The 144,179-nt window shown below is 39.6% G+C and overlaps 2 long non-coding RNA genes across 3 annotated transcripts; both read left to right on the top strand.

The window, feature by feature from the left end:
• Positions 1–52,932: 52,932 nt before the first annotated feature.
• LOC117827401 lies at positions 52,933–59,447 on the top strand. The gene is made up of 3 exons (XR_004634204.1): positions 52,933–52,970; positions 53,884–53,960; positions 59,187–59,447. It is a non-coding gene; the product is annotated as an uncharacterized LOC117827401 (long non-coding RNA).
• Positions 59,448–61,690: 2,243 nt separating this feature from the next.
• On the top strand, positions 61,691–116,449 carry LOC117827400. Of its 2 annotated transcripts, none has more exons than XR_004634203.1 (4): positions 61,691–61,768; positions 89,914–90,150; positions 96,526–96,635; positions 116,042–116,449. It is a non-coding gene; the product is annotated as an uncharacterized LOC117827400 (long non-coding RNA). The 2 variants fall into 2 exon arrangements; XR_004634202.1 differs by lacking the exon at positions 61,691–61,768 and adding an exon at positions 89,169–89,440.
• The last annotated feature ends 27,730 nt before the right edge of the window (positions 116,450–144,179 follow it).

Raw genomic sequence — 144,179 nt, 5'->3', positions numbered from 1 at the left:
CTACCTGTACATTTATAGAGCTCATCCGAGCGGTAGCATTGAAAGTTGTGGGGCATGGACGGACCCAATGCCCACAACCAATAACCTAAAATTCATGCTACCCTGCTTTCACAATCACTACTCTTTAATTGAGGGATCTTTCCAATCAAATCAAATCAGCACTCTGCCAGGTTTATTTACCTATAATGTTATACCACTGCTTTATGTAGAAAAGCTGTCAAAAGGCCCTGCTAAAAATCCACCATGCTTTGCACCGCACATCAGCCGCTGGCTTAAAGGCCGTAACACAACAACATACCCCTTTTATAATTTGTATGCTTGTATATTGCTTGAACTGGTATACAGGACACAGCTGCTGCACAGTCATGCCTTAACATGTTGCACAGTGACAGGGCATCAGCAATATCTCTATCCAGTTATTAAGTTGGCCATTGAAGCCGTAAGGGTTCATATAGCCTTTATTGTTAGTCACAGTTGGTCATTGTACTTTAATCATGTCTTTTATTTAATAATGTCTCTATGTGAACATTTTAATGCATTTGTATGTAAAAGTGATTTTTAAAAGGAAAAAAATGTGCAGCAATGGTGCACGTCTTCAGACCTAACAAACAAAGAATCAACAGGAAATGTATGTTTCTAACCAAAACTTGTTGATTACTTTTAGATTTTATTTTCAAGTTGAATACATCATATTCTGAATTGAAGTTGTTCTTATTTACTATGATTAAATATTTAATATAACATCTCTTTTCCTCTCAAGTTCGTAAAGTAAGACTGATTTTGCTCAAGCCTTCATGTCTGCAGTGAGATCAGATTAATAGAGGCCATATCTCTAGCCTCCACAGCACAGAGGGGTCACTGAGGCAGAGGGAGATTTAGGAATGTCTGATATTGGTCCAGGCGCCACTAATGAAATATTCAATCACTGAAAAAGGAGAGAGTTTTAGAGGACAGCACCAGACCTCCCCTGTCCTCCCACCTCCACAAATACATTCCCTGTCACACCTGAGTAATCTGTGCAAGAGGGGACTTCTCACGTCCCCGCCTCACGTCTGTGTGACAGAGCTGCTTTTGAAGCCACGTCCTCTGTCCACCTCCGCCGTTTGCTCTCCCTCACTTCCTCTCCTTTCCCTGCTGCTGAGGTAGGAGGATGGGGTGAGAGGAAAGGGGCTGAGGCATCCACATGACCTTGGAATTAGTCGAACTCCTGGGACTCGGCTTGCTGGGTGGGACTGCATTGGCAGCTGCTGGATTTTTCCCTCCCGGGTGTACAAGATTAATGCATGCATTGGGGTTTGGGGGTGCTGAAGCAGTGGGGGGACTCTTGGGCCTGGTGCAGTTGGAACAAGAGGGATCCAGAGTAGACCTGTACACAGTAAGGGGGTCATGCAGGGCATTTTGAAATGAGACAAGAACTTTTCCTAAAGTGTGATGAGTGAGCAAAATCTGCAGAGTTTTGCAATTTGAGTCATAAAACTCCTTCAATAGATGCTATCTTGCTTAAAGAAAGCCAGCAGTGAATATACAATACATTGCATATTTACTGCTGGTTGTATTGTATGACCCTTGCATCACACTGCTACACAGGGCCTGTTTACTGCTTCCTGTAAGGCCACACACACACACCACACACTCTAGGGAAGGAGAAATTTCCCATTTTCTCCTCTCAAGTATTATTTTCCTTGAGGTAGAACAGTGACCCATTCATCTCCCTTTAATGTCCTTTTAAGGATTACAAATGAAGGATCTGCAGAGTATTTAGCAAATTATGTTGAGTTTTTTTATATGCATTTAACTTTTCAGACATGTTTTCCATTAATTTACTTATGAAACCAAGTCACTTTACTCAGTCTTAAAACCCTGTAGTATCATGCAAGGAGCCTTTTAACAGAACTATGATGATGGATGAACTCTCAGTAGGAAGCTTGTAAAATGTGCTTACATAGAAAGAAATCATATCAATAATTAAATAATGACTCAAATTAATATTTAGCAGTTCAGCACCAAGTTTTTAATCAAGTATCATAGGCCGTACTAACAAGTTAGTGAGCCTCCCTGTTAGGAATGATTGGCTTATGGGCTACTGTTTATAAAAAACAGTTTGGGATTTTGACCTTCACCATCTTGGTTTTGTAAGGTCAAAAAGTGACTGTTAATTGTTAATTGTAAGAAAGGTCAGATACACGTTACTGTACTCCATTATAGTTCAAAGTGATCATGAGAGCAACTTGTCAATCACAAGCACCTGAAAGCACTAACTTATTTAAATGTGCCCATAATGAAATAATGAAAGATGATGGAAGACTCAATCAAGCATTTAGGAACATGAAGTCATCATGTAAATGTTTACTGAGTAAATAAACTGAGTGAACCTGAGTGAGAAGGTTCGACTTAGATACAGTTACTTTTCCTGTGCAACTAGTTTAGTTGCCCCCGAGTGTCCATTGGAAATACAACGATAAAGGCGTCGGGACAGTGTTTACTTAGGAGGGGTTACATTTGTAAGAAGTTCCGATTTTCTCATAGACTTCTATACAGTCTGTCTTTTTTTGCAACCTCTGTATTAGCCTCCTGCTGACCATTATACAAAGTACTTTCACATTAGTTTCACTGTTCAAAGCCAAAGGCAAAGACTATGTCACAAAAACACATGGCCCTTTCCAAGATTATTCAATCATATAGGATCCAGAAGGGAACAGTTTTGACTAAACAACTGCAGTTGTTGCTTCTAAGTTTGAAATACAAAAGAAAACTGCACCCACAGAGGAGTTAGAGCGACCATGTTACTTGATGCCCTCACTAACAAATCTTCAGTGGTCTTTTTCCCAGAGCTCACCACCCCAGGAGGCACTTTTACCTTCAGCTCCTCCACAGTAGCATTTTAAATGGAGCTTCCAGACCTCAGCTGAGCTCAGCTGCTCAGGCAATCAGAGCTTTTTTTTCTTTATTTAGGAGTGAGCTTGGCTGTGCACGCACGTGTGTTTGTTTGTACACTCTAAGTATGTGAGTGAATGTGCTGTGGCGTGATGCATGTTACATATTAGTGTGACATAAATCCAATAACCTCAGGTACTAAGTGTCACCAACATATTTAAATAAACTGAGGCCAAAAGGCCAAACTGAGTGTTGACTCGCTGTTTGACTTCTGTATGTGTACTCAGGCCACATATCTATTTATCCAACTGTATTTTGATTAGGTGAACAAATGTAGGAAGATAAATGCAGAAAGAGTCGGGTCCCTCCAATAAGGTGTATATTTTTCCTGGCCCTGTGAAGTAATTTATAACACTAATCTAGTGGAGTTTTCGTGTGTAAACAGCATTTGAGATTATGTAAAAACATTTTAGGATTATGTAAAGGAGCAATTAGTCAGCAAAGCTGCAGGCTCTGCGGTACGCACGGACACAACTTGGAGTGGCTGCTCTCAACAAGCCTTTTCATCTGGTATTAATCGAAACATTTCATTTAAGTTTCTCTCTTCTCGTTTGTAAGTTTGTCTATCTTTCTGACAGGTGTTGAAAACTATAAGCTACTACACTTTCTAACAAAGCCATCATATCTGCTGCTTCCATTCAGCAGTTTGTTTCTTTTATTCTGCGATTTCTCTCTTTATTTGAATTCCCACTGACCTCATGACGTAGCGTGGAATCAGGGTATTAATCGGGACTTAGGCTCAGCCTGTTCCCGGCCTCTCATCTTAGGAGTGCCTACAAAGGTGCCCGAGCAGACCAAATCCTGGCTTCATTTCTCCATATGAACTCATTTCCTCGCCGTGGTTCTCGAGTTCATGGCAATGTAACCTGAGGAGAGCATGGAGCGAGGGCCTCCAGGGGATGAAAGCATCCAAAAGCCTGAGAATTAACCCCTCAGGTCAACTGCATTATCCACCTCTATTTATAGTTAAACTTTAATTTCTTGCGGGTGAAAAAAGGCAAAAAAACAGGATTACAGGGGTCACAGCAAGAGATTTGCAGTTAATTAAATCAATCGTAGAGATTGACAAAATCTGTGGCTTTTTCCTGTCAATATTCTGTCCACTTAGTGACATCTTAATTAGATTACACGTCTATACTTCACAATCACGTTTGGAAGAGTGTCAAAGGTCTTTCTTTTTCACTTCTGAGAGCTGACCACAAAACGCCTGCTTTTCAAAATATTTGAACTTAATCTCCCCTTTTTTATATGGATGCAAAATATGCTGTTCTTTGAAATGTGACTGGACTACTCATGGCCACTTTTGGTTACGCAGTGAAAACACCTATTTTGATTTTCACAATGTCTTTTCTTTATAAACAAAGGCTTACACCTGACTCATGATGCACTTTCGACACATACACAAAGTGTGCAGTTTAAACTGTGGAAACTACAATTAAAACCAGAAGAAATAAAGTTCCATACACCGCCTATCAGCTTCTAATGATGGCTGTCGCATTGGTGGGAAAAGATGACATCATAAGCTTTAAATAACCACCTGTCTGAGGATATCCCCTGAAATATATTCACAGTTATTCTGGAATAATAAACAAATCTTCAGTTTTTAGCTGTTCCTCTAGCTGTTTTTGAACTCCCACTCAGCTCCCAGTGGGAGGAAGTAAAGCAGTTTGGACAGTTATATTTACACAAATCTCACAATAGAATCAGTGACAGAGATAGAGACATCAGTTTTGGTAAATTCAAGTAAAGATGATAGACTTTGAGAAGGAAAGAGAAACTTTTCCTTTTTTTTTCACATCTCCTAGACTTAGTTGACAGAAAGAAGGAGATTACTCTCGAGTGAAACATGCTGAGCGAGAGATACTGAAACACAAAAACACAAGAAGTGGTGAAGGAAGGGTTCCCTTGCTGCGTTACAAGAACTTTGATATCAATGGCAGGATATTGGGCCAATTCTAAAAGTACAAATTGGACTGGATACTTTATAAAAATCAGGATCTTCTGTAATACTGACACGCACACAACTCATTCAGCCCGGTAGCCCATTTTAGGACACACCAATGTTTTCCAAATAGAGCACTAAGAAATCCTGCTCTTTGCTGTCATCCATATGATTCAGGCAGTTGACCTGTGTTATGAACTTTGGGATAAAATCAGGCTTTAGTGTCAGGTTAGTTGAGTGAAAGAAGTAGGTTATTTATTTATTTATTTTATTATTAAGTGGGCTTGTATGAGGTACCTGTCAATAGTAAGTGTGTTACCAACAGGGGATGACAGTCAGCTCTGCTCCTTTGTTGAAAAACTGGGCGAAGGATGGACATGGAAGCTAGACTATCAGCTGCTGCAGACAGGGCCAATTTTACTACATATTTGGCTACCATATTAACTCACATATAGGTTATAAGACGATTGTAAGACAAACCCTGTTTTCAAGACTAACTCTTAAAACTACATCCACACATACACTACCAGTCCTTCTCATTCAATGGTTTTTATTTATTTTAATTATTTTAAACATTGTAGATTAATACTGAAGACATCAAAACTATGAAATAATCTGGTTTTGCCATAATATTGATTACAACAGTAGTCAAATAGGGCTATCCATTGTGTACTAACCCTACCTCTGAACAACACAACTGATGGCCTCAAACACATTAAGAAGGCAAGTCATTCTACAAATGAACTCTTAACAAGGCTCATGTTAATTAGAAACCATTCCTGGAGACCACTTCATGAAGCAGACTGAGAGAATACCAAGAGTGTGCAAAGCTGTCATGAAGGCAAAAGGGGGCTACTTTAAATATCTAAAATATAAAACATATTCTGGTTTGTTTAACACTTTTTGTTAATTAAATAATTTCATATATGTTCTTTCATAGTTGTGATGTCTTCAGTATTAATCTACTGTGTTTCAAATAATTCAAATAAATACAAACCCTTGAATGAGAAGGTGTGTCCAAACTTTTACGTATGCAGATATTTTCATAAACTTGAGGTTTTCTTTTCTCTTCAAAACATAAACCTGTCCCCTCCAGAGGGGTCTATGAATAGTTCTCAGTCCCCATGAAAATGCACAAGGGGTTGGAAATGCCAAAATAAGAATGCCAGACCAGTAGTAATGTGTAATCCATCTGTCAAGTCGAACACCATAGAAGAACATTGTGCATAATTCAAATAACCTGCTGCCTATGGGGTGGATGATGGGTGTGGTAATGGGCATACCTTAAATCCGTTTTTCAGTTGCTTACTCACGAAAAGGCTTGCCACCAACCTTTAGTGACATCAGATTTCTCTTGTGTATTGTTTCTGGTGCATGGATAACAGTTTTCTAAAGAACGGCATCATTAAGCCGCCTCAGGTTTCTGGTTAACATGTCCTACTTTTGTGCAACTTTGTTCAACATGTCACTGCACCTTTCATGTCACTGTCATTGTAGGGGTGATTTTCATCTGGCCTCAGTCATGAGAGGAACTCTTGCTTTACAGGTCAGTGGTGCTGTCTTTGTTAACAAATAATATATTGACATTTGATTACCCTGAGTATGAGACAATTCCACTTTTTTCAGATGTAATTTTGAAACGGTCTTATATTCTGGTCATTATGGTCATTTCATTCAACCTCACCTACATTTTAAAAAAGAAATTGAAAAAAAAGACTATCCATTTCTGCAAAGTTGACTCGTCCACTTGGTATGGTGATGTTGAAAGTAACTTTAATTGTAGTTGTGTTATATTTAGGTACCCCAGAAAGCCAGGCGAAGGAAACAGCATGTTGCAGCACCACTAAATGAAATGTCATTCTCTCTCTAATGCAGGTTACACCTGTGTTAGAGAGAGAAAGATCTGGGTCCTATTTGGGATAACTTGCACTATAATGAAAGGTTACTGAGCAGAAAATAAGACAAGGTGACACCTTATACGAGAAGATGGATGATCATCTGTTTGAACATGATAATGACTGAGTGGTAATTACACCAACAGAATGCTCCCCTCTTTGCTTTGCCCCCACATACCCCACCCATCTCTCTTACTGCAGTTTGCAGCTGCCCCACACCTCCCCAAACCCCTTAGTAATGCAAACCCCTGCCCGGAGCACAAAGGGAGCCTGTGTGAGGTGTTCACCTACCCCCTCCTCCCACCTCTCCTCTCCCACCCCAGCCTGCCTCTCTCTCCCCCAGTGCGGCTGATGTGCTCCATTTGCTGGATGATGGACTGAGCGGGACAAGGCAAAAGTTCACACACCTTTCCTGTTCACATGGCAGAGGAGGGTTGGTTTGACCCCGCCAGGCTGCTCAGAGGGAGGGAAGGGGGGCAGGCACCTCCCATGTGCCACTGCTGGCTGCTGGACCCCTTCCACCTTCAACTCCTTGCACTACAATTTGTCCCCTCATTTAAGGCCAGCCACGCCTCTGCTGTCCTAATGCCATAACTGCTCTCAACTGTGCTCAGGCTGCCATTTCCTTTCCAGGGATGGAGGGGGGTGGGAGAGGGGGTAAAGAGAGAGGAGATTCTTTGTATAGGGTCAATAGTTAGGTCCATATATGAGCTCACAATGAACATACTATAGTTTAGCTAATGCACCACTTTAGCTGAGAAAAAAACAGCGTTTTTAAAAGTCAAATTCACATGCCCTGCTTACTTTTATACCTGTACCACAACATCCTGCCAAAAGTTGTGCGCTGCAGTTTGCAGAGGCCATAAAAATTTGGCCAGAGATGTGATGTGAGAGAAAAATGTGTGTTTGCATCTTTAATCAGTATGTACTCAGCATGTCTGGCTCATGAGGCCACGGCAAGCAAAACAAATGGCAGAGCCACCATACTTCCTCTTTTCCCACAATTCAGCTGTCTCAGGGAAAAAGCTCTGCCAGTGACTGAGCACAATTTGGCATACCCAACCCACTCCTCCCCCTTCACCACCACCGCCACCTTCTTCTTCCCTTACCCACCCTCTGACCCCCACACATGTGCGCCCACCCTCACTCACGCTCCCCATACACACACTCCGCTCCAGCCCAGAGGAATTCATTTTCTAATTTTCCCTGACTGAGAAAACAATACACATGCCTTAACAATGTTGACATCTCTAATGCCTTAAAACGCAGTAGTAATGGAGCTTTGATTGGTAGTAAGTGGATACAGGATTACAAACACACAGGGAGCTTTCTTACTGTATTGCAGCCTCCCTGACCTCCCCTGAACCAAAACATCAGAGGTAAAATACATAAAAAATGTAAGATGAAATAAATGTTCAAAAAACGAGACATTAAAATGACCAAAATAAGCAGAAGTAATGTTAAAAATAGAAATATATGTATTTTGGTGAATGTAATAATTATTGAAGACACCTATGTCTTTTAAGGTCAAATATTCCAACAGTTTCTCTCTGTCATGCCAGAGAATTGGATTTCTGGATTAACACTTCAGCGCATTTTCTGTTTGTGGTTACACACTAACTGTGGAGTAACACATTTAGACTTTATATGTAATTTATTTCCATTGCGAGGTCAGACAGGCTTGATGCACATGACTGACGACAACAGCTCAATGTAAGAACACAAAGAATCCGGGCTAACGAATCTGAGCTGGTTGATTTTATATCATTGTGTTTTACAGGACAAGATTAAGATAACAGAGTGATGTGAAAGCAATACATTGTGTAGTTACTAAGAATAAACTGCCTCCCCTCAGATCATAGGACACATTGAAAGTTTCCTGAGGCAGTGATTTGGTTCTCAGAGGGTAATGTGAAAGACCAGACTAAAACAGAGGTATAGGTCTGTGAATGCTCTTGTTGATAGTGCTTGTATATTCCACTTTGTCATCTCCTAATGGTAAGTGGTCTGTACTGTATTTAAGTAGTCTTCTGAGAACTCAAGTTCTTTGGCATATCATATTCATCCATGCACCCATTCACAACACATACACACAGTGGTGGCAGAGGCTGCTATGTAAATCACCCATCAGTATTAACTAATCCCATTCACACACTGCTGGCAAAGACACTGGAGGCAGTATGAGGTTCAGTGTCTCGCCCAAGGACACTTAAGGATTGAACCTTCCAATTGAGAGAAAATCAACTCCAACATGAATCAGATCCTTGTTTTGACTTTTGTCATCTTTTCTGTGGTCATTACTCTGTCATGTTACATACATATCCTCAGCATGACTATAATCCAAGAAAAAATCAGAAGCCTCATTCGCAGTTAGTGGCTCGCTCTTCGTGGTGCTACCACAGAATGACATACAAGTGAAATAAAAAACATAGATGATGACTTATCGGTGCAACAAGTCACGTTCCAATTGAATCTAACAACTGTACAAAATCTGTTTTAATAACTGTGCAAATTTCAATGAATGTGATTCAAATTAAGGAAATGACACAGTTTCAACCTAATATGTGCAAAAACCTACAATGGATTAACCTTTACACCCATGTGAGCCACAACCAGACTGAACTTATTTCACTGTTAACAGCAGCTAATACTTAGAAGATCATTTTTTTTGTACATAATTTTTAAAATGATGTAACACAAAATTTAGTGGATTGCCAATAATTTTCTGGTTGTTGAATTTGTTTGTACTTAGTTAAAATGTATTTAATTCTTTTTATAAGTGCAAATGCAGAAAATTGTGATATTGCATTATGTTTTATTACCATAATTGCCCATTTGTGCAAATTACAACTTTTACTTTTAAGGACTAACACATAATTAGAAAAGAACCAAAATGCAAAATTTTGAATTCTCATCACAATGGAAATCACCTTTCTAAGGTTACATTGTGCAGGTCTTCCATGACAAGCCCTTGTCAGACAGCACTTATTAACCACTTTGTCTCCCATGAACACCTCTGTCTGTTATTAAGGCTAATTGTTAGCCAAGTTAACGACAGGAGCAACTTCCTTTCACTCGGCCAACTGATTTATAGCCGTTCACATTCTTGCCTGAGACAATTCACACCAGTGCACCTGTCACATTCCACATAATCTAGATATAGAGGTGTTAGTACTTTATGAGTACTTTGACACTTTCATTGCTATGCTAATCCATGCAATACATCAAACATACACCAAACAAATGTACTAGTTTTTGTCTGAAAAATAAGATATTCTTTTAACAGAAGAGACTTAGCTTCATTTGACAGAGGGTTCTTTTATTGATACTAACAGTTTTGTATTTTTGTGATATGTTAGCTTTAGAAAAGACAAAGCCATTAAGATACAACAAAACACATAGCTGATTAGCAATTGCTGGAAACAGCTGTTTGCTTGCTAGCAACCTCCAGCCCTTTAACTTCATGTTCTGTAGCATTTTGGCTAACTAGGTTTTTCAAAAACTAGCAAAAACACTAGCATGTAACCTCATCAATGTCAAAATACAAATGTAAAGATAAACACCACTTGCATGCTGTTTAAGGAAATATGTAGCTACAACTACTACAGTACCTTGCTAGCTAGCTTAATGTGGCACAAAGAGTTACCAGCTAGCCTGGTTTATAGGCTAAATTTCACCTATCAGCACATCTAAAGTTCCCCCTACCTCATTGTTTAATTAATACAAAGGCAAAATATCATGTTGTGTTCATTGTGTAGAGCACATTTCTTGTAGGGGTCCCGATGAGGTTGCTAGCTAACTACTAAGTAAGCTAACTGGTTGCCAAGTGTAGTCTCATATTGGCCACAAAACTACTTGCTTTCTGGCTTTCTTTCAGGAAGAAAGCCAAAAGCTTATTCCCCAAAATGTTGACCTATTCTTTAAGAGCCAGACAAACTTTACGTTTAGAGGATACGCCTGGAAAAACAGGCCAAAAGTCATACAGGCATTTAATTGTTGTAGTAATTTTGATTTATATGCATATATGTCCCAAACCACTCAAACGCATTCTCGCCTAGAGGTACAAGACTTCAGTCTGACCCTTTAGGGATGACATCTCTCCCATGTCCATGATTCCCTGACCTCATCATGTCCCCCACCATTTATGTGTTACCATAAAAATCATCTGTTTCTGGCAAAGCCGGCTGCTGAGTGACTTATGCCTGGCTCAGCAGCCCAGGAGTCGGCAAAGCAAGGCCAGTCAAATGTTGGAGACAGGCTAGTTCTGGATCAGCGGCCCACACACACAAAAAAAGGACCCCTTCAATCATTCCCATGGTTCTTATTCTGGGCAGCAAGCGTGGTGTCTACAGTTTCCCAGGCCCCTCCTAAAAAATGACACATTCTCAGACCAGATGCTTCAGACAGCAAGTACAGAGCTGTGATTATTAGCAGGGCCTTCTTTTTTTGTCTGAGAGAGGGGGCAGGCTATTTTTAACCAACGATGTAAGTTTAAATATCCTTCCACCCCTTGGGCACACCAAAAACTGCTGCCAGATATTGCAAGGTTTCAGCCCAGACATGGGTGTCCATTACTGGCAATGCTACATTTACTTTCTTTCAATGCACAGAACCCTAAGTCTAATGCTAAAGAGGGCCATTGATGAGTGATTGAGAACGCTGTACGGTTGGTCTGCAGCTCTGTGAAGCCTTGTGACTGCTTTCTTGTTCCTTTGTCGGCTGGCAGTGATCGCCAGTGGCATTCCAACAAGCTATATTTCCCATACATTCCAGCATGTTTGCAGTGTGGGCTGTCAAGAGCCAGATGCGGATGACAAGCTGAGATTGAGAGCAGAATGAGGGCTGTCAAAGCTTGACTGTATCAGCTCTGATGCAGGAAGACAAACGCTCACAGACAGGATAGGGAGGAATTATTGTTTTCTGTGCTGATGACCAGGAAGCCAAAACAATAATTTCCTATACTGTCTGTGTGATCCCCGTTCTCCTTACTTTTGCTCTTGGTCATGAAATGAATTATGTGGAAACGTTTTTGGCGAGGGCATATGAGTCTCATGTCTATATCATGCTTACTCAAGCTCATTTTTCTGATCAAACACACTTGCAGCTCAGATTCAAAGTCCTCTGAGTCTTGTGTGCTTTCTGTACAGTAGGGGGAGTGATGGGGATTTGGTTGTGAGGTCAGACAAAGTGCAATAACAGTGAATCAATTGAATCAATGTCAGACCTCCAAATGTGCTGTGTCTAGAGGTCCTGGCTGCAGTACAAGGAGAGCACAGTTCACACAGATAGTGTGTCACACATTAGTCCATCCAAGTTCTAAATGTGTGAAAGAAAGGCTGTTGGTTATTTCACTCCCTACTCTATCCATCTGATTAATAAAGTTGATGAATAATGTGATTATCTGTACCCTGAATGAACAGTATGTCAGAATCTAGACCACAGCAACAGTTGCAATATATTGTCAGATCAGCTGTGTGCACTCAAATATCATCTTTAAACTGTGCCTCATAAACAAACTTGCCCACAGATTATGCAAATTGTTGTTGCATGCACATGTAAGAGATTAGCATGATGCGATAAGTCATTATAACCATGGCTCCCTGCCAAACTACTCACAAGAATTCCTCCTTATCCTCAGACTTCTACAGGCGCCCGCCACCGCTGTACTGGAAATGACTACACCGAGGGGAGGAGAGGAGAGAAAGACTATTTTAGGAGTCTGCCTCAAAATATTTCATAAATAATGACAGGAATGAGTGTACATGGGTCAGTGTGAGTTTATGAGTCACTTAAAAGTGCCCAAGATTACAGAAGGGCTGGAAAATGGATGTGATGCACAGAGAAGTGTGTGTTTTTGTGTGTTTGCGCCTTCATTGTTCTGCAAGGGGGGTAAATGGAAAGAACATGCACACTTTAATAATTCCTTTTCTCTCTTAGGCTCTCTCTGTCTCCTCCTTCCATCCCTCTTTCCCTCATCTCTCCATCTCTCCAGGGGAGGAAAGTCTCTGAGTTTCTCAGGAATGTTGACTTCTCTGTGCCTCTGTCCCCTGGGGGACGTTGGTAGGGGTCTTGACCCTTCTCCTCCTGTATCCCTGGAGCCTATCAGCTAACTAAGTTAGCATGAGATAACTCTTTGCTCCTGGCCTCTTGTTGCAGCCTCTTTTCCTTCCCTCCTTTTTTTGTTTCAGTCAACCTGGACTAACATGAAACATGGGCTTCATTAGCAGCACTACAACATCCATCAAGTTTCTGTCTGATATTGGCCTATGGCTAAATTCATCTCTCAACCCCTGTCCTCTTAACTTACACTGTGAGTCCAGACAATGATGAAATGTCCTTTGCTAATGTGTTACAAACAGCAGTTCTATTCTGACATCCGTGAGGATATGCCACACTGATGGCTCAATCTTTGTCACACTCTTTTCATTTGATGCAATTAAGAATTAAAAACATGTAACTTGTAAGATATTTAACAGTAGCGTAACACTGTGGAAAATGTAGTACAATGCTGTTGGCTGCAGTTTCCAGAGGTCTTACCTCACTGATGCCACCATCGCGTGGAGAAGCTGCTGTTCAGGTCTGCAGCAGTCACATCCATTGCATATGTGGTTTGTAAGTCTGTATGTAGGCACACACCCATGGGAACTATAGGGAAAAGGGAAAAAAGGCCCACACTTGCACTAAAAAAACATCTTAAGGTGCCCAACTGCTCAAGAACTGTAGAACTGGTAAAGAAGTCAGCACGCTATATGTCCTTTCATCACTTTTAATCTGGTCTTACATGTTTCAGCACAAAGCCTCCTCCAGTGTGCGCATTAATTAATCTAGTAAAATGTTTGTCAAATAGTGACGTCACACCCTCATGTAAAGCTGTTTCCCAGGTCCAAGCTGCTACCACGTATCGCATTTCAATATGCCATAGTGCTGTGGTCCTGCCTGTTTTTAACATATCAGAGTCTAAAACGACCTTCATTTGTATTCTTCACTGATATCCACGTGATAAGAAAGACAAAAAGCAAAGGCTGAAGTTGATAATGGTTACATTCTTAAACAACCAATGTAGACCTCTGTATAGTTAGCATAAAGCTATAGAATCTGGTAACTAAACATATGCTTGTTACTGATGTATCACACACTGTCACATCACAGGTAAATTGACAAAGTGCAGGAGAGAACACATTTTTACTATTAAGTAAAAGAGTGTTTGGACCCTAACAGAGATTACCTGTGATGACTTAACAAGCAGATTACCCTTACACTCCAAATGCGTATTCTACACCTTAAAGGTAACCAGTTAAGCAGCAGTGGTAATGCTTTTGTTGGAGCTTTTTTTTTTATGTCACTGCATGTAGATTACAGCTGTAAGATTTATAAGGCTGACCCATGCTGTGACCTCTCCATGTCATGCAGACAACATTCATCAGGACCATGAGTTGGAGATGACTGATCTGCCTCCTGTTTGTTGTGTATTTTCTCAAGCTTTTCTTATTTCCCTGCTAGGTCAGCAACCCTGTGATTTTCTCCCACACTCTGGTTAGCTTAGCCCGGTTCCAGCACTGGTCCACCTCTTGTTCTCCTCACCCCTCACATTGCCCGGGGTGCTGCTTGAACTTAGGGACACACTTCGTCCCTCACTGGGAGAACTTGGAACCAGGAGGAAATGGGATTTTTTTTCCCAAGGTTGGGACAGGGAATGATAGAGACAACATGAGGAATGGCTTAAAAGGAGGAAACATGGAGATTAGAGGGGCTAAAAAAGAAATGGACAAATGCTGTTTAAAAAGTGTGTCAACCCAGAGAAGACGTAAAGGAACTGGTTCAGCAAAAAGTGCATGGAAGTGGTGACTGTGAAATAGCTTCAGGCTTGGGTTGCTCGATTAGAAGGTCAAAGTTTGAAATGTAGAGCTTCACATAAGAGAGGCATCTATGAACTTCTAACCTTAAATCTGGATGTAGTTTTCTGTTACAAGTTCTTTTGTGCCATCATTTATCCAGTTTGTGCCATTCCAAATGTGAAACTACAAACTCCTGGCTATTATTTATTATTTACGATTTCCACTGTGGAACTGAAAAACAAAGGAAATGGACAAGTATATACCCTGTGTAAAATGAACTGCACGATTTTCCTCCCTCTCAGCTCCAAGCCATTTATTGCTCGTCTCCTAAATGAACTAGCTGCCTGCAGACGGATATTACTCATAACTCTAGCCACTGCCAAGTCCTGCTCTGAGGGCCATTAAGGTGTTTAAAGTCTGCCATTCATATTTGTGCTGGATTGCCGTTTGTCTATTTTAGAATATCCCCCTGAAATTGTTCATGAAATAAAGCGATGGTGATTAACTGCATGTGCATTATGCCATCCTGCAATCCAGGGCATCATTCAACACCTTCCTAACTATACAGTCATATAACACCTTTGTGTTTTAATGTATATCCTGCTATATTTTACTTTTGAATGGTTCAATTGGAAATTTATGCAAAGAGAACTTTGGCCAACATGTGGCTTTAAATCAAGAAAATGAAACCAGAAGATCAGTCATTTTCATGTTTCCTGTCTTTGGTTGTTGGCTATTCATGGGTAACTATGCAAGAGCTGTGTTTACTTCCACTTGCTATAACCATAGACTTTATAGAGATGAATGACATGAAAGCTCCCCAAAAGTAAGGCAAAATGGTTAAGAGCAAAAGGCCGCCTTCTCCATTTTAACAGATGGGACAGATATTTAAGGTGAATTTTATGGTATCCGCTTTAACCTGATTTATTTTCAATTGGGGTTTTTTTGTTTAGATTTATTATTTTAATTGGTGCTGATAGAATCCAAAGTTTTACAGATACTGTTCCTAAAACAGACCAGTAATAAACCTGCTGGTTTTAAGATTTGTAAGGCTGAACCATGTTGTGACTGCTCCACTTCACAGCCATGTCCATGACATGTCTTGTTCACTCAGATTTCATTACTGGAACGTTTGTCGTCATTAGCCAAAAGGACAAAGTACAGAGGAGGCTAGCAGGGATGCAAAGATTTATATTAGCTAATTTGCCAGCTCAGCCTCTGACTGATCTTTAACTCAACACACTTTCTGATTCTGTCCCTTGTACAATGCCAATTCCAATGAATTTGGGACGTTGTGTAAAACGTAAATAAAAAGAGAATACAGTGATTTGCAAATCCTTTTCAAACTACATTCAATTGAATACACTACAAAGACAAGATGTTTAATGTTCAAACTGATAAAACTTATTGGATTTTTTGCATACATTCACTGATTTTGAATTTGATGCCTGCAACACGTTCCAAAAAAGCTGGGACACCTTTCCTTTTAACAACATTCAATTAGAATTGGGAACTGAGGACACTAATTTTTGAAGCTGTGTAGGTGGAAATCTTTCCCATTCTTGCTTGATGTACAACTTCAGTTGCTCAACAGTACGGGGTCTCCATTGTCGTATTTTGTGCTTCATAATACGCCACACATTTTCAACAATTTGAAATGTGGACTCGTCAGACCACAGCCCACTTTTCCACTTTGCGTCAGTTCATCTCAGATGAGCTCCGGCCCAGAGCTCGGGTGGCGTTTCTGGGTGTTGTTGATATATGGCTTAAGCTTTGCATGGTAGAGTTGTAACTTGCATTTGTAAATGCAGTGACCAACTGTGTTAACTGACAATGGTTTCCTGAAGAGTTCCTGAGCCCATGTGACAATATCCTTTACACAATGATGCCGGTTTTTAATGCAGTGCCGCCTGAGGAATTGAAGGTCACAGGCATTTAATGTTGGTTTTCCGCCTTGCCACTTACATTCAGAGATTTCTCTGAATCTTTTGATGATATTATAGACGATAGATGATGAAATCCCTAAATTCTGTGCAATTGTACGTTGAGGAACGTTTTTCTTTAACTGTTGGATTATTTGCTCACGCAGTTGTTCACAAAGTGGTGAACCTTGCCCCATCCTTGCTTGTGAACAACTGAGCCTTTTGGGGATGCTCCTTTTATACTCAAGCATGACACTCACCTGTTTCCAATTAACCTGTTCACCTGTGGAATGTTCCAAACAGGTGTTTTTTGAGGATTCCTCAACTTTCCCAGTGTTTTGTTGCCCCTGTCCCAGCTTTTTTGGAACATGTTGCAGGCATCAATTTCAAAATGAGAGAATGTTTGCAAAAAAACAATATTTTTTAATCAGTTTGAACATTAAATATCTTGTCTTTGTAGTGTATTCAATTGAATATAGGTTGAAAAGTAATTGCAAATCACTGTATTCTGTTTTAAATTACGTTTTACACAATGTCCTAACTTCATTGGAATTGGGGTTTTACATTATTTCTTGAGTTTCTCTTTTCATATTGTTTTGGTAAGCTTCTGAAGCAGATTTATAAAACCACAGGATAAATCCAAAGTTGATGATACAGTTAGCTCTTAAATAAGTTTAAGTTCAATGGACAGCCTTCTTGAAAACATGTTTCAAAATGTGCATACCACATTAGTGTTTAATGATACCTTGAATTGTACACATGTTGTCCAGCCACAGCACGTTTGGTTTAAAATGAGGAATCTGTAAAGTAAACACGGCACTCATCTCATGCATGAAGCTGAAGCGTATGTCAGTTTCTTAAGAAACCATGTTCAACCATCCCTCTTCCTACTTTGAAGGCTTGTTAATCAGTGAAATCAGCTGCTGTCAGGCTAAAACCCTGCAGCCACATATTCCTGAAGTTACATTGCTGTCTCGCAAACAGTTGTCTGCACAGTCACATTTACAGCTCATGAAACAGAGACACTGTGTTAAGAAGCACTGCGTTTTCAGAGTCAGAGCTTCTCTTACCTTTAAACTTTGTTTTTGCTGCTTGGCATTATTAAACTGTGGCACACTGCAGTGTAAGTTCAATAAAGAAGTGAAGGAAAGAAACTGTGTGCATATAGAAAGGCCCCTCGGGGGTGCTTTACTCTGGAAGAGTCTTTATATGAGAGGTCAGGGAGTTGTCCATGCGGCTTGAGTTACACCAGGCCCCTGTGACCTTGGAGTCACAGGGCTAAACGCAAAAGTGACAATGTGGATAATTGCTCGCTAAAGATAATGCACCGCTGATTGAGATCAATGACTTTCCCCAAACACAGAAAGTGGAGTGTGCTAGCGCTGAATGATTTCTGGGTTAAAACGTGCAAAAGCGTTGAACAATAGTTGGACTGAAGTAATGGAGATGCTCAGCTGACCTGAAATGTGTAGAGAGACGGCTTTATAAACACCCATGTCAATCACAGCACACACACATTCACACTCTCATGCTTGAGAGCTCACAGACAAGGACACAGGCATGCACACACATGCAACTTCACAAATACTACAGACAAGTAGTACATGTAGGACACAGAAAAACCTAACTGTTTTAGGCCTGTACAATTTAAATACAGCTTTTAGTTCAAATTGAGACAGTGTGTAAGGGAAACCTAATGTCTCTGCCACCTCATAAATCTATGCTGTGAAACATATGAATGAAAGGTTGTCTACACATGACTCAGGGTTCCAAATTGAAAGGTATAATGTCGTGCCTGGAGGGGTCTTGTCTCACCCTGAAGGGATTTTAATTTGCATAACTACCTATTCACTATACAGCATCCCACTTATTACCTGGCTATACGAAAGACACCAACAAGTTGACACAAAATATAGATTTAAAGATCATTTTATTGATTTGAAATTGATTTATTGATACAGATTTAAAAACATCACTCCTATCTCATGGTCAATAGCACTAGCATGGCAATGGTCATCTTACCCTTTTGTCTTCTTGGTCTTCAATCAGCCTTCTTGCAGGACAAATCAACGTTAAACTGAACATTTCAAGTCAAAACATTAGCCTGCTGATTTGTTACAACTTGTGTTAAATTAAAACATTTCCATTGAAGGTAACGTTCCTGTCCTGTAATCCGTTGCCTGGATGTAGGACAGTATCTTGCTCCCCTTTTCCCTATCAGAGATGTTGAGGCCCAGTGTTCTCCTCAGCTGCCCACACATTGGTGCCGAGACCGTTCTGAGATTACGAGAATACCGTTTTTGCAACAAAGTTTACCGACTTAGTCAGCTCAAGGACACCAATGTTTTGCCACAATGTCAACAGGCAGAGATAAAATGTGCCGAAACTCCTTGTTGAGGATTGATTTGATGAGACTAATGTAATCAGGTTGTCTCTAGTGTTGCTTTTGTGGGTCAGAATTATTCATCGCTGTTATGTGGTTTTGAACAATTAGAATCAAGTATTTAACTCAGTCTTGTAAGAAGTAAGAAAGCCCGGTGATAATATTAGAAGAAGAAGAAGAAGAATAGCACACTGAGCTAATTTTTCTACTTTGTGTTATAGACTGTTTAAAACATATCTACATTAGAGGGTATCCGATAAAAAAGCTTATCAGGATATGCCCTGTTATAACAGTTGTAAAGTAACCTGAAGTATATCTACAGCAGTGGCATGTTGAAGCAGTGCTGTATCTGTGAAAGTACTGTAGTCAACACAAAACAAACTGGAAGGTGTTTTTGTATAGAGAGCCCGTATTGCTTGTCTATTCTATTTCTCATTGTACGCCGGTGTCAAGTGATAAATATGGCTGTGGTTCAGAAGGTACACATGATTTCTGTCACTGTGGGATTTTGGCTTCAATTACTAAGCCAGGTTTCCTCCAGAAGGCACAGAGTGTTCTCACATGGTGGTAGTGGTTCTCCTGAGGGAAGTCTCTGCTAAAGTAAAGTCATATGAAAGAGGCCGGTCTTGCTTGTCATGTAAAGTATTGTTGCGATTTTTTTTTTTTTTATACTTTGCTTTCTCTTAAATCTGACAATAGAGACTGGAAAGTTGTTAGTAAAAAGCCAAACTATTCTTTTTGCTTATTGGAAATTTGTTGACACATAATTTGCATTCACACATGTTTGAAATCGCACACAAGATCCCATCAAATAGAAAACTCTTTAAGTGGGGTTTATGCTGTCACAGATTATTTAGGAGCCAAGCCACATCATCTGCGTATGAGGAAACATGCCCAAAAAGTGGCACAGAAAGTTCCATCCATCCTCATCACACACGCAATGCATGGAGACAACACATCGCAAGCTTCAAACAAAAAACGCATTGACCTTGATTAGGACTAATGTATGGCAGGAAGAGAAGCAGTGACAGAGCAAGTCTGGGTGGGATGCTGCTGACAGGGGTTCAAGTGAGGGAGGTGGAGCAGGGCGGGCATAGGGATGCTTTAGCGCTTTGATGTAAACAAGATGAATATCTGGCATGTTTACACTTACATTTGGTGCCCAATTGTGAGAAGATTGGTTACAAATTGAAAAATGAAGATCAGGTGCAGAGTCTGGGAGCAATACTCACCTCACTTAGTGGAAACTGTATTCTCAAATGCATACAACACAGAAACACACACACGCCCACAAGCACAGTAACTTGTGTCCCACCTTCAAAAAAAAGCCTCATCTTAGTACCAAGGATCCTCTGCAGGTCCACAAAGCCCAGGCTAGTGGAAGTTTGCATTACACTACTCCTTTTACTTTCACCAGCAGAACGTGTGCCCATAAACTCTGGCCTAATGTATTCTTGTCACATATTTAAGAAAGTCGTAAGAGTATTTATAGAGCGTCCATGCTAAGGAGGAGAGAGGGAGCCCTAACTCGGGTTGCACTGCTGCTACCCTCGGTCCTGGGAGAATAAAAACATCTTGTTTTCATTACTAGTGGGGGGTTCAGTGGTAAGGGGAGGGAAGGCAGAGGAAAAGGGAGGAGGAGGAGTGGAGGTAGCAGTTTAATGCCTATGTTTCGATGAATGTTTTTGTGTTCTACAGCATTGTATAATGTATGTAATAGTCCCGAGAACTACTAGCCCTGTGGGGAGAAGATTCAGAGTCTGTGCGGACAGGGACAGAATAAAGAGCTGCTGACATCCAGATGACAAACATCCCTCTCAACGCACTGCCATCTGTCGCCAAATAACTGTGGTTGACATGACATGACATTAATAAGCATCCAATTTAGTTTCTACTTGTGACATCTTTTTGGTTAAGACACATGCAGAGCTGCATGTTGTGGTAAAGTGGTCAACAAGTGTGTAATTTATTCTAAACACAACAGAATGCTCGCACACAAAGCACATGGGAAATTTTTTTTTCTGTATGTGCGTAATGCTGTTTTTTTCTAACCTGGCTACCTTCCTGCTGTCATTCATGAACTGCTGACCCTTCTTTTGGCCCTGTTTTTGCAGAGCTGGCTTTCTTAGACTGCATCTATGCACAGACACACACAATGATACAGTTTGTTTAAAGTAGGACCAACTCCAGCAAACTGCAAGTTTTCTGACTAATTTGTAACACTGTTACTCAATAAACTGTCAAGGGACAAGAATCTCGTACCCCAAATTCTTCTTTTTCTGCTTAATTTCAAAGAAATGATTGGGTAATATCTCACTGTCAGGTGAAAGTAAACAGTAAGGTACTGTTAATGCCCCTGCAAAAAAAAGCTTTCATTTAACATCACTGAAACCTGGATTCTCCAGCTAGATTTCCTGCTGATTAAAGCTCCTGTGAGAATTTTTCAACCAGTTGTGAAACATATACAATTTATTATAAAAGTCTGTTTATGACCTACATTATGAAAGCAAACAAGACCATTAAAAATAAGAATAACTATTTCTATATACAGTAGTAGTTATTTTTAATGTCTGAAACAACTGGTGGGGGGTAGATGTCAGACAGGTGATCAACTACAGGCTTCTGATACAGCTTTTTATCAGATGTTACCCAAGATTATAGATGTGTGATACATTTGGCTTTTAACAGAGAGCAGGATGAGATTTTTGTCAAGAAACACCAGTTACTCATGAAATGGAGAAACTCAGCAAGACTGCATTGTCCAAAAAGGGGCACCAAAATCTACACAAGATGAAAGTTCCATGGCATTTCTTGGTAACAAACAAATATTCCTGTATTTTTTTATATAAATTATATTAAAATGTTAACGTATGCCTTAAAAGGTTTGAACCGTAGTACAAATAGAAAATGACATATTTGATCAGGGCATAAGAGTAGGAACACAGCTTAAGTTCCCCAGAGTGCTGAGTAATTGCTGTTATCTGCTATAGACAGGGTTGATTTTATCACATAATTTAGCTAATATTAAACAAATTCATCCTAAACATGCTGGTCTAAGAGTATACTCACATACCTGTTCCTCCGCCTGCAGCGCAGTGATCAGCTGCTCAGCTGCTCAGCTGCTCAGCTATTCAGGTGTTGTTGGCTTTGAAAGAGACAAATAAACAACTGAAGTAAAAAGTAAGTGATTCAGACAGCAATGATGAATTGCTGTGTACGGTGGACAAAAGGGGACCCCTTTTTTCGTAGGAATTTAAAGAGGACAAATAAGAGTCAATGAGAAAGAGGGGAGTTACTGTAGGGCAGGCAAGATCCAAAGTTACCTGGTGGTGCAGACATGTAAACTGTGAGCCAATGTCCATGAACCTAGAGAGCTGCTGCTGTCATGAGTGGGTAATAAAAGTCCTCCATGACATTTCTGAATTGGAGTATACTAGCGACTCGCATACAGCTGCAGTCTGCATCACTCTGAATCAAGAGTCCCCTGCTGCACTGAACGCTGCTGTTTTACACACTTTCTTCAATTTTTAGAAGTTAAATCCGAAAACAAAAAGAGCAAGATACAAAAAAAAATTGGTTGACAGTACGTTTTTGGCTCTCTCTGTTTTTATTGCATAATGACACAACCTACGGTCCGCACAACACAATTACCTTATCAAAATACACTGTGTTAGCTGTGGATGGGGAAAAGGAGCTGAAATAACAAACTCAAAAGCCATTACTATGTCAGCCAGACTTCAAAACAACCGAACCTTCCCTTTTAACTGGAACTTATTAACTTCATAGAGGATAAATTTTACTTTCAAGCAGCGCAAAGTAATAAATGAAAATAATATTTCACTTCTTGGCTCTTTTTGTGAATGCTGAGGTACTGATTGTAATCTACACCAAACCTAGATCTTCATAGGGCTTCAACATCAGTCTGTTGTAACTGTTTTCGCGATTGAAAGATGACATAAATAAAACATTATAAATATTGTCATTAGATCAACTGATGAGAGCAGCAAATGTGCTTATCAGTACAAAAAGACTTGTTAAGTGCCACAGATCCAGTCAAAACACACACACACACACACACACACACACACACACACACACGCACACATGCACACATGCACACATGCACACATGCACACATGCACACAGGGGAGGAGACAGAAACAATGACTTCCTACCTGAAACACCCTGCTGTTACCAAAAACACAGGAGATAGGACTGTTTCCTCTCCTCTCTGTGGGCTCGGCTTTATCACTTGTCGTGTGTTTATAAATGGTTGTATCTGTTCAAACAGCAGGAGCTGTGAGACACACAAATCCTACCTTCTTCCTGAAATTGTTTTTCCTCTGCACTTATCACACGCGGCTCATCCCCTGTCACAACCACAATATTGACTGTACATCTGCATCATCTGTGTCATCATAATATGATACTGTATGCAATGTTCAGATGAAGTTTTGCTAGATCTGTGAGGTGTGTATTACCCTGTGTTTTATCAGATACAACTGATTGTTTTATTGGATAATGAAGCACGCAGTTTGACCTTTTAAAAAACTGATGGTGGCTTTTAAAACACATTTAAAATCATTGGAAAATAAAGCTTAACCAAAGCTTGCTTTAGGTAGAGGGATAATTTAGGCAGCTTTCCAACAGTATCAAGTGTCAGTTTTTCAGTTTGATATGTTTCAGGTTAACTCAATATATGTTTTCAGAAAGACACTTGGTGTTACAGAGAGAGATCATGTCTGTAGAAATTACCACCAACACCAGATGCAAAACTCCCTTGATTAAAAGCTGACATGTCCAGTAGTTCCAAAGGCAGCACGACCGGTGTCTCCATCCTCTGAAGGCTCTTTGAACTCAGCAGCAAACACGTGTAGTGGAGTGTCGAAACAGGTGCTTTGTGGCTCAGGCAGCTCTCCCTGTTTGATATCCTTTATAAGAAACAGACGTAAGGGCCGGGCGTGGTCCATAACACAGCAACGCACAGGCCTGCAGAGGCCACTGCCTGTCAGTTCCTCTGTGCTGTTGGATGGTGAAGAATATGACATTTCACACATTTATTAGGGTTAAGCAGTAACCAGGCAAAATATTGAAAGGTAGTGTAATCCACAGTTGCATAAAATAATTTTAAGTCTTATCATGTGATGTGTCTGTTATATTCACTGTAATAAACATAAAAAGAGACCTTTTTCTCTAAAAGAATCTATGTTGATATGTCATGTTTTGGTAATTGGTATTTTTTTAAACCTTAAACATGATAATACATGAATTACACAATCTATTAACTATCTAAAAAATGTGGGGTGCCAGTTTAGCTCAGTTGGTTGAGCAGGCACCCCATGTAAGGTTCAATTCTTGGCCCTGGCATAATTTGCTTCAGTCATTCCCTATTTCCCTCCCCGTGTCCTGTCTCTCTCTCTCAATATGTCCTATCAAAATAAAAGTAATAATAATAAATCAAATAAATCAAATAAATCAAATAAATAAATAATTATAATAATAATAATAATCTTTTAAAAATAGCACCAGTATCATTGCTCTTTTGCAAACCATAATGTAGAACACTGGGGGTGCCAAACCTAATTGTGTGAGGACAGATCAAGAAAAGTTTTTTAAGTGTTTAACAAATGAACAAAATAATGTTGTGGAGAATGCTGTGAGTATTTTTAGTTTAAATTCATTAACCATGTTTCAGAAAATGTGTTTTATCTACGGTACTCAAACACTCAAAATAAAGAATACTCACTAAGGCCTGTCATAGTTTTGTGGTCTGTGTTGTCAGCAACCTAATTAGGAAAAATGAGTGATATATTTCCACACCTTGTACATGCTTAGAAATGCAAAGCAGTGGTTTTTGGCTTGTCTGTAACTTTGCTCTCATCTCTAACTTGTCCAGATTTCTATATGACTTCAAGTGGAGTTGTAGTGACTGTAGGCAACTTAATCCAATGACTGTACTGTTACACAACCCGACTGACTTACATCCAAGAACACACATAGATGTTTGAAAAGAGTTGCTTCACATTTAATTTAAACATCTCCCACATCAGCAGGATTTATCATCCATAAAAAGACATCCAGGCTAGGTGTCACTCCAAAGCTCCCTGCAGGAGCAGCCGGGGCCGGGGCTCCTGACATGCTCGAACCTCCACCCAAATGATGGTGCACAATAAAATAAATCGCTTGTGATGATGTGTTAATCCGCTCTGACAAAGCGTCTCGCCTCTGAATTAAGATGTCATTTTTATCACCAAAGTGACACCTGTTTATAATAGGAGGCCTGGAATGACTTACGTGCCTGTTATTCTTGCCTGTGAGCAGGGAAAGTGAGGGGGACTGAGCTGTTATGTGCGGCCTTGTGTTTCACCATCATTTAGCACAGTTGGGATTAACTCATGAGGGAGTGTTTGGAAATTTTACTATGAATTAATTCATTTGAAACAGCTCAGTTGGGATCGCATTAAAAGTGCAGGTATCTCAGTTCCCACACTTTCCTTCAACGCTTTTTGTCATATTGAAACCTTAAATCACTCTAAACCTTGAATGTAATACATGTAAAGAAACCCCTAAATGACTGTATATATTCTGCCTCATTTGTCAGGACTTGGCTTGGTTGACGCTAACACAACACAGTGCATGCACTACCTCTGAGAACACAGCAACGTCACAGAATGATCAGGATCAGCTTCCTGTGTAGCTGAATGCTTCGGCTCAGCTGCTGTCAGACTAAACTGAGTCGCAGTCAGAGCATGCAGTCCAGATGTGAGCCGAGGTGTCCGCCCTCTCAGTCTAATCAGATTGATTAGGGGCAGTAATCTGGCGGCCTGGCACTGGACTCTGCCCTCCATGAGGCTGAACAGTGAGAACTCACAAGATGGCTGGGTGTTACACAGTCCAGAGCAGCCTTGGCCAGCCTGCCCCATGTGAACATACAGCAGAGTGGAGTTCTGACTATAGCATTGTGAGTCTGTTTTAAATCAAAACTGGAGACCAAAAAAGGACCAAGTCTCATTAGGCATTCTCAGACCGGTCCTAAGCTCTTTTTTTTATCATGTTTTTTGATGTAATATTGGAATAATTCTTGCCTTTTCAACTTGACTTCCTTCCATCGGATGAAACTGCCCCAAACTTCAAATCAAAGCAGTCAGCATATAAGAGCCGAGAGCAGCAACAGGAGGTCTTATTCAGCTCCGGTCTGAATTTCAGACTTTGAATCCAACCCATTGAAATGATTTTGAAGGGATGTGGGAACCGAGATAGTGGCGCTGACAAGCTCACCCAACGATCAGAAAAGGAAATGTGCTCTCAATGACCTTACTGTTACCCGTAACAACGCCACATAAGTCTCCTCTTTCTGATACCGGTCTGGGTCTTGAACATCCAATTCAGTCCCATCCCAGGAAACTAGCCTTCCTCTCATTTCCTGTCTGCACAACAGCCGTCGCCTGTTTAAATTACGCCCCAGTGCCTCCCGAGTTCCCCTGCACAGAGCTGCTCTCTCTCCTGCTGGCTTTCTCCTCACTCTCTCTATTTCTTTCTCTCTCGCCATTCCTATTGGCTCCAGCTGCCTCCAAAGCCAGGTTCCTCTGGATAGGTCCCAAAACACTAACAGGGTACAAAGCTGATTGATGCCCTGCAAGCTCAGAAAAAACAGAATAGCTGTTAAGAACCAATACATTATTGTGTGCTTGACTTCTGTAAAATGAATATATCATTACAGCTAATGTCTTGAGATAAACATGGACAATGTGTATTCCCCTCTTCTCATACTAAAAAAAAACGCAATGCCAAATGGTCTCTGACACTCTGGACAACAAAAACTAATTGAAACTGAAATTCCTTGAAAAAAAAAGTTTTATATGAATCAGCATGATAAGATCTAAGTATATATTATACAGCCATATTTGTGAAAAATGTCTTTGAGGTATATTTTGATTTTAAAGTTTGACTCATGTCCCATCTGTTGAAATTGAGGAGGCAGCTTTGCCTATAATGCAGCCAGTCAGTAGCAGTGGCTCTAAATCTTTTGGCTGTACATTTTGGGAGCTGCCTAATTTTTAGTTTTTAACAGTGTATGATTACAGCTATTAAAAATGTTCCAATTGTCTAGTAAAACAACAGGAAACAGTTAGCCTAGCTTATCAAAGGTTTTTTTTTTTTTTACCTTTATTAACAAGGTGAGTTAATTGAGATCCACTCTCATTGGCAAAAACGACCTGGGCGAAAAGGCAACACAGGTGGCATGACAATAATAAAAACAAACAAAAAACAGAGAGGAAATACAGAGAGACCTAGAGACAGAACAATACACTGCAAAAATATGACAGCAGTGAACAACTTAAAAGCAATTTAAAAGCAAGTGCAGTGATGTTGAGTTATGGGGTGTAATAAGTTTTTAAAAGTGGCAAGTGGAATGAAAGAGGTCAGCTTTAGGGATAGTTGCAGGTGATTCCAGTCATTTGTAGCGGAAAACTGGAAGGAGGTGCGACCAAAGGAGGTCTGGGCTTTGGGTGTGATAAGATTGATAAAGCTACTTGAGCGCTATGTACAACAAAAGCTAATTTATGAAGACTTTGAAGTTCATTTGTTGGTATTTTTTGTATTTACTGTACAGAATGTGGTTTCAAAATCATATTTATACTTTTATGAGATATAATCAGCTGGTGGATTTCATGGCTCCGAATGGCTCCATGTCTGTACAGCATGCATATGTTTAGCTTAGCTTAGCAAATGGGCTGGAGACAGCTAGCATGGCTTTGTCCAAAGGCAGGTCCACATTCTAGCTCGTGTTAAAGTTCACTAATAAGATGTCATGTCTTGTTTGTTCAGTTACATGGAACGAGCATGGTATAACGGATAACCAGTTTGTTTCCTCTTGTTTGACATATTAAGGCCTAAGCGAGGCTAGCATCTGCTAACTCAGGCTACATTTTACGTGTGCTGATGCCAAAGTGTTTTCAATATTCTGGTCTAGCCCTAAAAATTGGAACTATGTTTATATTAATAGTTTAAATTGATACGGCAAAAAATGGCAGCTGTGTGAATTTGAATTCAAGCTTGTAACATACGAGCTTCAGGCCCCCAAAAAGTGTCCTTTTTCACTATGGCGAAATACAACTGTCGTCAGAGGTAATACACACACCCATAACAGAAATCTTTTCCTCTGTCTGACCTGCTCCAGCCAACGTCCCCTGAGATCCACATTAAAACGTCAACACTGAAAGCTTTTGGGGCACCCATTGTCTTCATCTTTCAGTGAGTGCACCCTCAGCAGAAACAGCACCACATAAACAAGGTGGACCATATAAGAAATAATCAACCAGCCCGGCTATAAAAAGTTAATTTGGGAAGTGTGAAGAGATACTGGTGAAAACCCGACACACTCATTACCTCGTGTTTAACCACAATGTCCCAGAGCACACACGTTATCGCACAGTTTCACTACACACGTGCTGCAGTCTGAGATGGACATTGTTACTGTAATGAGAAATGATGTGGCTTTTAATGAAAGTATGAGAGTACCTTAAGTCCGGACTGTGTGGCTTATTCCCAGAAAGGCAGTTAAAAGTGAATTTATTGTACCCGTTTGCATTTTCAACGCATGTTCCAGAGAAATCAGGGAATTATAACCACTGCTCTATTTTTCCTCCTCTCTGAGTATGCATAAACGTGGAGAAAAATGCAGCCAGTGTTTCTTTTAAAGTCTCCCTCATTGCTCTGACTGCACTCTGTGGACACTGAGGGGGTGTTCTGCATCACTGCTTTTTTCTTAGCCTCTACACTAATCCCACACACATCCAAGTATAGACATGTTCTGCTACATAGGGATAATTTTATTTAAAAAACAACAGTAACTCACCTGTTGCTTTGCAAATTGATATAAAGGTTTCACACGGAGAAATGTAGAGATATTTCTAAAACCATTATCTTTAATGTAGATTTATGTGTCTGAAAAGTATTGTACGTGCTTTACAGCTCAAGTTAAATAAGGGTGGAGGTGGACTTCAAGATGGATGCTGATATGTGGGATGATCCAGAACTCTATAGTCTCAACACATAAGTCAGGCAGCAGATAGGCGTTTTTTCCTTTTTTTTTTTTTTCTGCACAGCATTAGTCAGAGACCCACCCCGGTCAAGCCAAGTTTATTGGTCCCTCTGTGAAACCACCCACTGACTGTGGCTAAACTGGTCAACATAAGCAATAGTCCACAATATCAGCTATGCATACTGTGTGGGCCTGAACTTAAATTTGACACAAAATTGTACATCATGCTGCCAGTAGATGTTGGGACAGATTTTCAGGCTCTCACTTATAGTGTCAACGTATCTCTTGTATGTATTGTACCTATGTAAGCAGGAATTCATCTGCAGATTCTATCTTCTCTTTGTGCTGTTTTCTTATGTTTTCTTTCAATATATATAGCAGCTGACACCAAGAGGTGCTCATGCACAACTGCAAACCTACTATAAAGGGGAGAAAAAGAAGAAGTTAATGAAAGTTTAAAGACCCAAGAGGTAATATCCAACTTTTTCACTCTGCTACACTCACATAGTCCACACACACACACACACACACACACACACACACACACACACACACACACACACACACACACACACACACACACACACACACACACACACACACACCACACACACAAGCCTATGGACATGCACAAATGGAGGGATGTCATGGTGAGGGGGCTGCACACACATAGGTGCCTCCAGCAGGTAGGTATTCAGTGCCTAACCATAGAGCACTGGCACATCTCCCTCTACCTGGACTTCCATACTGGATCTTAGAGCGGCGACCTTCTGGTTCTCAAGCTACCCCAGTCCCAACCTTATATCTTAGTCTAAAAAAAAAAAACACATTCATATTGTAGTGCTAGAAGAATGAATATACTTATTTTTCTGTATGCAAGCTACAGACAAAATACCACAAGTAATACTAGTAAACAAACAAATAAATGTAAGTGTTTGTCAAAAAGGGAGGAAGCCACAGGGTCTGTCTTCAGGCACACTTCCTTGAATCAAGGAATAAGTTAAAAAGCCTTTAATACTTCAGGGCATAACCTTTAAAAAATTTAAGTCTTTATCATTCTGTCAAAAAGCTGATTCATTGTACTTCAAAGCATTTAAAGGTATAATACGGGACGCCGCACACTGGAGGTCTAATTTCTTCATTTAGCCAAATAGCATTGATTTGTGTACCCTCCTATTTTTGAACAAAAACTTCTATTTTCAACACACAAATATCACCCCTAACTTCTTTGGCAAAAGAAGGAGAAAACAAGTTTCTGTATAAATGATGTTCTCTGGCGATGTTTTTTCTTGACAAGGCAGTGTAATATATCTAAATTGTAGAGACACCACAGGGAGTTGTAGGGGATGAATGGTTGGCTGCATGAAGCTGTTGGCTGCTTACATGGCTAATTTTAGGAAGAAAGGAACACTATGGTTAAATATTGAAGTAATGCTAGCCATCCCATGATTTAACTACATTTTAGGCATGTGTACACTTTAAACGTTTATGTTGCCTGAGAACTCAATTGAAGCTGCAGTTATTTTTCCCATTACAAAGTAAGTAGGGAAGCAGATTAGGGGAGTTTTGGAAATACGTTTTTTATTATGACGATTAAAAAAAATGAAATCAAGTAGTATATTTATCTAACTTAGATGACCAAAGGCATAATATTCTATATCTCTGTGGTCAGATGACAGCCGTATGGGATTTATTTTGTGTATTGTTGTCTCTATAAATACGACAAGAATTCAATTACCAAACCTAACATATCATTAGACTGCTGTACAGCTGTGTCTCTGCAGTGTGCAAGTACAAAGACTTCCACTGCAGCCAAGCAGGTCGTTTTTACCACAGAGAACACACAGCCTGACATGGTGGCCAATAAAGTCAAAAGTACAACAACCCCTGTTGGGTTTCATGGTCACATTTGACATCAATCACTGATGTCCAGGGTCAGCAGTGCGATTTTGTCCACGGGACTCCTCTGATCACTCCCTCACACTTGTCTGGAAAAAAGCAGGCCTCTACTTCAATACTTCACTGGGAGGGCTCTTACTGGACATGAGGTCGTTCCTGCCAGAAGAAGAAAAAAAAGTCTTAAAGCAGAAATACCGCTGGAGGTCCATTTAACAGCGCTCCTCTTACTACAAGGGCAAAACCTGCAAGTGGGGTTTTTTTTTCTGGGGAAAGGGAGAAAATTGTGTTGACTTTGGAGTCTCCCTTGTTTCTCTTCATCACAGGAGTGAGGGGTCCAGTGACTTTTATAGAGCATACGGCTGACATTTTGATTTCTGAGGTGTTCTTTTGACTTTGATGTCAACCCCTGCAAGTTTCCATGCATACAAAAAAAATGGTTGTGACACGTTAGGCTGGTATGTGCGATATTTACTGGATTCCCCTCCTTGTAGCGTAACTCTTTGTCCTGAGAGACCATTTAAGAGTGAGATATTGGAATGGAAATAATCAATCACTGATGCTCCTGAATACACACTCTAATAGCACACAAACACTGACACACATCATATCGTGCTCCCAGCTCCCAGCTTGTCTTTCACTCCCTTTCTTGACCTTTTAATTCTCTGGTCCATGAACAAATTTCACAATCCTCTCAGCGGTTTAAGACACATAAAGTTGTTTTGCCTCTGCAGTCAAGTCCAATAAAGTACTCTGGGAGTAACTAGCATGCAGTGTGAGAGTACAGTAAAAAAAGTCACATATCTCGATCACAAAAACAAAATCAAGACTGATTTATTCTTCAAGGACCTTAAAGTGGAGGTCAGACTCGGTCATACAGTAAACTGTCTTGTTTGGTATCACACAACCAGCTAGTAACACCGTTTCATGCAAGGTTTATTCAGATTTGACATGTCGTGCTCTGGTGCCAAAATTCTGAAGCAAAAAAATGTGCCCATGTGTTTTCTTGTCTTGTGCATGTGAAAGACCATTTGGAAGCAATTTTTTCTTTGTTAATATGAGTATTATTTTAATTGTTGTAATTATAGGTTAAACTGTTCGACCACTCGCACGGTGCTCACCAGCTTCAGACAAGCTGACAACTTCACTCCCTTCAGTCCGTCTCTCCTCTCCTTAACTTCCCTTTTCCACTGAAAATACACATTCAAATTTAAAATAGGGCAGTTTTCCGTCTTGAGGGCACTTTTCTTTAGAGCTACATTAACTTTTGCACTTCTAATGATCTTAGACTAAGAATGCTGTGCTTAGTGTCTGTCTCTTTGAATGATCAATCGTCGTCACTCCTAAAATAAAACTTAAAATTATACATCCATCCGCCCACAAGTTGGACTTTATTCTCAAACATGGCTCAGTTTGAACACATCTTTCACTGTGACAAATCGGCACATGATGGTCAGCAAAAAAAATCACTGAGGAGAAAGTTTTGGGAGTTCAACCGTATGCTGTACTAACCTCTTTGTGGTTTCCTCTTTCTGTGACCCCTAAATCACAACAGAGATATAGCAGTCCAGCAAAGTCTGGTAAAATTTAACCTTCAGCAGACCTTACTGGTGGGTGGTACGACATATTTCACTTACATGTAGCCTTGTTGAAACTCAATTATGTAAGAGACCAGCCCGCTTTAAGTGAAATATGTGAGGAAGAGGTCTTTTTGCATTAAAAATGGTCCCTACGTCCTTGCTACGAGTGAGCTGAATGAAATATGCAGCAAATTCTGTATCTATAGTACTTGACCCAGCCTTAGAGGATCATAGAGCCCTTAAAAGTTGGATTTTCAAAAGAATAGTTAGTGTAAACTGTATTGGGACTTTTTGTGAGAAGAGTGAAAGTGGTAATTGTCCACATTCCAACAGTTTCAATACATAAACTATGGGTTGTCAGCCGTGAACAACCCAGCTGCTAACAATTTGTGTTGCAGATAATAATCAGGCTACATGCAAAGCAGCGTTTCTCTGTCTGACATTAAGGCTGTGGCCCATGCTGTACCAGATTTGAGACATTTAAAGGAATGGTTGTTTTAGTTAAACAATGTCAGACAAGAGGGAAAACTAGACCTCCACTGCTGCATTAACAATTTCACTCAGAGAGCAATAGAGATCTTTTGTCAAGATGAACCAAAACATGATTACTCTTATAATGTAGTCCACACAAAAAATACATTTAATGTATTGCGTAGTTTAATATATGTAGATATAACCGTAATAAATGAAGTCTATTTGGTCCATTGGTGGGTATAATCTTCAGGTACAATCTGAGACCAAAAGTAGGCTTAATGGGTTTTTGTTTTTTTAAAGATAGCCTGTTTGTCAGCTGTAATGTTATGAACTCCAAAAAGTGTACGTGGGTGCTAGTTAAAGTAAAAAAAAAATCCTGCTCTAGCTATTGTAGTCTTTGTTTGTGATTATATCATCTAAACATTACACAATGTTCATACAACCTGGAATGCATACTGTGGTGAAATGAAATAATTTTGGTAACATTAATCGTTATGTCATGGGGTCATGTCTTTACAGCGATTTTATAAAAAAAATCACTTTGTCTTGACAAGCAAGTTAAGTTTAATCTGACAAACTCACTTGACCATCAACTTAAGCAACTGAATTGAAGGAACTAGCCAGTAAGCTAGTTAGTCTGTGAGCTAAGCTAGCATACTGTCATACTCACTGTAATCTATTGTAAAAGTTCAGTTTCTTATAGGGGTGTAACGATTCTTTTTAACAACGATTCGATATGATTCATGATTCATGGTTGCCGATACAATTAAAAGACGATATTGGTTCATTTAGAACGATCCGATCCGAAACGATTCAGTGACTTGAAATCGCTGTGTGAAATCCCATGGCACCTTAGTAGGTGGTTGGATAGATGTGTCTTGTTGCCATGATACTTTACTTGACCTTTGCATATCCTACAAACAGCGAGCAAATTGTTGAGAACGTCTCCGTCTTTGCAAAAGCCAAAGTGTTTCCACACACTGTACAGAAATCATTACGGCCGAGTGTGTGTCCAGTGTGTGTGGCTTTATAATTTGTTGCTCGCTGGCTTCTCCTCTGCCATCCGCCATGCTATGTTTTGTTGTCTGCTGGTGCGTGGCTATGACGTCACAGACAGGTAGCCTGAATTGAGTAACATTTAAACGTCTTTGTCATTAAAAGTGCAAAAAAACACATCTGTATAAAGTCTGCCAATGCATTATTTCCTAGTATCGATACAATCAATGTTTTACCTTTTAAAATTATCTTAGATCGATATATGTCGTCCGGAAGCCCAACTTGCTGAGCACAGATTGATGTAGTTGGATCGTAGGAATATAATTGATACATCGATGTAGTGGATGAATCGTTACACCCCTAGTTTCTTAACATACCCAAGGCAGATTCCAGATCAAAATATTAAGGGGGTGAGGAATATCGCAGGCACATCAGAAATCACAGAGATACCAATGAGAATGTATAGACTTCAAGTTGAACTATCATCTTACTCATATGTAAGTGGAAATTAGGCGCTTAGGTCAGTCTAATGCAAGTAATGGTAAATGGACTGTGGTTTTTTTTGTTTTGTTTTGTTTTAGCTTTTTCTACTTTATGTAATTGTAGCATTATGCTTAATGAACTGATATAGCAAATATTGTAATGTTAATGTCCCTGGTGAGCCTGGAGCTGATTAGTAGCTTTATATCAGAATGGTACCCTGCAGCAATTATACTATTCATGAACTCTTAGACTTGGTTGTGACTTAGGCTACCTCTAATAAAAATAATGTATACATGTATACATAAATAATATATAACCAGAAAGGAAAAAGACATGTACATGCAAAACCCAAGTGTACAGAACAATAACACCAACACCTCTTGTGACAGTTAAACTATGGCAAAAATCTCAACGTCTTCATCACACGTAACAACTGTAGCGTCATCCTGGGTGATTCATGTCTTGCTCACTGTCTCTCAGGTTTCTTCCTAGCACATGGGCACCACGGGAACAGCTGGGCAAGATATTTGATTGGTTGTCAGGCAGGACTCATAGACTATATAGGAAGTTTTTTCATTGGTGCTCTATTCTTACATGAATGATCTGGTTTCATTTGGGTCAGGTGGCTCCCTCTGCATCGACTTCAAGGCACTCAGGCTGCTCTAAAGTTTCAGTCTTCAAAGTAGATTCCATCAGTATAAAAATTGTAAAAAATAAATAAATAAATCCACACATTTTCAATGACATCTTGATAGAATCCAAATTCTAATATTTTCCAATCATGTTTGATATGACAGAACAAGTTTTAACCTAAATAGCTCTACAAAATGTTTTGTGGAATCCTATGGTTCTGTGTCGGTGTTGATTGACAAGTGGTTTTCAAGCAGCAGCCAGCACCATCTAATACAGAGAGACATGTATCAGGTCATCACAGAGCTGCCACTGATCTGACATATACCCCCCAATCCCCCCTCTCCCTCTCTCCAGTGCTGCCTCGACAGGTGCTGCTGCAGTCGGAGAGATTAGGTGATCAGTGTCCTCAGATTCCTTCCCGCCTGGAATGTCGTACATGCAGAGGAGGTTCGGTCTCTCCTTGCTTCCTGAGGGGACGTTAAGGTAAGGTGGGCAGCTGGATGAAAGGGGACAAGAATCAAATAATACACCAATCAACACCAAATGTAATCCACTTGAAACTGCTCTTAAGGACTTTAATTGATTCAGTCAAGTATAGATACCAACATTCCTGAACTCTTGCATCCCAAGTGTCAGAATTTGCTGCTCTTCTTGATAAATATTTACATTTGACCCCTGCTTTTTATAGAAGTACCTTTTTTTGTCTGATGAGAAAAACATCAACATAAGTCATTCCAGCGAAGACCCCAAAACACAACATGTTCAAAAATGTGAGTGACGTTTTACTGAATCGAAGCAGGAGCAAAAGAGGAACTACAAAGTTCACAAAGGGAGGAGCTCCAAGTGGATAGATGGTCAACAAAAGGTTGGACCATTGTATGTTTCACATTTATTTTTGCTGAACATGACCACAGTTGTTCCCCATACTTATTATTGTAACCATGTCGACAAAGGTCTCCCAACCTTATCAGCATAGTAATTTCAACCCAGACCATGACGTTTCCATAAATACAAGATTATCCACTGACTTAGCTAAATGTTACATAACCAAACTTAGACCATTGTTGATAGACCTTTTTCACAGTCAGGCCTTTCCCAACTTTAACTGCAGCAGAATTGTTGAGCACAGAAAGTGAAAAGTGTAAAATGAAGACTTACATATTGATCATGATATGGGATTTTACAAAATCATCTAGTATAACATAAATCTGGTCTGAAGTGAAGCTGAGGGCCTTTGGTGGATGTAAAGTAGTTGATGAAAAAACACCAGGTACAGTAAAACTCAGAATATGAAATGTTTTTAATATTTTTTTTTCTCATCTAAAAAGTACAAATACAATCAATAGATCAGTTTCTTACTGTTTTATTAAAAAACGTATAAACTAGAGAAAGGTATTTTGTAGCTTACTGAGATACATATAGGGGCACAAACAGAGCTGGTATTTTAGAAGCTCTCATCAGCTTTTCTCCCTCATTAGGTCATAATCATGCATTTAAAGAAAATGGTGGTATACTATGAAGCAAATAAATATTGTTTAATTCTGGTTATGTGGTACTGTAGTGCTCACAACTCCAGGCTGTTTGTGGGCAGTGCCTCACAAATATCAACACCACTGCAGGCTGAGCTCAAGTGCTGCACTGGTGTCAAGCAGTTGAACAAAAACTAAATGATATTAAAAAGAACTTCAGCATGCATAGAAAGTGCATGTTCAGGACTTTCCAGAACACAATGGTGAGCATTAAGCATTAAGCGTCTAATATACCAGACTTATATTCCCCTCTTAACTGCACATCAAAAGCAAATATTCCTCCAAATCTGAGAGCTAAATGTGTCACTTTAAACTGCCTTGAACAACTTAAAGAAGACATTTTGGAGAAGGAATTCTGATCCGACACCCCATATGGGGGCGTCCTGGTTACGTTTCAAGAAAGTTCAAGATTGATATGATCCAGTGCAAAAAAATAAAATATTGATAGATCATGATCAATGATTATTGGCTATTGGTGCAAACTATGACCTGGGAAACAATTTCTCAGTTTTATTGCTGATGTTTGAGTGGCATCATGTAAAAGCATTTAATTTGTAGTAGAAGAAGAAGAAAATCTTGATATATAGAAAGACACTACAATATACAGTAACCTAGAAAAGCATTCTAAAAGTATTATTGCTCATTTTTCAACTTTTCCATTTCTATTATGCATGAAAGCCTTTCTGCATTATTTGAGCGGACCTTGAAGTACACAGGTCTTCTAAAATAATGCTTGTGTTTTGCCATAGATGTAGAAACAAACTGAGATGGATGGGAATATAAATGAGGAGTACAAGGATATTTTAGCTTTAGTGAAGGGAGCCCTTGGACAGAGTGAGCATGCAGACAGTGACGATACAGTGAGGGTGCTGGAGGGTTGTGTGGAGATGGGGTTGCAGGCCGGCTAAAGCGAGGTCACACATGCTTTGTGTCCCCCAGGGAGTCATGCGGGACGAGACAAGAGTGGTGCCTGCGTTTGAGGTGGGCGCCACACAGATGAGCTCATGAAACGTTATGCTGTCCGCCTAGCCGGGGGTGGGGCGTGGAGGGTGAGAGGAGAGGGCATCCCTACCATCAATCACCCAGGGTGGAGCGGGGCACCCACTGGCTTACAGGCAGGAGGAACACGGGGCCAAGGCCACAGTAAAGGCATTGAGTGTCCCCCCCTCAGCATGAGAGGGCGGGGATGGAGTCAAAGGAGAGGAGGCAGAGGGGATAACAACCAGGAGGTGTGGTGCCAAGTAACTGGAGAGGTGTAGCTGAGCGTGGAGACAAAGTGAGGAGTCCAGACAGGGGCAGGGGAGGGACACTTCTGAGGGAGAGCGGCCCGTGAAACATGAGGCAAAGATGGAAAGAGACAGACATTGTCAGAAGCCCGGCTAACAACTCAAAGCTTAGTCCATGAACTCATCACCTCTGGTCACATGTTGTGCAGCATGAACAAGAATGCCCTTTTTTCCCAAGATGTGTCCCTGCTTGCACGAGTCACTCAGGATCCTGTTCTGTGTTCTGGGCAGGAGTGTGTTTCTTCTTTATGTGTTGGCAGCAGCTACACTGTAAGACTCCCAGTGAAACGGTCTGCCAGCACACACGCTGATGCTCAGGAGAGCTGGTGTTGACAGATAGGCAGCAGATACAGCAGGTACCAGTCAGAGTCCATCAAGAGGCGGCTCTGGAAATTCATTCCAATACAGACAATCCTTATTACATGGAGGGTGTGCTTGCATTAGGTTCCAAGAAAATTTTCTATTTTAGTATGCTCACAAACTTACTCCACTAAAGAAAAAAATAAGTATGAGTATGTTGTGATATTAAGATGTTTTCACAAAATACACAAACCTATATAATTATGAAAGCACTATCCACACACTGTAATATGTTTTTATGTCATAGATAAAAATGTCACCTCAAATAAAAATTCAGGCAAATTGACTCAACATGCCATTGCACTAGCTCTGAGATGGAGAACCTTACTTTAGAAAAATAAATCAACTGGTTTAATATAGTGAGAGATGATTAGCACAATGAAGAATTTATTTTCAAGTGTGTTTTTGTCTTTGGAGTAAAAATTTGAACACTTGGAGCTAACAAACATCAACATATTTCATTACAATAAAGCATCAGAAAAAAATACAACCCTTCCACTGAAATCAAACACAGATGTTTAACACACGAAAAAATATTGCTTAGAGTTCCTAAACAGAACTTTTGGTTTGCATTGATTTTGACCCTGTGTACTAAGCAGTACACCTTACCTTTTTGCTGATCTTGTCCTGTACATGCCGTAGTTCTGTTTTTAACTAAATCTTTTCCTGCTTTTTTAAAAACTTTCAAATAAATTGCTATTTATGAGTCTTTTCAGTAGGAACTGTTTCAAAAAGTGCTGTCCCAGTGAGTGTTTTTCTTTGAAACAACTTATAAAAAGTTCTAGGGAAACCATTGAAAAGACATTCAAAAACACCATTCAGAAAGGGTCTGAAATGAACATTTCCTCCCTTCGTCCAATGCTAAAGTCAACATGTTGAAATTTAAAGACAAAATTGTTATTAAAACATGTTATAGCTGTATTTTGAAAGTTGAAAATGGCAGAAATTAGATCCAAGATGTCCAGACCTAATTTCAACCAAATTTCAACTTTAAAAATTCTGGTAATTTACTTCAACTGGCAGCAGTTTCAGATGACATTAAAAATATAGAAAAGGTCTATCTTTATACTGGTGGTCTTGTTTGTTTTTGAAGGTCATGAAGAGGCATCAATATTCATTTCAGTCTGTTTCATAATAATATGAAAACTCCCTACAAGAGCTTTAAATAAACATTAATTCATACACACAATTTAACTTGGATTTAATAATTAGAAAACAGAACTTTACATGATAAATCTGTATTCTATTCTAAAAAAGTGTTGCTCACTCTTTGCTTTGTACATGTACATATGTTGTGCTACTGCAGATTGTTCGCCACCCCTGCATGCTTTTTCGAGGGAGCACCTGTGATGCATAAATCTGTAACAAACTCCCAGACTAGTATGTTACATTTCTAATAAGCGTCACCAACCAGGGAGGGGGGTAAGTGAAAAAGAATGGCTACTGTATGAGTCTGTAATAAGAGCCAGCTGTGGCCGGCCATGCGGGCTCTGTGCCGGGAGCATGTTGCTAGAAAATTTGTGCCAGAGAGAAGCTGGCAGGCACACCATAAATCCAACTTGTTGGGGATGGTTGCATTTTTTGAAAGGGCGAGAACAAACAAATTGTCTTTTAATTAGTGAGAAATCCCATTAATTCCCCTCTAAATCCGGACCCTTTGCATTGGTGTTTTAGTTCAACAAGTACCTGGATTTGTTCCAAAAAGCAACAAGACAGAATGTGAGCCATATGGTGGCACTTCACTGTTTTAAGGCTGCCCTTGAAAGATTATGTCAGTGTACTCTGAGTAGCTAAAGCAGAGAGGGTCTGAAATAAACCATGCCATCCCACATTTTCTCTTTCCCTCTCGCGACATGCAAACATGTGAAACTGTGTGCAGGTATGAAAAAGAGAAATAAAAAAGAAACATTCCTGTCTGAGCAATCACTGTAAGCACTACATCATGTTTATAACAGTACTAAATCAGAGTTGGTGCTACGGAGCGCAGTTACAGTACTCCACAGGGGCCTCCAGAATGACTCCGCCTTGGTGAGCACAACATTGCACATTTGGAGTGTGTGATAGGACGGGTGGGAGTCTTCAAGACAGAAATATTTCCTGTATTCCTGTCTTTAGACATTTTTTCTTTCTCTGTCTCTGCCTTGGTCAAAGATGCATTGATTTACAGAATTTCTTAAGCAAGAGGGCGGTGAAAGATATAAATAGCTACAGCATTGTCTCAGTGGTTCTGTCTCATCTTTGTCTTCTTTCCCACAGGCTAGAACAGGTTTTAAATGATATCGAAAGTACAATATCAGTCTTAAAGAGTAATGGGTACCGTGCTGCTGGAACATAAACAAACATAGTTAACTAAGGCTAAACTTTCTCAAACATTCTACACACCCAGTATATCTCAGTATAGCCTTTTTCTTCTCTCATCCACAGCTGTAGACCTCCAAGGCCCTACACTCTCTGTGTGGGCTGAAGGCTGCGCCCAGGACCCAGGCAACCAGAGACGAAGTGGTAAATTCACACACGTCCATACAGACCTGCACTTATGACAACTCCATTGGCCCCTGCGCTGGTAATTACCACTGTAAGCAAATGCACTCTCCCTCTCTCGACAAATTGCTGATAAGCTGCTTTTCTAAAACACAGTCTACAACTACTAGTAATTAGCAACATGATCTCATACCGTATGCCCACCCTGGTCCCCGTGGAAACACAACCTTCTCGAAACTAGACTCCTTTTTTGACTTCATGTTTGAAAACACTGTCAGGTTGAGAGTGCAAATGATATAAACCACTGTAAATAAGAAAATGTTATGTAATCCAACGATTTTAAAAGTAGTTTAAAAGTATGGTTTTATCAATAATCAGATCAAGTCAATAATAAGAAGAAGATAACTGAGAAGCAACAGGTGGACTGGAAAGGAGTCTTGGGTGAGTTCAACCAGAAACATATAAAATTGTATCATCTATATAGAGAGAATGATGTTAAATGTTTATGAGGAGGTGCATTGTTAATAATCAATATTGAAAGTAGTAATGGGCCAAGAAATGATCCCTGTAGTACCCCAATATTAATGGTTTCTATTGGCTCAGCACCAAGATTTGGGATGTAGCAAAATGACTGACTTTCTAGTTGTTTAAATGAAAATTTTAATTCTGACTAACCAAGTAGTCTAAAGATAGAGAAAAATCTGAAAACAGTCAAAATGGAGAAAATTGCATTTAATACAGCTAAACACAGGATCACAGTGTCTGTGGGTAAATGTTCAAATAGGTTTGCCGAGTGTGGCTAACATTAGCAGACACTCGGCAGCAACAATCTTCAGTCTTCCTTGCAGGTTAACGTCCGAATGCCTGTGCTGGTTCTACATTGCTCCTGTTGAGTGATTATATACATGTTTTAACCAGTTACATCTACATACATGTGCTATGAGATGACATGTATCATTTGTTCTAGTTTACATCCGGGTAGTAGATCATAACAGCATTATAGCAGTAGATCTTAATCAGAGCTACAGCACTGACTAGTGGCGGGTGGCTACACTACAGCTTAGACACAACATATAACACTAGCATTTCAGGCATACAGCAATACATGTATCAATGATTTGTTCGACACTAGTAATTCTGGTGCCAACAAGCAAGGTTGACAGGTTAAATTTTTAAGGTGATTAATGTGCAACTCCCAACTGCATATGCACAATTACAGCCCACAACATTTTAACGTTTGCTCTTGTATTTGCCAATAAACATAACTCATTGTCTTTGAATGTGACCACAGGTGGACCGATTGAGGTTTGAATTTTGAATAAATGCCTTTCAGCTAACCATGATATTGAGGTGCACCTGCTCTCTCCTTTCTGGATGGAATTACTTTTGGATAGTAATTGTTTTTATATGAGGTTTAGAGACAATGTTCTGTGGTTGCAGTTTGTTTAGTCTCAATAACTTGGTAAGCTTCAAAATTATATTTGAAGGAATAAAAAGTTCTGACGCATTGGAAAACTTTGTGCCACAAAAAAATACCATGATCAGGGAACTGTTTTGAGAAGAGTACCTGAGTGTGAAAATGAGCAGGATTTTAATATAGTTCATTCAGTTCATATAATATCTTACTTAAGCTTTTACCCTGGGCAACTGCTTCCAACAAAGATTTAATTAACAAAATATCCAAAAGCTGTAATTGATACTGCTAAAAGAAATGCTTCAGTGTGATTACACAAATAGTCGAACAAACTATCTCATCTGGGGCACGGCTTGGCTTTTACAAGAGATGAGTGAGGGAGGGTGAAAGGTGCAGGGGACATGGGGTGAGTCAAGGGCCTGCTTGTAAGGCCTCCAGGCCAAGGGATGCTGAGCACTCTTCACCCGGGCAAAGGTTCACTCCGATCATCTAGGCCAATCTGTTCCAGACGTGGTAAATGACACATTATTGGATCCAGACCTGACAAGGGCTTTGTGTATATTACATTACCAGACACCAGGCTCACTTAAGCTTCATTTACCTACATCCCTCCTCCCCACCAAGAAGGAGGAAAAAGACGAGTGAGAGGGGAAGAGAAAGGGCAAGGTATAGATCCTACCTCGAGCCATGCACAGAGGGGGCTTTTTTCCTCCAGGTCAGGCCGATAGTCTGCAGTCAGCTCGCCATCACACAGCTTTCTTTCTCTGTCTCTTTTCCTCCCTCCTCTTTCTTCTCCATGCTTTCTGTGCTGGGAACCTGTTAAATATAACAACACCAGAGTCCCCCTAGAACACCCAAGACGATCCTGCCCGCAGGGATTTTTGAGGAGATATTAGAAACAGAGAAAGAGGTCATCCCACCCTCATGTCTTCCCACACTGATGAAACTAATGGCATGAGTTGATTTGAGAATTCTAAAGTCGACAGAATGTAGAGGATGTTTTAAGTCTGGCTTGCTGGTGATACTGAGTCAATGCATTCCCTATAAAGAGACATCTATAAGAAAGTGCTAATTAGAATAACGCATGCCCATGACTAATAATAATATATAATTGACTCCCCTATTTGAGGTACAGTCCTAACAACTGTGAAACCACCGTAGCAGCAACCTTCAGAATAGCATTTTACATTGTAATTTCAGCATGTTATGGTGGGAGGCTTCCTCGCAGTGGGATATGTGCCATTAGCAGTTGACAGATTTGGATGTTCAACATGGCTAAACACAGGATCTCAAAGTCTGCAAGTAAAACATTTAAAATCGGTTCAACCAGTGAAGCTAACACTAGTAAAGCTAGCAAAACCAGTCTTTTGTTCTCCTTGAAGGTTACCTTCCAAAGTCCTGTGTGAGTTGCATATTGCTCTGGTCAAGTTGTTCAATGCCAGTTTAACTTGACAAAGCCTACATACAGCTCATCCATCTGTCATTGGTGCTGGTTACATCCAGGTAGTAGAGCATTATAGTATTATGGCAGTAGCCATTAACTGGAGTTTTATCCCTAGAGGTGGCTGGCTGTGCTACAGCTTAGACACAGACTACTAGCATTAGAGGTCTATGATAATAGAAATATGAATGATTGTTTCAGCCGACTAATTCTGGGGCTGACTAGCGGGGGGTGACAACATTTGATTGTTAAAACAAAATGCACACATCTCTACACATGATGTCATACCACACATTCTGGGCTTACTTAGGTTTCCACTGGTTGCTTTAAAACTTGGACAGGTGTGTCTTTAAAAGGAGAGCATCTGTAGGAGTGTGTTGAATCTGTCACTGCTCAGGTAGACATTCACAGTGCAGTCTGTCGGCTCAGATTTCTTATTGAACATGTGGGCATCAGGCTGCAATCCTAAACATGTAAACCCAGACTAAATCAGTTGTAAAATGATTTTCATAGCTAAGGCCACACCTACTACCTCAGTTCTTCTACTGTTATCAGATAGATTACCCATGAGGATTTACAGACCATAGTGTACCCCTCTTTAACACACAGACCACCACACCCTCTTGACCTCCACCAACGGTGGCCATTATCACATAACAACTGGATCTATTTCTGAACAACAGGCATTTAAATGACAATCACCTTCCACGCTGTCTCAGTTGCATCACCTGCCAGGGAGCAAGGACAGAGGACACTGCAACAAAGTCAGGCCTAAGATATATGTGACTGCAGGAATGATAACTGTAATGTGCACTCACAAGCGTCAGTGAAGATATATGTGCCACAAGGACTACGGGTACAGTAAGAGGCCCACGCTGTAGCTTCCCCAGTAGCCAGAGAGAGGTCGAGAAACCACATTATGTACGCTTTGCCATATGTAACATGAAATAATAACAGCTGCACCATGTAGGACCTTAAAAGGAGTGATGTTTTTATTATTTTTGGTGCTAACACCACTTGGTTCACTTGTTTTTTTTATGTGATAACTGGGTATTAGGAAGAACATATATAAAGTAAAGAATAGATTTAAAGTGTCCAGTAAAGAGAGCATTTATTTCTTGCCCACACATACATAAGGGGTCATACATGCTTTTTCTTGCATGGCATGCCTTTCAGCACAGAAAAATACTTTGGAGTACATTTATCAACATCAATTTCTCAATCGTCACTTTCTATATGTGACATCACTTATTTCTGTTTTCCTCCTCCGCTCATTCATCGCTCCGCTTTCTGTTTGTTTAAACTTTGTTCATTATAACCGACTGGCTTCAGGAGTCACTTTGATGCCAAGAAACAGTGAATGCAAAGCGGTAAGTTTGAAATTTCTGTTAACATTATTGAAGAAAGAAATTTGGCAGGCTAGTTTTTTCTATTGCTTACCAATGTAATGTTTTATTTCCCCTTTCGAGTCATCCCTTAACATTACGGTGTCATGTGATAATGCTGCTCTTTAAGAAGTATTTACATTATTTCTATATGTCATGTTTTTATCATGTTGATGCGCATCTACATCAAACAGCCTTTTTTTAATTTGGCATTGATTATGTTTTATGCAATGACACACTAGCAGAACATGTACAAATGTGTGCTCTTCTGCTCTGGACACATTGGTCTGTGTCTGACATATATCTGTGCCTGAGAGTGAGTCTGTGTGTGTGTGTGTGTGTCTGTGAGGTTAGATGGTCATGGAAGGCAGCTCGAGCTCCACTGTTCCAGCTCATTAGCCGTGATTAATCGGGCCTGTGAGCTTTCCCATGGTCCCCTTTGCCTGGTGGAGACGGAGCTCACCTTGGAGGGCACGGGGAGTCCAGGCAGCTCCAGCAGCACTGTCAACACTCTGCCACATGTAAGAATGACTTGTATACATTCACTTGACTTGTCTCAGACATTTTTGCATTTGCTTACATTTGCATTGCTTCTGTGAACATGGAGGAATTTCAAAACTGTAGACATTGTACTCTAAATTGATCATTGATTAGATTCATCCATGCCCCCTGAAACATATGGGTATATAGCAGAATTAAATTAACATTAAATGTTACTTTAGGTGAGTCATTTATGTAGCCATATCTCATACGCATTTAACAAGAAACATAGTCAACAGGCATATAAATATTAACAGCCACAAATGTAACGGGAATAATGACTATTAGCATGTGTGTAAATAAAACATTTGTATTGTAATTTATTATTTAAAAAACAGTCAACACAGTTCATAAATAAAAAACAGTATCTAAAAAGTAAAAATGTAAAAAGTTATAATTTTAAAAGTTACAATTTAAAGAATATCATTATTTCGTAAACAGCCACAATGTAAAAAAACAGGAGTTCCACAGTTGACATAGTTAATAAGAAAGAAAAGTGTTGTGCAGGTAACTGTAGCAAACTGACAAACTCGGGACAATTATATCCGCCAAGATGGAGGAGCAGCTATGGTTTTCTTGTTTTGGAATTTCATAATTTAATCAATCATCAATCATTTTTGACAAATCTAAAATCAATAGGAATAAGACATACCAGGTTTTTAGACAATTATTATCACAAGGTTATTTATACTGCCTTCTTCATAATCAATGCAATTAATATATAACGCCTGAAACAAGAAAAAAAAGGGGAATTAATGCAAGATATGAAAATATGAGGCATTTTAAAATGACATATAAACACAGTACAAAAATTGTAGCAAAATTGGATTTTGAAAAAAACGTAAATGAATTGAACTTGTTATAGTTAAATGCAGCATTAATATCTGCCATGACAATATTACATTTTACATCAGACTGATATTTATTGGTTGTATTTCTCTAATTGATGGTTGTAACTGGCCAGTATTAAAAAGAAAAAGGTATCTTCTGGTAATTTATACACACACACACAACACACACACACACACACACACACACACAATTATTATTATTTAATTCATGTCTGTACAACAACACTGTAAGTACCTTACTTTTTAATATCACATCATGTTTTACTGTGTATTATAATGTTTCCCTCACAACTATACAAAGCTCCCAATGAAGTGATGATACAATATAATTTTTAAGGGGAAAAAAGGTTACAGAATACATCAACACGTCCTTTCGCAAGTGAAGGGAACCTACCTGAAGTTTGTTTTTCTAAATATTTGACCACACATGCCCGACTGATAAAACAAAAGAAATCCAGGTTTGTTCGCACACAAATATACATCCATGTAGGTCTCCTCAATTAAGTCATCATAAATTCCAGAGAAGCCTTTGTTTTTTCACTTATTGAGGAAATATGCTTTCTAATCCTCTGATATAAGAACCATCTGTGTAAATGCATGCCCATATCTCTGTCTGCGAGCCCTCTATCTGCTGTGCACAAAGACTGTGATGAACGCACTGTGATTGACTCAGGACTTTCAAAGAGGATCAGTCTCATCTTCTTTCTGCCTCTTACACTTCTCCCTAAAGATAATACGTTTTGTTTCTGTTGGGGTCTCCACCCGCCCACACACGCTCACTGACGTAACGGGCGTGATTATCACGTGTAGGACGGGGAGTCTCATCAGTTATTCTGGTTCTCTAAATATGATGCACTTAGATTATTAATCTATCCCACGCACAGTAGCTGGTCAAACTTTAAGTAAACGACAAGAAACAAAGATAAGAAGGACTATAGTATTATGTATAATATCACGTAATAATTACATTTATACTTAGAATTACAGTATCATAATGTAGTCTTTCTATTATCTGTAAGATCAAAGGCATGCTGTTTTTTTTAAATGTACTTTTACTTGAAATTGAACAAATCTTCAAATATTATGCTATTATGCAAATATAATGTACTTATGTGGTTTCACATTAATTCTGTTGCTATGTCTAAAAAAAAAATCAAAAAACAAATAGTTAATTTACGCATCCAAAATTAATTATGGTTTTAATAGAATTACATCTTTGGGGAGCAGACTATTACTTTATTTAAGAATCACAAAGGAATAAACTTTAAACCCATGGATAGCTCTTCCAAATGAGATCTGCCTTTAATCTGAAACTTGTTAGTGACCACACATGCCCGGAATGAGCACATGCTGAACCTTGTTTTCACTTTTGTTTAAATCCGCTGTTCCAAGATATTCAGACACAAATATGCTTAAAGCTGCAGAGGTTTCTTAATTTCCTGTGTGGGCCACACACACTGCACAGATTTCTTGGCTGCGGACTGCGCTCTGAAACTAAGACCCAGAATCCGCTGTCATTATTTGACCTGTAAAAATAGATTTCAGGCAAGGGCTTTGTCTCCCACTTATGAAAAGTTAACAAAATAATTAACGGATTGATTTAATACTTGTTCCTGTGCACAGCAATTTTCTGATGGATGTAATTTTTCCCACAATCCCAGAGCATAACAATGCCAAAAGATAATTCTATACATGGATATACAAATACACAACACAATAATTAAACTAGAAGAGATATTAGACATATGCATGAAACAACTAAATGAATACTAAATGAATTAAAACTCAGAGAGTCGTAGCTTTGTAATTAATGACAGAAGGCCCTTTCATTGTTTCTTCTCCAATGCATTACTGTGACATTATTCAAAGTAAATGATGACAAATCCTCCTTCACAATTACTGAACAATGTTTTTATTATTCGGATGAGTGAGTGAGAGAGCAGCTCATTTAACTCTTTCTGTGACGGGACACATCATCTGATTCAAGCCAATTAGTCTGTCAATCCATCAGTACAAACAATCCTCCCAGTCGACCTGCTGAAACCCATCTCACACCCCTGTTGCCCAATAAATTAAAGAACTTGCTGAGAAGAGAGAAGCAGAACAAACGCAGAGAGGCCAAGAAGCTGGAATTATTAAGCTGCCCGCCTGATCTGCAGCCGCCAAATCACAGCCAGCCAAACAGAGCACTCATTGTCTGCAGCAGACACCACCGAGATCTGCTCTCTGTCGCCCCCCTCCTGAATCCATGTTCACCGTCCCTCATTACTGCTGGATGCAAGAAAGAGCTAAAGAGCGTCATGTTGTTTAAATGTGAGTGCAAAAGAAAACAAGGCTACTTTTCAGGATTTAAGGATGTCATCATGTCAATGCAAATGAGGTGCATGTGATCATTCCACTGGGGTTTAAAATAAAACGCCAACAAAGTTCAAAGGCTTACCTCAAACTGTGCCAGAACGTTCTTGGGTTTACAAGTACAGACCTTTAATCTGCTTTAATTCCCTCAGACAATAACATCAACACATGCTAGATAAAGACACAATGACACAACTTAGCTGGAGAATCACCATATACACACACACACACATATGCAGGGGTGCGGGAATGAGCAGGCAGCAGCAGTGACTGCTGAATAATTCACAAGTGGAAATGCATGATTGATGTGGGACGTTTCATTTCCACACCTTTAAACGGTCTCTTTTAGCCATGGCACCAAACAAGGCCAAGTGTTCTCTGCAGTTCAAAGCCTGGCATGGATCTGGCCTTCCTGGTCGGGCTCTCGGGGACAAGAGCGGCTTTACTTCTGTGGTGGGGGCACCAGTGGTGGTGGCTGGATTCCACACCTGTGTTGCTCCTTACCCAATAATTGAGCTCTGCATGCTATTTTGGGCCCCGAGCACAAAGTGCCTTACTCATGAGGAACTCGGGTTGAAGAATCCTGGCTCCCCGGTTTGATGTGGCTGGAAACCGCTGAAAATCTGCAGAGCAGCCCAGCAGGGGCAGAGCTGCTCAAAGACATATGAAGTTTAAAAGACAAAAAAATTATAATGAGAGATCAAATGGGACAGAGGAAACATTTGTGTCTGCCATATTATTACTTTGGTCTTCAAGTCGTCAAAATAAAAGTAAAATAAAATACTTTGAGTCTAGTTTTAAAAAGCCTTATAATATGTATTAACTTGTGTAGAAGTGCAGAGTTAGTTATTGTTAAGTTAAACACAAGTTTTTTCAAAATTGTATCTGTGTTTTTAGATTATTACTACTCTTGCACCTATACACATTCAGAATTTTAAAAGGGTCCTCAAAGCTTGGTTATTACATTTTCAAAATGTTGCGGGGTTTGCTAACTAATTTTAAAAATGATTCAAATAAAGCTACAGAACGTGAAATATCTTCTAGTTTCAAAGTGACCAGCCTTGTTTATTATCTGAAGCCAGACATTGTTAGGATTATTTTATTCAGACTTATTTGTTTGAAACAAAACTTTCCAGCTTTTTTGCTAAAGCTGACTTTGTCCCTACATGATCCGAAAATGTCAAAAAGGTGAAAGTTATCATGATGTTCTAATCGGTGGAGATGGAGCCAATTTTGAACACTCTATATGCTATTGGGTAGCTGGCTCTGCAGCAATTAGTCACATTTTATAAGCTAAAAATCATGTTTTGGTGGGGGTGTAACATTTGAAAAACTGTAACACTAAATGTAGGTGGTGTAAAAAGTGCAACTATATTTATTATTTTGGTTGTCTAAGTGCTCTTAAATGCTGCACATGTCCTAAGTTTTATTTTGACACGTTGTTGGAACTGACAAAGCTGCAGAAATACTCATATTCTTTTCCAATGCCATAAACGCAGTGGGCTATGAATATTCACAGACAGTCCTCAAAGAACTGACTAAGTAAGGAAATACAAAATGGAAATGAGCAAAAAGAACAGGGAGTCTGAGCCAGTGCACTGTTAGTGAGCGAAGTCCAGTTAGTGCGGAGGGTCAGTCCAAGTGCAAGAGAGACGCCAAGTCAAAACAAACACTCACTTTGGCTTCTGAGAGGACGGGGGCACTCACTTTTCCCACAATTCTCCGGAACAGCTTAATTCAAAGTCACACAAACGAGATGTTCCAGCAGCATAATTTGATTTTCAACCAAAAAAATGTCCACTGTTCTTGCCACACAAGTGATGTATGTTATATGTTTCACAGAGTGACAATGATAGATTTAGAGCTGTGTTCTGTGTTTTCATGACAGCTCTGCGCTGCCAGCTCATAATGATATTAATAGGGAGGGTCGAACATGTCAAAACATTCCTCAGTTGTCAGGCAACCTTGCCCTAGTTAGAGACGTTGTTACCCACCAACAGAATCCAAATGGGACCAATTTTTATTTAAAACGTTAACTGGCTGTGTAATTTATTACCGAGAGACAGGACTTTTGACAAATCATTCAGCTCAGCAAACTAGACTATGGCAAAGTTCAGCAATTAGGCTCCTATATAAAGAAGGTTGACTCCTCTGCATCGGGGTGTGCTGGATTTATGTCCACTCGCGAGTTCGCGGGAGGGTTCAGAGCACTGTGTAGGGGAGCTGGATGTTGACACATGGGGAGTTACAGAAATATGGAGGAACACACACACTTTGCAGTAACCTGACCGGAGACTAGTGGTCTTTTAGCAGGGAGAGAGGCGGTCAGCAAGGGGGAGAGGTGGAGTGTTGAGTGAAGGCATAGCTAAATAATCAACCCGGATGGGGGTCAATGTTTCAAGTCATCTGTGGTTGCAAAGAGACAGAAGAAGAGAAGAAGAAGTAAGAAGGATGTATGAGTTTCACAGCCCAATTGCAAAATAATAGAATTGCAAAATAGCATCTTAAAACTTGAAAAGTGTTCTAAAAATAAAAACTCCTAATGTAGCTTACACAGGTTAAATTTTGACTTCCAGTCAGCCAAGCCTAAACCCTCTGTCACTATTTAACTTTCCTTTAATGGGCTGGTTTTATGCTACTGTCCAACCAGGATGGCCATGAGTAGCTGCTAACTGTGTCTCATGGTGAGAGCACCTGAGAATAGCTCAGGGTAAACCATTACAGCCTGCAAGTTGATAAAGCAATGGAGATTCAAGATTTATTGGTTGTAAGATTTAAAGATGCACGCACTCAAGATAGAACAATTTTTATGATGAATTGAGTCTCGTTTCTATAATACTTCAAAATATGAGACAAAGAGAGGTCTTTAAAAAGATGGCACTCTGTGTATGACTGTTCTGATTTCTAGGATTTAGATTTTTTAGGATTTACATTAAAAATACTTGTTATTTGTAAGGATGCCAAAGTCGACTGCTCTGAAAGCCAAAACCATTCTCATGGTTGCAAAAATGTTATATTCCCCCATCAATTTAGGGATTCAAAGGTTCACAGTAATGTCAAGGCTCAACTCTTCACTAAAATGTGCATTAACTGTTTTTTCAGTCCTAGTGCTTTAAAACTGATCAAAATATACATTACTTACAGATGATTTATGGAGGTGTGAGATCGATACAGTGAGCCATCGAGCACTTAGTCGTGCTGAAATTTTGGCTTTTAAAACACACTTACTGTCGCAAATAAGGACTCCTTCCACCAGCACCTGCTCAAATTTCAGCTCTGAAGTATCCTGATGAAGAACAAGTTTCCAACATTTATCTTCTCTAAATCCACAAGAAAGCTGCATGGGCCGTCAGCTGGATTTAAGATGTAAAAACCACTCAGCTTTAGGTAAGATATCATGCATATGGTAGAAAAGTCACTAGTTCCATGGGGAAAATGTATTAAACTATCACAGCTCTGGTTGGATGGATGATAGATGTACGGGATAGTAAAAACAGTGAGCAGGTGTTATGCAAACTAGAATCCCCAACATTAAGCATCATTTGTACCCGGCTTTCTTACTGATCTTCTGGTTGTGTAAGAAGCTTGATTCTGATTGGTCAAAACCCCTTGATGACGACCCCTTGACAGTGGTTATTAACTTTCACTAACATAAGATAAGATAACATAAGATAAGATATCCTTTATTCGTCCCACATCAGGGAAATTTAAGTGTTACAGCAGCAAAGTAGACAGTGCAAAACAGTATAAAGCCAGTCCCTCCAGGAAGTTGCGATTTCGAGATCGCAACTATCAATGCAAATTCAACCAATCAGCGCGATTTTTTCACGGCCTTGCAATTTTTTACAATCACCGCAACTTTCCCGCAAATTTGACCAATTACCTTAATCTCAGCCCCTGTACGTCATCGGTTTTGTCATCAATTTGATTTCCTTGGAACATAAACATAAGTCCTCACTTGATCTGCACTTTTCAACAACAAAACACGCACAGAGAACGGGTGAAAAGAGAGAGGACAGCAGGCAGGACAAGTGAACATGACAACGTTGTTATTTATAGATTGAGGGGCTCAGTGTTCGCTTGGTCTCTACCTGCAGCAGGTGTGCTTTATGAACCAGCTCTCCTCACCTCCATGCATCTGTCTCATCTTCATTGAGGATTTTTACCCCCGGTGTGCGTTAGTGACAAAGACACAACCGGGGGAGGTCTGTTTACTATTTGATGTTTGACGTTGTTGACGTGGTTACCGTAAAAAGCTCTGCATCTACAGCTTGATTTATTCCAGTTTGGTGAAACATCAGACACATTCAGTAAGTTTTGATCAACTCCTTGTCATCAAAGATGCAGATTAATTTCAGAGTGCCGTGAACTGACTGTGCATCAGTCGCTGCGAGGTGCATTCAGGCACCGTCGTAAATGTGCAATACGGTCCTTTCATGGCATTTTTCTGTGAATCAAGAGAATCAAAATACAGTCAGTAGCCACATCAAGAATGTTTTATAAAAACAACTGTAATTTAGCATATTTACTTGCCCCTGAGATGTTATTGGGGGAAAAAAGCCAAAAAAAAAAAAATCGCAACTTTCACCGCAATTTTTTCAAAAAGCTGTCGCAAATTCAGGCTATTTGGGCCGCAACAATCACAAAAAAATCCTGCGAAATCCTGGAGGGACTGTAAAGCAAACAAGAGCATATAAAACAGCAATTATTAAAACGCTATTAGCAATTCAAATTAAAGAAGTAAAAATAAGCAAATCTTACAACATATATACACAATGTATAAACACAACTAAATAAGTAAATTTACAAATATTTCCAAAACTAATGACACGGTGAAAAATGTACACAGACTTGTAGCCTAGGTATAAACAATGTAAAGAACAGAACTGGGAAGATGGTTAGAAAGACGTATTGCACATGTAAGAAGAGAAGAATGAACTGAGATTAAGTAATTATTGCACGTTAATAATAGATTGGGGAAATATTGCCCCTGAGTCCGTTTTGGTGATGTTATTGTTGAGCAACATGAGCAACACCTGAGGCAAAGCAGGTGAGAGAAACTTTCTCTCACCTGCTCCGCTGCTGTTGCTAATATTGCTGGACAGCATCCAATATGTAAACATCCGAAACATCTGAAACCTACAGAGAAACTTAAACCATGAGCGGTGGTGATGATAGCAGCAGGGTTCAAAGTTGTGATATTTGCCTCGTTTATTTTTAAAGGTATGTTAACCGCAGAGCTCAGAGAAGAAGGAGAGCTGAATGAGGACAGTTTCATGTTTATCGACCGCAACAGGCAGGTAAGAACAATCACCATGGACCGCCAGCTGACATGGAATCACTGGAACTATTTTTAAACCCGTGGAATCACTGGGACTATTTTTCAAAAATGAACCCCTTCAGGGTGGTCAAGACCACTTCGCTTCACGTCAGAGTTTTGTCTCACCCTGTTGGGATATTCCCATAACAACCTACTAGCCATACATTATCCCTTATGTAAATGTTAAGTTATTAGACTTCAGATTTAGAACAGAAACTCACATTTTTGCAACAGTATCAACAGGTAGAGTTGAAATATGCCAGTCTCCTTTCTGCAAATTGATTTGACATGAAGTGTGTCATCAAGTTGTCCCTGACATTGCTTTTGGTGTTGGGAATTGATCCCCGTTGTTATGAGGTTTTGACCAACAGGAATCAAGTATTTAACACAGCCAGGTAATAGTTTGTTTTAAACATATTAGTGTAAACAAGCACAAAACAATATGACAGCCTTACAAAATGTAAAAGCCCAACAATGAATATACAACCATGTTGGAATAAACCAGGAAAACATACCAAATCAATTTTCAGATTAATGATTAGACTGTCTGCATCCTAGTGGTAACCAGCAGCAGGACAGTCTATGTTTATCTGAAACCTTTGGCTTCAAAGTTTCTGAACAGCCTAGAATGGTGTTGAGTCCTTTAAGCTGTAACATCAAGTGAAGTTAGAGCACCACCAGGCAGATGAAGTGTATGTTCACTCTGGCTCCTTGCTTTTCAAACAAGATTTACAAGTTAAGACCAGATATTCATATACAGTGTGTAGGGACCACAAACACAAAACCCAGACTCATATCCATGAGAAATGTACAGTACACTCTATTTGCATCATCAAACACAGTGCAATTTACATGTTTTTTAATGTTTCATCCCTTTACTTCAGTTCTTTTAGTTGAAGTGCATTACAAAAGTAACAAGCTTAAAAAACAACAATATTTCTTATGAAAGATTGATCTGTAAGATTTTAGGGCTGTGCTGTACTTGAGTACAATTTCCATTCTCTTCATGCAACTTCAACACCCACTTCACCCTCTCTAATAATATGTGATAGATTTCCAGTTGATGAAAAAGCTTCTGGTAACATAATCAGTGAAAAATAAGCATTAGTTTTCATTGCAATCCCTGCAGGGAACACCTAAAGCTGCCTAACCTTGTTAGCATGTTTGTTTCAGTGTGTGGGAAGCTGCTATCATTCCCCACCTTCTTTTACCCTTCTCAGGGAGATGCAGCAGTTAACATCATACATGGTGATCTCTATGATACAGTTTGGCTATCAGCAGTATATCTGTTGTAGAAACAGGGGCTATGTGTCGATTTAGTGCTGATGGGGGCTCTTTGCTTTGAACAGCATTGAACCTTCATCATCAGTTAAAGGGTAATGCTGCAGGGCTGCAAGGTTTTGACACTGATTTGCTAATGGGCCCCTATTGGGAAATCTTTTAAATTTTGACCCATAGCACACGTCAGCACATACTGCAAGATCATCTAACTTCAGATAGGATGGCATCCAGATGTCATGTGGAAAATAACTTTGTGGGAACACTGATGAAAAAAGGGAGATATGCCTGGCCAATCTCCTCATCATTTACATGTTAGAAAATGTGGACTCGGTCACACACAAATCACAGCCTGGTCAGTGCTGTAATCTGTGGCTTCAGAATGATGTCACATGTATTTGTCCTGCTCCTTTATCCCCTGCAGGACATAAGCAGAGGGGTCAGAGCTGCAGAACACACACACACTCATGTCTGCTTCAACTTTGCAGCCAAAGTGCAAATCATGGGAGTCGACGTCAGCCATCATTTAGCTGTCAGGGGTGGAAACAAAATAGATGAGAAATGAAGTGCTGGGACTGGCCTGACCTTGTGGATGATTGCGGCCTAAATAGCTGGAACTGAAATTGGGCATTTTACACCCTGGCAGCTGCCCAAGACGCAATTTGTCCCCGTTTTAGAGGACAACATGGCCAGAGTAGCATTCCACCTCAAATACCAGTTTGCTGGGAACTCTCATGTACCAAACTCTCGTAGAATTTTAAGGAAAAAAGTGAAGAGTTCACAGGAAAATTACATTGGAATCAACAGTACTTAATCTATCTGGCCTATACACTCATCGAACAGTATTAATGTTGAAAGGTGGTGTAGTATGTCCGATTCGAGTTTCCTTCTTTCCATCATACTACAATTATTTTAGCACATAAGTAAAAATAATCAAAAAACAAATCAGACCTGATGTCTGAGAAGGTATTTGACCAAATGTTGTAAAGACATGGTCGCACATAAACTGTAGTTGACTTTAGGTGTTATGGAGAACATTTTGTTTGTAGCATTTTTAGAGCTGGATTAATTTTACATATTCTTTAAAACAAATGTTTCCCCTTATAATGGAACCATGTGCTCTCTCCAGCAGGTTAAATTATGTTATTATGTATGACAAAGCAGCTTTCATCCATGCCTGCAGTTACTAAGTGAAGGTTTTGGTGGCACCATAATAACAGCCTTGTAATAGTAGTCTTAATAACCCTTACAGTAAATGGTTCTGGCAAAGATGGATCAGTACAAAGGACAAAGTTAAGTGGGTGAGGTGCAGCTTTCCTCTCTGTTGCCAATGTAGGTAACGTGTCTTTATCTCAGCTCATTTGTTGTGTCGTAACTCTAACAACACATGAAGACAGTTCTTAAAATCTGGCAGAAAATGCTTATGTGGTAGAGCTGCATTTCAAAAAAGGGTAGAATTTTCAGAAGAATGATGCTTGTTCACTATCTTGTTAAGACGTAGGTAGGTGAGACTGCCTGCTGGTGTTAGCTTCAAAAACGTCTAGCTAGCACAAGTAGTATTTAGCTTAGCAATTAGTGATGAAAGGGGGTATTCGTTAGCTAAAATCCTACAAGCACTTCCAGGTTGCACGATTTTACAGTTTGTTTATTCCATGTAGAAACTCAAGTGAAAGCTGCAATTTTATGAGGTTGTGCGCTTCACTTTGTCTTGGCCAATAACTCTTCATGTTTTTTTCACGTTTAACATCAACCTCACTGTTGTGTATTATGGCCCACCGGGGCTTCCATACATCATTGACACCGCATGGGATTGTGGGGCATGCCTTCTGTTGATGTTAGATACCCTACCAATGTGACATGCTCCTGTGTAGTTCGGCTAATAAACGATGCTAACATAAAGTCGATGTACGAACCTTAATTGTTACATAAGTAACCTAACGGTTAAGGACATAACACTCACAATGAACACAAGACTCCAGGAAGTTACTGTTCCCAGTTAAGACCATAAATTGTTTAGAATATGGACGTAGTCTCAATGATTTTACCCATTGGTTTCTGAAGCCCAACAGTGGCTGTCGCCATATTTGAAATGCTGACTCAATTTCACTTTTGGTCAACTTTGCAAGAGACAAGGGGTAGTTGAAGCTGGTCTTTAGCATCCTGGCTTACAGCTGCGTGCCTACCTGAAACTCTAAGTCTTAATATTTTCAGATTTTTTTACCAGGTAGTAAACATGTTAAATTCTGCTGTAAAATGGGCATTTTAAAATGGGTGTTAAAGAGGTGTCCAGTGCTTTTGGGGTTGGCCTCAAGTGGACACTTAGGGAACTGCATTTTTTTAGCAGTACCACATTTATTTCAAGGTTTCCACTTTGTTAGAAATAAAGGCTTCTTAAGAAAGAAAATCCCTGGTTAAGATTGACTTACTGGTAGTAGATAACTCAAACAAAGATGGGTGGCTAGTTGCTGAGTAGACCAAGAACATTGGAGCTAGTTGCAATTTTATTAACACAAAAATATACTGTATCTAAACTTGAATGTAGTAAGCAGAAAGCCGTACAAAATGTTTACTATCACCAATGCTTGGCGCCGAATTGAATCTGTGATTGTTAAAGAGTGTGTTGTTATTTGTCTCTTTCTCATTCAAGATAAGAAAGTGACTCCAACATGTTTTAAAATGAAACTTGAACTATTCCTCTAGATTAACACTTTTAAGGGACAAAAATCATATTTTCATATTTTTCCCGGCTGTATTTCCCATCTGTAGCCTGCTTCCACAATCTGCACTCTTCCAGAAACTATATCAGCCGCAGGTATTCGGTGCTGCTACTGTAAAGCATACTGTATGTGGCCCTTACCTCAGTTATTTTGTTAGTTTAGGAGCCTAATCCAGAGGTACACCTCAGCAGCATCTGCCTGGGACCGCTGGACTTAAGTCTCTGAGCAGGGATCACTTATAATGGAATCCAATCCCTAGCTGTCTGTTTGAGAGGGCTGGAACTAATCGATTAGAGGGGAGCATCTGTGAAAGAGATGTTCAGAGAGACAGCGCTGGAGCCAGAAGGGCTACTGTCTGATGCCCTGGTTCTGGCATTACAGCACAGCATTACCACTTGATACGCCGGTCAAGCACGACTTTGATGCAAAATGGTGCGATGTGAAATGATGAAGCTGGCACATTTCTCCCCCTTGACTTCTAATTTTGTCATCGTCGCTGTCTTAGGACTCATCGTTTCTTCTGCGGCATCTTTAATCACCCGTCCATGTCCCTCTCCTTTTCGCTCTCTTTGCATATTTTATATCAGTTTCTGCGTTAAGTCCTTCCCCCTCTGAACTCAATCCCCACGTCTGGCCCTCTGCTTGAGCCCCTCAGCTGCTGGTCTGCTCTCACACTAACCCCCTTGTTTATATCGGGGACGCAATTAAGTCCAAGCCAAGAAGAGGAGTCCCAGAGAGAGCTGCAAGAGTGCAAGCCCATGAGTCAAATTTCAGCTTCTACGCTCACACACTCCTCCCTCCCAGATTTCACTCACTCTCTCTCCCTCCATCCTGTCTCACTCACACTCTCTTTGCTTCTTTTTATCACTTGCTAAGATATCTTTTCTTTTTGAAAAAAATAATTAAAATGTTCAATTATCAAGCAGTTGGCTTTTTTTCTCGTATTACTGGAAAGGTTCCATCAGAGAGAAATATGTTGTTCGAGATAGCCTGATCTACAACTATAAATGGCTAATACAAGACATTACCTCATCTGTGTGTGATGTAATTTCAATAATGCACAATTTATTTACTCTTGCAACTTTGTGCACCCAAGTATCGAGTTTTTTATTTCAACTTTCATGCACAGTTTTGTCTGAAACATCCGCTTTAAGGGGCTTGTTTCAGTTAACAAAATTTCTTGTTTTTCCCTTTTTTTTTATGTCTTGAAGGAACTGGTCGGAGTGCTGAGTTCACGTTCTCCACATGTGTGGTCTGCCGGCCCAGGGGACCTATCCCAGAATCCCAGACACACGTGTGCAGGCAGAAGCAGTAGTGCAATGCAGAGTAGATAAACAGTGCTCTTACTGGCCACTGGGCACACTCCACTTCCAAAAAATAATGCCAAGTTAACTACTTTGCAGAAGTATATAGCAAAAAGGCAAATGGCAAAAAGTACTTTTGCTGCTCATCTTGATTCTTAAGAACAAGGATTTCATTAAGGCTTTAAATAAGTAAGAAATTGCAAAGTTTCTTCCTTTGGGCATTCCATGTCTTTTAAAACATCACTCTTTTCTATTGAATCTAGTGTCCAGCCTCTTGATCCCACATTCCAGCCCAGCAGTGCAAGTGTGCCTCACTTTCTCGGGGGAGATGCAGGAGAAAACTCTAGGGATGTGTGCAGCGTTGACGGACAGGGGGATAAACAGAGGGATTGTCCCTGACCTCCCAACACTGGTCTGCAGGAAGACGAATAGCCCCCCAATGGGCACTGAGCAGATAAAATACACCCTACCGTCTTCAACACCAGGTGTGACAGCCATCAGGGGTGGCCTATCAGCAGGAGGCACCGAGGAGGGGGAGGCAAGGGCGAGGGGGCACATTAGGAACATATCAGCAATTACTCTCTGTGTTTATTTTTCTTCCTGCTTTAACGCCTGGATACCGAGTTACATTCATCCTGGGTGTTGATTGTATCTTCTGGTCTAAGTGAGAACACTTTGCAGAGTCATTTGTCGATTATCTGATAATACACTTCAGCATGTTAATGTTTGTGATAGCCCTGGTGTAAAAGCCCTGCAGTTTGTTTATTTGTCCGAGTTTTTCTTCTGCCAATTATACGGCCTTGGTTTTCTCTGGAAGGTTTGGTTCCATCTTTGCTTTTAGTTGCAAATCAACTTCTTTATGTAATGGAATTCACAGGGTCGAGGACATGTTTACCTCTTTTTCCAGGACCATTAAGCACCAAGCGGCTATATCATATCTGACACAAGAGAACGGACTCAATCTGTTTAAGCCATGATCTCTGACTGCATGGGCCCCACATTTTCAGCCCTGCCTCTGCACACAGAGATATGAAGAGCGATGATAGTCATTTATATGTCCTGAACTTATGACATTAAACTTGTTATGGTTGCAGACGTCCCGCAGTCCAGACAAACAAATATGCTCCGCTGTGTGTAGTTTGAGCTGTGGAGCAGGACAAAGGTTTTGCAGACGCTCACATGACCGCAAAAAAAGAAAAAAAAAAAAAAAGACGTGGAAAATAACTCCACAGAGGTGAAATCGTAGTCTATAAAACTTCTCTTTTCCTCATGAAACTGCATATGCTAATTTTTTCAAAATGGTCTTTTGTGCATTGTGAAGTGTCAGACTGTTCCGCCAAAATAAAAGAAAGAGGCTGTGTGCAAGAGGAGCTCGTGTGAAAAAGGGAAGCCCAGACCTCTAATTTCCTGTGTGAGCATTTGCCGTCGAACGGGAAGGCCAGAGCGCTCTGCGGCTATCAGAAATCAGCCCAATAGTCCCCCGAGCCACCCCTGCCCTAGCGATACCCTCTCCCACCCCCCCCACCCCTTTTTTTCCTCCCAGCCCCGGCCTCAGGGCCACTGTGAGTTAACCTCGCTCAGCCGTGACCAGAAAACAGACTGATATCTTACTCATCTAATCCCCTTCTCAGTCATCATGCAATAAGTATGCCTTGCAACCCTGACCTCACAAGTCAGAGAAACCCCTCCAACCCCACATCCTCACTTGCACCACACTACAGCCCCCCACCATGAAACCAATGATGAAGAGAAAAGGCAGATAGGTTGGAAACATAATGAAAAGCCTCAAAAGCATTGTCATTTCCAAGGTAGCATCAGGTCAAAACTCAGGCATGAAAATCTGACTAAAATCTTTTTTATGAAAATATCTGCTGGTTTGATACTAAGTTTAAGAGTTATATTTAACATCATCTCATAACAACACATTTGAATGTTTTTCACACAATGAGCAAATTATGTAAAATAAGAAGATCATTAACTTGATGTCTTCACAAAATGTGCTCGATTCCTCCTCTCAGTAGATAAGGAACATCTTTCCTTTTCCATGTTATCAAAGAACCATGCAGTTGTTCATCTTTTAAAGTGATGATCCTACCAGGAGACCTTCATGCTCAGCATTGGAAGTACTTCAATTGGCAGATCACAAATTAAGTGGAAAATGGACCAGACATCTAACTGCCATGACCTATTTACTCGAAAATAACATTCCCCTCTTCTCCAATTATATCCAATTAACTACTCAGCAGATGGTTCTCTTTCTTCTTTGAATTTCTACATTACTCATGAAATATCTCTGTATTTCCAGCGTCTGTCAGTTAGATGCCTTGGACAGACTTAAACATGCATAAACTTTCAGCTAATACATCTGTTGTGGCTCAAACCTTTATCCCCTCCTCCGCTCACTTTATGTCGCAGTATCACAGAGGGAGAGAGACGTTCTGACAGCGAGGACATGAAGAGTACAGAGGGAATTATCGACTCAGTACAAGGTATGACAATACAAGAAAGACATGGACACATGTGGGGACCTCTGCCGCCCTCTGTGCTAATGTGGCTACACAATGCATGTGTGTGTGTTTGTGCAGAGAGAGGAAGAGATAGAGACTAAAGCCACTCAGAGGAGTTTGGGGCTCCCTCTCTCCAGCACATCTGGGCTTTATATCAGGCCTTTAATTAATCCTGAGTGAAGGCCAGGCAGTGACAGGCTGACTGGGCAGGCTCCAGTCCAGGACAGGACCTGATTTATTACAAGTGAGCTCCAACCAGCATTGATTTATTTCAGACTCAGGAAAGGGGAGAGCAGAGGGGGTGTGTCTAAGGGTATCTGGGAGGGGTTGTGCACAGAGACAGCACTGTTACACCAGGAAGAGACACAAGGTGAGGAGCAGGCTGAGAGACAGCAGAGGTGTTGGCTTTGTGATGTTATATTTTGAAGGCTGGAAGCTCTTTTTAGCAAGGTTGAAAGCAGTCAAACAGTGGGGGAAAGAGAGAGCAATGGATGATGGATGTCATACAGGAAGAGGGAGATGTTATGAAAGTTGAAAACCTCGCTCCATCAGGTGGGTTATGTTCCCTCCCAGGCATGTGCTGTCAGTCAGAGTGACTCCTCTCGCCTTATCTCTCCACACAGGGGGGCTGTAAATCCTCCCCTGCCCATTTTACTTGATCATGACAGTCATCTGACCTCGGCAACACAGGAAAGCACCCCCCTGCCCCCCAAACACACATACACACACACCTCCCCAAGGCCTCTTTGCAGCATGGCAGGAGGAGACTATAAAGAGGATGTCTTTTTTATTATCTACACAATGCATCAAGTAGCCACAAAATGGTTCAGAGTGTTTGTTGAGGGTAAGAGTCATGTGTGTGTGTGAGATCATTTTTGCTGACTCAGTAATCCTCAAATGTGGCAGATTTTATGAGTCTCAGTTGCCATAGTGTGCTAACATCTTCCCTCTGATAAGTAGTTTAGGACAGTCAACTTTTACACCAATACACAGCTGACAATTTCAACGTCTCACTTAAGAAAGTAGAATCAGCATTTAGTGTGCTGTTGCTAATTTTGTTTGAAAATGTATCAATTGAAAATAGTAGTTATTACACTAAAAATCTCATTCAACGTTTTTTTTTTTTATCAAAGCAGATGCAAAATATACACAAACAGCTTCATTTTCAAACAGCAACAGGTAGCTGAAAACTTTTTAGTCACAAATGTGTGTTAAATGTTTATTGAACTGCTGCCGTCTAAAAATCTTTTATAACAAAGAACTATTTCCCAATTCACCAAATCTCCTCATTGCAATCCATGTACCCTAGCAGTCTGCTGTGATTAATGGCTCCTTTAACACTACCGTCTAGACGACAAATCCCAAAATACCTCAAGGCAGGAGAACCCATCATTGTTGTTAAAAGGCTACAAACCCCTACCCTTTCTTATTTCAGCATGTGTGATTACTTTTACTTTAGGCTGATATTCCCCTGTTTGTTATCATTGTCCTTTCAATTTATAATGAGAATTGGTGTCTTGTTTAATCTGTAAACTGACTCAAATTAAGCTCCTGTTTTTAACTCTCATTAACAGACTCAAATGAACAGCAATGTGTCGTAATGCCGACAAAGCAAATGAGACCATCAACAAAAAGACTGACAGGACGAATACATGTACAGGACAGATAAGCAAAGATATAACAAGTATGCAGTGTCCACAGGGGCGCCAACTCAACTCAACAGAAAGTTCCTCACGGAGCTTAACTGTTGCAAAGAGAGCTGGCGTAAATCTGGATTTTGAAATCTGTCAAGAAGTCCTGTAAGGATGTACCTTCACATATAAACTTTATCTAACAGGGGATAGTCCTTTAAAAAGATAACAAAAAAAAACATCTAATGGAAAATGAACTCAGCAAAAGATATTCTTAGATAGGAGTGTATATTAAACTATTTATAATTATCAAAGTTGTTTCACAAACTACACTATTTCAATGACAAAACCAGGGTTGGAATCTGACTTACTCAATAGATGATATGGGTCAGAAGCTAAGTTGTAAGCTAAAATTAAGACTATTGTTTACTTTCTTTTTGACAAAAAATCAAATAAAAGTGTAATACTTTTAAATAAAACTTAATTGTTGCTCTGTTTTAAGAATTTGTCTTCATATGTAATACAGTTTGTGAGATTGTTTTAAAATGGGTTTTATAAGTGTTTAGCACATTTGCTTTCATTGCCACTAAGTCTTTAACAAACTGACTCACTGAGTGTTTTGAATCTTTAGCTTCATAAACACAGGACTAAAAATGATTATATTACTTCCTGATTTAAGAACAGACTCCCCACATCGCACGGGTGAAAATTTTGGTTGTTCAGTGTGAATTGGGAAAGTCTATTAAGAGCTTAAATCCATAGGGCCAGAGGCTGATTGGATAGTGAACAAAGGTTCATGAAACACCGGAAATAACCTCACAGAACAGACCAGAGAAGTTACTGTCAACATCTTTGTTTCTGAAGCAGCGCTACAATAAAGTATGTCTGACTGGCAATGGATAGACTTCAGTGAGCGAAGAAACAAACACCCAGTCGCTACAACCTGAATTTCTACATGATAAATTTGGTCTAGAAGCCTGCGGGGTTCATGTTGTCCCAAATCTTCCCTCCAGCACTTCACAGTTGCCAAAAGGGAAACGGAGGAACAGAGTTCCCCCTCTTGCCAAGAGTGGAATGAGCCCTATTGGGCTGTTTGTGAGGTCGGGTCTGGGGCTTTTCAGTACCGCAGACTCATATCTCCCTCCCTCTCCCCTTCCCTCACATCAGCCAGAGACAGCCACTTTCAGTGCACCCATGGGAAATGGGGAATTGAGCCTGCCACCCCGAAGAAAATATTTTTAAGCAAGACCTCTTTTTGTGGATATATAATAGCTAATATTAAAAGGAATGTGCTTTTATAAATAGAAATTGCCTAAAAAGAGGCAGGGTATTTTCTTTTAGTTCAGTCTTTTGCTCAGATATCTGTGTTTAGATTGTGTGGGTTTGTGATATTATAGACAGGAGCAACACAGCAGGCTAGCGGTAAACTGAAACTCAAAAGTTCCTGTGGGGCAAATTTAGATATCCAATTTAAAGTTAGTGAGTAAAATGTATCATGACGCCCTGACTGTAGGAAGTACTATGAGAGCACTTGAATCTAGAAACTCAAATTAATTTGTCCACTGTTGTGAAATGAAAATGTACTGTCGTCTGAACCGTTTTTCCTTTAATATGATTGTTTATACTCTTACCCACATATTTATATGAAAATATTGGAGGATGGTCTCTTTTTTTACTGTCCTAAAAAACAAAAGCATGGCTGTAACTTAACAGTTTAACTGTAAAGAATATCTTCCCAGCTAACTAGCTGACATCCTAGCCTTTTTTAGCTAAGCGTTACTACCTATGCTTTCATACTACACTATCCTTCAGCACTAAAGGGTAACTTAACCAATATATCTACAAGGAAAGTGGCCCTGTCTTCCTTTGTGTTTGATTTGTGAAAGTTTACGCACTGGCAACCCGCCAGCGTCACCTGAGAGCTTTACATTCGTTGGTTCATCCTCCTCTTGTCCTCCTTACTTGTTCAAGGACGTATGCAACATGAAGCATCCACACCATCCAAGGATTATATTAGAATAACTAAATAGTAACATATTTAATCATCGCATTTGACAACAACACATGGGTTATAAGCTCTACCATGCAACATATAGACCATGCTGCTTTATGCAGTCTGTGTGTCCTCTAAATTGTAAAGCTGGTGATGTTGCCGACTCCAGATTTTTGTCTCAAACATGTAGTAATCCTACAGTCTCGAAGCATTTATGATTGCAGCCATCATGGATATACTTAAAGACTTCCAGGGTCTTGTTTTCTACAACAACAGCAACCTAAAAGATAGCTAGCTAATGCCCAGAGTTATTGTGTTAGCATTAGCCTAGCCCATGCGAACTAGCTTAGCATATTAAACAAAGAGGTTGTCTTTTCTGTAGAAATCTTAGACGAATAATTGAAGTTAGACAGACTTTCAAGAAGCACATCTGACATTTTTGTCAACTTAATAAGAATAGTCAGCTGTTCATTTTTTTTGTTGGCAAAGACGTGTTAGATCTTATTTACACAGACCATTAACTTTATTATGTTTTCACTTTAATCATCAGCCCAATCATCTACAATCTAACAATAATGGCTAATCATCATATAACGTCAACCCTAGCATCATTATAATTATAGGCACTATCATCACCAAGCCATTGGCAGGCTAACTGTAGCATGGGTCCATTTCTAACTGGCTACAGAAATAGTATGTCTGGTTCATTCAAAATTCCTGAGCTCATATTTCTGTTTAGGTCATTTTAACATGGTTGAGGAATCGTGTAAATCACATTTAAAAGACATATACACCTCATTATACCACTGCAAGTCTAATTCAGCAAAGTGCACTGGAGAATATTCAGACCTCATTTTGTGGTGTAAACACGTCTTTACTTACCCAGATTAACTTTGCAGATCACATTACCTTTTCTTCCCCAACATCCCTCAACAGCACCGTTTAGGAAACCCACCCCAGTATCCCAAAGCAACTGGTGCCCCTTCGATATTTTCTCTTAATCAGATGTGTTTTAAGTCATTACAATCTGTTCTCACGTTACAGCAGTTAAGCAATTTCTTGTGTATGTTACGATGAAGTGTGCTGGACCTGAATGCTGGATGTCTGAAGCTCAAGGCCACAAGCAGCGAGACCCGTCCATCAGTGGCAGTTATTAGGGGAGACCACCGCTGTACCAGGGCCATTTGGTGGGCTTAATAACAGCGTGAACGGGAGAGCTGTGGGACAGGAAGCGCAGCCAGACAGGCCAGCACTGAGTAAAGCATTTTTCAGTGAGGGGCCTCATGGAAAAAAATACAATACAGGGCCTATTCCAGCCTTAAACACTCTCATGGCTTACTTCCAGATGACACACACGCTTTCACGTCATGCTTGTGCAAAGACATTAAACAATTTGAACATATGTGGAGAAAAAGCCTGGAAAAATAATCCCATCTAATTTAACAATGAAACCAGCAGCAAGCATGAAAACAAGTGCATTAAAGCAGTCACTTAAGGATTTTTATCTGCTTCTGTAATCCAGGTATCCTAGTAAATCCAAGCCACTTTGACAGTAAGATTTGGGACCCCACGTGTTTTAACTGCCCATCAACATGGGAGGCTTTCACTTTACAGCCTGGGGTTTATTGCACGACAGCTTAAATGTAGCTCAGGTTTCACACAGGACTGTTTCACCGTTCAGCTTCTCTCCTCTCCTGTCTGGAGGACAAATGCTGAAAAGAGGCATCTTGGCTCGGGAACCAGTATGAATTTAGTGTAAAGACAAAAAGTAACCAAGAGTTGACCCTTTAAGCTGTGATCAAAAGATGCCTTCAAAAGTAAAGAATCATATGAGATGTACTAGTTGAGAATCTGCCAAAAAATGCCACCACTCTTCTAACTGTATTGAACTGTTTGAAAACTGTGACTACAACTACACCTATAGGGCCACATTACCAATTGTACAATGTAAGCACCGTTCCATTCACACGATCACTGTTAAATAAAACAAATTAATACACAACGTTTAGAGCACAACCTAAAAAAAATCAGGATCCGAGTTATAGTCCCCAGAAAAAAAACGTCTTTGATTTACAGAGTACATCAGCTTTGTTGGATTTAAATATGGCAACAGATTCATCAAATGCTTTTAACGGTTATTGCACTGACACCTATGAACTGTTTGATTAGAGAATGTTTGCGTTGTCTCACAACACAATCACACATGTAACCTTATTATTCTCAATGAGGTCTGAATACTGGAAAGGAAAGTTGCCAGGGAAAAAGTCATTCCCATATTACATGACAGATGAATGGAGCAGTTTTGCACCTTGCACAAAATTAAGTGTCCAATCCTCCATTAGAAATATTTTCAGCCTATACCAACCTATAAATACATGAGGCTTTACAGGATCATGTAACGCTTTGTTTCCTGTGATATGTCTATGTAAAAACACTGAAAGCCAGCAAAGTCATTAATGGCTCTGAGATCAGACTTGTGTGAGGCATGGAATAACTCCTTATCTGGTTAAATGGACCAAAGGCTGAGACAGATTTACTGCTCAGTATGAAGGCAGCCCTGAAACAGGAGACATTACACCCGTGTTTTTCAATCGCTTTAAGCGCTGTAATTGCACAGAAGGGAATGAGCAGCAAAACGATACTCTACACTATTGAGGGAGTCACACTTTAAGAATTCCCAAGCGAGTCATTTTGGACAAAGGTGCATTCATCTGTTGTATATTTGAGACTGCAGCAAACGGTGCACTTATTGATTGTAAATATCAAAAAGGAGAGTGGTATTCCCATTGCTGAGGATGATCAAAATCTGCTTTGTCAATAATCTGACTGTTTTCATTATTTTGCATGGTCACTAAGAAACAGATCTGGTTTGTTATATCTGGGGAGCTCATTGGGTTGATGTGAAGCCTGCTATGAGAGACTGAGGAAAGATGAAATGAAATGATGCTTGGCCAGACAGAGATCCAAACCAGCAGCCATAACGCTGACCACTACAACCATCCACCATGACAACAGACACAGGTTATTTTATTTACCATGAAACCTATGAGACAGAAATGCTAAAACTAACAAAACAAAAATGAAGTTCCAGCTATTAGTCACTGAAAAAGTGTTTGAGACCATAATGTGTAAGCCCTGAGCACTCTGGTTTACACACTTTTATAAACTGATCTGTTTATCTCTTGTGGTCAGCTATTGATTATTATTAGAAATGATTCACAACTGTTAAGACTGGCAATATTCTTATTTTTTTTGTTATAGAAAACAAATACCGTCAAATGACATCAACTGTCATTATGCAAGTCTTTGTCTCGGTACTCCTGGAATATTTCAGCTTATATGGCCCTCAACCCTAAGACTATTTGAAGAAAATGTAAACTTAAAAAAAATATGAATGGACATACTCTTTTTTTTTTAAAGAGGCATATGATTTTCCAAAAATAGCTGGCCTTTTAGGCTTTAGCAACATTAACATTATTTGTTATTTAAACTCAAAGTGGTTCATTTATTGATTACTTTGCAGCTGCAGATTTTATGTACAGGCAAATAATACAGCAGCAGAATGGGGCATATACAATCACCTTAAAAAAAAAGTACAGTACCCATGTTCATCATAGTAAAAGGCACATGACACCAACTGCAAAGGTAAAGCTAACTGATATTAAATAGTCCTGCAAAGCAATTAAGGTTTAGGGCCTGTGTCCAGTAACACCATTGTTTGTGTGTCTCACTGCGCTTACTGTTGCTAAATTCCAAAAGTTGCTCCCTGGAACTTCTGCATTTCTTAGTAGTTAGTGTTGAGTCTGTTTTGAAATGTGCTATATTCTTCATATTTGCTTTTATTCATTATTTTATTAAGACAACATAAAAACAATTGATATACGGTATATCAGCATTAGCAGCAGCTAGATGTAGAAATTATACTCCAAAAAAGAGGTGTGGTTATAGGTTCTACTCTCCTCAGCCAGTGTTGTTGACTAAGTTGATATCAGAAGTCCTGCCCTTTCTTGAGCGCTGAAAACACTAAACTGCTTTGGTTTGGAATAGAAAATAGGCGCTGCGAGAACAAAAAAAAGGTGTTAATGTACACAGACCCTGTGGCAGAAAGGAATTGGTTTAAGGATTTCAGGTTTTGGGTGCTTGTTAATAGCTTCAGTTCATATTTTATTTATTTTTGTTGAGATAAAAAACAGAATAACACCAGACCCACCCTTTAAGATAAATATGCTAGGAACAAAAGATGTTAAAGGCAAACTCAAGACCTTTTTAGTCTTGCTTTTAGCTAAGTTTTATTTTTATTCTTAACAGTTGTATCTATTTATTTATTTATTTATTTATTTATTTATTTATTTATTTATTTATTTATTTATTTATTATCTATTTCAAATTTAGTCACTTTTATTCTACTTTATTTATTTACTTATTTATTTATTTTAAGTCTCACATCTTATTTTCTTTTAATGGTTTAATATTTTAGTCTTTTATTATCTTAGAAATGTATTTTACTTTGGTGATTTTAATTTCCTGTTTTGAGTTTTAACATCTTATTTTACCTCCAGTGTTTCCTCATTAAGATATCATGAGAGCAGTTCCTCAGTTCGTTCAGCAAATTATTTAGATTTTTTTTATTTATTCATTTTATTTTTATTGTGTTCATTACTATTGTTGCATATTGTGTTGTAAACCTTAGGAGTTTGGGGTCGGGGCTGGGGCTGGGGCTGGGATCTTTTTCTTAATTTATTCTATTTTAAGTGGTTTTTCTTGTACAGCACTTTGTGTTACAATGTCATTGTATGAAAAGCGCTTTATAAATAAAGTCTGATTGATTGATTGATTGATTAGAACAAACACATTCTGTGTATAATCTATGGTGTTAGACAACAAAATAGCCAACCATAATTCAACAAATTTCTGGGAACACTGAAAACAGTGACCTTTGACCTGAAGATAATGCCTTTATTCCTCACCACAATCTGTGACGTAAACCGTTCATTTGTCTGACCATAATTTTTTGTTTCATGTGCTGCATCACTATCTGGAACAAAAGTGGGTGTTTGGGCCCAGCTGGATTCTGGGAATTTTGCAGTTGTTGTCTGAGGGTCTCAGCAGCTCTGAACTCCCTCTTGGCAGAACTTCATAAGAGGACTCATGCAGCTCAAATATTTCGGCTTCAAATGAGCTAGAAAAACACGTTCCCACTGGGTGGTTAGAAGTGGGCGTGTACTGTGTGTGCACTTGTGAAGGATGGGAGTGTGTGTTTGTGTGTATGTGTGTGTTTATGAGCTGCTCTGTGTGAAACTTTATTTGTCTATCACTTTTGATGGCAGGGACTCAGAGCATTCAACTCCAGCTGATTTCTTTCAGTCGACTTATCTGCAGCACTGCGATTATTTTCTTGATTAAAAGAACCCAAACAGTTTCTTTCACAGCAGATGCACGTTAAAAATGTTCAGAAGGAGTAAAATCATACTGTTAGATTAAAATGAGATAAAACGTGAGCAAAGTCTTAAAGCTTCACCATAAAAAGTCAAAGAATTCTCACTTCTGTGATTCTCATCCAACACACTTGTATAAGTTCAGTATCAGCCATTGGGCCCTTGGCCAAAGAAAATCTGATGGACTTGAAGTTTATCAACCAAAAATGTACAAAGTTACACAAATGGCTTTGTGAGGCGGGTGCAGGGTGGTGAGTAAATCACAGCCTATATTGCTTTAGGCCTGTAAGACCACCCTGGCTCTCAAGCTCCAAAAGCCTACCCGCAGGCCAGAAAACAACCACGCCGTCCAACCGCTGAACTCCACTATTTCTGACTCGGACAAAAATCCAAAAAGCAAAGTCCATGGATAGCCCCTAACCAGAAAAACAAGCAGACTGATCTACTCTCTCAGGCGGCTAAAACCAACAGAGGCTCTGTTTTACCAATAAATGTGTAGGAAGGAAAACTGTCCAGTAAGGAGATGACTATGATGTAAATGTGTAAACATGAGCAGATCTAGAGTTTCACAGATTTGATCTTATCTCTATTCTTTTTTTCTTACATCTTATTTTATGCCAATTTTGTTCAGGGAAAAGTAGTAATGAAATGGGTGAGTGAATCATTATTCACCTTGACAAAATAAAGTAGAAAGTACATTTTTATTTCTCATCACAAATCTTACTGCAATAGAACATTTTTGTTTAATGTTCCTGTATCCACACTTTACAACACATCCATAGTTCCTTTGGACACCAGGTGTTGTAATATAAATACAGGTGTAAGTACCCGGGGGGTTCACAAAAATCCTCAGAGGTGTCCTTTAATTGAATCAAATGTCTGGAGCTGTGATTGAATGTGCCAACCCCACAATGACCACCTCCCGCGGGGTAAAGTGGTAAATAGGCCCTGAGCGAAAACTAAGAGGATGAAGTCATTTCCTGCTCAGGTGGAACATGAAGTCTTTAACCGTGTGGCACCATACCCCTCCAGCATTTTTGGAGACAATGATGTCATAGCTGTTAGCTCAGCCCTGTAGGTTAAGTACTATAAAGTACCAGTGAGGCCACAGACAGGTGACTCTCAGCAGCTGGGCTGTAATAATACCCTGACTTTACATAAATATTTCCCCACTAGAGTTGTATTTTTTAGATCGAGACAATTATGTGCCTATAGTTAAAGTTGTGCTGTCTTTTAACAATATGCTATGATATAGCCTGTTCAGGAGTGTGAATCGCAGATTGGTAATAAATGTAGACAATTACAAAGCATACCACCTGATGTGGACAGTAAGGGTCGAATAGGCAGACACAGACTGACAGTGACGCCCTTGTCACGGTCTTGAGGTAAAAGCTAACTAAGATAACTTTGATTGGTTGACCGATCAATAGAACTTGCCAAGTCAGAGACGATCAGACAGTGTGGTGTTTTCAGCTTTTATCCATCTTGTAGTCAGCTGATTAGGTTTGCTATCACCTAGGTGTTAGTGAGGTAGAATGGATTGCAGTATTACAACAGAAAGACACCTAGTGGTCGTAGTTGTTAAGAGACACAAAGGAGGAGCTGTAGTTTAAAAAAGCGAGAAAGGTCATATATTAGAGATAGTTGGGTTAGAAGTTCAGGGTTTTTTTCCCTGGAGACTTATACTTGTGTCCAATTGGGACAAAAGTCTCTGTCAAGTCAGAGTGACTTTGACTGACATGAATTACCACAGGCACCTAACCTGACTTAATTTTCTTTTATAGTTTCCTTTATCTAGCTATCCTAAAAGAAACTTCAGACAAATTATTTGCACATCAGGACCAATACAGAGTTTCCTCTGACCTCACCTAAAAACATAGTTCTGGCAACTGTAGACCTAACCAAACTCTAAGCATACACTGTGCAAATTAGTCAAATGTCAAGTTGAAAACAAAAGTGCTGTAACTTGTTGTTCTTTTTCTGCAGACAAAGTTGCAGAAATATTGCTAAGAGATGATTTCTAATGGCAGTGATAATAAGTTAATAACACAGCCATTTAATGGTTAAAAAAAAGGAAAGTTGGTGAGACAGTGTAGGAAAAAAAGAAGAAGATGAATAATAAACTAATTACCTCCACATATTTATCACAGTTTGCTGTGAAGTTGGTTCAACTATGCCTCTAAGTACTTACTAAAATGTATGTGTGCCGAATTTTTCCGCTTTTTTGTTCTTGTCACAATTGTTCTATTAGTTTATTTGTATAATAAAGCAAAACAATGAATCCCATAAAACTTAACAGATGAAAGTATCTGTAAATTTGAAACAGAGTGGAACTGTCCTTGCAGTAACATCCTTCCTTTACAGCAACCAGTTTTTTTAAATGATCTGGTAATGCCAAAAACGTCATCCACTGGTCACCTGAGAGTTTCATATCATTGACAAACTACATGTCTACGTTTTGAGGTTAGAAATGTTCTCCTTTGCGATTCCTGCACAGGCGTGACTCCTCTCAAAATCCTGCCACAAGTTGAGTTATCAGGCTGAACTGATCCCGGCTGGTCTGCTTTTGCCATTATTTACAGTGGCTCCACTCTGCTTGAAGGGTGCAAAGTGCTTCTAATAAACGGTTTAGGGTTTCCTCATCTGCTCCCCGCTTGCCAGGAGCTTTACAAAAGACCATCAGAATACTGACAGCAAACAGAGGGGGAGTCGGACCCTTTCCCGAGCGAAAACTGCAATCAGTGGAGGCAGAAAAAGCCCTTTGAATTTCTCACATATACATAAAGACAGACAGACACAGAGTATAAATAACAGACAAGCTACGGCATCCATGAGTGAAACAAGAGAGCTATTAGACCTTGCTGAAAGAGCACTTATGTGGAGACAAGCCAGGCGATAATATTTCACAGGTATAGAGATGTCCACATGATGATAACACCCACTATCACAGAGGATGAGTGGGGGATGAGTGAGATGTCCCAGGTCCTCAGTGGACCCTCCTCACTCATGGCTGAGAGGAGATACCACAGGAGCAGGGAGGCTGTTATTCTCATGGCTCCCTGGTTCATCAGCAGATTCTTATCATGCCTTTAGACTGCACCTTTACCTTAGTTCAGTGATGCACACACCCAAAAACTCCTCCTGTCACCCCAGGTTGGCCTTAATTTGTAAGGTTGTCATGGAGGTTATTGAGGTGAGAGAGAGAGTGACATATGATCTGTTCTGGATGAAGAGTGGAAATTTTATCTCCCAAAGGCTCTTCCAAAAAGCAAACGTCTCGTATTGCCGTCGTCATGCATTTCTGTTAGTTGGTTCATTTAGCCAACAAAGAATATGAAACCTGAGCGCCCCTGGGTTTTATCTCCTTAAAGCATCACTTGGCTATGGAATCAAGGGTTTAATATTTGATAGCACTGGTGTCATGTCATTTCATGGGAACTTGGAGCTTTAACCCTTTTATTGTAGTGCACATGTCCAGAAGACTTATTATTATTGTTTCAATTATATGAAAATTAAAATCTCAAAAGTTAGCTCGCTCATCTCATCAAGCTAGCTAGCAACTAGCTTAACATTCATGGTAAATCACCTTTACACTACCTTGTTGAGAACTAGGGGAGTACCCAGACACCACCTTGTTCTTTGTAACAATAATATAAAGCTATACTGCAAGAAGCTAGTTAGCATAGCTTTACATAAAGACAGGCGGTAGGGGGGAAAACTACCTTGGCTCATTTAGTTTGTTAGATAAACAAGAATTAATTAAAGAACACTGTACTCTCTGGCTGGTGGGCAGATTTTTAATCTTTGGACAAACCCAGGGTAGTTTTTTATGGAGTGTTCTCTGTATAAATGTTTACCTAAGCTAACAAGCTGCTAACAATAGATACATAGTTGGCACATACATAGAGAGAGCAGTATTCAGGTTCTTGTCGAAACAGAGCGCAGAAAAAATGAGAGTATGAATTTCCCATGTTGTAACTTGCATGTATGCAGTGCATGTATCCATTACAAAATGAATCTGATCTATGTTGTCAGACAATGCATGTTTTATTTTTAAATGCACATCAGTTTAATCACACTCAACACATTTACTCAGTTAATATATTACGGTCCTGAGGGATGGGAGGTAACGTGTGGGCCGGGGGTCCAGTTTAATTGAGTGAGGATGAGCTGTCCAGCCATCCTCCCTCCTGCCCTTAGAGAAATGGAGAGGAGCAGAGACGCCAATCTGACTCTGAATTAATCAGCCGCATCTCCGCGGTCAGTGAACTGTGGTTCATTAGACTGCTGGGAGAAGATATGAGAGCAGAGGCAGAGAGCAGAGCAGAGAGTACAAAATGATCACAGATACAGTGTGTCGTGATTTAATAAAAATATACTGTATAGTCAAAGAATCATCAAACTCTTTAGTAGATTGATAGATAAATCTAATAAACCACAGGCTTTGTATTTGAAATGCTTGAAACATAATTAAATAAAATAAACCAGTTAATTACAACATCAGGAAGTGCACGCAATTACTGTATATTAAGTGTATTAAGATGGCACAAACATCTTGTTTCTTGTTAAGTTAAAGTAACAAAGTACAGTGATCATTCTGTAAAAGTAAACCTTCCTCACATAGTTCAGCAATCTAAACCACTTTTATACTTACTGTATTTGTAGGTATTTTTTCTTACTCAAGGAAACATGTACAAGCTGGCCTATGAAGTTTACAGACTTGAGCATGATGGCCATGTCAAATTCAAACATTTTTTGACAGTGACGAAAGGGAAAACAGATATTTCTGTAAAGATTATAAAATCATAAAAATGTTGGGTTTTTTTCGCCATCACAGATAAAAGTTTAAAACAATATTTCAGAGTAGTAATGCAGTGTTTCTTAACAGCTGCATCCAAATGGTGTCCAAAGTTAACTCATTGGCTACAACCCTCCCAGTCACTCCGAAATGTACATACAGTAAAAAGTTAACAAAAAGTTAGGATTATTTAGTCCTTACTAACAAGTGAAGGAGTGCTTAGTGGTAATTCAAGACAGAAATTATAGTGTACTGTAGTGAATAGGGCGGTATTTTCAGCCAAAATTTTTCCCTCAAGCAAAAATCATAAAATCCTCTCAGCTTTATTTATGTAGCGCTTCACGTACAGTATACAAGCATGCAGTGCATTGTGCATCACAAAGGGTAAAAAAAGACAGGAAATAAACAGATACAATAATGAGGGACTAAAACAATAAAGAAAACAGTGATAAAATACTTAAACATAAAATCAGCTATGTAAGAATCAGTTAAATAGATTTAAATAAGTTAAAGGTAAATATGACCGGGGAATACAAGAGAAAACTGTAGACAGTGGAAAAAAATGTAGACCTAAAGGCTGAGCAATGACTCCAGGTTAAAAGACAGATTAAAAAGTTAGATCATACGTTGACTTTTATAAACACCCGGAGAGCTTGCCTTTCTGATATCCAGTGAGAGCTCCAAAGTTTTGATTCATTGAAAGAGAAAGCTTCTGGCTTTCTGGCTCTCTGCTTTTGTATGACACATGAGGAACATTTAAAAAAAAGAAGCATTTGAAAGTAAAACCACTGAATGTTTACTTGCCACAAATAAAGTTCACATTGTTCTTCTTTAGTTATTCTTATTTTTTCACAAGAAAGGTAGAAAAGGAAAAGGTAAAAAAAATGTGCTCAAATATGTAATTTCTTGAAAAATGATACCAGAGCAACAGCATACACAAGTTAAATAATTATTTTTAAAAGCAGATGAAGATACATATACGAAGCGAATATATTGAAATATTGTGTTATATTCTAACCATTTTGATGTAAATATATTATTCAAAATGAGCATTCAACAATCTTTAATATGCTATTTTCTTTTTGTGTTATTAGTAGTAAAGCATATACAAATATAATTAATATGTGACAAATGTCTGCAGGGCAAAAGAAAAGGAAGTGAGATACCACAAAAGCTAGTATAATCATTTTTCAATATCCTTACATTAACTACCAGAGTGTTTACAACTTATGCCAAATAATAAAATGAATGTGTTAATCTTTTATATGTTGGCACTCAAATCTCTTATCCACTCCTTCACCCAGATCATTCCTCCATCATCCCTCTGTCCTTCCAGGAATGTGGACATATGTCTGATAAAGGAGGAGAGGAGAGGAGAGCTTAAGCTGCTCCTTGTAATAAGCTGAGCTGTAAAACTGTGTCAGAAAAATGCTGCCCTCTCATTCTTCTTCCCTCCCCTCCCTTTATTCTTTATGGCTCTGTAACCGCATTTGTTACTGGTTTGATGGGCTGGGGGAGCCGTCCGGGGCCCTGGAGTACAAGATATTATTCTTCACTCACCCCCTCACCCCTTCGCCCCCTCGGCCCTCCCAAAATAACAGCCTCCAGCCTACTGTTTAAAGTCTCTCAGCAAAGGGAGTGAGGAGGGGAGGAGGAGCAGGAGGTGGGGGCAGAGAGGCTGAAAGATGTCTCCATAGCTCTCCTCGGAGCAGATCAAAGTGGACCATTCCCTCAACCCCGTGGCACCATAATGGTTTGGTGGAGTCGGAGTGAGAGCCCTCGCTGCTCAAGATGTTGTAACATGGATGATTAGTGACAGTGTAATACTTTGAACACGCTCCGTACAAAGAGAGAACCCAGCTGAGCGAGAGGCTTTAAACTTTCTGGGGGGGAGGAGGGGGTGGAAATATGGGGGTTCCTCGGCCACCAGAGAGTATTCAGGACAGAGATGTAAAAAGATTTCGCATTCATTTTTCCCCTTTTTATACGCTTGGCGGGAATTAAGGACAACAAATAGAGTGTGGGAGGCAGCCCACATGCCTGTCATTCTTTCCCTTATTAGAAAAGGGAAGTCTGGGACATGTTTTTCAGTGATATATATGTGCAGGAAAATTACTCTATCTGCAGACTTATATCCCTTCTAAACATTATATCTAAGAATACTTAGGAATGTCAATTTTGATGTTTAATAAAAAGTGATGTCAATCTTGAAAATGTAAAGCCTCTGCACATTTTGAGCTTTTTATTTCTCAAAGCAGACAGGTAAAACACTGATAGAATGATAAACAGGAACTCAACTGTGAGTGGCATTTGTATTGCTTTATTTCTCTATTTTAGATTCATAACGAATTAAAAATACAGAGATATGACATTAAAGGCAAACCAGAAAATAAGACCAAAAGAGAGTCGGAAATTATTGAATGTAGAAAAATACTTTGAACATCTATTTCATATGACTGGTGCGTAGAATTAAAATAAATAAATGCAACAAACAAATATAATGTGTATTTAATGTACCTTAATACCATGACTTTGGATCAACCTTTTCATTTTGAGTCCTTAAAGAATTAAAATATAACATCAGTATAATATTTAAATGTTAGTAGTTAATGTAGAAATTATTCGTGGAGACAGAAAAGGTAAATAAATGTAATTAATTCATGGGTGTGTGAAGGTGAACACACGCCACTCCTGCATAAGTCAGTGCATTATAACTTTGTAGCAAAACAACACACATTACTTTTAGAAATGTTAGCAACAGTTGCAGTGATGGTGGTTTGCGTAGACATGCTATAGACATCTGCTCAGGTTCGGTTTTAGTTTTTGAGTCTGACTTGTTTAAAATGTCAGAGGATGAATAGTAAGTCAGTGGCTGGAATGTGGAAATCACTTGTCTATAATATCTGTGTAAATTGAGCACCATTTGCTCTTTCAATGTTAATGTGGAAGCCTTTATTCCCCCAGAACATATTTCACTCAACAAACCTCTTTTCCTCACTTTGAAGCATCAGGGGATCACAGCTTACTGACAGGATAAATTCAAATACTCTCAGAGAAGCCAAAGCACAAGAAATTACACAGATTTTTGCATTCCACAGAATAACTTAACTATTCCAATGGCAGTGACAATGATTATTCTGGACTGAAAGTTTTTAGGAGGTCATTCATATGCTCTCCCAAAACAAACATCAAAAGTGTCTCATTTCTCCCCTCTCTCTCTGTCCTGGCTCTGAAAACTCATTCCAGTTGTGCTCTCTTTATTCAAACATGCATTTGTATTTCATTTCAACCTCATGTAATATTTTGGGGGATTTTGTTTATGAACATTACCTGTGTATGTGAATGGGCTCAATGGTAAGACATGTCCATAGTGAGCTGATAGTTATGCTGATTAGAATCACGACTGAAAGGATTCTTTGGCATTACCGCCTGCGTATTACCCAGACACCAAATAAAGACATAAACTGATTTATTGATCTAAATTGATTTATTGATGTAGGTAAAAAAATAGTCCCTCTGAATCCACGGTTCATGGAATTGGATTCTCATCAGCCTCCTTGTGGTAGGAATTAACATTAAACTAAACATTTCAATTATCAGTAAAGTTAAAACAGCCTGCTTATTTACTAAATTATATTAACTGAATATTACTGTTGGAGGTAACACTAGACAAGGTGAACATGACTTCTACAGGAACATTTATGTTGACATTTCTGTCTTCTTGAGGCTCTTCTTCGTCTCAGGGCTTTCCAGTTGACACACCTTTAAAAATGAAAAAGTCAAATGTCACAACTTTTAACATTGTCACTGTTATCCCTACTGCTTAGGGTTCAAGTTATTTTATGGCAATGGGAAGCTTAACCCTCCTGTTATCCTTGGGCTCAATTGGACACCATTCAATGTTTAACATCTCTAAATGAATGATTAACATAATTTTGGCTTCATATTTCATGTCTTTTCCTAATTCAATTGGGTCAACAGGGAAAACATAAAATTAAAATGTTGATATGTTCCAATTTCCATTGGAAAAAAAAATTACGGATCGGTGTTCCTTGGGGTCAGTTTGACCCAAGGATGTCTTAGCTGTACAAAACATAAGAAATTTCAACATTTTACACACATTTGTTTTAGTTGTTTTGGATGATATTGAGGTCACTATAACATACATTTGTATAATCTAAAAGAAACATAAAGTACCTGAAACCTAAACCTGGGTAACAATCAGTTTCTGGAGGTTTAAATTGCTGGGGTTAAATTGACCCCAAGGATAAAATATGTTAGTAAATTTGAGGGTAACAGGAGGGTTAAAGGCTGTACAGAATACAATGATGACTGTTTTGGGTACCTCCAGTTATAAATGTAAGAGCAGAGTGAGTGTGTCCAGGGATCTGAGGTTGGAACCAGCAGCATGTCTGTAGATAATATCACCATAATCTAACACTGAAAGACGGACTGCTTCAATTACACTTTTCCTACTGCTAAGAGGAAAGTTGGATGTGTTTGTGTAAAAAAAAAAGTTAGAGTTTTTGACAGAAGTTTGGTGATGAGGTTTTCAACATGGATTTTAAATGTAAAGGATTCATCAAACCATATACTGATATGTTTTTACTCAGACACTTTCAATATTACTTACATCCAGTATGGATAGTTATAGAATGTCAAAATCAATATCTCTGGACCTTTAGACTTTAGACTTTAGATTTTGACTTTATTGTCCCCTTGAGGAAATTATTTTCCACAGCACCTTCTTGCATTTCCACAGACACAGACAAATATATAACATACACTGTAGGCTCATCAAACTGTCCACCAAGACATCAACGCTCAGACAGAGTTCTGTGATTCAGCAAGGCCTTTTGTTCAGGCTCGCTATAACAGCAGGGATCAGGCTCTTGCCGAGGCGAGCCCTTCTGCACCTCAGAGCTCTGTACCTGCGTCCTGAGGGCAGTGGGATGAGGTGGGTGTTTAGTGGATGTGTGATGTCCTGTTCTATTGAGATTGCGATGCGTGTGATGGCCCTGTGGTTTAAGTCTGTGAACCTGAATTTTGTTTTGCTAGCATTAAGTGCATTCCGAAGAGCATTTAAACCAAATTGTAGATTCACAACAAGAACTCGCACAGGGTCAATAGAACAATACAGTACAGTGTCATCTGCATAAAGATGGATATTACAGTCAGCAATAGAGGAAATCAGTTTTAAATATAAATTGTAAATGAAACAAGGCCCAGGATTGATCCCTGTGGAACAACTTTTGTCAATGGTAGAAACTCTTATTGAATATTTGAATATTATGGAAATGCATAAAATCATAAACGTGTCTAATATCAAGAAACTGCTGTTAGTTCATTATTTTTAAGCACCACAACCTACTTAGGTTAATTTAAAAAGTGTCAAACTTACCAGCACCAAATGTAGATAGCATATTTTAAATTTCTATTTGACTTTATATGACACAACTAGCACCCATCTGTCTGCCCCAAGTGCTTGGACAAATAGACAGGGCACACAAATGACGTAATTTGGGTACTTACAGTATAGAGTCATTTGAAACATTGGGTGACAGGTTAAGCTTAAAGTATTTAAAGGCTGTGAAGTTAAAACATGCTAGTTTCCTGTGACTGGCTGTGTTCACATCTTATTAAACTGTCCCCAAACGATATTCGTTAATTCTTAATATCTCATATCTGATAATGATGACTAAAAATACTACTTCATTCATTCATCTCTACAGCTCTACAATTTTACAAATATATACAGCAAAAGCAGGTCTAATGCATCTACAGCAGACCGATAAGGCCACTGCAAGGCTTAAGATACAGGCTATGTAATCCACTTATCTCAAGTGGGCTTTCCTGCCTCACCTGCTTGGCTCTTAAGAAGAACAGGAAATAGTCAGGCAAGGAAACGCTCACCTGGCCTCAGGCAGCCATGACAGAATGAAGCAGAGCACATGAAGAGCACTCAGCGTTATTATCACAGGCTGGATCGTTACACAGGTGGAGGTGTTTTGGTGCTTGCTTTATGGTTGCAAAGTACAAAGCCGGATGTTGTGATATCGTCCTCTAGTCAGTTGTTATGTGTACTGCTGTGTGTGTGTGTGTGTGTGTGTGTGTGTGTGTGTGTGTGTGTGTGTGTGTGTGTGTGTGTGTGTGTGTGTGTGTGTGTGTGTGTGTGTGTGTGTGTGTGGAAGGGGGTGGTTAACATCTGCACCTACTCAAGTGAATTCCCCGGTTCCAAGCCAGAGAACTTCTCATTTAGTCTAAAAATATTCTAAATATTCAAACAGAAATAAACAAGTTTTTTTAAAAGACAAGAAATAAGCCTTTTATGGCTCAGAATAGATTGTCTCTTTCCGCGTGGCTTTCATGTTAAAGGAAGTGCAAAACAATCATATTGTTACATTGTTACATTTCCTCCTCTCGCTGTGAAAGCCTCACATTGATCTTTATGAGGTCAGAGACAGTCCGCTGGGCTCCCTGCGGATTTTGTTAACACCAAATGTATAAATATGTACGACTTGTGTTATAATGGTCTTTTTATAACATGGTGGGATAAACACTTGTATTTATAGCAACCAAGAAACCCAACTTTTCTGCTTGGTTGAATAAGTTTAAGTACAAAAAGAGAATGATTTCTCTATTTACTAAGTGCAGCAAATTTCTTATATATGACATAAATCAACAAATAATTTCATGTTATGAGAAATGAATGAAACAAACTTCTTATATCTATCCAAATACACTAAAAACAGAGATATATTTATGATGTGTTTTTCATAGAGACTACTCTTAATTCATAGTATACCTAAAAAATAAAAATCCCTAAAATGTATTTAACATCACTTATGATAAGGAAACATGCTTAAATGGCATTTTACCTCACCTAGCCTCTGTGTGATAACTTGAAATTGAATATTCTTAAACGGGTCTATCCTCTATTTTGGGGTAAATCCTGCTCATTATTTCCCCAGTTAGTTTTAACAGTATTTCACATGAAAACAAGTCATTTTCAAAATTTCGGGTATTGAAGTTGTATATGTTGTGACAACCCTGCGTGCTAATGAATAGAGAAGGAGATTATGAATTAAAGAGTTTTTACTTAACTAATGGCAAGTTTTAATTTCAGCATTTTTAATTTTGTTGGAAATTCTGTATTTCATAGTACCGCATAACCATCATGTTATGAGCCATCTAACTTAATACTCATGTAACATTGTACATGTCTGACACCTGCCCCTTACAGTGTTAAAGCCATTAGAAATCACAATGTAGAATCTGTCAATCTTTATATGTCTTTAACTGCATGCACATATACATATACATATACATATACATATACATATACATATACATATACATATACATTCATTACATTCGAAATTTTTGCTTATTGCTTTAATAATGATGTCAAAGGTTTTTTATCAGTGTCAACATTGACATTTTGGTGAAGATCCCCTAAATTTAGACATCATAATTATTTTTGCAAAATGCAATACATTACCACTTTACTCGTTAGCAACTATCGTATACTTTAGTATTAATATAAGGTGGTACTGTCTTATAATCCAGCCTATGTAAAAAAAAAAAATCTATTTTAAAGATTTTAAAGCTTCCAGATTCAATATTTTTACCATTATTGGTTAAAAAAATTAGTATGTCAAAAAATGTACAAATAAACCCACAAACATTTCTGCTGCTCAGATTCATAAGCATTACTGTTAGTGTCCCTGATTTCACCCACAGCAAGCTGCAAAGTAAAGCCCTAAAAACTGTTTAAGGACTCTAATCCACCAAAAGTCATCAAACAGAAGTTAAAAACTAGCTGGTCAATATGCTGCAACATCAGGCACCAAGATATTTCTGCAGGGTGGAGACCAAAACAGAGCTTAAAAGAGAGTAAATATTGGTGTCATTTAACATAACAATGTAACTTGACTCCAAATAAATTCCAGTGTTGTTTATAGATTTGCTAACTTTATGAGGTGATAGTTTGTTGTTGTTGAGGGTACGGTCTGTTGAAATACTCCCAAGTGACAAAAGATTAAAGCAGGGACAGTTTGGGGACACATGTAGTCATGATTTAAAAAAAAACATTGTTTTCACTGTCATTTTTTCCTGTCAATTTCAGTCTTGTCCACCATGTACTATGGTGACTAAATCAGGTCACTGAAGACATGCATGAGAAACTAAAGAGAACCTTTATTGTCTTGTTAAAATCACTGACCTTGGACAGGTCTGAAACAAGAACAGTAGAGAGTAAGGTAGAGCAAAGATGAGAGAGAGACACAGACAGATACATTATTCACTTGGGATGTCAAAATGTTGAGTCATGTTCTGAAACTTGGCAGGGAAAGGTGAGTGATGTGCCTAGCTCAGATGAGGACAGAGTCTGAAAAAAACCTTTACTATCTCTTAACAGTCACTGGCTCACTGTGACTGTCAGGATCAATCATCTGAGGGGAGAAAAACAGCATTCTTCTGCTGCAGCTGGAATTAATGAACTGACAGACTGTGTTAGAGGCAGAGGACAGGGCAATAAAGAGGGGCAAATACAGACACGAGGAATACAAGAGGTCAAGTAGTCATTATTTTTCTGTTAACATCAATTCCTGTTAGCGAACAATCCATTTTTGGACAGAACACTTAAAGTAGTCTCTGCCAATTAAGTGTGAAGCTGTTTGTGAAATATTGCAGAAAGTTACAAATTGTAATCAACCAATATCTATATTTAATCGACCAATAAAGCAGTTTTTGGTTACAAAGCCCCAATTTATAGCATCACGTATTTTATGATACTTTATAAAAAAAGACCACACTATTAGTTATATCATATATAAAGAATAAACATTGATACACCATGAACAAGCACTTCGTAAAACTGGTGACAATAGCAAGAAAAAACTATCTTTTAACAGGCAGAAACGTTGAGCAGAACCAGACTCACTTGCAGCTATCTGTCACGATTTAATGGCCCTAGAAAGTGGGATAGTAAGAGAGAGAGAGGCAGAAAATGATAGATGTGTTGAGACAAACAAGAAGAAACAGACAGAACGAAGACAGGCAGAGAGATGCATATCAGGGACGTGTCCAAAGAGGTGACCCGGGGTGGCACTGTCCCCCTTTGAAATCTGATTGGCCACTTTAGGTGCAACCCCAAAATCCTAAACTATGATTGGCTTTTTCACGAGTCTTACACCTCGTTGTAAGAGAAAGCGAGCGTCTGATAACGCAGCAACAGATTCTAGCTGTCAACACTGCATCCATTTAAGATTAACTGCTGTTATGTCATGAGAAAAAACTACACTGCTATCCGTAGGCAGAGTTTGGACGGATAGATAATGTCAGCAACATTACAGAGAAGTGTCTCTGCTATGGAGAGGACAATGAGAGACATACGTATGTGGTCCTGCTGATCATTTCTTATTTACACCTGGTATAAGTGATGCAGTATGGTTGATATGATCACAGTGGACAGCTCTAACCACAGCGGTCCTTAGATCATAAGTCTTTAAATGCATCATCAGAGCTTCATATGCAAATTAACACCTTCAAAAGCTTTCAAAACATTGCATGATGATAACACGGTATAGGAGCAGTGGGGGTAAAGAAGGTCCACAGCAGAAGGCAGTCCACAACTACGATCCCCCACTCCCAAAGCCACCTCCTCCTAACCTCACTATTGTAGGATCCAGCTGTTGCTGCTGTTGGCCCATTTGGTGATAATCAGGTAAAGCCAGAAGGCCCACATCCTCTCTCTATTTAACACTTCTCTATTTCTAACACAGCTCGCGACTCATCCTCCTCCACCTCTTGAATATTCGTACACAGAGCCCAGATTTACTCACCTTCTGAGCTCTGATTAGCTGTGGTGTTGCCATGGAAAACAGCACTATCTTTACCACTTCATTGGCTTTTTGCCTTTGAAGAGGACAGAAAGGTTACAATTCTCTTCCAACTGATGGATTTCACTGCCATATTTGTTTATTTTAACAAAGCAGCAGTGAGGTGCACACTGTTTTTGTAATCAGCTGAGGTTCTGGAAGGTTCCTGGCCTCAGGTTTCAACCTGTAAGGAAGCTTGGATCATTGGTACGCTCCATTACCAAAGCAGTGAGGACCAACGAAGTCGAGGCACAGATTCATCCATGACCGCCTGTTACAGGACATTTGGCACAGACATTTTTGTCTGGCCAGAAAAGTCTGAAGAGAGAGAGAAAACATCGTTCTAATTAAGTTTTCCCCTCTGAGCTCAGAGTCAGTGTGGCTGAATCTCACAACTGATGGTATTTGGAGCAATGTTTTTGACAAGCAAGTCCCCTTTTTTTGTTGTATCCTGTGATCCAAAAGCACAAAGACATTTTCACAGTCAGGATTCCAGTTTGTGGTTTGTTGATTTATCCCTGATAGACAGTTGGTGGCAGGGGTGTGTCCACATCACATAAGAACGTGCCAGCTAATGTAAACATAGAGCTAAACAGTGCAGGTTGGGACATATCCCAAAAATCTGGTGTGAAAAAGCTTTGAACACATTTCTCACCTCCAGGGTACAAACAGGGATTTTGCTAACAAGTCTGAGTGATATGTTTCTGTAAGAAGAAACATTTGTACCACTGTACTGATGTACTGTCAGTGTTTTTGCCATCCTTTTGAAATACAAAAAAGAGAGATAAAAAAATGAGCAGATTTTACGTTGGCTTTACGTGACAGAGTGTGATGGAAACAGACGTGACAAATAAATTATGACAAACAACACAAAATACTTAAACATCACTTACAAGCTCATCTCCACAGAGAGAAATATTTAAAAAGAGACAGATTACAGTGCCCTAATTGCAAAATACAAAACATTAACTTCTAACTTAAAAGGTAGGCACCTACTGTGACATGATCATTGCTGATTGGACGAATGCACTGTCGAGAAGCTATGGTTGTTGTGTTTTCTTTTGTTGTTGTGCTTTCTTATATGTCGTTGTGTTTTGCACTTAAGGGCCACTGTACTTTACCCCATGACTTAAAATGAGTACCTCAAGCCTTTCACTTTCATCATGTCAAATAACATTTTGTCAAATGAAATACAATTTATTTCACCCCTCTTTTGCTGTTTGTTCAGATTTTGTTTTAGGTTGATATCTGACAAACATCATAGTTTCAAAACAGATGTTGTCAGTACTGAAGCCAGTTTTGTTATTCAATATTTTGCCATTATCTGATAGTAAAAATACACCTTCTGTTTAATACGTAACTAACATAACTTAAAATACCTGTAATGTAATCTATTTTAGCTCTCCTTTACATAAAGTAGTCACACTCTTATACCTTAAACTTTAGACTCCTGGTGTAACATATCTGTTTTAGTGAAAATACTCATTTATTAAATAAATTACTGATTTGTTTATTGAATCTTCAAACATAGATCCAGCCTCGTCATAATGAAAGCATGTTTTTTAAGTGAAGTATGATTCAGTTATTGACAAGGATGTGCTCTCTGTGTATCAGTGTGTGTTTGCGTGATTGTGTTATTAGGATGCAGCCACACTACAGAAACTGTAGAAGGCTTTTGTGGTCAAATAATCGCAGACTGCAGGGGTCCTTCCCTCCTCAGATCAGGCTGTGAAGTTTACAACCTCTCCATCCTCCTTTTATTTATCAGTCAGGTTCTTTTGATAGATCCAACATGCCTGACCACGTTTCCCTCCGGTGACATGCCTTTTTTCATTCAATCCCAAACAAGGTCTTTTGTGGCGTGGCACCCGCTGACAAATCTACTTAGAAGTTTCTTTGAAGCTTTTTCCAGGTCTGTCCTTGCTTTATTAACCCTTGATCCTAGGCTACAACATTTTTAACTTCATAGTAGTCTCACCGTCCTGCATGCTACTGACTATCTCATGTCTCCTACGACAAAAAAAGACAATGGAATTTTTTCTTACATGGTTTCCTGGCACTTGAATGCAACACAAAAAAATGGATCACCCTCTCTGATATCACATCAGAGGTATTTGATCACGAGGGATTGTTTTGTCATTGTGCTATTTCTAGTTTGGCATGGCATGGAAAGGAAGTGACCTGAATTCATGTTGGCTGATTGGCAGATGCATCTGTCATCTCTGAGAGAGTGAAGGCCGAGACTCCTCACTGTATACGTCCCTTAGAGCAGCAGAATTTATATTACAAGCCGGTTTACTCTTCCTGAAAAGGCATTAATCATGTTTGGATAAGGAGATATGTATACATTTGATTATATGTGGGGAAAGGGTTTATTTGGAAAGTTAAGACCTATAATAAAATTGATTTCTTAGGGAAACAGAGGATTTTTGTTTCTCAGTTCTGCAGCTCACCTGGGCAACTGCTGTCTCTTTTTCTTAAAGACAGCACACCCGTTGGACGCCGGGGAGGGTGCTGTAATTGAAAACCGCATCGTAACTTCACATAAGGTGACAGCATGTGGTAGAGGTTAGTTACCAACTCCAAAAGTGTGACCACCTGGCACAAATGAGCTCCCCTGAGAAGATTTACAAACCCCTCGTCTGAAACCTCAGCCCCTAAACTTAACTCTCTCTCCACCTCTTTACCAAACTCCATGCCAATTTTAGCTCTTAAATCTCCTCTTGGCTGACACAAAACACTGACTGTTGCATGGAAATACACACAATTCATGTCTTTGCAAACACACATAAGCACTCTGCCCTGCTTGGAACAAAATGTAGGAGTGAAATAATGACAAAGTGGGTGAGTTGTGCGTTAATGTATGTACTGGTGGAAGAGGATGAAATCTGGCAACACTGTTAGTTTCCTGCTCCTCTTCATCATATTTGTCATTCTTGCAGAAGTGAAGGATATAAAAAAAATCAACATAATTTTTCCATGAGTAGCAAAAGGTCAGCAATGTAGCCTGACTGAAAATGCATTAAAATTTGTGATATGCATTTAAAGAGTGATCAAGTTTATTATCGTGTTTATTATCAGATCAGAAAACTTTTTTCTGCAATTTCATAGCAAAAGACAAAAAACATTCTATTTTAAAATATGCAAATATTTAGTTATTTCAGAGGAAGAAACAGCCCTGTTAACAATTTAGAATATATGATCTGGGTGTTGAATGATAGTTAGTTTCTGAAGTTCCTCATCGAGTTTCCTATGGAGGGATAAATGAGTAATTAGAAATGATCTGAAACAAGAGTCGTTCTTTGTGTGAATTGAGCCACAGAGAGAGAGAGAGAGAGAGAGAGAGAGAGAGAGAAGAGAGAGAGAGAGAGAGAGAAGGAGAGACTTATTTTTTACACTTTCTGCACAATTTCCTCTCTATTTCCTCCCTGAAGACCCCTGTCTGCAAAATGTGCAGAGTATGCTTTCCATGGACAGGAGGCCATGGAACCTGCCAGAGCACAAAAAATATGAAAAAAGAGGAGAGAAAAGCTCCTCCTCCTCCTTTTGCAATGCAATACAGAAAGATGGAGTTATTACCCAGAAAACCTCACGATTTTTTTTAAATTTTTTTTTTTCACTTTTTATCCCGGAGTTCCCGGAAACTAAGCTACTATTACGACCAGAATACTTGGACCGCACACCGGTTACCCTCTCTGACGTTGAGAGGGAAGAAAAAGAAACAAATGCTCCGCATGGCAAAAGTGCATCAGCCTTTATTTCTGTCCTGTATCACGCCTAATTGGTGTTCATGTGAGACAGCCAATTGTAGACTGGGCCGAGGTTCAACTGTGGGGAGAAATATTAGAACAGAGGAATAAAATCCCCAGCCTGTATTCTTTTAACGGACTCAAAGATCGTCCCGGTTTCAGGTTTGGTGAGAAAGCCGTTATTAGAGTTATTAGCAATTTGACGGTACACTGTAAAAATATCCATGTATACTGGAGCCAGACATCATTTTCTTCAAAAGTTATATAGCTTAAAGTGCAAAAATATGTTGTTGTTGGTTTTTTTACTTTTTTGGGGGGTTCCAAATGAATGTCTGCTTTACAGTAATGATGTAAACAATCATCAACCACATTGAAAATATTTTATGTAATGTGTCTGTCATTCTTTATGTTTAAACAAGACCTGCACCTTTAAAGTAGGTACAAAACTGTAAAAATGCCCTTGTTACAATCTGTGAAATAATATTTGCATTCACCAAGATAGCAGCATTCATCAATCCTGGTCAAAAAACATCAACAAACCAGCCAACAAGGACACAAATGACAGATGACACAATGTGATAGCTGTTTTTTAAAGCCATGGTCAAAGACACCTCTCACCCTGATGTTTTCACCCCCACAGTGTTTGGAGACTGAACAGGTGGTGAAATGGCTGCAGTTGGTGCCCCATTTGTTCTGAAGAAATTAGAGCCGAAGTCCAAGGGCCACTTGAAGCACCTTCTAACAAACACTGGGAGAACCTGTGAAGCACAATGGGTGTTACAGAGCAGAGGAAGCTGGAGTCAAAGAAGGAAGGATGCCCTCTTAAAAAGCAGGAAATGAGACTCCAGGATGCCAACTGCTCACCACCAAGGATCAGGTCAGACAGTGAAATACTACCTCACTCTGTTTAACCTTTTGTAGAGGCACGCAGCTCATTTCAACACACTTTTGACATTGTTACAACCCACAAGAGTGAATCATTTATTCATCAAAATAAGGTGCTGAAGCTAAATCATGTTGCCAAAACTGAAATTGGAATGCATTGTCACATTCATGGTGCACTTCGAGTTAAGACAGGTGTTTTTTCATTTGTGTCATATTTTTTTTAGACAACATGATGAGTCCTTTATGAGTCATAAACCACAGCTGATGCCCGCTGTCAATAAAAGATAACTTCATATGCTCTTAAACCACACCTCACTGCAAATTGTAAGATAGTTTAGTAATAACCTGCTCCAGTTTAGTTCAACACACACAAACAGGCTCATGTTATGTCAAAAATCATCTGGATAGTTGCATGGTGGGAAGATGCGGGAGCAAGGCCAAGGTCTGAGAGAGGGAGAGGAAGGAGAGGGGAGATTAGGAGATAGGACAGAGTCATTAAGATAGCATTGGTGTCAGTGTAATTCGTCAGGCTTGATAAGGCCGTGGCTTACTGCCAAAGAGCAAGGTGTGGCCTTTTTCCTCACCAATCAATGTCAATGGAAGAGTCCCTCACAGACAGCTTCATGTTGTTAATCTGGCTATTTACATCTATAATGATCGGACCAGATTAAGTACAGATCAAACTACACAAAGACTATTCATTGTTTGGAATCATTACATAAGTTCTCCTCAAGCTTAATGTCCAATAGGTTAACTCGGTTTTCCAGATAAGTCATAGTCATTATAAGACAGTAACTTTCAACAAACTTCAAAAATACCCCCAAGAGTCGAGGTTAGTTTTCCTGGCTTTAATTATTTTTAATCTTTATTTACACTGTCCATAGCATACACTAAACTGAGTCTGACTTATTGTCAAGTACAGCATAAAATGTTAGAAACAAATAAGCTTCTTAAAGCTCCTGTCAGGAGTTTTTAAGTGGTAATGAAATAGACTGAAATCAATAGAGATGCTGCTTTATGACCCACAAAAGCAAACAAGACCATTTGAAAAAGGTTGACTATTCTACATGTTTACTGCTTATAACTGCTGCCAGGGGTTAGGTGTTGGATGAGATCATTAACAGCTCGGGTACAAAAAAAACGTTTTTAATTTTCCAACAGTGAATATTCTTAGTGAGTGTATTTCACCGTTAAAGAGAACAGGATGAGATTTGTTTAATCTGTAAACACTACATACAGATGAAGAGGACAAAATCAGAAAAGATGTAAGAGGTACCACATCTCTGCTTTTTAAATTAAATGATGTGTTTGTTTGTCAATCATTGAAACTATGATGTATTCACTGAAAAGCCATTGAAAGATTTATGGTCCACAGACACAGGCTAAACTATGTCAAATCTGACACCAAAGCTTTGGCTAATTTTCTAATTTTATCTCTGTATCTATATTTCTTTATATCTTCTATATAGCTTTATATCTTTTGGTTATAAGGTTATTATCTAATGCTCTGTTTATTCACTGAGGAGAACTTACTGCTGAAACTCAAACATCCACTGATAAAACTGTTAAATGATAATAACTGTTGAAAACCACACACAACGCACGGCAATTTTCATCAATATCATCATATACATCATTTTTGCTTTGTACTCCTTCCATTACTTAAGTGAGGAAACATAACTGTGCTGTCACGTGTACAACCTCCACCCATGGGATCCTGGGATATTTTGAACTATTTGAACTACATTTCACCCAAGTAATATTTGATTGCACAATCTGTCTAGTACACAAACATGAAGTCAAACCCATCACAAAATGAAGCACATACTGTACTGAAAGGACAAAACAGAGGAGACCACTATAAGCTTTATAGTCCCCCTTTTTTAATCGCTCAGATAATGACGTGTGATCTGTGGCCGCAGGCACAGTCTTGAAAGGGGGTGATGGATGGATCCATCAGCCGTTCTGTCTCCTGATTAAGTGTCTGTTTCTAAACCTCCAATTTGCCAGTTTGATTCAGCAGCAAACCACAGCTGATTGAGCTGTCTAACATTATCTTCTCCCTCTTTCTCATCACTCATGTATTTCACTTTTTCTCACTCGTCCACTTATTCCACCTCAGCCTATATTCAAACATCCTATGACCAAGGTGCACTTCTCCCTCAGTGACCTGGCTCTCAACAGGCTCTGTACAGTGAGAAACCGCACAAATGGTCATTCACATCAATCACCAAACACCATCAAACAGGCCCTCTGTTTCCCAAAGTATTGAAGCACACACAACAAGTCCTGTTCTGAAATGAAAAGTTGCCTGTGATCAAAATACAAGGTGCTAAACGGAGCAGCAGAGTGTTGAAACTCTAGGGCCGGATTCTCCCTGTGGGTCTTTTTTAACAGCAAATGTTTTCAATTGCAACACCCATTTGATAAAGTTTGCAAAATATTTCCTAGGTTTTGTGATGCATCAATGAAAGAGAGCTTTATGCTGATCTCCAGGGTGCAGAAGGAGGACAGAGGTTGTGAAACATTATGTGGTGGTGGTGCGGGGGGGGGGGCGTTACAGCCTCCTGCAGCATTTAGGAGGTGTGAAGGGCCGTCCAGGTTCCAGTGTTCAGCATCTGTCCCCTGAGCAACAAGAGAGGCTGTGTAGGGACTGGCTTACCTTGCAGCACAAAGGACGTCCTGTTAAACACACACTGAAACACACATACACAGAAACACATGACCCCTGAAGCTTTCCTCTTTGTCAGGAGGCGCACGTTTTTTGAGCCCCAGCTTACAAATACTTGTTTGCTGACAGCCTGCTGGTCCTCGCTGCAGAGGAGTGAAGAGGTTTAACCCTCATGTCTGTCCCTCAGGCTGATAAAGTGCTCTGATAAGCTGTGAGGTGCTGGTGAAAAGTGGCCGGCCCTCAGCCCCCACGGCTACAATATGAAAGAGTGGCTTGTCTGGAGCAAAGAAGAGATGATGAGGCCAGAAAAAAAAGCATGGAAAAGTGCAACAATAAAAGCAGAAGAAGAAAGGATTAATGATGTAGTGGTTGCAGTGTATGTGTGTTAGTTACTTTCGCCACCAGCTGTGGGCAGTGAGAGGGGGGCAGAGCGTGTAAAAGTGGGGAGCCCTGCCATGTGTTTATGTTGACTAATGAGCTAATTACCCAAGCCCTAATCTACCTCAGCTTGTGTCATTTCACAGGAATGCTGCAGCAGTCAAACGCTTGCAGATTATGGGTCATTTCCTGACAGTTAAAGGCAAACTACTGCAGCAGTAATTCCTCCACACACCAGGCGTTAAACCACAAGGGCTGCTGCCTCTCCATTTGCTGCTTTGCAAATGCATTGTCCTAACATGGGACATAGGATTTAAATTTGCTAATAGGGACCAAGTTGACTTTAACCTCCTGCATTTAATTAGTTTAATTATTTGTCTTTTGATGCCTTATAATGAGATTTAAATGTGTTTCATGTATAATCCAGCTTTTACTGAAATTAAATTATTTTCCTCAAAATTACTTTGTCTATGACAATGTATCATACAGTCAGTTGACATATTTATTTAATTGCTTAATACATGTCACTGCATCAGCTTTATCAAGATTGTAATGTGTGTAAATGCATATCAGCACCATCCTGTGAAAAACACATGATTATTAAGTCATTTATCAATTGCTTTTCCTTGAAAAACTAGGATAAAAAACTGTTATAACATAAAATGCATTGTCACAAAGCTGTTGATTAAGCCATTTGAACAGAAGTGCAACAATGCACCAATAGCTTTAAGGATACTTTGCCCATTTCACATATAATAAGACTTGAGGTGTACCAGCTTACTTGACATATGTGTAAAAAATGTAGAAAGCCTTTTTGTGGCTCAAGAAGGACCTTTGTGTAATTTGTCAATTGGTCTCAAGAGATGTGAGTTGATTCATTGTGTAACCGCGCTCAGTTACATTGTACTGCAACAGACTGGCTGTGTGGAGAATGATGTGCAGGAGGTTTGTTTGTCTGATTATGTCGCCATTCAACAGCAAGAGTGGATACTGTTCAGTCATACAGCTGATGTTACTCACGCAGCACATTACAAAGGGGAGCAAGTGATATCAGCACAGCAAATGGCTAGCTTGTTAAAGCGGTGGCATGGGTATATTGGCATGTTAAAGTCACAGTGAGCTGCCACGGACTTATTTCAACAAGAGTTACATAAATTACAGTGCACTAAAACTTCAAAAGGTGTTGATACAGACATTAATACACATAATTTAAACAGTGCTGTGCTCTGCAACTGTCTCTCATGTAGTGGCAAAGTAATATGGCAGCTGACCAAGTGCAATAAAATATACACTTGAATGCAAATAAATACATGAATTTCACACTTTAGCAAGTGGAATAACAGCCATCAAATAATTATGTTACAATTAGTTGGAGCAAAAGACGACAAGTTTATTTTGACATTAAAACATAAGTGGTTTATTTCTGTGTAGAGTGAACTTGTGGCAAAGTAAGCTAAGGACTAGCTTACTGGCCTGCTTCTCATCTGTTTGATGCGAGCAGCTACATTAGCGGCTGCTAGCTTAAAACATCTAGAACAACAAGTTAACATTTGAGGGTTCCCGCTTTGGACAAGGTAGAAGAATGTGCTGAATAGAATATAGGTAATATCTTTGGTTCTGTTGCAGGACTTTTTCGAAACTGTCTATCATAAGTGTAACATAGTGCTAATTGTTGGGTCCTTTTGTAACCAAAACGAGATAGCCAGAAGCTATTATGTATGCATTGGAAGGTTTTTTTGACTCTATGGAAAAACAGAAAATGGATTTTTGGAGGAACTGCAAAACTATAAACTGCAAAACTACTTATAAGCTCTGCGCTACATTTCATCTCAGCGGCATTTAGAAAAAACATTATTGAAAAAGCTACTGCTGTAGACTAGAAAGGTCAGAGGTGGAGTAACTTTTTCTAACATCTTAACAAACCTCTTAAGAGATCTTTTTTTTCATCTAAAACAATGAAGATGAAAGTCAAAGATTTGAGTAAAAACAGGCAAAAAGTTGAAAGTACTTAAAAGGATCGAATCAATCAAATCTCTCCGTCAGACAGCATGGGAGGTCTCTACCTCTTCCACCCACCCACTGCCAGAGGTGTGAGTGGGGATTTAGTGAACTCTCGCCTAAACCCCCCCACCCTCCCTCCCCTGTTCATCATCCCCCTCCCCTGGGGTGTAGCTGCTGCACTCCCCCTCAACAAGCTCCCATCCATCACTCCTAAGATTTCACTTTAATAGGTGGTCCTCTTCCTCTTCTCACACAGCCTTATGGGAAAATTTAAGGAGAACAAGACAGCGGAGGGTGAAAACAAGGAGTGTGGACTGTTGAAAATGTTTTCCTAACATCAAACTTTGCTGTCAATTTAAGAGAATATGAGTTTATACTGATGTGAAACAATGGCCGCTCCATTTTGCTATTAAAGGCATTATTACCATTTTATGTACTTTTTTATTCAATTCACATTTAGTAGTTTTGCATGAATCCAAACATTTAACTTTCCAACAAGGTCTAAGTCTTGCACTTTACTATTGTATATTTGTTTTCTTGTTTTATCCATGTACAGTTGTTTAAACTTTAAAACTGAAGAAATCAAATACTGTGTATCTTGAAAATGTACATAGTTTACTGAAAAATTGTCAATCAGATAACTATTTTATCTTGAGCAATACTTTTCAACTTTCAAAACGTTTTTTCAAACATTTCAAGAACCAAAAGTATTTTCATTACACTTCAAAAGTGTTGCTGTCCAAAGTCATTTTTCCAAAGTAAGAAATTTGCTGCATTGTTGTAGTTTATTTGCAAAATGTTAAATTGAGTCAGTAAATATGGTACCAAAAAAAATGGTGAGAAGGCAAAGATATCTAACCAAGAATTAATACTTTCTTTCGGGTTTTCAAAGTTTTTTATTTTCTGTGCTATAAAATACTTTTGTTTGTCAAGAACTGGCAACATTGTGTTGGATGATATGTTTCTTACATCAGAGGATTAGGGCCACATTAAGGATGATAGAATTCTAAATTAAAAAAATAAGTTATAATTTACAAGAAAAAATTGTAAATTAAGAAGATCAAAGTTATGCATTTACAAGTATTAAGTTGCAAAACACTATTTGTAAAGATGTATGACTTTATTGATGTTTTAGTACACCTTAATTCTCATGAATTTAAGACTGTAGTCTCTAAACTTTTTTTTTCTTTCTTTTATAATGTGGCCTTAAAACTGTGTCCTAGTTTCTGTCAGAAACATGCAAATGTGGCTATTTTGATTCACAGTGCACCTGCAGAAATGACACCCACAATGCTTTGTTTTTCTGTCGTTCCCCAGTTCCATCCACATCCATGGTTCAGATAAGTGATCATGTGACACCAGCATGCTGTGCGAGCACGCCGGAGCTGAGCAGCACCCCCCTCCCTTCCCAGTCAAACAGAAGGCAGGTTGGTTGATATTTAAATGGCCTCTGTTTGTTTTCCTTCATGTCCTGTGTGTGCATGTGAGCCCAGTATGAAGGCCCGTGTCCTTTTGAAGGGGATCGCACCAGGAAAGTGAGGGGGAAGGAAACCTGGCTTTGGTGTTTTATATATCGACAGGAATGACTTCCCTCAAATAAAGACGTGCTCCTTTTCTGATGCTCTGGCTGGAACAAGCAGCTTGTTTCCTGTCCTGAAAACCTGCGGCGTGTTCGAACAATGCGCCCGGCCAAAGTACAGGAGATGTCATGTCTTGAAAATCTGTTGTAGGTTTTTTTTTTCCTGTCTGACCGCAGGTTCAAACTGAATCATATGTTTACAGTATTTGTGACATTTGAATGAACCGACTCAATTGTGCCAATTGGATTCATATGAATGTGAATCTGAAACAATAGATAGCAGCTTTTGAACTGTTGTGCAGAACAAAAGGCTAAGATGAAAGTGTTTCCTTTTGAGGCTGTGAAACCTTTTTAATCTCACTCCTTCAGCCATTAACGGTCACTGCACAATAAATCTGACCTTGTGGATAGAAACTCTTCCAATGAATGAATCCTGGTTCAATTAATTTTTCGCTCAAAGTTCACTTTTCTGCAGACTGCCATGTCCCGTTACGGACAAAGGCTTCTCTTCTTCTACCTCTCACCACTGGGAGCTCACCAGGCAGAGTTTCTCACTCGCCGCTGCCCCCTCATCAAATTACAGCCCTGCTCCCTCCTGTCATGTTGGCAAACAAAGGTCTTAAAGCGCACTCCCAGTGTAATTGCCTCTAATCTCAGACATAATGTGCTCTTTCATGTCGACTGGTCGCAGAGAAAAGGGAGCTGTTGTTCTGTCTACTGCCTTTTTTTCACCCACTTTCACTTTGAGGAGCGCACTTTAACGCTCTGCTTTCTTTTCTATTCTGAGGAGGAAGAAGACCTTTATTGTGACACAGTGTAAACATTTTGACAATTTAAAAGTCATTAGAATTTACTCTGGAACTTAGAGACTTTCCTGGAAGTCCAGTACCTCCAAACGCGTGGTGCTGTGGTTTAAATAAACACTATGAAGTTCAGAGAAACGTGTATGGTGGTGCAGTAGTCCTCCTTCTCCACCTTTGGCCTGGTTTCTCTCCGCGGCGAGCATCAGGCAGTCTGCAGCTGGAAGTGTTTCTGCGGTTTGGCCAGGTGTCTCCCTGCCCTGCCTGGGACAGAGGCCTCAGCGGGGCCTGGGACTGGAGTGTGGGAGCTATAGGCTGGAGGCTGGCTGCCCCTCCGTGATCTAAAATGTCCTGCAGACCCACCTGACTGGTGGTCAGCTGTAACTGATCCAACATGATTGGAGCGCCGGAGGGGTAAGACAGAAAATTAAGACGTGTGTGAGCAAAGCTTGCAGGGAAGAGACATGGAAAGAAAAAGAGAGAGGGGAATAATGGAAATGTTGGACGAATTCTCCATCTAAAGAGGCCTTTTGGTTAGAAATATAGACTTTAATATGGTTTCCAGGGGCTTTGGCAAGCAAAGATGAACATATCGAGTAAAAAACACAGTATCTGATATCTGTGTTGGGTTGAGGGCGAGGAGAGAGAGAGTGCAGGGTAAGAGGAGATGCAGTGTTTCTAAAACATTCAGCTGGGGCTTTTTTAAGGGACCCAGCTGTGCGCCCTGGAGGTCCTGCAGCTCGAACTGTGGCACAAAAATCAGCGCGGTGAGGCCAGGCTGCAGCTCCACAGCCTAGTTAGCCGTGACCTGATGTTCTAGGAGCCTCGGTGAATTGATGGGCCCCGGGGGAGTCGTCATAAGAGCCCTCGAAACAATCAGCCATTCATGCCTGCAGCCTAGACATGAGGGCAAACGCTCTGCAGGATCAGAAATGCTGAAAAGGCTGTTTTGGAATTGTGATTTGACATTTTGAGATCATATTCTGTGAATTTCTGTCCCTCCAATTTTTTTTTGAAATTTGAAATAATTTGAGATTTTGCAACGGGGCATCTACACTTAGGGTCATCAGATGATGGACAGATAAAATACCACTTTTCACTTGTGAAATTCTAAGCAGATCTCGAAATAAGTGTTACTCCCCTGTGAATGTGGGCAGAATATTTTTGGATAATGTGGCTGGACTGGCGAGAACCCATCACGCCTCATCTGCCAGGTCTACACTCTGCTGTTACATAAGACATCTGAGCCCATCCAGACAGCTAGACTAGTCCTTATGTGGACAAAAAATGGGTGTGTTCACTGCGTCCCCCTCGCCCAAATCCATTTACCATGACTAAATCAACCAAACCTTTCTCCAGAGCTGCCTCAAAGATTAGAGGCCCGGAGGTCAGCTGCACATCAGTTACATTTTTCTGCGAGTTACCGTCCAGTTATTTATAGAGCAAGGACAAATATACAATGGAAGGAGGGCAATGGTTTGGTTTGGGGTAAGAGGCAGGTTTTAAGCCCAGGAACATCTGTCCTTTCAAAGACATCCCTGCCGTGGTATGATCAGAATCCACGGCAGGGGTGACGGAGCTGCACTGCAAGTCACAGAGCTGGCATGCTTTAGTCAAAACAGAGAGAAAGAGGAGGAGGGAGTGAGGGACATCAGTGAAGCCCGATCTGACATTTCACCAAGAAGAAAGGGTTAGAAAAGTCACCTGACTCTATGATGATACTCTCAAAGAAAGAAAGAAACTGAAACTGCGCATCATTGAAAAGGCAGAGAAAGGTTTATTTCTTCAAGGCTGGGGAGACTCTAACACATAATATCAAGGTGAAAGCTTAAAGGCAGGATTTTATTTGCATCTTGTTTTAACCCCCAGATCCAAAGGAAAGAGGTTGATGTGTGCTACATATTGAATTTGACTCAGGTGGTAAATGTAGGAATGTGGTGCGCAATCAGCACCCAAAAAGCAAAGACAACAAAGAGAAAATACATATATCATTATTTTTTTCCTATAGACAGTCATGGAGTCTTCTTAAGGTAGGAACAAAAATGGGGAGATGTAAATCAGTGTGCGTGTGTGTGTGTGTGTGTGTGTGTGTGTGTGTGTGTGTGTGTGTGTGTGTGTGTGTGTGTGTGTGTGAGCTAGTGAGCATGTGAGCGTGACACAGTCTCTGTTTAGTCTGTCTGCATCAGAGATGCTTCATTACATGCTCGTAAATTCAGCCGCGCCAACACTCCCAACCCAACCTTTCACTGTCTTGTGTGTCTCAGATTCTCAGCGGCATATACAGAAACAAACACAACAAATAACCCCCTCACCACACACACACACACACACACACACACACACACACTCACACACACACACACACACACACACACACACACACACACACACACACACATTTGGAATAATGTACATAAATAATGTGATACTTTTATTAACCTTTATTTACCTTTTATTTGTCACAATAAAGAAAGAATCAGGGATTTTATAGCAAATCAAAATGTGAAAAAAGGTAACAATTATTTTTCTTAACACAAGCCAGAAGTAAAAATAATACATTTGCTGGAACCCCAAAAGTAGTACAGCATTTTAAGATGATTACAAATAACACTAATTATTGTAAATATTGTGAAATAAATTCTACCAAATCTGCAAATTGTTATTTTTCTATTTTCCTTTTATCCCAAATTTAAAATCTGCTGTTTTGATATTACTCTAAATCACAATTTAATATAGTTGTAGTCACTTTGTGTGTGTGTGATTAATGGTAAATAACTTGCTGTTGGTTCTTTATTTACTATGTGGTTTTGTGTTTTTCACTGACAATAGAAAAACTGTACAAAAGACTTAATTGAATGAAAGGATTTTTTTTTCTCTTCCTGTGGGGCTGCTGTGTTTTACTTTCTCAGCCGTGCGTCACAGAGCTGTAAGGAAACTTTGAGGATGAACAGCAGACTAAATAAACTCACTGCAAGCAGAAATATCACAAGCCTACACTGGCTGAGAGATGTATGGTTTTGTAAATGCCCTCTCTTATTTTGCTCCCCAACCTCATTCTATTGAAAACAAATGTTTATTGTTTATTTGGTATGAAGTCGACCGACAATGTTCCAAAATTGACGACGTGTCATTTGTTGGACTTTTGGGTCCCATCCAGTACAGAGTTTTTCAAACAAAGGATAGCACTTTTACATTTAAATATATTTTATAAATGACAAAAAAATATATATATTTGTCTGACTTGATTTGAAAATATATTTCTTGTTGTTTGATGGAAAATAATAATTTACCCTGTTGGAAATATTTCAGCCAGGGCATCAAACAGCTTCAGACTACAGATTTTCTAACTCTGAGGGAATTTTAAGTTAAAAAGAAAAATAATTTGATAAGACAGTTAAGCTTAAACGACAAGCTTGCTATTTTATTTCTGATAATGAAAAAATCCCCTTCGTTAAATTGTTTTATTAGCCATGACGTCAAACAACGTCACATCAATTCCTGTATTTCATTATCACACATTTATTTGGATTGGCTCATCAAACTTTATTTATTTTTCGTTAGAGTTGTGAAGCTGTTTTCAGTTTGATGTGGATTTACAAGGTTAATAGCTCGATCTTGATCCGCTTCATAAGACATAAGACGACACTTTGTGAAATGCAGGTAAACAACAACATTTTACGCACGATGGTATTTCATGTTTGATATATTATCTCTGACATATATAGTAACACATGACTTTTTATTGAATTGTGACCTGTTTTATAATCGACCGATGTTCCTCAGGTGCAAAGATCCTCAGAGGTAAATAAACTCGAGACACGGTGAATCCGCTGATCAGTCAGACTGCAGGACTCAGACTGCAGAATAGATCCACTCGCACACAAGCAGCTGTCCGGTCTGGATTACCGGAGAGGTAAACAACAGCGTGTGCGATCCATGCAAAAACTTCAAGTTATTGATGTTTACACTGTGAAAACATATAAAAAAAAAAACCCAGAAAAAAACAAGTTAAATATATAAATATAATTAATTATTTAATAAATACACACAACGTGCAGAATTAATTTTAAATAATCACTTGATGGGTTAGGCCTCTTCAGATGCTTTAAAAAAGTCAATTATTCAATCGTACAACAAAATAATTCAATATGATATTTGTGCACGGTGGGAATTGGTTTAATAAATGCAGTCTCATCATTGACGTTTGATATAAAATTGTCTGCAGAGGAGGAAATTCGTTTTTTTTCTTGCACAAATAAACGCCCCAAGCAGTATCAGGGTTGGTATTTCTCTTCATCACTGACTCATGACATATACAGTACATCCTGTTCATGTTCAAAAATGACTAAAGGTTTCTGAGGGTCACAAATGCAATGGATGCTCCTGTTTCTGTGTTTTTTGCAGTTTGTAGCCTTAAACCTTAATTTGCACAATTATATCCTGATAAGTTTCACTGTTCTGCAATTAAATAGTAAGAAATTTATTTTCATATTATTAAGATATGCACGTTTAAAAAATAGTTATTAAACAAATGTTTTTGAAAAAGTGTGAATGACATAGCAACTAATTAAACTAGCTACAGTTGTTAATGTAAAGTGTAGCATGTTTTATCATTATTTTGCATATCATAAAGGAGAAAAGTTCAACATAGATGTCAAATGCCTGAGCAGGAATGAATCCCACTATAATTACATTTTAAGAGCAGAGGAAGCTGTAGGTTTGAACCCCGTCATTTAGTCGGCATTAAATAAACACAGGCCCCATCAGCGTCAGATATGCCCTCACACAGGCGCACTGTAAATAACGACTTTCATGGCCCTGAGCAGAAAAAAAAATCCAGGGTCATGATCAGGGTACGAAAAGAATAGAGGTGCTTTTGAAAATGATAGTAAACCTGGATTAAAAAACATCACTTGAGTATCACATTATTAATAATTCAACCCTTTATAGATCACTCTCAAAGTGTGACGTTATCAATAAAGAAGAAGGAATGACAAAAATGAAGGAATTATCCAGCATAGAGAAATACGTGGAAGTAACTTGTTGTTTCTTGTCCAGTAAAACAACACATGAATGATGGCAGCTGCTTTCCTACAACAAACACGACGCAGTGCAACATTTGGATAAGAAATACTGTAATGGATGGAGAGAGTAATGTGTTGTTCATGGAGAGGTTTGCGGGATTTCCACACAACTGAAATGTGATATCTAACAGCTCATGTCGTGGAATTTCTATTCTTCATCTGCCCCAGCTCGCCTCTGATGCCGAGCCAAAAACCTTCAGCGTATAAACCTCTGTAGAGATATGCTTTACCCAGGGATTACACAGATTCAGTGACAAACAATTATTGTGAGGGACTTTAACATCAAAAGCTTGAATTTGGTGTGCAACGTGTCAGATTGTGATGTCTGTGTGGGCATGAATTTTAAATATTCAGTTTTATGTTGTCTTTACAAAATGGGTCACATGTTTTTGACGTCTTATTCTTTTGAACATCATTGTTCTTAATTTAATATACTTTGATTCAATTAAAATAAATGTTACAATATATTTGTATGAAGAGTGTTGATTTAACCTACATCTTTAACTTAACATATTTTATAATAATCAGCTTGGAACAGGAAAAATGATTTCCATCACTTAATATTTTAACCCTAAATCTTAATGCAGTTCTCAAGCACAGACATTAGACTCCCCCGTTAAGCTCAGTTCCACTCCAGTTGCAGCTGAGTGATTTAGGCTGACCCTGAGGTCAACATCAACATTGTTTTAGGGTGTTCTTGTGACTGGACAATGTGGAGCATTTTTAATTGGAAGTTGTATAAAAAACTAAACGTAAATTAAAAATGATTTGTCTACATCTGCTTGCAACCAAAAGATAGGGAAATAAGAAGTGACTCTATTTGTTGCAAAGACTTTGTCAAATTAAGCTTTGACACCAAGTATATTGTGTCTTGTTTCAAATTTTCCAGAGATCACACACTAATGGTCTCAACTTTGCAACGTACCAAATATTTAGAGTAATAGCTGGTAACTGTGCTATCTCTACCAGTACAAGCTGTCAATCTCTGCCCTGCCGCTAATTAAAAAGGCCCTGGTGCTTTATTTGTTTGCACACACTCTGAGAGCAGACTGGAACAGTCAGGCGTGGGGCATGACAAGCACGCCATGCCCCTTAAATCACTCCCCTGTGCCAAAAATGCTGACACCACAAAAGGATCCTGACAAAACATTTGCTGTGTCCCCAGTGTGGGCGAGAGAAACCGAGAGAGAATACAGCATGATGGGGATGATTTATAGCCCCCTTTCTTTATCATTCTCCTATTTTAGTATGAGGTTTTGGTATGTTTCCATGTTTAATGTCACACAGATTCACCCACATTTGTATTCCATTCCAATATAAAGAACAGGTGGTTTTTGAAAAACATATATAATACAAAATATGAACTAATAACTTACCGTATTGTCCCAGGCCTGCATCCTATCACCTCATTCTCATCCTTTTTAGTCTGCTTTTATTTTGTCTTAGATCTCTTTGCTGTTGTTCCTTAAGTGTCTCAGCTACCATTTGAAATCTGGATGTCCTGAGGAATCACACAAAGATGAAGCTGGATTGAAACAAAAGACATTAATTGCGTTGGACCCTCTGGGCTGGAGCTGCTGCTGGGGCCTCATGGCTCTCTGCTGCCACCTGTCTGTCTGTGAATGATCAGCCTGAAACTCAGACCTGCAGAATGTGCTGAGTAAGGCTGAGAGGGGATCAAGTAAAAGTAACTGCATCTATTAACTGCCCTTTTTTCAATAACATTTTCAAGGTTTTATGAAAGTAAAATACAGACACCAAGCTTTCTCTCATTAAAAGCACCTCTGTGTAACAACTTTAAGATTAAAAAAAGCATTGAATTTGAAATGCTGAGTGATTAGGAATCCCTCATTTGAATGACTCTCCAGAGGGCAGCAGTAAAAATTACCTTGATCTTGACCAAATATCTGTGAAATGACTGTGTGGAAAGCGAAATGCCTGTTTTGCATGACTATACAGCCCAACAGGAAGCCATTGAAACTTTAAACATAAATAGCAATCAGGCCATGAGTAAACCAATCAGCAGCTTTCTTTCCAAATATGCACCAATCAATTAGCGGATGGATTTCCTTCCAAATTAACAGACCAAATCAAAGCTTCTCAGGAAACACGTTACAGACAATCTACAGTGTGTTTAGTTTAAATGTCGACCCTCTGGCAATATGTACTCTCACTTCTACATCACCATTTGCTTTGAATGCAGCAGAGATTGTGCAGATTGTAAACAATATCTGAGTATCTCTTATTCATCAGCACTCTTTCTTTAGCTTTAAAAAGCTGTTCCCTTTCCGAGCAGGATTTTGAAAGAAAGCCTGTTGGCCTCATTTGTACTCCAGCCGCACTCACACAGCTGCCTCCCAGCCTACAACTAGAGCTCCATCACCTGCATCCAGCTGCAAACCACAAACAGATTGTAGAGTTCCCCTGGAGGGGGATTTTGTGCAGTCAGGCCATCATCTGCACGGAAGATGAAGAGGCAGAGTATTACGTAAAACAGTTCTTGCTGCCCATCAATAAAGGACAGCGTGCACAAGCTAACTAAGTGTTAGTGCCGGTGACGGCTGATACAGCAGTAGCTAGGAATGTTGTCTGAGCATGTGACAACATTTCCCAAACCACTAAACATTGAAAACAGACCAACGAGGCAACATATTGTATTGATTTAGTCATTTGACAAATAGCTTTGGAATGAGTATCCCCATCCAGTCATTTGTAAGTGGTTGCTATATAAGTAGTGGATAAAAGGAAACATGAACTCTTATTTTAAGAACAGGAAATGAGACAATGACAGCAGACAAACTTATCACATATTGAGAAGTTTGTGGTGTCTGTGGTGAGAAATTCTCCCCCGATGGTGTCTTTGATGCCTCTCTTTGTGGGAATCTTGATGTAGAATTTAGAATACTTTCATGGCATCTGGTGCACTGCTGCAGCTTGTGTCCATATGTTTACAGTGCAGGGTGATACTGTATTATTTGGTGTATTTTTACAAAGGATTTCAACCTTAAATTAGCATTTCCAGTTAAGATTTTCCTCTGGGATTTCTGCCATATTTCTCTCTTATAAGACCATTGTTTTGTTGAATCTTTGTTTCTATTTTTACTCATTTTGTTTTGAATATCATGTTAATTGAGTGGTTATAGACTTAATTAAAGACAGATGTGTGCGTGTTTTGTGGCAGATATGATCTATACCCTGAATCTTTAGTTGTTGGTTTAAAGCCAAGCCTGCACATCTTACTTCGAGTGGGCAACATACTATACTCACACAGTGACCATTTTCTTTTGACGTGATGTTTGGAGTGGAAAGCCCCATGCTGTTTTACTACTGTCTACGTGCTTTGTTCCATGTTATTTGTGTAATAAATGTAGAACAGAAAACTATTATCATTTATCTGCTTCTACATTACTGAGCTACTGATAAGGCTAGGGATGGTAGAAAGAAAAATGTAGAGACATTTGGATATATTCAAGATATCACCACATATATTTTAAACACTTCAGTTATGATTAGACAGTAAAATGCTGGCACTCAACCATTTATTATTTCAGCTATGACTTTTAGTTAATTTCCAAGTTAATATAACATAAGCTAGAAAGTAAATATTACATTAGCTCAGAAGTAAACATCATGTTAGCCCGAAAATAAACAGTGCTTTAGCTTGGTTGTACACATTATGTTAGTTATGAGTTAAATATTACGTCAGCTTGGTAATAAATTAAAATTACTTTAGCTGTGAGAAAAAAAAATCAGGCTAACTTGAGAGTCAATTCCAAATTACAATTGTTAGCCCATTTCCTATCTAACATAGCATTATCATAGGTTGAGATTTAAACTTCATTTAAACTTAAACTATTTCCAGACAATGTTGTTATCTTATTTCTTAGCTAACATAACAATGGCTACGAATTAAGCATTCCGTTAGCTGAAAGTAAACATTGTGTCACCTCGGAGATAAACTTGTCATTGATCAGGAAGTAGGCAACACATGATGTTACCTTGGAAGAACATTCCAAACTAACATTGTTAGCTTACTTCCTAGCTGACATTACATTGGCTAGGCAGTTAACAAAATGTTAGCTTAGAAGATTTTATGAACTAGGGAGTAAACTTTTCATAGGCAAGGAAGTAGATGTCACGTTAGCATGGAAGTAAATTCCAAACTAGTATTGCTAGCTTATGTCCTTGCTAACATAATGCTAGTTTAGAGGTTTTACATTTCACTTTGCAATGGGTATTTAATAGATGCAAATACTTAGAACAGGAGTCATCCCGTATTTTATTTTACAAGTGGTCTACACACCTGCCTTCAGTTTGAATGAACACAAGATTTTTTTCATAGTTTTTGCTATCAGCACCCAACAACCATCAAGGCTCTCTGAGTTTGGCACATGAAAATACCGTGATTGCTCTCTATTTGATTTTCCTAAACCCTGCAAAGACTCTAATGTGGAACTCCTGTCAGTGAGAGCGGCATAGTTTAGAAAACAGGATTACTCACTATGGCAACAACTGGGAGCAGCACGTGCAGGCAGGAGAAAAAAATGAGTCTTGTTAACTGTTGCAGATATTGATGCCACTATATTTGTATTTGGCTAGAAACATTCAGCTATTCCAGTATCAACTACAGCCAGCTTTTTTTTTTTTGTCCAACAGAACCAGAGAGACTCAATGCTGGAGTGAAGTACTGAAGAGCCTCCAAATGCTAACAGGGTCAGGGGTGTCAAGTGACTTACAGATTGTAATTACTGGAAGTCAGGGTGCTGTGCTGCAGTGCAAAGAGTCAGTGCAAAAATGTGTTTGAAAAAAAAGCAATAGCTGGAACATGAAGACAATGGAGGGTGTTTCATTATGCAAGTGGCTTGGTGATTAGTCCTCATGTTCTCCTGGGGTGATACATTAAAGACGCATTCATTGATTTCACCACTTCTATTACATCATGACTCTGCTGTAGATCACTGTTTATGCACTAGAACTTGCTGACATTAACTCAACTTTGATTTGTGAGGTTGGTCTGATATGCCGACACATTCCTAGGTAGAATCCCTCCAAAGAAATGCTCAGATGCCAGGAGGTGTTTCGTAAGTGAGTGGTCACAGAAGAAACACAATCTGATGAACTGATGCATGCAGGAGGAGCAAAATGAGCAAGGAAATGCAGGAGAGGTGTGCTCTGTTTTTTGCAGCAACCCAAAACAATAAGGTCTGAGATGTAATTTGAGGAGTGCACTTGAAAATTACAGAGCATACAGTGAGTAGTTATGGAAGTGTTTGGTGAAACCCACAATCTTGGCCTGAGTTTTGTTGTCAGAGCAGCCCCATTCTTAGTGTCATATCGTACACATTTCTCTCTTTCATTAAGTATTTTGACCAAATAAGTGACAATCCATGTTAAACATCCCCTCCTAAGATGATTTATGACTTACAATCTGGATTATTTTGCATGCTCTATTTTCACTAAAGAAATATCTCCTCATCAAAAACAACAAAAAACTGTTCAATTTTTTTCATTCCCAATTAGAACTGCTGGACTCAAAATGTATCCTGCTTCAATCCAAAAAGTTGGTTCTGGTTGGTGTGTTGATGTGTAGTAGAAGTTTCAAGTTTCTACATGACATGTTGTGTAACTCACATATTGGACTACTTCTCCTGAAGCTGAAAAATCGGAGTAAAGAAGAATAAGCGCACAAATTCATCATAAATACATCTGATATCTGGTCTTTTATCCAATTTAATATGCTTCCAAATCTATCCTGCAGCTATATTGCTTAATATTCATGGTGAATACCTGATATTTTAAGATTACAGACAAAGCAATGCACAGAAGTCTCTCATCAATAATAGGTGGCATTACTCTGACAGAACATTGACCAAAGTGTGTTCACGTGGCGAGAAGATGATAAGGCTAGAGAAAAGTTAGAAGTATAAAACAGTTTAACTTGTTGCTGCAAATGGTAAAAACTATAAAATCACAGAAAAGTCACACATTTCCCTGATATATTCATCACTCCTATTCAGTCCTCCCAAAAATGCCTGTCTGTCTCTACCCTCCCACACCCCAGGTCACATTCAGGTGGAGCTTCTGTTTGACGCCACAGAGCCACGTTTCTAACCTGAAAGGCCTTATTTTCAATAACTCTGTGACCCAAAGGCCCCAGACAGTACGCCTGGCAGCTCACTCTGCTTTTATAGAGGCTTTTCCGGTTCATCACTGAACGTATTGTGCCAAAAAGATGGCAACTATGAAAAGAGACGGGGAGCCTGAGGTGAGAAAGGTCAAAGTGATGTACAAACAAAGGGAGAAACAGGAGATAAGATGTCAGACAAAGAGATAGCGAAGAACGTGTTATCGCCGTCACTGATTCAGGTCAGAGGGGTGTGAGACATGAGTTGGCAGAGCTAAGAGCAGGGGCTTGTTGGAATATGTGTGGGGCCATAGGAAGTGCTGCGTGGAGAAGATAACAGTGTGTGAGTGTGTGTGTGTGGTAGTGGTGGAGGTGAGAGGTGGGGGGGGGGGTTGAGAGAGTAACAGTGTCCTCAGCCCTGCCCTGCTTTCCTCTATTCACTGCCCGTATCCTGTCTGTGTGCTGCTCCCTAATGGCTTTTAATGAGCCACCGGTGGATCCCGCCGCTTCCTGCCTTCACACAACATGCCCTGGCCAGAGAGCCAGTGAAAGGAAGAGAGAGGGGGAGAGAGTTAACTGGGTTGAACTACCAACATTACTGCCTCTAGGGGTGGTCATTCATTCTTTGCTACAGGTCCATAAAGAAAAACCAAAACAGTAACATTATGCAACAAGCCTGGGCCGGCCCTTACTACAAATTTTATCAAAACCGAAAGCTTCAAGGGTACTTTTACAAGTAGAGAGATGCTGTCTGCCTCCCAAACCATGCCTGGTCAATGATTCCAAAGGAGACGGGCCAAATCTACCTCCCATACTACTTTTGGATGCTTGATGGGTTCATAAACAGGCCTAAAATATAGGATTGCAATCTTATTAAGCGGTCATTGAGTACTTTATATGAAGGTTGCTAACAACTAAGAGCTTATTCCAAATGTCAGTGTAGAAGAGAACATTTCAATTTGGTTTGGGAGTCATTATAGAGAAGCTAATATGGGAGAAATGTTAGTGATTTTCCTAGTTTTATCCTTATGTGTGCAGCAGCTTTTTTTGCCCAATTAAAGGGTCTTTAGAGATTTACAAGAGCCTGACTATGGATAATGGATACATGGGTCAATCATTCACCCAAATTGCTGTGCAAAGTGTGATGCTTTATAGATTAATAGATTACATTCCAAGAACCTTGTCAATAATTCCGTGGAATAACTAAGAAAGTAAGGTAATTCCATTTAGTACCCTGGATAAATGGCCAGAAGAAAAAAAACAAAGAAGTTAGCAAATATCCTGATAGACCAGAAAAATACTGTACAAGTTGAACATTGTTTAGTGGTATGAAACCTTAATTAATGCCCTCACGTGTCATAAATCTCTGCTGTCTCCTTCTCCAGTGGTGACTGGCAGGAATCCAGGACTCAGAGTTGTGTCTCCTCATTGTGATAGATGACAGGTGAGAGAGTCTCTCTGATCCCTCTGACACTCTGTAATCGAGTTAAGAAGGCCGGATTAGAGGCTCCTTTTGAAAAGGGCTGAGGTCAGTGCTCTATTCTGCCTGATGCATAGCTCCAGAGAGTAAGAAAAGGCCTGACATTGATTGAAGGAATGCGTGTGCATGAGATACAGAGATAGATAGAGGGAAGAGAGAAAGAGAGACAGATATAGCGATTGGGGAGGAGAGTTGGTGGTGCTTTGAAGGTGTTCTTAGGTGAGGATTGAAAACAAAGCTTGCAAAGTGGACCATTTGCTCTTTAGTGTCAGATTTTATCAGCTGTAGTTTGCTAGCAAGCCTGAGCTAATGCTTAAATGAAAAACCTGGATAGCTCTGCCTGTTGGTTGAAAACTATTTTTCCAGCTGAGTTTGTAAGTTTCTACACATATTCAGTTGCTAAAATACTGAGGCCTTAGTCAGTATAAAAAAAATAAGAGATAGCTAATCCTGTGTCACATTGATGGGTGTAAATTTTGCTCACCATATAAAGAGCAGGGCAGTTCAACTGGTTACTTTACACTTTGATAAACGTATTTACTACTACTACTATCAACTTTTATTATTAGTAGAGAGCAAACCACTTTGTTGGATCTTACCCTAGGTTACTACTATAGGCAGGAAACATGGTTAGCCAAATATGTTAATGGTAGTGGCTAAGGTTAAGGAACCAAAAAAAAAAGTTTCAGATTCCTTATACCCAAAAACAAGTAAAAACCTTAAAAAAGACAACACCCTAAACAATATGTATTTCATCTATATATTTTTTTCACACACTCCTCAGGAAGAACCACCTGTCACAGAAACTGCTTGTGTCCTTCTACCACTGCTCCAAGAGTGTTCTTTTGTACTGTCTGTGTATGTGGTATGCCAGCTGCACAGCCCCTCCCTGGATGAACTTTATGCACGGTGCCTCAAGAAAGCGAGAAACATCCTCAGGGACCAAACACACCCTGGTCATAACCTGTTTGAACTTCTGCCCTCGGGTAGGAGATACAGGACATTAAAGAGAAGGACAAACGGGCTGAAAAATAGTTTTTATCCCAAAGCAATAAGTGCACTAAATGCTAAGTAATGCAATATAAAATGGGTCTGTGCAATCTTCCTTTTCACTGAATGCCTGCCTGTTGAATGCTGGATGTGTCTTGTGTTTTTATTTATTTTTATTTATTTATGTTTGTCCACTGTTATTATGATTTTTTCTTTTTCTTTTACTACTATTCTTTTATGCATATTTTGCACTGAAAGGGGTTGCACCTCAATTTCATTGTACAATGTACAATGACAATAAAGATATATTCTATTGTATTCTATTCTATTCCATTTACATTGTTTAAATCCGTAGTCTTAGTAAGCGGTTGCTGAGCTATAAATGAACTCATCTGTTCTGTTATCTAGTAAATCTCAGTGGTATTTCTACATAATAATGTGAATGCAGGGGATTTTTAAATTATTTTTTCCCTTTATGTTTTATGTTAACTTGTTCCTTGTTCTCTTAAGCTGCTTCTCTGCTATACTGTTCTACTTACATTGTACAGTCAAGATGAATGGTTAAGGAGACACAAGTTGCAAATACACGGTAGTAATGGCAGTAATTCATCCTTAACTGCTAAAGAAATCCATCATTTTTCAAAAGCTAACAATCAGGTAGTGACAGCAAAAGTCCCCCCTAAAGTTCAACCCTCGTCCTCGTCATGGGAGGTAGAGAGTGTTGGATGGCCAGTGTTTACTGCTCAGGCTGTTACAGTTGCCAAAAAGGCCTGGTTGAGTTCATTCACAAACCTGGTGAGACTGGGTGGGCTGATCCCCCCCTGAGTTGATAACAATGATTACAGCAACATCTGCAGTGCCCACAGATATGAAAAAGCATTAAACTGTGGATGACCCATACTACACAAATAAGAGAGTTTAAATCATGTCACGTAGCAGAGCGACAAAGTCGTACTACTCTGTTGTATGTCAGTGTACAACAATCCATCCACGAATCTTAAGTTTTGAGTTTGTTCAACTGTTTGTTCAAAACTTAAGTAAAAAAGAAAATGCCTCTTTTTAAGAGTTTATCAATTCTAATATAACAGCATGTCAGTCCATGCACTTATCCAATTCCCTTATTTATAAGCTCTGAATAAAATTAATTTGCTTCACTGAAAATCTTTTCATCTTTGCCACTTCTAAATGTAAGCCTGCATGAAAAGCTGTGCTATACTGCAACAGTGGATCCATAATGGCTGTACTTGCTAGCAGCAAAGAAGGATTGACAGTACAGCAGTGCAGCAAAGGTTGAGATGCAACTTTGTCAGAGATTCATAGAGTGCAGCACTTGCATATAAAAAATATTTGGTTCTTTGAAGCTTTTGCAGCCACAGCAGATCGGAGGGGTCTAATTATACTTCCTGTAAAGTTAGCTTAGCTTGTTTGCAGGCTTTCTCCTTGTTTTAAGGTCAGCATTTTACTATCATTTGTAGTGCCTGAGGTTTTAAACAGGAGCCAAGTTATCTGCAGAGGTCTCCAACAAACAGATCTGGTAATTAAAACATATAAAAACGCAGGAGTTCCTTGATAAAAAAAAATCAATGTCATCCCAAAGCTCTTGAGTAGATGTATGTGACATAGATGCGTCAAACAAATCCTCTTCCCTTTGACTTGTATTTATTCCTAGATTTAGATATTTATGCTCTGCTCAGTTATGACTGACTGTAAAACAATCAAATAAAATCAAGTTCTCTGTCTTCCAAGATGGCTATCATATCACTACCACACAAGTAAAATATTATGCAAGTGTAATTTAAGTCTTGCATATGTGTCTGATTGATACTTTGTATCGGCGGATTTGGGAATTCGGGTACCGAATGCAATATCTAGAGACCGCCATCAGGAGACGGTCGCCATTCTTTATGAGGACCAACACCTCTTTGGGACAAGCATGGAAACAAATGGAGTGAACACCCAGCTAGGTCCAGTGCAGTGTAGTGATTACAGCGACCAACAGATGGTTGTTAGGTTAATGTTAGTCATCACGGTCATGATGGCAATGATGATGACAATAATAGCTCCAGCAGCAGACAAGGCTTCCAGTTGCAGGTGGGGGGATACAAGGAGAAGGAAACGTGTTTAAATATATGAATGTGTGTGTCCATGCAAACACCTGAGTGTCTTGGCAACACTCATAGGAAGGGTCTAGGCTATCGGACATCCCTGCTGCAGGGCCCACTCCCTGCTGCAGAACCCCTAATCAGTGGAAACAAAGGGGGGAGGGAGTTTAGCTGCTCCAAAATAGCATGAGGAGTAGGAGGAGTGGAAGGATGTAGGGAAATTGATGCAATGACTTTTATTGCATGTATTTGTTATAGTGGACTTTGAGAATGTCCTTGCTAACATGTCTTATAAATGTAGATGTCTGATGTACAATAAGCCAAGACAGTACTGGAGGGAAGATGACGAGGCTGTAGATTGACCGCACTGTGTATATTCCCTGTTTAATGATGCAAAGCTGAAAGGTAATTGTGTGTGTGTATATGTGTGCAAGCATGTGGTTGTATGTGACTTCCTTAGGTGGTCATTATGAAGTGACAGCCTGACAAACTGTGGCTCTCGCGGTTGCAGCGACTTCCTGACCCCACATGCCTCTATGTTTTCCCCTGATTGACTTTTCCTCCTTCACACCACAAAAGTCAAGGGAAATAGTTGTAGTTTCTGGGCAGGTTGCATCACTAGTTTTAACAGGAATTGGTCATCTTAACTGGGATAAATGTCTATTTTTTTAAACAAGTGTGCTCACTCATGAATATATGCTTTTTCATTGATTTTTTTGGAAAGAGAAACCCTTTTGTTTTTTACGAAAATCCATTTAAGTGACACGTGCAACCTTCCTCGTCTGTAAGTTTAAACAGGCCCAGCTGTCTCCTGTGTCTCTTTTTCATGATAAGTCCCTGTCGGTATGGAGAAAGGCCCATCAAAAGCAAAAGATGATAAAATGGACAATAAGCGGGGGCCACCAAATCCCCCCCTTCTCTGGGGGCCACAGATTAGGCCTCCTGCACTTCCTTTGGAAAACAGGCAACCGGACCCAGAGGAAGCTCCTGTCAGCTGCGCTGCCTCACCTCCCTGGCCTCTCTCGCTCTACTCTCGCTCTAACTTCTAACTTTTCTCTCTCAGTCATATTCTCTCTGTCTGATAGATGAAACACAGGCCTTTCCATCCACAACTTGCCACCGTACTCCACCCGGATACCACAGGCCAAGCCTCATCAGGCTACTGTAGCCTGTCACACTAAAACCCTTGTTTTTGTCTTTTGTTTCTGCCACATACCAGTGTGACTGCATTTAAAAATCTTTTAGAACAGATAGTCTTCATCAGTACATCAAAAACTGTACTCTTTGTGTGTGTGTGTGTGTGTGTGTGTGTGTGTGTGTGTGTGTGTGTGTGTGTGTGTGTGTGTGTGTGTGTGTGTGTGTGTGTGTGTGTGTGTGTGTGTGTGTGTGTGTGTGTATCTGGAGGGGCTGTAATTACAGAGGAAGACAAATCTGTGAATAGAACAGCGAAGCTCCTGCTGAGAATATCCTGCGTTGAGTGCCAGGGCAGGAATATGTGAGGATGAAGGGTAGAGGTTGAAGGGTGGAGATGGGGTCAGGTGGTTTAACAGTGATTGAGTGTGGACCCGCCCTTGCCTGCAGAGCCAAATCACTGTTAAAATCATCAGAAAGATAATCGCCTGTCGCCTCCTCTCTCCTACTGCCTTGGATGTGACCCAGACAACTTTGTCAGGGCTATAGGTGGGACTTCAGTATTTATTTTGAGTATTGTAGCGGTTGCACACTTTTTCGCTGTCAGAATGTGTTTAATTTTTGCACTTTAACTACTATAAAAAGCCATGACAGTCCTCATCAATCAGATCTTCTGAGCAGTTGCACTTTTACCTTGTGGCTGATGGTGTGGCTTGGCAAATACACTGCAAAAAACATTTGTTGGAAGTTGGGGTTTTGTTGGCACTGTATTTAGCTTCTGTCTGCTTCTTCATGCAACAGATACTCAGTGGATAATGTCAAACTTGTGCTGTGGTTGGCAAAGGCTGCTAAAGTAGGAGACAATCAGTATTAGCTTATTTCATTCATAAACACTTACACACTGTATACCATTTCACCGGGAGCAATTTTGGCTTCAATATCACGCTCAAGAACACTTTGGTATATGATTGCAGGAACTAGGATCGAACTGCCAAACTTCCAATTGAGATGACCACAGGCACACCCAGGATCACTGGGCGTGTGTAAAAAAAATCCAAATACCTGCAGCTTTCCTGTTATTAATCAGTATTTTAACTGATCAAGCATCTTGGACTGTGGCTTTGGCATCCTAGCAAGATTTGTTGCTGAACAAGATGGTACTTGAGTGCGCAGGGAAACATGTGCGGCTCAAAACTGAATGAATTTCCTAAAATTGTTTAAGTCGTCAGGTTTGTTGACCCATTTAGCCTCTTCTTAACAAAATATCTTCATCCCTGATTTTCAGCAACTATTGTATTGACTGTAACTATTTCACAACTCCAGGACTGATGGCCTGAGATGTTGAAATGTAGAATTAAAGACAGACTGCAGATTTTGCGTTTTGTTTCATTTACTCATTAATCAACTTTTGATAAACCATGTAAGGCTATGTCATGCTTGGAACACCAGAAATCATGTTAAAGTCACATACCCTGATGATTGACATGTTTAGTATCATATGCGGTTATTATTCAATCTAATTATTGATTTCTGTTATTTTCAGACCTGACAGGCATTTCAGAAGACTGCAGTTCTGCAAGTCCTATTTCCAGCAGACCCACCACAGGCAATCTGGATCTTCTGCTGGCCAAGTAGTGCTCCTAGTAAAAGCCTAAAGTGGGTTACTTTGTCAGGCGTCCCTGCAGGCCCAGCGGCCACTGAAGGCTGGCACACAGTGTCCTCTTCACCACAAACACTGCAACAGGTAATGTTTTCCTGAAGCCATGCCAAAGTTTTAAGAATTTCCATGCATCAAGGAAAAAGACGCAGACCTACACATGAAATACAAGCAGTCTTTTCAGCCAAGACCTGCACTATAGAAGTGAGCAAGCAGTGTAAAGCTCTCCTGTCCTGGAACCACAGAGGCGAGAGGATTAGAGCTCGCCACAACATTAAACGCCACTGAACCTTGTTTGATTCAATCAAGTGTTGTAAAACGCAGGCTCTGACCTAAACATGTTGTTTTTGACCCTGACATGCAATGTGTGGTTGTATTCATGTGGGTGGACTTATGTTAGCGTGTGTGTTGCAGAGTGAGTGACGTCTGGCTCTTTGCCATGCTGTCATGGAGTAGAGAGGACAGATTGATCCTGAAGCAAATTTCATCATGTTTTCCCCTGACAAGGTTGACAAATTCACAGGAAAATCCCATCATGTGTAATCAGTGTGCACCACTGATGAGATTAAAGGTGAGACACTGGTTCTTTCAGAGAAGCACTTACTTAATGTCTAAATTGCTGAAAAAAAAACTGCAAAAAAACTTTTTTGCACTTCATGTGTCAACTGGATACAAGTCCGAAAATTAAGCTACTAAAGTTTTCTCACTCCTTCCCTCAAGTCCTCATGTTGGCCTGAACAATTTTTCAGTGTTGGCTAATCAAATTAAATCAGCAAAAAAGTGTGATAATCTAATTCCTACTGCTGGATCACACATATACCCGACGGGTTGAGTGTAATAGTTAGTGTTCGGTCATTATTATAGACAACAAGGTCTGTGATAATGAATGTTTTGTTCTAGGATTGCAAAAAGATGGAAGTAAAGTGTATGTGTTAGTTAGTTAGTTAGTTAGTTAGTTAGTTAGTTAGTTAGTTAGTTAGTTAGTTAGTTAGTTAGTTAGTTAGTTAGTTAGTTAGTAAGTTAGTTATTAAGTTAGTTAGTTAGTTAGTTAGTTAGTTAGTTAGTTAGTTAGTTAGTTAGTTAGTTAGTTAGTTAGTTAGTTAGTTAGTTAGTTAGTTATTTAGTTCGGAAGTTCCCAACTAACTAACTAACTAACTAACTAACTAATTAACTAACCAACTCACTCATCCTGCCTGTGAGGTCCGGGATCCAGAACCCCTGTCCAGCGGAGGCCTTGCTCGACGGTGGAAGCAGGGCACCGACAGGAGGGTGTCAGCATGATGCACGAGCTCCAGGACCCAACACCTCCATCTGACACACTCAATATCAACCCGGGATTTTGAGGTTCCGCAGGGAGAAGAGCTCTCCACAACTCATGATAGAGTCCATGTTTTTCTTATTATCATCCTCAAACAAAACAACCATTGCCACAGACCTTGTTGTCTATAATAATGACTGAACACTAACTATTACGCACGACCCAGCGGAGATATGTGTGATCCAGCAGTAAAAATTTGATTATCTCAATTTTGGCCAATTAAATTTGATTAGCCGACACTGAAAAATCTTTCAGAGAAATCATGTGCAGTTCTAAGAGCTCATTATGTCTGTTTATAAATGTTTATTTTACAATGATGCTTTTGATGTTTAATGGACAGTGGCCTCATGTATACTTATCTACTCTGGTGTCTCTTTTACTTTAATGAACCTCTTGATTGTAAATGGTTATGTGTAATACTGCCATACTGTCACAATAATGCAGACTATGAGTCAATGAAGAAAAAAAAAACAAACATTCAAAAATGGCAAAATTTGACAAATCTGATTCTACAATGCAAATCCTTAGTCGGGTTCACCCCTACTTTTCACACAACTTTTTAGTCATGAAACAACCCAGAATGTATGCCTTTAAAGGAAACGTCTGAGACTAGCCGTTAGCGCCACACTAGCTCCCCATTATACATTAGCTAATGTTACATTACCTGCTGTTATGACAGGACTTGCAGCTTGTGGTTCTGAGCTTTTATGTAGGGTCCTTATAAATGAACATCCCCAATGTCCTTTTATTGTCTGGAAATAATTTGGAGTTTTCAATGAAAGAGGCTAGATTCAGATTTATTGGCCACAATGGCCAGGTATATGTTCACATAAAGGAATATGATTTCAGTTTTACTCTACATGTACAAACTAAGAAATGGTCATACATTCGAGACAAGGACAACAAAGCCTGAAGGTAGAGGCCTTAAGTGAAGATATATCTGCAAAAAAAAACCTGGATAAAGCAGCAACAGTCACACTTGCAGACAGTGAGTAGTGCAAAGGATTCCTTCCATTTTAAAAGAACCAGAAGCCAGACCTCAGCCAGAAACCAAAACACCCTATTCCTCTGGAGACAGGTTCTGTGATTTGACAGGGTCTGGGCCTCAATCTGGTCCGGCCGGAGCGGAGCAGATCGAGCTCGCGGAGGAACGACATGTGATAAATGGGTCTTATCTGGAGGTTGTGGCGTTGGGAAGCTGACTCTGTTTCCCTCCGATTACATTAGCAGGCAGGAAAATGGGACGTGGGGGAATGGCTGGAATTCCACAGAATGAGGGGCAGACGCTCGTTTTCACTTGTTTTTACCGACTGATAAAGAGAGCGGGAGGAGGCACGGAGGAGGTGTGCCGGTCTAGATACAACACATAGGGTCTGAGTGTTATTTGTGTTTTGATCTAACATTGCATGGTCCATTGTGAAGAAGGGGAATGAAATGAAATTCATTTGAAGTTTATCAGAGAGTACACACCCGCCTCATATTCAGTCTCAGGGTTTTATGAAAGGTTTGACTCACTCTGTTCTGCTCTCTGTTAACCTTGGCCCCCTGCAATAACACTCTGTTTAGAGCTAATATCCTTGTGACGGCATGGGTCCACACAGGGTGATTCATTACAAGGTACTCCAGTGACACCTGTGCACTTGAATGCACTTGACCAAATCGTTTCCCTGCCCTAGTCTTTCAGTTTAACACTTTTATCACCAGGTCGTGTAACAGCAACATTTTGCTCTCAGAGTGGACAGAACTGTACAGAGACCTGGCAGCTAACATAGTTGTAGTTGCTTTAAATGCATATTGAATGAGTAGAAAAATGATTGGACAGAAGGACGCTGAATCTAGTGCTTATATTAGCCATTGTAAGGGCTGCTATTTTTTTATTACCTGGTGAGCACTAACCAGGGTTATAGCTTTGAAATTTAGTATAAAATGGTTCAAAATCGAGTGTATAAGTTTAAGACCTAAATTGTAACCATTTCCAAACCAGATAAGATATGGTTACACATCAATGTGTCAGAAAAAAAACAAAGTTGTAAAAGTTAGTAAAATTGTTCATTTTCAGAATGGAAGGCGGGCAGAAATTATTATTGAGACGCCAGTTCTACAAGGTCATCTTCCAGAAGTAGTTGAAACCCTGTCTATTTTAACGTATCTTACTTTCCAGAAACATAATGGCTCATTACAGGCTGTGTGATGTTAAAGAGGCTCAGCGATGTCATACATAGAGCTCTTTTCAACATTTCCAATAAGAGAAGAAAAAAGAAAACTGTGTGAATGCAGCTGTGGCTACGAAGGTTGAGAGACCCTTAGATGCTGACGTAGTGGATTGATACCTGTTTGCATGATGGAGGTCACAAAACTGAAACCAGCCCCAGACTTGTGTTTTGTTCTTTTTCTGCTCATCCCAAGCATGATTGATTTATTTGCTAAAACTCCTGGTATTGACCAATTAGCAGACTAGCAATTCAAAATGAATCAAGAGCATATGCATGCATGTTTATTCTTACCCTAAGAGTTTAAATGATCACTTCATTCTTATTCATGGAGTATGTAATTAACATATCATCCATCTGAATGTAACAGTCTGCAGGCAATGTTACAAATACCATGAAATAATTTGCCAGAATTGCTTTAATATTGTATCTAAACACCATAATATATTTCACAAGACAGTGAGTTTTCATGAGACAAACTATTAGTGATCAGGTTTTTAGGTTTCCACATTTAATCACAAAAGAAAGCATTAATGCTCATTTCACAACTCTTCTGCTTCTTTTTAAAAGTAAAGACATTATTTCAAAATTTTAGCTGGATACAAAACATTGAGACATAGTGTTAGATTGAAGAAGACAGGGAAAAAGGAGGAGAGAGAGCTTGTGATAAGAAGCTAGTAGCAGCCCAGACAAACATGGCGTGGTCCTTCCTCCCTGACATCCTGAGGAGGAAGCTGCGGTGCTCCAACCTCCTCTGGCCCAATCCCTCAGAGACGAGCTCCTCCAGCAGGTCATCTGAGTGAGCCTGATCATCTCTTATTAACACTTTCCCTTCCTCTTTTCCTCTCTCTCTCTCTTAGTCATTCTTCTATTGAGCCCTCCCTGATATACTAAGTTGCCTGTGTTCATGCTCATTTTTATGCTCCTGTTTTTTTCTACCATCCATCTCTCTTTTTCGATCATTGCCATCATTTTCTCCTCATTCCCTTTCTTTCCACTCTCCTCATTTATTTTCCACACCTGCTTGTCATGGTTATGAATGTGCATCATCTAGCAAATAACTGCAGATATCCACCAGACATGCAGGACAGCTAGCAGAGGGGAAACACTACTCCAAGCTCCATAAATCACTATTAAGACAATCAAGCTAATTGCCGCTCAAATGACTTCCAATGATGCTCTAATTGAAAAAGGTGACTAGTGCTTTAAGCCGAACTCTGGAAAGACTATCTTAAAGCGTGTGTGAGAGAGTGTGTTTTAAAGCATAGCAGGCCTGCTGGCACCAGAGACACAGTGGTAAATGGTTCAGTTTAGCATTACAGTGGCGTCTCCCTGTGGGCCTGTCCTCCATTGTAGCAGCAACCTGAGGGATTGCAGGCACTCTGGGAAAAAGGCTGGAAAATAAAGAGTGAGACCAGAAGAGAACCAGGTTGTGCCAGTAAAATATGTGCGCTGCAAACACAAAAGAGTAAGCAATGTAGAAACAACTCACAAGTGCATTTTTGCTGCAAAATATAAATGAGTCTGTGCAACTCTAGTCCTGTATGTTTATAGATTTCTGTTTATAACACTTTTCTTTTACGGCTTAAACACTGAAGAGTTGATGGACATGTTTTGAACAAGGCGTCACCGTCAAAAACACAACTTGCAGATTCAAAAAACATTGAGAGGACCTTTTTTCTTCAACATGTTGAGTCAATATCACTGCCCTGTGTTGTTATTCTGACTTCATTTTGTTCCCACATCTATTCATCCTCTCACATGGTTATCTGCCCTCTGCATGCCTGTCCAGCTCAGCGGGGGTCCCCCGGGAGAACAAACCCACACCGGCGGGTATGGAGCAGTCCCACAATCCTCCTGTCCCTCCCCCTTCCCCTCTCCCACTCAGTCTCACCGTGTCCCTGCCTATATGCCCCGCCAGTCTGCCTTATGACCTGACGTGCTGATAAGACCAGAGGCCCCGCGGTGCCCAGCGCCTGGTGCCAGCACTTCCCTCTCATACAAAGTCAATCTCATTGTGTCACAGATGGGTTAGGTGATCAAAAGCAGCAATCCAGTTAAAAGAAAGAGTAGACATTCTGAGACATATAGGCCTACATAGCATGGTTATATGACCCTTTGTTTTTGTCAGTTAGCCCACTGCTTTGGTTTAAACTCAAACATCCAAGCTGTTCGATGGATGACGGGTATTGTTTTGCAGACATTTGTGGAACTTAGACATCACCAGAAAAATATATTTGACTTCATCACTGAATGAAGGTTCAAATTTATGATTTTCAGTGAAATATATCAGAAACTTTTGAGTATACTTTTATGAATCTGTAGGATATTGGATGAAATGGAAAATGGAAAATGGACACAAATAAGGGAAGATATAAATCAAAATCACAAGCGACAATCTTTAGACCTTTGAATTCTCTTGTTTGACTTAATTGCGTGTCTTACAACTCTAGTTGAAGCTGCTAGTATTTCCCACATGTAGACAATGCCTGGGTGTTCCACAAAATAGATTTTGACGACTTTTTTTTTTTATATCCATAAAAGATTGCCATCTGCTCGTGGACAATTTGTCTCCCTCTCTACTCCTTGTGTTTATGTCACAAGAAGTATCACCACACCTGGTGAAGAAGTGAGGTAGCACACAAGGCTGTGACAATGTAAGAGCTTATGCCTGTTTGGGCAGTTATAATATGTTGGACATTTTTAATATTTCCTTTAGCTTAGCTCTTCTTTGAGACTTGAATATAAATTTGGTTACTTACACCCTTAAAAAAATATCTAATTTCTAATCTAGCATTGTGAGTTGTATTGTATTGTTAATTGAATCCATCATGACTTTTTATATTTACACAATCAGGTGGACATTTAAATGTCAAACTTGAAAATTGAAACTGACTGAAGACATTTTTAATGCTAATTAGCTAATATAACCATGCTAAACTAAAACTTTTAATTCAATCGAATACATATATGCTAAAACCTTTCTATAATGATTTATTTTTGGTCACTTAGGGGCTGAAGAAACAATCAGTGAAAACAACATCAACCAATCACCACCTCTTATGTTTGCATATTTAACCAGTTAGCTAGCAGTTGCAAACGCACACATTTAGCAGTTACAAAGGAGCATTATTTGTATTTGTTTGGAGTCATTTTTCTGGCTTTCTAATGAGTTAAAGACTCATTTTCTTTCTACTAACGTTCTAATGAACAGCTGCTAAGCCTGCCTGTTAGCATGGTAGCCTTTCATTTGAAGCACTGCAGTTGTTATAAGTACATCCTCACAGACCATTAGCATGAATGAAGACGTGTTTTCTTTCTTGAGTTTTATTGTATCAATTTCACCTGAGAGGAGGATTCTGATTTGTTCCAGTTAGTTGAAACATATTTTTTGCCCCAGACTTATGGAAGTGGACACAGACCTTAACATGCGCTCTTGCAGATACATGTTCACATACAACCCTTCACTCAGCTCCCCACTCAATCATTCAATAATTCTCTCTAAAGCACACCTATTAACAGAAAGAGAGAGTGTGTGTTTGTGTGTGCTGTCTGGCATGGCTGAGTGTAGTTATTTGTCCGGACACATATAACAAGACTCATCAATCTTCTTCAGGGACTGTTCGGAGTTTGGATTAAAAACACCTGGGCCTCTGCTGGCCAACTCATGAGGTGGAAACACGCTCCGGCCTATCAGAGCAGCGAGAAGCAGTGAGTCTAACACAGCCGCAGACAGATAGAGATGGAGACTTGGGCAGGGTGTACAACCAGGCTGGTGCTTGGGTGCTCTGGGAGCTGTCTGAAACATTATCCTTATACTTCCATAGCACCAGTGGAAAGAAAAAAAAAGGAGCGAGGCAGCATATGAACCTTTTCATTCAAACCCAAAATACATCTGTTGGAAAAGTTTTGAGGTGGAAGAAACCAAGATGTGTGCCCCAGCAGTCAAAAACGTGCACTTGCTGATGGGCAGTTCATCGAATTTGGCCATCTGAGATGTCCTGATTGGAACATGTAGGCCCACCTCTAAATCAACCAATCTCTGATAAATCTGAGGGACTTTAATCCAGTAAACTTGGTTCCAGTACTCGATGTCTTCAAACAATTATCTATCCAGTTTTTACAAGCTGAAGTTGGTTAGCCATCCATGTGGCCACTCTTCTAAAAGTGTGGATACTCCCATTTAAATGCTGCAGTGATTTTATTGGGATAAGCCTTCAAACATCACAACTTGAACTGCAAGTTTTCAACACAAAAGCTTCCACAATCAATCCCCCCCCCCAAAAAAGCCTGTGAAATCCTGAAGATACTGCATAAGGCTGTGACTCACTACACAATGCACCTCCTACTGGTCACTGATTGAAGCAAAACATTATAAGTAGCCGACAGTGAGATGGACATCAGAATCAGAATCAGCTTTATTCGCCAAGTATGCTTGAACACACAAGGAATTTGACTTTGGTAAACTGTGCTCTCTTTGTACAAGGCATAAGAATAGGAATAAGAATAAGAACTACAATAAAAAATAAAATGAAAATATAATAACAATAACCTTAGCTATAAATACAAAGAAACAACAAATAGCTTGACTAATATGTACAGGCTAAAATAATATGATAAAGTGCAGTGGTGAGTTGCAGAGGTAGTTTTACATTATAAAATAGTAGTTAAATAATACAAAAAATAGAAATATGGAATTCTGCTTGAGAATTGTTGCATTGTATATCTACATGTATATTTACAGAGAGTATTTATCTGACAGGTGTGACACTGTTATGGTTTAGTGTTCATCAGAGTGACAGCCTGGGGGAAGAAACTGTTCTTATGGCGGGTTGTTTTGGCGCACAGTGATCTGTAGCGCCTGCCGGAGGGGAGGAGTTTGAAGAATTTGTGTCCAGGGTGTGAGGGGTCAGCGGTAATGCTCCCTGCCCGTTTCCTGGCCCGGGACCGGTACAAGTCCTGGATGGGGGGCAGGTCGACACCGATGATTTTCTCTGCAGTCCTTATAGTCCGCTGCAGTCTGTGTTTGTCTAGTTTGGTTGCAGAGCCAAACCAGACAGTGATGGAGGTACACAGAACAGACTGGATGATGGAGGTGTAGAACATGATCAGCAGCTCCTGAGGCAGGTTGAACTTCCTGAGCTGACGCAGGAAGTACATCCTCTGCTGGGCCTTTTTTCTGATTGTGTCTATGTGGGAGGTCCACCTCAGGTCCCGGGAAATAGTGGATCCCAGGAACCTGAAAGAGTCCACAGTAGACACAGTGCTGTTCAGGATGGTGAGGGGGGGGAGTGGGGGGGGGCTTCTCCTGAAGTCCACTGTCATCTCTACCGTCTTGAGCGGGTTCAGCTCCAGATGGTTCTGACTACACCAGAGGGCCAGCTGTTCCACCTCCTGTCTGTAAGCAGACTCGTCTCCGTCCTGGATGAGACCGATGACGGTGGTGTCGTCTGCAAACTTCAGGAGTTATTGGCTTCCTTTGTGGTCTATTTGCCTTCCTGAGCTGTTCTTGGCCCGCCTAAAGATTAAGTCAACCACAGGAACAAGAAAGGTGAGACCTGAGGTAGACTTTAAAGAGTGCCCATGTTGAAAGGCTGGTATAACCCACAGAGGAAGGAAGAGCGGGCAGTCGGAGGGTTTTTCATAAACACATTCCTTAGCAAAGCTGAAGCAGTGTAGACAATGAAACATTTTTCCAATGAGAAACAGAAGTCAGTCCCCACAAAGAGAGATGATAAAGATGTAGTCACATGTGATCGTGTGTGTGTGTGTGTGTGTGTGTGTGTGTGTGTGTGTGTGTGTGTGTGTGTGTGTGTGTGCGTGTGCGTGTGTGCGTGCGTGCGTGTGTGTGTGTGTGTGTGTGGCTGAGAGAGGTGCTTTGACCCCAGACAAGTCACTTGACTTCTCGGCACCTCTGCCTACCCCAGCTGTATCAACACATTCACCCAGTCAGCCTGTGTGTGACGGGCAGAGGGCCGGCGGTGTGTCAGGAGCCTGGACTTAGGCCCGTCACACACAGGCTGGCTGGGTGTTTGTGTGAGTATGGGTGGAGGGGATACAGGAGGGTGGAAAAGGGACCTGCATCCCTGCACCACAAAAACTCCTCTCCACGGAATTCAGATTATTCCTCTCTACCCCCAACATCCCCCGCTGGCAACCGTGCCCTGAGTAAACAAGGAGCCGGGGTCAGGGGCAAAGCAATCAACACCACCAGGTCGCTTTAATGGATGGCTGTGTTTGCTGACAGGTGGCTCGCAAGTGCCTCAGAATCAATACGATGTCAGTAGAGGAGCCTTGTATGTGTTACAACAAGGATAATATTACATTTTTTCTATATAAATCATTCTTTTCCATAATTTACAGCCCCTATAAGTAATAAGTAACAAGATTAATATAAGTAATAGGATATAAAATAGTGCCTCTATAGTTTGTAGGAACTTTTTTAATAAGCTATCAAATTCATTTTTAATACCAAGTCAGGAAATTTATTCTCACATTTACAAGCCATCAGAAACTTTCACTGTCCCTTGAAAGTATAAATGCCAATCAAGATTTTTTATTAAGGGATCCTTTTGTAAATCAAAAATTTCTAATAGATTGGTGGTTTTTAAGGCTTCTGTTGTATTTTTCTTAGAAATGGTTATTTAATGCTCAATTATAACACAGACAGAAAGTCAGAATCACTATCCTTTATTTTAAAGGACAAGTGACTGTGCAGTCTGTTTCGAAATGCTCTTCATGCTTCATATTTGCTTTGATCAATGGTATTTTACAAAGAAAACCTAAAAACTTTTGATAAAGATTGTGTCGTAGCATTAGCAGCAGCTCTAGACCTGGAGATTGTGCCCCCCAAAAAACAAGTGTGGTCAGCTTCTCCTCTTTACAGACCTCCACCATTGTTGTTGACAAAGACAATATCAGTAGTCCAGCCCCTTTTTGATTATGATTGGTTGGTGATCAAGAAGTGGCATTCACAAGCGGGTCCTCGTACTCCTCCTTTCACCACCCTGAGACGTTGGAGGCGCACGGTGTAGTCTTTATATCACACTTCACTCACTTGTTAGAGATAGGAGCCGGGGGAAGATGTGGATGTCGAAATAGAGTGAAAGAAGTGCACCCTGAGAGTGGATTGTTTGTCTAGACACATAATATGAACACCAGCAACCTGTTGAATATGGCGTGAAGACTTGCTGCTATAATTATTGAAACAATTATCAATTCAGGGTATGAGTATTTTGAAAAGCTCCTCAACATTTAGCTATCCGACTGCTTCCCTTGCTTTATGGCGAACTCCTTTTTCATTGCTCTGAACTGATTTGCTTCGATGATAAGATTGTAATATTTGTTTTCCAAGGGTGATGCAAAAGTCACACCACAGGAGGACTGCTTTTCAATACAGGCTGCTCTGCTTGAGCAGCTGTTAAACATATGATGCATGTTTAATTTTCTATCCACAGGGTCCCTATTCGGATGGATTTAAGGATGTTGGATGCCCTCAGCAGTGACATTAAAAGAAAAAAAAAGTCTGCTACTTTGCTAATCCTCTCTGAACCTCTAATATCATTACTGTGGTAAATTCATCTTGGGGAGGAGGAATGAATGGGCCTCTTTGTTTTATTAGTATTATTTCTGGCACGGAAAACCACACACACGACTGTGCAGCGCTGACCGAAGGTCTTTACCCAGATGGCAGCGGTGCTACAACTTATTGTACAACAAAACACATCTTTCAGGCCTTTTCAGCCAGCAGCAGCTTCTCTACCGGCTGGGACAAGGGCCAAACAATGCATTACCTCTCACCGCCTAACCTCCAGCGCTTCCATCCCACAGAGTTAGCCCTCCTCCCAATCCCCAGGCTGATTTACCGTCTGAGGGATGCTGTGGGTTTCCTGCTCTAAACACAGAAGCCCCAGAAAGACTGAAATGCAGACAAATATCCTTTTAAACAATAGTACAATAAATAGAAAAAAGGAAGCACTCAGACTTGTAATTGCTTATCAAATATTGCATGCTAGCCATTGCATGACAAACTGCTATTTGGAGTTGAAAGTGTTGGTGGGGCCTTGAGTGCCTGGGTGTGCAGGTCTGTACAGTCTGTGTTCTGACAGCTGGCAGAGGAAAAAATGAACCTGGCAGAAACCTGCTCTCCACATAAAAAAAGCAGTCAATAACAGGAACTCAATCAAACTGCCCTGGTTTCCGGTAAGTTCTGCACTCTGGACCGCCTGCTCTGACAGACGCTGGCTCGCTGCTGGTCAGCCTCCACCACAGCAGCACAGAGGACTCGCACTTCTTGGCTCTGTGGCTCCACACTCATTTGTACCTCATCTGAATGAGGTTTCCACTTTTATTCAGCTGGGTAGAACATTTTTGCAGAATATGCCGAACACTGCAATGATGTGCCAAAGAAAGTAGTGGACCCAAGCCTCAAATTGGGGTAGTGCAACATAAAGATTTGAGTTGTACTGTGTTTGCTTTACTCGCCAGATGATTTGGTTAAAAATAGAACACTCTTAGAAGCTTTATATTTCAGAAAAATTAAATAACTTAAAAGGGAAATACAACCAGAAATTAGATTCAAAAAGTAATAAATGTGTTGCTGTGTGTGGTGATAAAAGGCTTATTACAATGGATTCTTATCGTAACATGTTTTCGAGTTTAAAAGATCCAAACAACTGTGCTGACCTGTCAAACCGTTTCTATTACATAATCTGCATTTCCCTAATGTTTCATCTTCTAGTTTTAGTATGTTAAAGGCACTTCACTGTTATGTTGTCGCTGAACTCTAACTCCAAGAAATTACTTTGATATCACAAACTTGTATTGCTAATTTCAACAGATTCTGCACAGGTTGTTTTCTTAGGCCACTATGTTTTTGTTCATAAAAAAGTCATATTAGTAAAGCTGAGGAGGATTTTGTGGGAAAAACATGCAGGACTTTGACACATAAAACCTGAGTGCATGATAAGAACAGGGTTTGGTGAGATTAAGGCAACACAAATGTTGGGATAAGTTTGTGGTTTCGGCAGAACGTCAGGTCCACTCCTGGATCAAATTTTTTCCCTCCAAAGAACCCCTAAACATAACCTTTAAAAAGATATAGCATGGTTTTGTTGCTTTAAGTGGATATCATGAGGACAACATAACATAAATTAATTGTAACAGTTGCACAGTCGCTGCTCTAAATTTTATACTAACTTGGAGCTCATGGTAGCAAATTTAGTGAGGTTGATAAGAACAGATTTAAAAATTTAAATGGGTTGACAGATGACACCGTTGGTCAAGAAGCTTCATCACTCCTGAACCTACAGTTTTTAACACATGTTTGTGCACAAGACGTGAGGTAGGCACCCTTTTTAAAAGCCAGCTATTTCCCGTCCATATCTTTCCCACATGCAATCTGGTTTAAACTCACATAATCAGATGTGATTGCTGTCTCATCTGTGAGTTTATATAAAAGCAAACAAGCATATAACTCAAAATGTCAGACTGTATTTTCAGATTTTTTGGTCTCCTGGAGGAAACAAAAGAAGCTGTAAACAGTGCAATGACATGTAATAAACTAATGAGATGATTTGTCAAGCACAGTAGGAAACAGTTGTAGTTGGTAAATGGCTGAATGTTTGCAAATCAATACAGAAGGATAAAAGCCCCCGATGGAAGTCATGGGCACGGTTGGAGGTAGATAGAGAGGGATACGTGGCACCTTATGTCACAGCCAGTAAACCTGCAGAGTGACACGCAGTGTTGGCAGGGTGAACGCTCCACGTTTGGATTCCACAGCTCCTGTCATCACCTCCACCTTGTTTAGTCTGAGTGTCACTGTCTATCAGCTCACCGTTACACTCAAATATTGCTCTTTTTTCTCCCTGCGGACAAAGAGGAGGAGAAAATCAGATCCAGAAGCAAGAAGTAAGACGGATGCTTATTAGTATATTTAATATAGTGCAGATATTTTGTTTCAGACTTTACACAATATTGGATGTTTTACCAGAAGTTTGCACCATTTGATTAATGTTCTGGCTATGTGACATTAACACAATACCCTTCTAAATACCCACTTCAATGCCTATAACCTTCAATGCTTGGTTTTGTCTTTGCAGTTGATTGATGATGCAGGATATGGACAAACAATTGTCCATTTTCTCTTCTGCTTTTAAGCTGCTGTTTCAAAATTTCTTAGCCTCTGTTTCAGCTGTTTGGCTTCATTTCATCAGCCAATCACCATCCAGGATCAAAAGCATCTATAGCTGCCTGTCACATACGCTTTCTATTTTTTTATCAGCTCTGATTTCTCTTTGATTTTTTAGTCATGCTTCAGAGGAACTATTTTGACCACTTCCTGTCAGAAGTCCTAATATTTACTCTCTTTCAAGCTACTCGCAGTTATCAGATGGAACAGTGTCATTAAAACTGTTTGTGAGCAGTGATTGCAAGTATCGCTACCCCCCTTTTAGAAACAAAACTTCATGCATGCATGTATAGAGTTAATTGCTAAATGTATCCCAGGTTTCTGTTGCATACAGAGGCCGCTGTTAATTATTTTAAGTGTTTTAATCTTACTCACAATATCAAAATATTTGTTAATAGTTGTTTTAGATTACTCTATGTTGGTGGTCTTAACCTTAGATTGTGTTTGAATAACTCTGGGTCAACTCTATATGAAGTTTTTTTACTATAAACAAAGGCCATAGAAACAACAAAGTTCAGCTGGTGGTTGATTTTACTCAAATATATTAATAATATGGGGGCACACCATGGACAATTTATCTGTATAGTTTTATTTAGGAATTTTTGACCACTTTTTTCCCTCTAAATTTTACAATTCAATGGCTTTTTCTTAAATTCAAAAAAATCAATTCATATGATTCTCATGAGTATCATCCTATCAATAGCATCAGCTCTACCACAGCTCTGTAATTCAGCTGCATATGCTGCTGCCACTTTAATCAAGTTGTTCTAATTGACAGAAAACTAAAGGCACATGGTTTCTCAGGTACTTTTTAAAATTACATTAAAGAGAAGAGGAAAGGATTGAAGATTAAATATTTTTGAACAGGTGCATTATGTTCTGTTGTTTAAGATTCAGACTCGGCAAGGACTCCTCTGGACTGGGCCACAGCCTCTGAAGTCCCTTTATCAAACAAAGATAGTAACACTTACTTTTGACATGTCATACAGGCGCCACCCGCTGGCAGGACCCCTGATCCACAGTTAACAGAAACTTCATATCACATCATATTCTATCTATTTCATGTTCTCTCTTTCATGTTGACTCCAGCTTAATCAGTCCTGGGCAATAAAATAATCCCCCCCCCCAAAAAAAAATGTGCGTCTAAATGTTTAATATAAACAACATGCAGCTCCATCCGCGGCCCCACACCATCACAGACCACCATCCTCTATCTCCACACTTTCTCACACTCCTTCTTGCCCCTCCATGTTTTGAGCCGTGGTTTCAGACTAATTGAATAAGCAGCGACCCTGCGGAGCTCCTCTCTCAGGGATTAGGATATGATCTGAAAAAGAACGTTCCTCTGAGGGCAAACACAGCCAATTTAGAACCATTTCATGCTCTGCACTCCAACACACGAGAGGCCACACACACACACACACTCTCACAGACTCTCTCACACACACACACACACACACACACACACACACACACACACACACACACACACACACACACACACACACACACACACATGTATGCATAGCAGAGAAAAGTAACTCATGGCCTCTCAAATCAGGCATGCTTTAAATTCTGGTCTTTCTCTTATGAAACACAGCTGCATTTCTGTTTTTACTCTTTTTTGTCTGTCCCTTGCCTCCACTACAAGTGAAGAGATAATTACTTATGAGGAACATCACTACAGATCATCATCAGGCAATAATAATTGCCAACATTAGAATTACAAGGGTAACAAATTTGCATTAAGGAAAAAAGTAAACTTCGAAAGATTTATGATTTTCACATTTTTTTACGCATGGCTGCAGTGTTAATGTAAAAATGCAATTAAGGTCTGAAAATATACTGCTTATTTTTTCTCAAACGCATGTCATTTGTCACCTTCAGTCCAACATAGTTAAGCTGCTGCAGCATCATCCTGCTTCCTGCTGCACCGTGATGGAAAATAACAACAATACTGCACTTTTGAATGGCACATTTCACTTATAAAGACTCACAGATAGTGGACAAAGTACCTTACTTCTATACTTCTATACTTGAGTCAAAGTGCAGATACTCCTGGTCAAATGATACTACTCTACTAGTGGAATTTACCCTGTGAAATCATGACTTGAGATACTGTAGTTCTGAGTTATTGAGTACTGGAGTTATTGCTTAAAAAATACTCAAGTATTCAAAATATTTTTTCTTATTTCAAACCTCAAAACATTGCTATATATATATTCATAATTCACAAGTGCAGTCTAGAAAACATTGGTGTACATTCTGCTGTGCTGTATGTCTGCTGTGTATTTATTTAGAAAACATTATTTACATTTTTTAAACTCAGACTTACATCCTGCAGATTTCCTGATTAGCAGCTCAGAAATGACATGGACATGATTAGGAACAATAAACTGTAAAATAAAAATGGCAACTAAGTTACTTCATGCACAGAAAAATTTGTTTAAAATGTTTGACTGTAAATAAAACAAAAGGTCAGCTACATACATGCTTTCTCAGGCTGGATGGTGAATTTGTGTAGGCTGTGATAAAGTTTGTGTTCGATAAACGGCAAACATTTAAAACAATAAAGATCATTCTTCATGCCAAAAACCTCAGACATGGATGAAAGACATTGCCCTGGGTGCTTAGATGAAGAATCATCAGCCATCTCTGCCGTAAATGTCTTTACCACCACTAAATGAGCTGCCTGATCTGAGTCACATTTACGAGTAACATGAACACAATTTAATGTCTTTTGGATTGGGTTTCAGGAAAGAATAAAAAATTCATCAGCTGACTTCAAAGCAAAAGTATTATGAGAAACTCCATAGATATGTAGTGGAGTGTAAAGTTCAATATTTGTCTTTCAAATATAGAAGTGTAAAAGAAACTAGTGTCCCCCAAAATATTACTCAAGTCAAGCACAGCACTCCAGTTGACTTTGTTAATGTCCACCACTGCAGAAGATTCAGTTGATAAGTCAAAAGTAATGTGCACTTTTTGTCCAATGGAATTAAAATATCAGCAAGCACCTCATGTTTATTATTGAAATCTTCACTGTCTTTTTAAATGTTATAATTCGTTGATGCGAAATATTTATTTTTGACTTCATAGTGGGGTGGTTTCAGTGAGAAAAGTTCTGTAATTCTCACCCTTTTCACTCTTTTTTACCTGCCTGCTTTAGCTCCTCACTCCCTTCCCTTAATATGAAATTCATAAGCAGTCACATCACCTTAAACACCGTTCCTCGGGGCTCCAGGGTTCAGAGGAAGCAAGTCAAACAGTGTGTGTTTTATTACATGCCTCAGTAATCCAGGAAAGGGGAAGCACATGTCTTGGTGAAATACGATAGAATTCAGATTATCTGTGGATATTTTGCCTCATTTTAACCTTGCACATAAAATGAATCATATAAAAGTCTGTCCTAATTCAGCATAGGTTATTTGTTACGTGGATAGACTCTTCTTCTTTTTCTTCTTCTTCTGCAGTAGTTTATGTCTGCCTTTCTTTTTCCAGCTGCCTATTAGGATTGTGGCTTCCCCTGTGGCGGTCTATTTCTCCCCTCTGGCAGGAAAAGAAGCATGCCATTAGTTCACCAGACCTGCCGTTGCTGTCAAAATAAGAGTGGGGAGTAGATCTATTAGATACCTATATTTCCTGCTAGAACAGCCTCAATCTCTGCTTTCCCCCCTTTGGCACATTAAATAGAGAGACAAAACCCAGATGACTGGTCCTGAATCTAAGAAAACATGCTCTAAGTACACTGCTTTGGATGTGGATTCTCAAAGCAAATAATGAAAAAGCCACCGCTGGAAAAAATACTTTCTCAGAGGACATTTCAATTGAGAAGACACAGTTAGCTGTCATAGTTAGCTACAATGCCAAGATAGATTCTCTTCTTCTTTTCTTCCTGTTGATTCTATTTGTTTTATTCCTTTGTCTTCATGTTTGGAGAACGTCTATTATGTTTGCAAGAATTCAGCTTTAGCTTTCATCTCTCTCACAAACAAAGTAAATCATTTTTCCGTGACAGAGCCAGCTCTGAGTCCTCCGAGCGGTTTCACCTCATCTATCTTTATCATGAGAGTGAAAAACTGTTGGAAGCCATCTTTGGTATTTAGTGCAGGGTTTCACTTTAACAATGACGCGAGTCTGATTCCTTAAGTAGCACAGGGAACAGTGCAAGAAAGATTTGTAATAAAAGCTCGCTCAGGTAAATCACTTTTCAACCTGTCATCACCTGCCAGGGTTATATTATTGGAAACAGGCGGTGTGTATAACATGTGGATGTTGGCTGCTCCTTTCACCATCCCTGAAGACTTGGGCACAGCTGAATTCAACACTTCTTCGTGAGTTATCTTTAACCTCCATTTGGCAGACATTTTGACGTCTTTTTTTGTCCATCTACCAATGATCGGTCAATAATTTACTTGTAAACTTTAAATTGCAGGTGTTAGAGCTAAAATGTCAAGTCTCAGTGGTGGAGGAAGTATTTAGATCCTTTACACAAACAGAAGCAAACAAAATGTTAAAAAAAACCTCAGCAAAAGTAAAATAAAATAAGTGTTATCATCTAAACGTACTCAAATTATTGAAAATGCAGTAGGTTATCACTGTGGGTGCTAGAGTGTACAACATCAAATCATACATCAATTCATAAGCAGTGTCAATCTGCTTGGATAAGCTGGGGATAATATAAATAATTTGTACAATGTTCAAAATGGCCCTGGTGTGGATTAATTCTGCACAGATGTTAAACATCATCCAACCACCAAAGGGTTCTTTGGACTCATTGTCAGTGTTATTTTCTGTCACTGTTTGGTTATTCCCACAAACTAAGACATTTTTACATCCGGTGTCAGATAGATACAAACTTATCTTTGTCCTTGAAATAGTCACACTAGCAGTATACACAAATGTTACGGTGTTACAGTTTCATTTAGCAGATGCTTTTGTCCAAAGTGACCTACATCTGAGCATAACACAAGCAAGGAGCAAGACAGGAGGGCACAATATGAGTATGTGCCACAAACAGCATCAAGTCCAGAGACAGGCAGGGTGAAAAGACGCAGACGCACGTGTATGTGTGTGAGTTTATCATCAACAACAACATCATTAGTTTCATCATCATCATGAAAATCTAATCATCATCATCAACATCCTCAATGTCATTATCATCAATGCTGTTGTCATCAATATCATGAAGAGTGGAGCTGTTCATAAAAGAGCAGGGTCTATAACTATGTATGATACTGTACTACAACAACAAAGGATACACATTAAGAACCACTTATTTCACAATATTTCACATAGTTGGTAAATGCCCTAAAATATGTATATATATGCTGTGTATCCCTTTACAACTTAAGTAGTCATGAGGCCTTCATCATCAATAGGTGTATTTGTTTCCACAGGAGAAAAAAAAATGCTGCAGTGGTAAACAGATATTTATCACGCACAAATACAGGACATATTTGAAGTAAATTAAAGAGATAAAAATCATAGCAATGTCAATTTAAAAATTGACATTGCTACAGAACTCATGATCAGGTAAATCAGACATTAAACAAGGAGCACTTGAATAAAGCTCTAAGGCTAGAAAAACACAGAAAAAATATGCATTCATTTATCCGTGCTAAACGTTTAGAGGAAGATGACCAGGTTTATAAAAGTGCTTCAGTGTATTGTTGTGTTTAGTTCTTTAAAAAAACACATGGAAGGACTGTTAACAATAGAGGTTAATCATTGGAGTAATAAAAAAGGATGGATTTAGCTTTCTGATACAACTGTGAAAACAGATCCTGCAGAGTTTTTAATTCAATATTAAGCTTTACATTTAGTGTGAGCAAATGTTGACTTATGTTTTATAACTTTAGATTTTTAGTGGGTGGAGCTACTTTAAAAAAGTTGTCGGACTATCAAATGTTCTGCGTGTAAAATCTTGATCTATAAATTAGTGACCTCTATACATATGTTGCAAAAGTCTGATGTTCCTCTGCACCATGAATGAACTCTCGGGAAGTGTAAAGGCTAAGTAATGTACAGAAAGTTAAGTAGATGAAGCAAATAAATAAAGAACTAAATCTGCTACTGTCTAATTAAAGTTTTCTTTGATAAAATAATCAAATCTAATTACTAATCTTCTGGTGGAAAAAGTCGGGTTTTGCTCTCAGGAAAATTAATCTGTCAGTTCTCCCCCTCTTTCTGCCAAATCTTGATCCTCTGAGCTGAGTCTCAGGGCGGTCCGCTGTTTGTGTGAGCTCTGAATCTTTGAGCTTTACAGGCTTTCCTCTTCCCGGGCAAGCCGGGTGGAGAGGCTGCTGACTCCACATTCTCATCCCTCTCTCTCTCTCCACTCTTCCTCCATCTCTCTATCCATCCATCCCCCCAGTGTCCTGTTTACTCTCTGCAGCCCTGCGGCCGTGCCACCTCAGAGACACTCCAGACCACCAAGGCCCTGGCGGTCTCCTCGGATTGGCCGGCAACTGCACCCTCACCATGGGAACGGTGGGGAGAGGTGCTGCAGTGGGTGGGGGAGCGGTGCTGACGGTGGCTTTGGTGGTGGGGATTTTTTAATGCTGCAGTGGACCCAGGCAGGAGGGTGAAGGTATGATTACATGTGGCCAGGCCTTGACATTTGAAATATATAGGGATGCTGTTGCATTATGGGGCAAGGTGACCTCTTAAAGGGCTGCTACGTAAAACAAGAAAAAACACTGTCATGAAAAAGTAGAGGCTTTTTACTAAAAATAAGAAGCAACTCTCAAATGTTTCAACCTTCAGTTGCAGTTTCTTCTTGCAGATTCTACCGTTACATTTGGTCTCAGCCCTGGTTGGCAGGGGCTTTTCATACCATCCTACTTAAATTTCCTTCGTAGCCATGAATGTAACACGAGATGTTATTTTTGACACTCTGAGAAAACGGGGAGGGAGATCATGTTGGCCCTAATAATAATAAAGTCCAGCGATTCTTTCCACAGCTTTGGTCGCCCTCTGCTGGTTTACTCCTGTACTTGCTTTCTTCTCCCCGTCAGCAGTACTGGGGTGTGTTTGCATAGAACTACAGAAAACCACAAAAACAACCGCAGCAAGGTCCATTATGACATCTATTTTTGCATGGGTGGTCCCGTTTTTGCATTTTTGAACTCAGTGACAGTGAGCTCTTATGAATGTGAAACGACAGAGCTGGCCTGATTTTGGCCAGTTAGAGCAGTTTTGCTTAGGTCGGTCTGTCAGCGACCCATCAAAGCAAACAGCACCAGCCAAACTGTGCTTACAGCTTTTTAAGGGTTTCCTCCAAACTGGCAGGACATTGAATATTCTGTGAGACGGCTGCCATTGTAAAATGACAGGGCGTAAAAGCAATACTGGTTATGGTTTTGGAGACATTGTAAATGAGGTGTTCAAGGACTACTTCTTTTGGGGGGCAGACATCCAGTTGGAGAGAGAAGGAGAGAGAGAGTGGGATGGGCAGAGACGGGATACAGGTGTTTGTGCCTCAACATGCAGCCACTCTGCAATTATTTTCTGCTGAGTTTTTGGAAAGCGGGTTCCCATTTGGAGGCAATCAGCAGTGTTTCCCCTGTGCTGATGTGAAGTTTATGGACCTGCAGGTTGATGGCTGCTAACTTTCAGACATGAGGGAGGAGGGGGGGTTGCTGAGACAGCACGGAAGGGAAAGGTTGAGCCCATCATGGACCAAATTAGAAAAGTAAAGGTTGCTTATTTTGTGTACTCTTGGTTAGCAAGATTCCTACCTATTTTGGAGCTTTCTAAGGGGAAGAGGTTGAAATAGACTGCAATGCTCTGCAAAGAATCCTGTATTTTCATCCAACAAGGAGGTTTCCAAACTTAGGCCTAAAAAAACCTTTTAGTTCAAATTTCTAGACCAAGACAGGAAAACTAAAAACAAAAAACAAGTTTCTAAAAAAAGAGTCAATGCACCTCCCAGAAGAAAGGAATTTGGAAGAAAGCTTTCAAGTCTCTACAAAAAGTCTGCGATTTTAAAACAAAAGCTGGAACAGTGAGAGAAAAAGGGGGATTTGGGTGTGTGGGTCCTGACTCCTAAATGTTTGTGTAGGGTCCTCAAGATTTGACAGCAGCAGGATATGTGTGGGCCATTGTTAGTCCCTTAGAGTGCTACCTCAGTGGTACAACTTCCCCTGCTTCCACCCACCTACATGCCCACTGAGGCACACACACTCACTCACAAGTATATGCACACATTAATCACGACTACGCGTTATTCTGTCATACGCTGTGACTTTTTTTTCAAGGACTATAACATGACAATCCAAATCATTATTATATACAAGTGTTTTTGTAACTTAACTTTCTATTTTATTTATTATTTTTTTTTATTTAAGTTGCTTAATGTTCAGGTGTTTGCATATATTCAAGTTCACATTTCCTGCATGAACCAAAGTCTACTCAACTTAAAATCAAAGGACATTTTAAAGCGAAAGCCGCACAGAAAATGTAGAATTATTACAAATAAAAGGAAAATTTACAGACAGTCTGATCACTGCTTCTGACTTGATTTCATCAAAAAATACATAGATTAAATATTTAAAGAAGAAGAAAATAAGTTGATCTGTGTCTGATAATTTCATATCTGAAAGAATAATATTTAATCAATCAAGTGTAAAGATGAACTACGTACATGTAACATTTTAATCATTACATATTTTAAAAAGCTATTGTTGATCATTTTAAAGATATATTTGAATGCAATTGTGTTTGCTGTATATTTTCAATAAAAGGATTCCTACAATGGTATTAAATATATGTAAAATATGTAGCTGCAATAATGTTATGCTAAAGATATCACTGAACATCAATCCAATAAAGTGACATTTTTATGGAGAGGCATTACATTGCTGTAGTAATTTATACAGTACTTTACAAATAATAAAATTATTTTTCATTATTTGATAGAAAATTAAAGAATCAAAAACAGAAGTATAGAACTGACTGCACCTAATCTTGTTTTATTTGGGAGTATTATTCTTTTTTTTTATGACAGGACAGCTGAAGAGAGACAGGAAATGTGGGGAGTAGAGGGTGGGGGATGACATGCAGCAAAGGATTGAGACCCTGCGTCAAACCAGCAACCTCTGCAACGAGGACTACAGTTTCTGTATATTGGGGGAAGCTATACTAAACCAGTGCCCCAAATTTTCATCATTGAAATTTTACAGTAAAACAGTGTCACGGTATAGTGTCACGGTATTTAAAACCTTCTACCTGACAGTGTTTCCCAGCTGCAATAAATCCTCAGCCTCTGCCAGTAAGAGTGTGAACATCATCCAAAACGCCCCTGAATAGACACAGACGCTATAAATCTCTCTTGCCTGCGCTGCCTGCCACACAACACATAAAATGTCTCCCTCAAAATGGGCTCTTTGTGTGGTCAAGTGAATATGGCCTGAAGAATGAACCGCAGCGCTGTGACTCTTTTCCTGTTTCCCTCGTCTAAAAGCAGACTGGACTGAAATGAAGACAGGCCCCAAAAGAAAATGCCAACCGAGAATAAACCAGCAAAGCATTTTTAGCTGAAATATGGTCAGATATCAGAGGCTGCCCTAAGGGTTCACCTTACCTCCCATGATCAGGACCCCAGTGGATGTTAATGTTGCTGAACAATAACACACATTAGGTTTTCTAGCTGCTGTGGTTTTTAATGTCTTGGAAATGTGCAGCATTGCAACATTTTTACTTATTGTTCCTAAGATATTGCATTTTTACATCTCAACAAGGACCAAAAAGACATGAAAGAAAATGAACTTACATCTTTCGCGTCACCTCAGTCTGACCCTTCTCTCTCAGTTTGTGGGATTTGTCATCAAACAAATCTTTCTCTTCTGTCTTAAATTGTGGGAAACATTTCACACTACAATAGCAGTGTTCCTATGGGTTGCCATTTGGGTGCCTTGTGCTGTGTTTTTGTTGGCCATTAAAGCTGTTTTTGGGAGTTGGATAGAGAATGGGTAAGGTTTTTTTTTTCCCCAGTACAGGCTGCGGGGAGGCCAGGGCTAAGCTCATCGATCACTGCGCACTGTGAGGGAGGACAGACACTGTGGGTGGGATTAGAGAACATCGCCAAGAGATGTACGATATGGAAACGTTTGCACCTCATTTGTGTGAAGTCTATGCTTTGCTGTAATGTGACAAAAGTGCAAACATGTTTGTGAGTCTGGAGTAGATCCTATAAAACAAGACAGGGATATGTTGCGGGCTGGATATGTAGATGTTGAGTGGTTTTAGGGTCAACGAGGAGTTCATTTGTCTGACTGCAGAGGTCTGCAGTGATGCAACACACAAACAGGCAGCATGTTCATACACCCACACTTGCACACACGCTGGTATTATCACACTAACCTCAGACACAGAGAACACGCTCCCTCAGCCTGTTTGAACAAGATGCTTGGCTCCTTTTAGTTCCCTCACTAAAGACTCCTCAGCAAGAGCTAAGGCATAAAAGGGTGAAGCACGTACACACTCCGAGGCCTGATGGATTAGGGCTCTCTCGGACACAGAGGCCTCTCAGCAGGGCTGGCAGACTGAACAGAGACCCCGTGCAGGCCGATGGGTGAGCCAGAGGGATGAGTAAATACAAAACTGATGGAAAGGGCCCCATTGTGGGACCGCCTGACCAGTAGAAGGGCCCAATTGGGAGGTGATATGGAGCCAAGCAGATGACCCAGCAGCAGGGAAGCTCTCAGATCATTAAAGGCTTCAGCTTGGCCGTTTGATCAGTGTCAAAACCACCAACTGAAAACACTGGACGCTGCAAGCTGCTGTGTTTCCCCCCTCGTCTGGAAATCAATCTGTGTGTGGGTGGGAGATGGCTGCTTGCCTTTTAAAAGTCATGTTGGACTGTTACTGAAAACATAGGGTGCACAGTCAAAGCATACTAGTCAAAGAGACTAATTGGACATTTAGGTATTATAAAACATTTTTAATTAGAGTTAAAATGATGTTCACATTAAAGTACTTTCTTTGTTTTCTTCTTTTTATACTGAATTAAAAAAGCATTATATGATGAGAACAGAGCACATGTGCGGATTTCTAAATTCAAAGTTATAGAATGTTAAAGAGCAACTCGACAGACAGAAAACAACCATTACAACTGGATAATACTTGATTATTTTAATCTTTATTTTCATTGTTTGTTTGCATCTATGAGGCAAGAGAAAGGGGTTGTGAACAGTACTGACAGTTTTTAATTAGAGCTGTCAAACACATTTTTAAACAGTGGTTAGTTGCCGAATAAAGTGATTAATTTCATTTTAATTACATGCTTAAAATTCCATCGTTTTGCATTTCAAAGCAGTTTTTGAGTCTTTATTAACAGTGTAAATCAATTCTGGCCAGTGTCCAAGCATTGTAGATAACTTGTTTTATTTGGTTTCATCCACAGTTCTGTGGTGATTACACTTGACAACTGAGCCGTCTGGGAGCATTTCAAGTTTAATGTGTCATTTAAAAGTTCATGGTTGTTTTTATTTTCCAATTCAACTTTAATTCAACAGAACAGATTTCTTTATTTTTCATTAGTTACAATGTTCTTATTTTAACAACATTACAAAGAAGAAAAATGATTCTTTGTAATGGCTTGACCTTATCAATGATTTTCAAAATTAAGATAACTTCTCTGTCTCCATTAAGGGATAATTGGATATTGTGTTGCTATTGGTGGCAAACCTCAGCAGCTTTAAAAACAGATCACTCACCCAGCATGTTCCCACCACTGGACGTGACGACACGTGTACTGCCATTAACTGAACATAAACGTGGTCTGTTCCCCCCACCACACCCCTCGCAAATCAGAACCACCTGCCCCCCCGGCCCTGAGAACTGGCTGCTCTTTTCTCTGGACCTCCATGGAGGGAGAGAGAGTACCTCTTGTTTGGACAAACGTCAGGGCCAGCTCCGGGGCTCTTACATGAAGAAGGAAATCATACCCTTCAAGAAGCCTCTTCCAACCCCAGGCCCCATCTCCTCCCTTCTGAGGGGGACCCAATATTTTTTAATTACGTACAGGAAACTCCTGTTACAAAGGACACTTTCTTAGTCGAACTGCAGGGAGGCCACGAGGAGTTCTGGGGTCACCCTCCTCTTTTTTTTCACTTACAAAGTGTGTGTGGTCGGTAGGTGTATCGACTAACAAACTGGAGAGTGTGGCACCCAGAGATTCAGGTCACAGTTGACCTTCCCAAAGCCAAGATGGCACCTGGTCTGGCAACACCACACAAACACCAAAACCACACAACCATCACCTCCAGTCTAAATTCAGTCCTTCAATGCAGACTCAAGCACCAAATTCTGTTACATTCTTATTCACGTAAACTGTAATATTACCTGTCATTAATTAAAATAATATTGTACGTAACACAACAAAAAGTAGACATGTCAGTCTTTTTTCCACCCTTAGCTTCTTTTCTCCGGTGGTCTCTAACTGACAGGAACTCAGGCACTATTTGTTATCTTTAGGCCCAATAAGTCCATCTGGTTTTGGTTTGGCTCCTCAAGATCGCCCCTGGAGATGTGAATGGAGGGGACTTCAGGATGAGGCGAGGTGGTGGAGGGGCAGTTCTTCTAGGAGGAGGATTTTTTTTTCTCCTCCTAAATTGAATTTCTCACCATTCCATCCCAGGCTTGGACCAGGGATAGGGTGAGCGCTTGTGTTCAGCTTCCAACCCTCAGGCTACTGGAAATGTAAAAAAAAAAGTAGGAAAGAAGGGAAAGAAATCAGTATCACCTGTCTTGCCAGACGACTTGCATGTATGTAGTAATTGCTATTAACTGACTCAGACTCTCTCTGCCTGGGTTTGTGGTGGAAGAATCTGTGAACTCTCTCTGAACCATTTCCTGACATGAAACCTTTTTGTGTGTGATGAAATGATGTGTGAAAATAAACAAATAGTAGACTAAACAAAGATGGCAGTCCTTGATATAAACTCAGGCTGGAAAGTACTTTAATTTCATGTTTGGGGTGTTAGATTATAATGTAGCAAAAATGTTTATTTCACATTGAATATCAAAGAAGAAATCTTTTTCACAAAATTAAACTTCTTCATAGTGTTGATGGTTTTACATGTACAGTAGCCAAATTTCAAATAACCCAGCTTACAAGCTAGCTACTTGGCTAGCAAGATGTATGCTGAAAACACAGTGCCTTTAACACGGATTTATCATTTAGTAAGATATATTTGGGATATTGTAACTGTTTTCATAATCTCACTGTTTGTTTGCCAAGTGAGATGAAAGTTATATAAATAGCAAATAGGAAAATACATACATCTGCTAGATAGCTGTAAGCAAGCTAGCTGGCTATCTAGCAATCTTCTAGGATATATTGTAAGCCTGTTTGTGTGCCCTGGAGTTGAATATGCTTTTAAAATTCACTCTATATGCTCTTCAATATTGAACAAATGAACTTATCCTAGGAAGCTACACTAAAAATGAATATTTTTAAAGTTTTTAAAAGATGATGAAGATTTTTTGCATTATGTATCACAGCCATGGATCAAACAGTTATTATTTTCATGTATAATACCTTACATAAACATTTAGTTCCTGTTCCTAATCTATTTCCTTTTCAAGTTAGATTTTCTGCCTGATGTTATCTAACTATTTCTGGTGTTGTTTGCCATGTTTAGCTGCCTGCCTTCTTCTCGTCCTCTTCCTTAGAAGAAATTCTGAAGCAGACTGAGCATTATGTTTTCATACAAACGAAAGACTACCATCTATCTTTCATGTCACTGTCTATTACATGCTTTATAAATCAAAATGGTAAAAAAAAAAAAAAAGAAAGAAAGAAAGAAAATAACCCAAAACTGTGAAGTATTTTGTCGGCCCTTACAATTTTATGGCCACGACAGTCTAAAACTACTAGATGTAAAAGTGGTCAACTACAGGGTTGGTGGCATAGTTTGCTTCTCTGGTATTTCTGTACAATTAAATACATGTTTCCCATGGTACTCCCCCATAAAGTCTGCACTTATCCCTGACTAACCCTGTGGCTTTTGTTAAATAAGACCTTAGTGTCTTAAAAAGGATAGAGCAGACATAAAGTTAGGGCATATTTTGTGGATATTTAGATTGAAATGTACACGTGCAATTCAACAGCTCAATTTGCCTTTCCTCTCTGATATTTTGCATTTTTTCTGTGCCTCGGTCCTTCCTCTTACCTCTGCAAAAAAACATAGATACACATTTTTCCCTCCAAAATATGGGAGCCTAAGCCCCATTCCCCAGACATCATCATCATCCCACACACTCTGTTTATTTTCTCAGGTGCAAAAACTGTTTTGC

The sequence above is a fragment of the Notolabrus celidotus genome, chromosome 15 (genome assembly GCF_009762535.1).
Source record: "Notolabrus celidotus isolate fNotCel1 chromosome 15, fNotCel1.pri, whole genome shotgun sequence".
NCBI classification, from domain to species: Eukaryota; Metazoa; Chordata; class Actinopteri; order Labriformes; family Labridae; genus Notolabrus; species Notolabrus celidotus.
The sequence above is the reverse complement of the archived record's forward strand: the minus strand, read 5'-3'. Positions and strand labels throughout refer to the sequence as shown.